At 35.5% G+C, this 141841-nt stretch overlaps 2 protein-coding genes across 7 annotated transcripts; one reads left to right on the top strand and one right to left on the bottom strand.

The window, feature by feature from the left end:
- Positions 1 to 58504: 58504 nt before the first annotated feature.
- On the bottom strand, positions 58505 to 105074 carry ACADSB (acyl-CoA dehydrogenase short/branched chain). Its single transcript, XM_074295800.1, has 11 exons — positions 104869 to 105074; positions 97127 to 97283; positions 94550 to 94650; positions 85950 to 86156; positions 81477 to 81647; positions 72048 to 72173; positions 70945 to 71037; positions 64831 to 64920; positions 62219 to 62356; positions 61407 to 61506; positions 58505 to 60262 (listed from the first exon to the last, which is right to left on the bottom strand). The coding sequence occupies exons 1-11, from the start codon at positions 104914 to 104916 to the stop codon at positions 60192 to 60194; spliced, it is 1302 nt and encodes a 433-aa protein (XP_074151901.1). The 5' UTR covers positions 104917 to 105074; the 3' UTR covers positions 58505 to 60191.
- Positions 105055 to 140330, top strand: IKZF5 (IKAROS family zinc finger 5). 6 transcript variants are annotated; one of them, XM_074295791.1, is made up of 5 exons: positions 105055 to 105402; positions 112972 to 113120; positions 135958 to 136121; positions 136946 to 137128; positions 138614 to 140330. In XM_074295791.1, exons 3-5 carry the CDS (start codon positions 135989 to 135991, stop codon positions 139555 to 139557), a joined length of 1260 nt encoding a protein of 419 aa, XP_074151892.1. In that variant the 5' UTR covers positions 105055 to 105402; positions 112972 to 113120; positions 135958 to 135988; the 3' UTR covers positions 139558 to 140330. The 6 variants fall into 6 exon arrangements, with proteins under 6 accessions (XP_074151892.1, XP_074151897.1, XP_074151896.1 ...); XM_074295794.1 differs by having other exon boundaries at positions 105261 to 105402; positions 135958 to 135982; XM_074295792.1 differs by lacking the exon at positions 105055 to 105402 and adding an exon at positions 105608 to 105746.
- The last annotated feature ends 1511 nt before the right edge of the window (positions 140331 to 141841 follow it).

Below are 141841 nucleotides of genomic sequence, written 5' to 3'. Positions count from 1 at the left end.
ATCCAGAGGCACTTTTCTGGCTTGGAGAAGTAGCCACTTCAGGGTAAGCCTTGGGCTAATCATCCCAATCTTTCTGCTGAGTTCTTAAAGCTGATTTGGGGAAGGAAATGAATGACAGCTGTACACTAAATAGCAACAACAATTTCCATCGTGAACAACAACAGTGTCTTTTGTCCAGAAGCATTCCCAAATGAAAGCTGCCATTCAGAAATGCAGCAGTTTCTGGAGGGGGTGGGGAGGGAAGAACATGATTGGAAGTAGAACAGTGCATCACTTGTCAGCTGCAGGTATCTGGGAAAAGAAGCACTGAGCCAAGACATTGGTTTGAAGCCTTGCTTTCCAAGTGGTCCATCAACCTTCTTATGCAAGACTGGCTTTCCACAGCTCCCATTCTAAGGGCAGGACTGATCTTGGCTAGACTCATAAAATCATAGACTTAGTCCAGGATATTAGAGATTTCTAATCCAACCCCCTCATTTTCTCCCTGGAATGTGATTCCATCTCTCTCCTAACGCAGATCAGCAATGTTTCACAATTTTAGTAGGAAGGAGAGGCTTGAGGCACTGAAAAGTTAAGGGACATGTCTGGGGTCACACAGCCAGGATTTGGGAGAGAAAGCACTTGAATTCAGGTCTTTCTGATTTTAAGTCAAACTTATTTCCCATTACCTCATCAACTCTCTCATTTTGCTGAGGTCCACAGAGATGACATGACTTATCTAACTTTTTGCTTTCTTTTCATCAGCTGCAACAACTTCTTTTACCTTAACTCAATTCTGATCTAATCTATCATCGTTCAATTGATGAAGCCTACCCTTCCTTTGGTAATACTTTAGGCCAGAGGGTATATGAACTTGGTTTAAAAAATAATTTGATAACTATATTTCACTATAATTAGCTTTTTTTTGTTGTCTGTGCATTTTGTTTTATTCATTTAAAAACATTATTCTAGGAAAAAATCCAATAGGTTCATGCCACAAAAGAGTTTAAGAACTGGGATATCTTTAACTCAGTGTTGGTGATATTGTTAGACATTTCTTTTTAGAATTTCAAAACAATTTTACCTTATTTTGAGGGGGAATAATAGCAGTTGAGTAATGTGCCTAGGGTCACATAGCTAGTACTTATTTTTTGTATGTTTATATGCATATAAGAAATGTGTCAAAACTCAGTGGGCATGTGAAGACAATAATATTTGTAATAAGAATAGTTTTCATTTGTTCAGTATTACAAGGTATTTTCACGTCCATTATGTGACAACATGGAAAGATTATTTAATTTGGAGTCAGAGGAGCTAGGTTTGAATCTTACTTTTGCCATTTACTACATTGTACAAGGTACTTCCTATTTCTAAATCTCCCTTTTCTCATCTGTACAATGAGTCATTTGACTAGATGACTTTCAAGATCCTTTCTCATTCTTTAAGAATCCTAGGAGGGACACATGGCAAATGATATCACTATTTTGTGGATTAAGAAACTGAAGGTTAAATGGTTTTCCTAGGTTGACTTACCAATTAAATGACAGGACCAATACTTGGACCCAGGTTCTCTGAGTCCTAGACTAGTTATCCTTCTCCTCCAATAAAGTACCCATAGAATCTCTTCTTAGCATCATTCTTTCTTTACAAAGATGTAAGAATTCTTCCCATCACTATGATTTTTTTCTTATTCATAAACTATAATGAATAAATTCAATTCAATAAATATTTATTAAGAATCTACTATGTGCTAGGCATTGTGTTAAATTGTAGAGAAACAAAAAGAAAAAAATAATATCTGTTCTCAAAGAGTTTATAATCTAAATAGGAGATGATCAGCATACAAAAGGAAGTTAAAAGGGGGGGAGAAGAGAAGGAATGATGTTCCATGGAGTCAAAATCAAACAGAGCTACTGAAAAAAAAAAAAAAAAACAGAGAGTTAGCCAGAAAGTTAATGTCCCAGTCCTTTATAAAGGAAGACTTTGGGAGGAGTTTAGTGCTCCACCTTCTCACCCTCTAGTCACAGGGGAAAAGTGACTGAAGGAGTCAAGAAGTTGTTGAATTTCAAAATCTCGAGTCACTCAGCACAATGATGATATTTTAGGTACATTAAAATTATGATAATAATTGGGTCTTTAATTTAGAAAAACCAAGGGCATTCACTGCATTCTGGGCCATTGCTCGTCATCTTGACTTATGTCTTGCCATTGGACTCCTATGATGCTGGAGGTGAGACTGAGGCTGATGACTTTGCACAATTCTGCTTCGCTAAAATTCAATTCACTCACAAGTCAAGACATCAACCTTGTGACGTCATTGGTCCTCTTTGAGAATGAAGGATGAACAACACCAGCAACCAACAAAGATTCTGCATGAAGTCTCTACACAGAGAGAAGAGTTTCCAGAGCAGGTTTTATGCTCATAATGTCATTGCAGAGACAATTAAGCTAAGAGTTTTGTTCACACAAGCAGAGAAATATGATGTATTTTGTAAAAGAGACTTTTCCCAGGGCCTTGACTTGGATGTTCACTTAGGCTGATATCTGGTGACAATATAATTACTTCCAACTGGATGAGAACCAAAACTAAAATGAAATTCTAATGGAGAAATGTGGTAAAAAATAGTCATTGACCATTCCACTTGGCTAGTGTGACATTGGGCAAGTCCTTTACCCTTTCTGAGTCTCAATTTTCTCATCTGTAAAATGAGATGATTGGTCTCATTGGTCTCCAAAGTAACTCCCAACTTTCTAAATCATTGTGATAATAGTTGTTTCAAATAACATTCATATTAATTTAACCTAATCAGTGACATTTATCTGCACCAATGATTTGGATTAGTATCAGAGACATAGAAGGGAATTTAATGATCATGCCATTTGTTCCTGATTATCATTATTTTCCAATGAACTATCAACCAACTTTTTTAAAGGTTGAATTAATTTAATCAATAACCAATTACTTGACTGAATTGGACTCCTCTTTTTTTCTTTTAAGATAAAAATGAAATGGTTTGTATGTGTAGCATTTGGGGTGGGGTTGGGAGTATGAAGTAAGGCAGTGGAAAGGGTTCACTAAAAATTATATTTTTTTAGCTAAGCAGTGAGGGTACAAATTCAAACAAATGAAAGAATGTTTTCTCCTGTCCTTTAGGAGTTTACATATTAAGATAACTAAAGATAATTCACAAAAAGGAACTGAAGGGAAGGAGGTAGTAAGGGAAAGCAGATGAAGGTACATAGTGCAGGATTATGGTTTTGAAATCTAGAAGCCAGAATTAGGACAAGGAGAATTTAGGCCATTAAGTGCTCCTTCACAAAAGGAATTAACCAGTGTGAGAAGGAGACAGGTCTTTACTGAGGAATGTCACAAAATAAGAAGGCTACAGGGATAGATAATTGTATATTCCAAGCTCAGAAGGGCCCAAGTCCTGAGAAGTTCTAGGATGAGACAGAGTCAGAAGCATATTTTTAAAGCCCAGAAGTCAGGAACAGGATAGGGAGAGGAATAAAGGCCAGCATGGACCCTTCCACAAATTGGAGCTCCAGAAAGGACTGACCAATGGGAGAAAGCAGTGAGCTTTAAAAAGATGGGGTAGTGACACATGGAACACCAATTTCTCTAGTCACAACACTGCAGACAAAAGACTGCACTGTTAGCTAGAGCAGCAGGAGATGCAGCTTCTAAGAGAGGGATAAAGAATCAAACTCAGAATGCTATATAGCTAGAAAAGATCTTGGACATAACTTACTCCTGCTCCTCTGCTTTATAGGAAGAGAAACTGAGGCTCAGAGAGGCCAAAAAGGTCACTCGAATTTTTTTTAACAGAGGTAGGATTTAAAAAGTAATTATGTTACATGTTATGACCTAATTTGAGTTCCAGTTTGGGGAAAAAACTGCAGACTTGGAGGGTTTAATCCCAATTTGTTCATTTTGTTGCTTTTGTGCAAGCTATGTGTCCTCTCAGTGTAGTTTGGATTATACTTAATTTAATTATTTGTAACAAAATGTTTTCAAACTTCCTAGTAAAAATGCATGTAATTGGGATATGTAATGGTGTAAAAATCACTGGAAAACTTAGTGGAAACCTCTTTGCTGAACATATGAAACTTCTTTCATATATATGCTGTTTCTTTTCCAAAACATACTCCATAATTAGTTCACATTAGGGATGCAATGCCCGTAAAATTGGATTATTTACAAATAATGGAACTTTAAAGTGTGACAAAAATTTAAACAATTAAAGATTTTTAAAGGGTGACCAGAGGAGAACTTCCCTTCAGCTAGAACTGATTAAAATGTCATTGAATGAATTAGTTGATCTAAAAGAATTTAAAGTCTATATTTCTAGGCTTACACCTTTCTTCTCAAGCAAGGTCTTGATGGATTTTTATCCTGTGAAATAAACTGTTGACAGGACTGTTGACAGGACCTTGAAAGCTTAGAAAATGATGACAATCCTTAGACATTTTAGAGGTATTAGTAGCAGTCAACTAATTCAATTTTATTTAAGTTCCATTCCTTTGCTGAGTGCCAAGTGTGTGCAAGACATTGTACGAAACTCTATAAAGTAAAGTATGGTGTGATTGAAACTGGAGCTAGGAGATCCAGACTCTATCAGAACTAGCGATACAGATTTAGCCATGTTATTTTCCTTCCTAGTGTCTCAATTTCCTCATCTGTAAATGTAGGCATTGGAGAAAATGATTATGCATTTACCTTTGAAAGGGTACTTGAGGATCATCTGGTTCAACTATTTCATTTTACATATGGGGAAACTGAGGCCAAGGAAGCTGAACACTCAACTAAAGTTTCACAGCTAGTGAGTGATTCACCTGGGATTTGAGTGTAGGCCTAAATTCAAAGCTCTTTCTGATCTCCTTCAGCTTTTTGATCTATAGTACTATGATTCCATTGACTCATTAAAATTTGCTTCTCAAATGTTTTGACTTTGATTCTCATGCTCTGTCTAGTGAATGGAATTCAATAAACATCTGAAGTGAGGACAACTGTCTGGGTAAAAGAAAACACTCCTGAAGTAAAATCAGAAGTAGTAGAATGTGTTGGGATGATTCTTTGGTTGTGATTGAATAGTAATTTAATAGTATATAAATAGAAGATTTATTCTCTTCTTACATATTTGCAGTATTCCCTAAGCTCCTGGTTGTTAAAGGAATTTAAGGGGATTTGGACCTGTGAGAAGAACCACGGCTCCTGCCAACGTTTAAGCTTTCTTTTACCTGCTTCTGATCTTGAGAGACATAATCCTGTTTTTCTGGACTACAGTGTGGTTCTAGAAATCTAGACTCAGTGATTTGTCTCAAACAAATTGATCAGAAAAAGTCAAGCAGACCTCACCATGCTGTCATAGAACACTGCCTGTTCACATTGTTTTCTGATAAAAAGTGGGAAATCCCTCTGTTCCATATTCCTTTTCCTTGACTCCTCTCATATTTAGACAACTTAGACTTGGATATCTTTTTGGAAGGAATTATGATGCGTTCTGCTGACTTAATTCCCTGAGAAATTATTTTTCCCCTAATGATGCTTGGTTCTTCCTAGAAAGATTTCTTAATCTGGAGTTCATGATCTTGTTTTTTCCCCCTACCCTCCAATTTCTTCTTTTCCCATTATTTATTTATTTATTTTTGCTGAGGCAATTGGGGTTAAGTGATTTGCCCAGGGTCACACAACTAGGAAGTGTTAAGTATCCGAGACCCAATTTTCATTCAGGTCCTTCGGGGCTGGTGCTCTATCCATTGCACTACCTAGCTGCCTCCATGATCTTGTTTTTTCACAAAAATGTTTTGCTAATTGTTTTTCAGTATAACAAGAGCTAGCATTTATGTACCATACTGGGATTTACAAAGCACTTTACAAATATAATTTTGGTCTTACCACAATCCTGGAAAATAGGTGTTATTATTATTTGCATTTTACAACTGAAAAAACAGAAGCAGAGATTGTGACTTACCCATGCTCCCACACTTACTAAATATCTAAAGGCAGGATTTGTACTAGGGTTTTACTTACTCCAGGTCCAGTGTTCTATCCACTATGACATCTAGCTGTTTCCTTTGCAATTATAAATATTTAACTTTATGTATCTAAAACCACCAATCATTCAATCAATTAATAAATACGTATTAAATGGCTGCTATGTGTCAGGCACTGTAATAAGCATTGGGAATGTGTAAAAGAGGCAAAACAGGGTCCCTTTCCTCAAGGAGTCCACAATCTAATGAGGGAGGCAACATATAAATGAATGTATACAAAATAAGCTACATATAGGATAAATAGGAAACAAGTAAAAGAGGGAAAGCAGCAGAATTAAGAGGAGTTGGGGAACACTTCTGAGAAAAGGTCCATAATCTTCACCAGATTGCCAAAGAAGTCCAGAACCCCCCCTCCCAAAAAAGGTTAAGCATCCCTATTCTACATGGAAATTTCCTAGTTTTTAAAAGGTAAAAAATACATTTTTTTCTGTCTTAGACATATGTTTTGCATATCAAAAAGGTTTTTTCTAGGCTAATGTTCATTTGGACCCATTTTTTCCTGTGGTTAAACATGGAATCCAGCAATGATTGGTCTGAGTATGGTTAATCTGCCACCATCAGGAGATCAGCTAAGGCTGAGGTTGAATAGAAAGTGTTTCTATTTCAGGCTTGTTCAAAGTCTAAACTAACAAAGGAGAGTTGGCCAACTAGGATATGCCTTCAGCGCCATCCAAAAGCTTTTCTATACTCAAAAATTTCTCCTAGCAGCCAGCCACAGAGCATGAAATTAGAGCCACTTCATTTAATGCACATTGTTTCCAGAAGTCTTTTGAACATGCAAACTTGTTACTTGAGAAGGGTAACACAATAATATGTTACCTACTGATGCCTTTTAGTATCAGAATCATAGAGATGCAAATTCTTAAATGGCAAGGGGAATTTTGAGAAAAATCTAACGGTTATAGGGCAGGCAGTCTTGAACTAATTATTAGCTTGGAAAATGTCAACCCTCTGGTTTTCTAGTTTTTCAATTGTAAAATGATGGTATTATTAGGAATTCTTTACCTGGGTCTATGAATTTAAAAACATTTTTATAACTATTTTAATGTAATTGTTTTCCCTTGCAATCTTACCATTTTAGATATTTAGATTTTTTTCAACATTATTCCCCAGAGAGTTCTATGGACTCTCCATAGCTTCACCAGTCTATCAAAGGGATTTGTGACAAAAATGCCTCAATAAGATGATCTTTTCTTATAGATGGGGAACTTGACTTGGTTGTGGGGACAAGCACCTTTGGTAGCTGAGAAGTAGAAAGAAGAGGCTTGTGTTAGTTGGACAGAGTTAAAAATGGATTTCGTCCCATTTCACAGCTTTGTTTTGAGTTAGCCTGGCTTCAGTTGAGTGCTAAGGGTTGGGTGACTTCCAAAGCCTTTCCAAGTCAGCTCTGGCTTTTCTACTCAGATCTGATGAAGAAGTCATAAGACAAGACAATGTTCTTCCAAAGATACCAGCCAAGTTAATAACCAGACTCTGGTGAGGTTGAATGTGGGAGGGAATGGGCATCACAAGCTTATTTGATGAAGAGAATGGGGTATACAAAATTCACTGGGAAATTGATAGCTTTACTTAAGGGCAAATGGAGAATTTAAAAGACTCATGCAGAGGGATATTTTTAAATGACAAAGACTTGGGCTTCTCAAGCATTGGCTGTTTTTCAAGCTTCTGAACAGCAATTCTACCCTAGACGTGTCTTGAGTGTTAGCAATGAGGCTGCTATGGTGAAAGGAGTCAGAACCAGGTTTTGTCATGGAAGCTATTTGTAATGATTTCTCATTTAGATAATCACACTGGAGGCTGAGCTATCTGGTGGTACATACCAGTTCTCATGGTCCTGTTTCATTTTTGCTTATGTCCTGTCTCACCTAGGTTCTTTCTTTTTTAAGATTGGAAGAGAGAATCTGGAACAGAGATAAGGATTGGATAAGGGGAAGTTGGTTCCTTGAACTCAAAACTGGATTCATTTTGGGAATATGGCCATCATTTATTTTGAAAGTATATAAAATTGTCTTTTTTTTCCCCTTCCTCCCTCCCCTCCCTCTCTCCCTTCCTTTTTTCCTTCCTTCCTTCCTCTCTCTCTCTGCCCCCTTTTTGTTCCCTGACTGATCATGCCTTGGGAAGTCAGAAACTGGAACCTGCTACAACAGGAATAACATTAGAGATTTTCTGTCTAAAACAGCCCTTGCTCTGGTCTCAAGCTCCTCAGACTCTGCTAAGAGGTAGCTAAGTGTGTAATGGATAGTATTTGACCCAAATCAGGAAGACCTGGATTCAAATCCTGCTTTGGACACATCAGCTGTGTGATTCTGAGCAAGTCACTTAACCTGCTTTAGTTACTTCACCTGTAAAATAGGACCAATAGTAACATCTACCTTACAAGATTATTATGTGGAGTATTCTTAAAGCATTGTATAAATGTAAACCTTAAAGTGCTGTTATAAAAGTTAGCTACAGTGATGATGATGATGATGATGATGATGATGATGATACTGGTTATGCTTCTTGCCTAACTCTAACCCTTCTTACTGACTGCTCCTGGCTATTTACCTGTTATCCGTCCCTGTTCTCTCTCCATTCCTAGCCTTCTGTACTGCTGAGATCTGTCTGTTTTCTGAATGTTCTGGGAAGCAGACTCTCCCCTGGCCCTCTGGGTCTTACTCTCTCTCTAATCTACTGCTACCCACAGTCATGCCTACCACTTATCCAGGGCTGAAACCAAGCCTCCCTGAATTCCACTAGAACTTAGGCCCATTACTCTTCTCATATTGTGGCCCCCAGGCAGTATTGACCTTTTTAGATGGTACTAGAAATAGGCTATGAGTATTCTATTGCTCCCAGAAGACAGGGGCCATGTCATATATGCCTGGGTCAGTCAGTCAGTCAATGGGCAATTCATAACCTTTCCCTATGAAGATGTCAATAGGGGCATATCCAGCAAACCAGGATAAAAGGATTCATTATAAGGGCATGCCCTGACTATCTCAAAATCGTCATTCAGCTGTCGGGGCATTTCTCTGCTAGTGTGATTTATCTTTGGCTTCCTGACCCCTGAGCTTATCTTGGAACTTTTGAATCCCCTCTTGCTTTTGGTTCCTATTCCTGGGAGCTCAGCCTACCTATTCTTTCCGTGTTTTGGCTTCTGCTATTCCCCAGGCTTTTCTTTTTCAACCTATTTGTTGATGTGTGGGAGGAAACAGTTAACTATGATTCTGACCTCTCACTTACTTGTTTCATATACATATCCAACCAATCTGTACAACACTGAATTTTCTAGTATCACAGCCCTCTTCTCTTCTGCCTCATGCAGATCTGAAAATAGGAGAGTCCTGTCCACTGCTCAGTTTATATTAGATACCCATGGCATGTTAAAACAATAACAAGATTCAAATTCCCTTTATGCCTTAAGCCCTAGTAATTGTGAGAAGAAAAATTAAACAGGAAATTTAAAATATAAAGAGCTCTAACTTAGATTAAAGAAGACTAGAGTTAAAATCAGGCCTCAGACTGTGTAACCTTTCTCTGCTTCAGCTTCTTAATATATAGAATGGGAATAAAAATAACATTAGGCCTCCATGGTTGTTGTGAGGATAAGATAATATTATTAAAGTACCTTGCAAATCTCAAAGTGCTACATAAATATCAGCTTCTGTCGTTTATATAATGAATTACCTATTCATTTATTTTCTGGAACAGTTTGGGAATGGAGGTATGGTTAACCAAATGTTCTGGTTAAGTAATAACTATTATATTGTTCTCTCTCTCTCTCTGTATATATGTGTGTATATATATATACATATATATATACACATATATTTGTGTGTGTATGTATGTATATATATACATATAATATGTACTATCTTCCCAAATCCAAGCAAGTAAAATAAGCTTACCAGTAAATTTATACTCAATTTAAAAATGATGTCATCCCCTTTCTTTTTGGGGATGCTGAAGAACTGCAGAAGGTACGTTGAAGTCCATTGGTCAACTTTTATAAACATCAATTATCATCAGATCTAGGAAAATGTTGACTAACAGAGATTTCTAGCTGATAGGCTGCCATATAAGCTAGCTTTTTTTTTTTTTACATTAGACCCTTCCCTACTTTTTAAAAAAAGTGTTTTCTTTTATTCAGACAATTGGGATTAAGTGACTTGTCCAGGGTCACACAGCTAAGAAGTGTTAAGTGTCTGAGGTCAGATTTGAACTCAAACCCTCCTGACTTCAGGGCTAGTGCTCTATCCACTGCACCACCTAGCTACCCCCTACTTTTAAAAAAGTTTTTCTGATGCCTCTTGTTTTTTATTAGTTGTTTTAAAATATACCTTTTCTTCTGTCTTTTCCCAACCCCTAGTGTACCTTCTGATGAGAAGGAAATGGCAAATCACACCAATATCTTTGCCAAGAAAATGCCAAATGGATTCATGAAGAGTCAGATACAACTGAAATGACTAAATATAAAGTGTGCCTTTCCTTATAACAAAGACAAAAGACTTAAGAAAAAGCAATTGACTTAATAATATTGTTCTACAGACATAGTCCTCTATTCTTCTACTGAAAGCTGGAGGAAACATTTCATCATATCTCTTGGACCAAGATTAATCATTATAGCTACACAACATTCTGATTTATTTTATTGTTCTTTTTGTTTATCTTATGCTTATTTTCTCTTACTTCCACTTACTTCTCTCTTTGCATCAGTTCATGAAAATTTTTCCATATTTCTCTGAGATTTTCATGTTTGACCTTTCTTACAGCACAATAAATAGTCCAGCTCAAGACTTATGATTCTATAAGATGACAGGAAAAGATAATGATGAATGTTGGAGGGGATGTGGGAAAACTGGGACACTGATACATTGTTGGTGGAGTTGTGAAAGAGTCCAACCATTCTGGAGAGCGATTTGGAATTATGCTTAAAAAGTTATCCAACTGCATACTCTTTGATCCAGCAGTGCTACTACTGGGATTATATCCCAAAGAGATCTTAAAGGAGGGAAAGGGACCCACATGTGCAAAAATGTTTGTGACAGCCCTTTTTGTAGTGGCGGAAAACTGGAAACTGAGTGGATGGGATGCCCATCAGTTGGAGAATGACTGAATAAATTATGGCATACAAATGCTATGGAATATTGTTGTTCTGTAAGAAATGACCAACAGGATGATTTCAGAGAGGCCTAGGCAGACTTACATGAACTGATGCTCAGTGAAATGAGCAGAAACAGGACATCATTGTACACAGCAACAAGACTATATACAATGATCAATTCTGATGGACATGGCTCTCTTCAACAATGAGATGATTCAAACCAGTTCCAGTTTTTCAGTAATGAAGAGAGTCATCTACACCCAGAGAGAGAACTGTGGGAATTGAGTGTGGACCACAACATAGCATTCTCACTCTTTTTGTTGTTTGCTTGCATTTTGTTTTTTTTTCCTCAGGTGTTCTTTTTCCCTTCTTGATCTGATTTTTCTTGTGCAGCAGGATAACTGTATATATATATATATATATATATATATATATATATATATATATATATATATATATATATATATATATATATATATATATATATATATATATATATATATATGATTCAACATATATTTTAACATATTTAAATTTAACATGTATTGGACTATCTGCCATCTAGGGAAGGGGTGGGTGGAGGAGGGAAAATTTTGAAACAGAAAGTTTTGCAAGGGTCAATGTTGAAAAATTACCCATGCATATGTTTTATAAATAAAAAGCTTAAATAAAATAAAAAAGACTCATGATTCTGTTCCTTTACACTGATATAATCATATTTTTTTTTAGTTCATTCTGCAACTGATCTACATTTGTTTCCATTTCTTTACTATCCCCAAAGTGCTAGAAATATTTGGGTATATATGAGACTTCCTCTTTCCCCATCTAGAATGACCTCAAGGCATATGCCAGCCATCAATCCCACATTCTTTTATTTACACTTTTTTCTCTACCTGTAAAAATTGCACAAGGCTGAGAGTCAGAAGATCTGGTTCTTATCAGGGCTCAACCCCTAATAGGCTTATCTAAATGATAAGAATGAATATATCTGCCTTTCCTAGTTCATGAAGTGATTATGAGGATCAAATAAAGTCATATGTATTTATATATATATATATACATATATATATTTAACTTTTAAATGTTATATAAAACTAAGACATTATTCTTATTCTTCTTCCTAAGTGGGATAATGAATATAAAGCACTTTGAAAATTTTAAAGTTCTATATAAGTGGGTATTATTATTATTATTCTCATTATTATTAGTAGCTTCCCTTGCATATATCAACCAGCACAAATGAGCTGACAAAATGAGAAGAATTGCTCTGAGAGCATAGTCTGCAGGATGCAGAATCAATTTGAAAGTTTTAATTCTAAGGGAAAAATTTGAGGAGAACTCTTCCCGAGATGGGAAATGATGCCTTTTATCAGCTTGCACTCCTGACTTCTAGATCTTGGTCTGGGAAGAACAGCTCAGTCCGCTGCTCACCTTGAACACTACTGAGGGGTAGTAGGCAGGAAAAGGTAGATGGGACAAATCCTTAGTCTCCAAGAGACCTGGAGGAAATATGCCAAGAATTACTTGCCACTGATCATGGAGTCAGACTCCCGGTTGTAAAGCCATCTGTATTTAAATCCCAGGACAGATGAGACATTTAAATTTTAGTAGCACTCAGTTATGGACTTGTCATAGAAAAATGGCCACATTTTATCAGATTGAAGGATAGGTACTAAAGACAAAATATTCATCAGATCATAGATTTGCCAAACTGGTAAGGTCTAAAGCAGCTTCCTTAAATCTAAATGTGAAGGTAGAGAATGTGCATATTGGGGTGGGGGTGGTGAGGACAAGGATATGAAAAGAATATTTTGCCATATTTCCTGGATGAGATTTTCCAGGGGTAGCCTGCCAGCCTCTTGTCCATTTTCATATTTATTGTTTTCTCAGTCACTTTATTCATCCATCTGTTCATCTGTGTAAACCTATTTTAAAAATTTTAATTCTTATTTATAGACTGACCTTAATAAACTCTCTTCAAGTACCCCATGTTTGTCATTGTCATGGATGAAAACATTATTAATGACAGGCTGGCTTAACTGGGAAGATGTCTGCCCTTTAAACTCCTTTTCAGCTGACGGGGCTGTAGAAACTCAGCTGGGAAGAGGTGACTCCGATCAATAAGGTCAGGGTTCAGTCACTGTTCCCATCATTTCTATCCTTCCCCATCACTGACGCCTAACGATGCCTGCAGGTGGAGCGTTACCCCTCTCTGCATTTATGAACCGTCCATTGCTCCCCAATGCAGTAGAGAAAGAAATCTATAGGCAGCCCCAAATTATTTATTTGGAAATAGAGACGAATGAAGACTGAGGAAGGGGAAGGGACATGTTAGCAAGAAAAAGATATCCTACAAAGAAAAGCATCAGGGATGCTGAATTGGGGAGCAGTAGAATTTAGAAGCTAGCATCCAAAGCAAAAAGGATCCTTATAAATTGTTCCCAACTCCATCGTTAGGTGGATTTTCACTGTCTTTAAAATTAGGATGTATCGGATAATGGTCACCTTATAACATCAGGATGTCAATCTAAAATGTGCTTAAGTATGCTCTGAATAAATTTATCAAAAGCTGAATTTCTATGCAGTTTGCTATTCCAGGGATAAAATGGGCCAATGATAGTTCAGGCATTTTAAAATTGTAGTGGGTTGCTTTTCACCTATGGATAATTTATAATTTAATTAGATCCTAAGTCTCAGCTTTGGTACCCTCTGTGATTATCATTTTAACCATGTTAGTTTGTTAGAGTGGAAAAAATATTGAGAGGAATAACATACCAAGAGCCACTTCCAGTTGCCTTAAAACCCCACATTTCTAGATTAAGTCTGGTGGAGGTTTATAATAGATAATCGCCACCAGATGGCTATAAAATGCTTTATGTGTTCTCTTTGTTGACAGAGGGCTAACCTTGCTTGGAAAAACACATTTTTATTCTGAGGCCTTAAAACCAGTTTGACAAATATTCAGTGAGTCCCTCAACCCCTTCTCCCCCCCACATTCTTTTTATTTGAAGGAAGGTTCCTATGATATTTGGATGGCGTAGTTTCATCATTAAAGATGTAACAGCAGGGATGGGGACACATCACATTCATGACTTCATCTTGTCCCTTGCATGGTTAGGACATCCTTTGCGCTAGGGCCAAAATAGATAGCCTGTATCACATCCAATCTGCATTAAAGGCTGTATCTGAGGGCGAGGTGGTAATTTTGATGGTAGAGCAAGCAGCTGAGAGTGCATATGCTATTGGATGGTATGTAATCTTCACTTCATTCAGGAGCATAGCTTTTGAACCATTGTTACCTGGAGGAGAGGGCAGTAAAAAAAGGATGTACCAGAATGTGTCAAATGTAGGGCCTCCCTAAATTACTCTGGGAAGCACAGATTAATACATATAACACATTCCAGTCATGAGTGAAGTACTGATAGCCGAGCAGTGCGCCTTCTGTGATATCACTCATTGGAATGAACTACCGCGAATGGTGACAAGCTGGAAAAATGCCCCCACTTTTCAAACTGTACAAATGGCATTTGGACACAGTAACTCAAAACTGGACACTTCATTTCAAGTTTAAAGCTAGTGGTCCAGTCAAAAACTATTACTCCATCTTCTTTATTTGTGGTCCATGCTTTTGTGCTCTTTAAGAATCAAATAAATACTGGTGTAATGGTTAGCAACTGCCAGTTCAACGAAAAATACGGCTAAATTCACCAATAAGTCTTTTTTCTACACACACAAATTTATGACCTAAGAACTGAACCCATTCCTGCTACGGTGTCTGGATAGTTTTTTAATGTAGAGGGAGACTCACTTTAGTGATAAGAGTTTAAACCTGAACTCCTTTTTCCTTTTTCCTCTCTCATAGATCTAGCTGGGAGAACAGGGGGAGATAAACGATCGATATATGTAAGTGGAAGCGTATTAAGCCCGGCTGCACTCAGCCTGCTGGAAGTCGACTGTGGTTCATTCCCTCCTTGACTCAAGCTGTAGTCAGTCTTCTGAATTGTTAATGAGCTGAGGAGACTCCCATTATCAGAGCTACTGTTGAATGCTTATTGAATGCCCATCATGTGTTAGGTGATGAATAATAGTAGTAGTAATATTAATAATGATTATATTGCTGACATTTATACTCTAAAATTCTATGAACTTAAGATCTTATTGATACAGACATTCTTCTTTAGGATGCTGATATCCACGCCTATCTAGCCTGTATATTTTTGCCCATGTTTTCCAAAAAGTTTTCCAAATTTGATACCTTTCCAAAGCACTTGGGGCTTTCCTTAGATTTTCTGGATATCACATGGATGCCAATGGAGTATACTGGCTGTCCAATGGTTACCCCTTATTCTCACAGGGTGTTCTACCAACCTTTTCTTCTGATCCTATATTTTTAATGACATCACAGGATCATAGAATTAGAGCTGGAAAGGATCTTAGTTGTCATCTAGCCCAACACCTTGTTTTATAGAGGAAGAAATGTTAAAGACCATGCTTGGATGAAGGGGAAGGTCAATTCTCTGAGAGCCTCTGCAGCTATGGATCATAGCTGAAGGAGTTGCAGGGAAGCCTTTGCTGACACAGATGTTCCTTGGACTGGGAATGAAATAAATTGGAGGCAGAGGGAAGAGGAGAGAATCAGACAATGGAACTGCTTCACAGTCTCCTTGTATCATCATCATCCTCTCACATGAAGGAATCCATTTTAAGATCGGAGTTAGACCTCTAGCAGCCACTGACAGGTGGCTCCTGTATCACAACAAAGAAATTAAGGGCCTTCATTGTTAAGTGAGTTGTCCAGGGTCCCATGACAATCCCTGGCAAAGAAATCAAATCTGGTTCACTCGAGGCCATATCCAAGACACTTTCTTTTGCATGGATTATGCCATGTAATTCCTTGTTTGAAGTATGTTTTTTTCTGTTCAAACTCACCACACACACTGTGCTATAGGAATAATGCCATTACTAATAAGATCATCTGTCACAGACTAGAGAACTGCAAGATGAAGTTATCTATTCCAGCCATCCCTATTTTACAGATGGGAAAACTTAGATCTTCTGTTTCCCTGGTCACTGCTTTTCCTTTAAGGAAGTGTTGCATCCTGTTGGCAATATCATAAAGCAGCTAGGGAAGGTATTGTTGAACTGAATCATCAGCCCCATTTAACAGATAAATAAAACTGAGGGCACGAGATATTAAGTGTCTTCCCCTAAGACCACATAGCTAGCTGATAGTATTGTGAGAATATGACTTCTAATTCAGAAAACTGGGTGAATTAGATTAATATGTGTAAGTGGGAGACTCTCTTCCCTCTATCACAATGACATAAATATAATTGACAAGATCCCTAACCCCCTAAGGAGCCTTCAATGGTTCTCAAACTTTTCAGGCCCAAGATCCATCTTCATGGGGCCCATGATCTATTCTTCCATAGAATAGCTATCCATCCAACTGTTCCCACTTGTCAAAATGATTTCGAGTAAGTTCCATGGATAAAGCATTGGACCTGGAGTCGGGAAGGCCCCATCAGTTTTGCTTATTTTAACATTTAACATCTTTTTTTACCCTAATAGTTTTTGGGAAATAGATGAGTCAAATACTAAAGTAGAAAACATTTGCATATAGAGAAACTATAAAAATCATATAATCACAGTAGAGCTGGGATGAAAGTTCAGATCTTCGAGCTCTTTCTTCAGGACTCAGTTGACAGAAATCCCATTATATAGCGATTCTTATGAGCCAGGTTAGAAAATTATTTTCTAATCTTATGATACCTTCATGAGGTACCTATAAGGAGGAAGGGAAGAATAGATTGGTCCTCCTTTCTGACATTTCAGAAGTATTTTCTCTATTAGATTACTAGCTTCTAGGAGGTAGAGAGTGCTTCTTTTTATATCTCCAACACTTAGAACAGTGCCTGACACATAGAAGGGACTTATTAAAGATTGGTTGACTGAGCAATGGGACAGAGGAGCATGTTTTGGCAAAGATCACATAGTGAGCAAAAGGAATTGATAAACATGGGATAGAGGACACCTGAGGTGGAAGAATGTCATATAGTAATCATGTTCCTTCTGTCTAAAGAGTTGGTTATAATTTATTTAGTCTACTAAAAGTCATATCATTAACACAGACTAATGTCCATTCTCTGATTTCACAGGCTAGCATGCCCTGGAATTCTCCATCTCCCCATTACTAAAAAAAAAAAAAAAAAAAAAAAAAAAGGAAAAAAAATTAGATATGGATACTAGTGGAGCATACTGGCTATCTGGTGATTATTCTTAATAATTATGTGATCAGTCGATGTGAAAGCTAATAATCCTGCTTTGCAAAAAAATAAAAACCTGAATTTGAGAGGAATGGGTCCTTTCTCCCTGGGCTTCTGATAAAGGCTGATTGATTGGCAGAAGGCCTGATGAGAATGTAGTAATATAAGCTAGCACTTATTTAGCACTTTATAAATATTTCACTTGATCTTTATATCAGCCCTGGTAGGTAAGTATTATTATTATTCTCCATTCTACAGATAAGAAAACTAAGGCGGAACAAGGTGAAGTTCTTCAGCTAGGGGGTGTCTGAGGTGTTATACTGACTCTAGGTCCAGGGCTCTATCCATTGAGCCAGCTAGTCTTCTACCACATTACACTGGGTTCCAACAGAAACACAGCAGAGCACCAGAGCTGCAAATCAATTGGCACTTCCACTTTGCTACCAAATATAAATCCAACCCCAGATAATTTATCTTCTGAAATTATTTATTTTTCTTTAGGTATTATTATATTATATTCCTAATATACTTACCTATTATAACTCTATAAACTATAGGATTTGTTATGATACAAGAGCCACCTGCCAGTGGCTGCTGAAGATCTAACTCAGACCTGTAGAATGATTCTCTTCATGTGAGAGGATGATACAAGGAGACTGAGAGGCAGTGACCTCTCCACTGAGAGGCTGTCGCATTGTCTGACATCTCTCCTCTTCTCTCTGCCTCCATTTTATCTCGTTTCCAGTTCACAAGACCTGTGTCAGCAACGGCTGTCCTGTGACTCCTTCAGATGTTATGATCCACAGATGTGGAGGCTCTCGGAGAATCGACCTGCCCCTTCACCTAAGCATGGTCCTTAACAAGGATTCTAAACATTGCAAAAGATTTCATTAAAGAGTTAACTCCAGCTTTTCAACAATAATTATCCTCATGTTCACCTTCTATGCTATTATAGGCAAAAAAAAAGAGCATGGCTTATTGAAATCCATGGATTATCAAAATTCCTGACTTTAGCCAATTATTCATTCTCCTCCAGCATCTGACTAGTTTTTACACTAGTAAGGAAAAAAGATTTTTAAAAATTCTGATTTGAGTTTTGTCCTCTTTCTCTGGCCTTCCTTAAATGGAGGGCCTGACGAGTGGTGAAAGCTACCAGGCAGGTACCAAGCCAGATAAAAAAAGAAATAGTGATTGACTGAATGGATAATCACAAGCTTCTAACTATATGAGAATGGGCTGGATTTACTTTTTCATTCAACAAATACATATGATTCATTATGTGCAATGTATTATGTTTGGGACTAGGAGAAGTAGAAAATTTTGATAAGACATGGTTCCTGCCTTTAGGTAGGAGGAGAATAAGGCACAGAGATAATCATAATCTTGCAACTTTTTTGAGGTTTCCAGAACAAGGAAAGAAAATTACTGTTTCAGGGACTAGCAGCCTATGAAATGTTGGAAGTTTCTTTGTTAAAACTGGCCTTAATTTTTATTATCAAAATACGCTAATGTTTGGATGCAGTGTGGAAAGATCTATGGTAGTGAGATTTATTTTTATAAACTGTTAGTGTTCTTGGAGCTAGATTTGACTCAGGGCTCATATTCAGAGATGAAAAAGTAATCACAGCAGTTTCTCCTTATGAGCATCAAAATGGATCAGTAATAGTGCAGAAAACTAACTGGTCATCTTTCAATTATGCATCTACCATTATCCATACCTTAATTTGAAAAAAAAAAAAAGCACTTCCATAAGTGTCAAGGAGTTGAGGGAGAATAAAAAAGGCATTCCTTGTAGGGATGAATGAGTCCCAGGGTATATTGACTCGCCTAGTAGTTGGGGTGAGGAGGAAGGTGGAAGAGTCCAAATAATCCACACCACTGGCTTCCTGTTTAGAAGCCGTTTGAGATGCATTGGAAATATTATATTAACAGCAGTATAAAGTACAGATGGGGATGTGGGACAGGACAGAAAATGACATGAAACCTGTTGTATCATTACAGCAGCCTAGATAAGTGGCAATCTATGCCAGGGTGGTAGCAATGGAAAGAGAGAAAAAGATGAAAGGTAATAAAATAAGAGAAGTTAAAAATAAACCTGATATTTTTAGCACAGGTGATGGAATAACTTTTAGTGGTGCTGATAGAAATAGTGAAGTCATAAGGAGGAACAGATGGGGGGGGGGAAAGGACAAGCTAGATTTGGAGTACATTCAGTTGGAAGTGCCAGTGGGATATTCAGGTGTATCCTGTAACCAGATGAAGTCAGAAACTCAGAAAAGAGATCAGGACTTTTACAAATTTTAAAGTCATCTGCATGGAATTGGAATTGGAAAGAATGGGAATGAATGATTTTTTTTTGTTTTGTTTTGCTGAGACAATTGGGGTTAAGTGACTTGCCTAGGGTCACACAGTCAGGAAGTATTAAGTGTCTGAGGTCACATTTGAACTCAAGTTCTCCCGACTTCAGGTCTGGGTGCTCTACCCATTACACCAATTAGCTGCCCCATGAATGATATTGTTAAGGAAAGGTGTGAAGAAAGGAGAAATGTAATAGTAAACACTTCAAGAACATACATTAAGAGATTTGGAAGAACAGGCAGAATCAACAAGGAGGAAGAGAAAGGAGGAAATAGTGGTCACAAGTTAGTCAACAAACATTTATTAAATGTCTACTATATCAAATCACTGGGCTAGGTGCTAGGATACAAAAAAAGGCAAAAGACTCTCCCTGATTTCAAAGAAGTCACTGTTTGATAGGGGAAGACAGTAGATTGAGGGGCATGGGAATAAGAGAGCCATCAGTGAGGGGACAGAGAATAATATTTGAATAATGATAGCTGGGTTCAAAATAATTGAATGGAGAAAGTAAGATCTGGTAGAAGTTTATTGATTATTGAGGAATTGGAGTATTGTCTTTGAAACCAAGTGAGAAGAATGTTCAGTAGGAAGAGATGGTCAATAGGGTGAAAAACTGCAAAAAGATCAAGGATGGTGAATGAAAAAGGCCAGTGGATTTGGTAAGTAATAACTGAACTTTGAGAGAACAAGCTGAGTAAACAGATAAAAGTACATATTAACTTGAGAAATAAGGAAGAAACCCCAGCATTAGCTTACACGCAGTTTTTTCCAAGAACTTTTGCAATGACAGGGTGAAGGAAGAGATATGATATAGCTGCATACAAGGAAAAAATAAAGGCTTTTTTATTGACTGTGGACACATAAAAAATTGTAGGTCAATGGTGGAAGGAGTCAGTGGAGAAAATTTTTGGAATCTGAGAATGTTTGAAAGATAAAATTCTGGAACAAAGGGCTGGAAAATGGATAAAGGAATGGTATCTAGGGGGAAGAAAGAGAGATTAGTCCTAAAGACATAGGTATACTCTTCTTCTGTTATCTGCAGAAATAATAAAATAATGGATGATGATGATGCTAAGAAGTTCTGAGGATCAGGAGACCCTCTCTTCTAATCTGAGAAAACCTTGTTTTTTGACCTGTCTTCCAATCTCTTCACCTTTCCATGCTGGAATATAGAGTTCAAGACTATATTTATTTATATTAGACAGTGACAGGATTCAGTGCAGTCTGGCAAAGAAATAAGGATAAACTGGAAAACATTCTACAACTTTTAACTTGTCTCCAAGAATATTGTACAGCTCACTTTTGAGGAGATAGGGGCAGAAGGCTTTTCTTTGCTTTGCTTTCTCTAACAGGGACCCTCCATTGACCAAGTCTGAGGTGGTTCCCAAATGCAAATGAAGAGGCAGCTGCATGAAGACTTTTGGCAGGGAGCTGTACCATACTCTACAAGGGAAAGGAATGGTTATGTGTATGGCCAGGCTATGCCCCTAGCCTGCAAAAACTGTTAACTCTAGCATTGCATAGTGAAGAGAACACAGAATTTGGAATAAGGATATGGGGGATGAATCCTTAACTGAACGACCTTCAACAAAAAGCCCTTTCCCTGTATGGGTCTCAGGTTCCCTATTGTTAAAATGATAAAGTTCAACCAGATGATTTCTAAAGTCTCTATTAACTTTAAATACAATGATTCTAATATAGCCAGTGCCCCAAATAGTGATGCACAGCTCAGTAAGATTATTTTAGGGTCCTCCTCCTCCAAGTTCCTTCATGACAGAGGCTCAGTCTGTGCTGCTGTCATTCTCCAGTGTGTCTGAAGCATTATCCTTCATGGACTCAAAGGTTAGCTGCTGATTCCACCTTGTAGCTTATAATAAAGAACATAAAAGACAGATCAGAGTCTGTCTCCTATTGAACAGTATGCTAATTCCATTAACCAGTGGACCAAGAAATGGCTGGTCATTTGCACTGCCGTCAAGACAAAGATGGTAGGCTTGAATCAGGTCTCCACTAAAAAAAATAATAAAAGTCCTCTCTCCTTATTCCTGTTCCTTGGAGTGATCACCTCAGCTAATTTCCAGAGTGGCAGGCAGAGCCATGAAAAATGGTAGGACTGATTGATGTTCTGCTATTCGGAATTGGGAATGGGGCCCACTTTCTTACAGAGTAGTCACAATCCTCTGCTTAGGGCATGACATTGCAATTCTCAGGCTCACTGTTAAGTATCCTCAGAGAATCCTAGAGGATCTCCAGGGACCTCATTTAGTCCAGTCTATAACTATATTGAAGTCTTCTTTTCATCATTTCCCATGAGTAGTGATGACCTATTTTAGGTCCTCCCAGTCAGTTAGTATAAATAAAGACTTATGAAGTATCTACTATGTGCCAGGCATTGTGCTGGGTGCTGGTGATAAAAAAAAGCAAAAAGACACTCCCTGTTCTCAAGGAGCTCACAGTCCAATGGAGAGGAAACCATGCAAGCCAAAAATACAAGCAAGATATAGACAAGAAAAGTGAAAGATAATCAACAGAGAGAAGTCACAGTGCAAGAGCAGAGCATGCCAGACTACTACCTGGCACCCATATTAGTCTATTGGAAACCCACCAACATTTCCCAGTATTCTTTTCATCCTCCATGATCTGACCAAACTGAACCTTTTAATACCAGCACTTCTTTATCCTTGGCACAAAAAATGTAGGACTGGCTCTTCCACTTTCTACTTCTCTCAACCTCTTTGAACCTCAGTTGCCCCATCTTGAAGTGGAGATAGTACCTGAGTCTAGGTCACAGAGTTGTTTTAGGGAAACTACTCTTATAAAGGGCAAAGCTTTGGAGAAAGATATGATTGTTGCCCAGGCAATTCCATTATAATTTCTTCTATATGTCCATTAATACATGTACAGACATGTATACCACGGAGAGCTGTACTAGAACTCTACCCAAACATATTTCTTTTCCCCAGTGAATTTCCTTCCTTCCTTCCTTCCTTCCTTCCTTCCTTCCTTCCTTCCTTCCTTCCTTCCTTCCTTCCTTCCTTCCTTCCTTCCTTCCTTCCTTCCTTCCTTCTTTCCTTCCTTCCTACTTTGGATATGTTCTAATGACATTTCCTAGGGAAAATATTTTTTAAAATTCGGCAACTATTTGTTAGTCTCTATATTGTGCCAAGTGCTATCCTAATGCTGAGGATTCATAGACGGAAAATTACAAAAGAGAGAAAAGAAGAAAGGGGGAAAGGAAGAAAGAAAAGAAGGAAGGAAAGGAAAAGAAAGGAAAAGATATAGAAAAAATTAGGTCTCAATAAAGATTGTGCTTATTTTGTAAGGCATGAGAGGTACCTATTGTGGTATTTGCTCTCAAGGAGCTTTACAATCTAGTAGGTGATTCCTGTACTTTGGGGCTTAAAACATTTCAATGGATCTGTAATCTAATCAATGTTGGCACTTTGTAACCTATCAATTTCTCCTTGTCCAATGTGATCTCTGTTCATGTTCTTCCATCAGTAATCATAATCATAATAATAATAGTATTTATATATGCTTTAAAGCTTTTAAGACATTTTACAAATATTATTTTATCTTCCTAACAACTCTTGAGGTAGGTATTATTATCTCTATTTTACAGATAAGGAAAATGAAGCAGATGACACTAAGGGACTTAGATTCCAACAGTAGTAAGTATCTGGGGCCAGATCCAGCACTCTATGTGCTGCACCTTAACATTCTCATACCAGAGCTTTCCAATATGCTGCAGTCCTTCCTTTAGGTCTTCCAGTACTTTTTGGCAATATCAGTGCATCACTGAGGCAATCCAATCTTTCACTACATTAACTAGTTCAACTCTTCTGATCATTCATGTCCTTGTTTCATTTCGTTATGCTAATTTTTGCATGTAGTTATCTTTGGAAATACAATACTGCCTAGGTACACCTCCAAAATTTATGTCCATATATAACCAACTCAGAATATGCTAATTCATACATAGAAAGGAAACATATGTATTAGAAACTCTGAAAGGGGTTGATTACTTCTAGTTAGAGGGATCAGTGGCAGCAGCATCAAGGAAGTGGTGATTTATTTGGGCCTTAAAAGGATTTCGTGTTTAAGGTTGGATGAGGATCTGTTTCAGCCTTGGGGATAGTGAAAATATGTAATGAAGTGAGAAAGGACAGAATGAAAATGAGGTTGTGGAAGAATCAAATAATCGTCTCTTAATATTTCAAAAGATCCAAGATTTTATTGGGATATTCCTTCTATTGGCAGAAAAGCATATCCCTGCACAATTTAGCTAATAATCTTCATGAATTGCAATCACCAAAAAAATTCATAAATCACTCACCAAACTTGATGAGCCTCTCTGAACTTAACTGGGTTTATCCAATGCACAACAGTCTGTTGCAAGGCGATAATTAAAACTTTTTTAGCTTGATGGGACCTGCTACAGCTTTACTTCTCCAGCATTACCACCTTTATGTCACAATGAGGCATTGGACTAGGACTTTTATCAATTCAAGAGCTAAAAAAGTCATTAATAGTCCTCTCCTCCAAGCTTTCTCAAGATAAAACTGAAGAAACTTTTTAACAAAACTCAAATAATCTCATAGATCCCAAGTGAAAAACAAATTACATTTTTAGTTATTTGACAGGCTGCTGCTTAAAAGGAAGTATCTCTCTGGCTGGAGCATGTGTGTAGGTACTGAGTGGGTGAAAGGGGTTGTAATAAATTCATGATGGAAATTTTGTCTATAAATCAAGAAACAGTCAGAGAATGAATGGTACACGGTCCAAAAGGGTGCCTGGATAACCATGGGAAGTATTTTCTTGGATATAACCTGTTTTTGGATAGAATGAGAAAATAATTGGGTTGGCTGTGCTCAGTGTAGACTTTTTCCCTTCTTTTCCAGCAGTGTGTTCCTTTCTGGCTCCTGATTTCTTATTGAGAAGTCACTTTTTTGGGGGCTTGTTATTCTTCAGTAGCTTGTGCTACTAATTTGCATATGAAAGATTAAGTTCATAAAAGCGCCTTCTTATTTCCCTACATAGGTTTAAATCTGTGGCCATTGTCATCATATAGACTGACATAAATGGCATACGGATCATTCTGGAGAGGAGGGTGAGTTTCTTTTAAGAGAATTGTTGTAGTTTTTGCAGGAAATTAATCAGGGGGATGGGCTTTGTGGAGCATGGAGCAAATCTAATCTGTCCTTTGTTCAAATTTGCCTTGCTCCAATTCCTAGCAATTGTAGACAACATGCTCTTTTGTTCAGGAGACACTTGTTACATGCATAATTAGAGACTGCAGTAGCTGTGTTTAAAGAAAAACTGTTTTCCAATGTAATGTGTGATCTTGATAATAGTATTTTCATCAAAGGTAGCAATTACATTCATTAAGCTGGGACCGGCATGGCAGCAAGGAAATTAAGTGGAAGTGAATAAAAAGCTCCCCATTCCTTTTTTTTTTTTTTTATCTCCTTTTCTTTATAAGTTGAAATGCACCATGTTGAGCTGTAACTAGGAAATACATACTGAATATAAAAAAAATAAAGTCCTCCTTAACCTTTCTGAATAATGATCCCACAGATATCCTAGGGATGGGGACTATAGATGCACTTTTCAAATTAAAGGGCTTTATTCTACATTAATTTCCTTTGCAAGTTTTAAACGAGCTCACCATATGATTCAGGTCTTTAAAGGCTCCAGGGCTCTCTAGGATTAATTCACTGTTCTTTTCACACATAAATTAATTGTTTTGTGTTCTCAAAAAAAAAAAAAATCCTGCAAACACCACATAAATCAACCAGTATAGGAAAGACACAAGGCCGATTACTTATTTTTAATTACCCCTTTAGTTATCCATTTATGCTTCGTTATAGTTAATTTTTAAGGGTATTGTAGATGAAGTCTGCAGATTGGAGGGTGGGAGGGAAACCAACGAATATAGATTTCTTTGGACCTCTCAGCAGTGCAGGGAGAAATTCACTCTGGCAAAGACAAAACATGCATATCCTTCAGGCAGCTGTTCTGTCTTTTTCTTTTCTTGGATTAAAAGTCCTATGTTAAAGATACCCCAGCAATAGCTCAAAGCAGTTGATAAATCCAATTTTATTCAACAGGACACAGAAGAACAGAAAATTCCTAAACAAAAAGTGGACGCAAATAGGTTGCATCTCTCTCCTGCCTTCGGTGTATGAGCAGTATTTGACCTGATAAGTCTCTGGCTATGAAGAAAATGAAACTAACCCATGAAAATAAATTAGGATTTGTGATTTCTTGTGTCTGGACAAGTTTAAGGCTGTAGCTAGAATCATTGTCAATAGATAGGCTGACCTAAATATCATACAGTTCATCTTGGAATAGATAGAACAAAAGTGTTTGAAAAGGCTCAACATTTTCTGCCTACAACATAGCTGGAAGCAGGAGTGACTTTGATGCCCAACCTTTTCTGTCGATGGTCAGTGTGTTTCACCCTTTTGCTAAGGAGGTTACTGTCATCTGAGAAAAAAAAAGGAGTTTTTAGACTTCTTTTCTGATCTTATAGAGGTATGGGAAAAAGTGGACACGACCTGTGCTCATTGTGTGATAAGGGTTGGTTGGTTGGTTGGTTTTCAAAGACCAGATTACTGCGTTTAAAAGACTAGGAGTTTTGTCCTAAAAAGTCACATATAGAGATGAAACTGCTATTAGGGCACTGGGCCACAGACACCAACTAGTAGAAATAGTACCTCAAAAATGCAATGAAGCCAAGATTTTTCTTGACCCAACATGGGTTTTCCTGATGCTATTTAAGCAAGCTGCACAAGGCTTTCAAATTGCAGTTTGCCCTCTTCTGGAGACTTAAATACTGTGCTGATTTAATGGATATTTGCCTCCCTAACAGATGGCGAAGTAATAGGGTAGACCGTCACATAGACAAGTAAACCTAGAAGGCTTCTTAAGAGATCTAATCCAATGCCCTCCTATTTAAAAATAGGGACTCTGAAGCATAAAGTTAATGGAATTTGCCAGAGAAAGATAGCTTGCAAATTACAAGGCCCAAAAATTGAATGAGGTCTTCTGACTTGAAATCTTGGGTTCCTTCTTAATGCAACAAGGCTCTCCACATTCCTAACATTTTGGAATTCTCTTTAACACATCAAAGATTTAGAAACAAAACATGAATTTTTGTATTAGTTGGGGCCTTGTTTTTGTTTTTTTTTATCACACTTGGGATTAAGGCAAGGATTGCATATAAAGAAGCCCATAAAGAAAAGGGTGAAAAGGAGAACAATGACCAATAATGCTATTTGTTAGTTTACAAGTCAGGGTGTGTCAAGAAGAATGGCATAGAGGAAAGGATCCTGGATCTGGAATCAGGAGATCTGTGTTTGAATGCTGATTTGAACACTTATTAGTTAGGTGACCATTGATAAATCCCTTTGCCTACCTAAGCTTCATTTAGGAAATAGGGGTACAACCATTTGTACTTTTATTATCTCTTCATGTAGGACTTTTGTCCAACTTTTCCTGACGCCATTTGGGATTTTCTTCACAGATAACTGGAGTGGTTTGCCATTTCCTTCTCCAGCTCATTTTACATAGGAGGAAACTGAGGCAAACAAGATTAAGTGATTAAGCTTAATGAGTAGCAATACAAATAAGCTATTAAAGCTTTCAATTGCACAAAGACTTTTTGGGCACCCTCTAGTATTTCTAAAAAATGGAGGGTCTAATATGTAACCTGCACTTGAAATAGGTAGAAATTGACAAAGAAGTGGACATTCTTTTTTTTTAATAGCTTTTTTATTTTCAAAATATATGCAAAGATAGTTTTTCAATATTCACCCTTGGAAAACTTTGTGTTTCAAATTTTTTCCCTCCTTTTCCCCACCTCCTCCCCTATATAGCAAGAAATCCAACATGTTCAATGTGAAATTATTCTATACATGGGGTAGCTAGTTGGTGCAGTGGATAGAGCACCAGCCCTGAAGTCAGAAACTAAGTTCAAATCTGGCCTCAGACACTTAACACTTCCTAGCTGTGGGACCCTGGGCAAGTCACTTAACTCCAATTGCTTCAGCAGAAAAAAATTCTTCTATACATATTTCCACATTTATTATGCTGCACAAGAAAAATCTGATTAAAAAGAAAAAAATGAGAAAAAAGCAAAAACAAACAAAAAAAAGGATGAAAATACTGTGTCATCTACAATCAGTTCTCACAGTCTTCTCTCTGGATGAAGATGGCTTTCTCCAATACAAATCTATTGGAATTGGCCTGAATCACTGTATTGGTGAAAAGAGCCACGACTATCACAGTTGATCATCACGTAATCTTGTAGTTGCTGTGTAAAATGTTCTCTTGGTTCTACTCACTTCACTTAGCATCTGTTCATGTAAGTCTCTCCAGGCCTTTCTGAAATCCTGCTAATTATTTTACAGAAATGTTATTCCATAACGTTCATATACCATAACTTATTCAGCTATTTTCCACGTGATGGGCATCTAGTCACTTTCCAGTTTTTGCCATCATAAAAAGGGCTGCCACAAACATTTTTGCACATGTGGGTCCTTTTCCTTTTTTTTTTTTTATGATCTCTTTGGGATACAGACCCAATAGAGATACTGCTGGATCAAAGGCTATGCACAGTTTGATAGTTCTTTGGGAATAGTTCCAAATTGCTCTCCAGAATGATTGGATTAGTTCACAACTCCAATAACAATGTATTGGTGTCCCAGTTACCTCACATCCCCTCCAACATTTATCATTATATTTTCCTGAGAGGTATGTAGTGACACATTAGAGTTTACATTTTTTTAATCAATATTTAGAGCATTTTTTCATATAATTAGAAATGGTTTTAATTTGCTCATCTGAAAATTGTTTATATCTTTTGGCCATTTATCAATTGGAGAATGGCTTGTATTCTTATAAATTAGAGCCAATTCTTTAAATATTTTGGAGATGAGGCCTTTATCAAAGCCCTTGGATGTAAAATTTTTCTCCCAGTTTTTTGCTTCCCTTCTAATCTTGTCTGCATTGGTTATTTGTACAAAACCTTTTAAATTTAACATAATCAGAATTATCCACTTTGTATTTCATAATGTTCTCTAGCTCTTCTTTGGCCATAAATGCCTTTCTTCTCTAGAGACCTGAAAGATAAGACTATCCCTTATTCTCCTAATTTGCTTATAGTATCACTTTATGTCTATTTTGACCTTATCTTGGTATAGGTGTGGGTCGGTGCATAATAGTTTCCAATTTCCCAGAAATTTTTGTCAAATAGTGAATTCTTCTCCCAGAAGCTGAGGTATTTGGGTTTATCAAGAACTAAATTACTATAGTCATTGACTTTGTGTCTTGTGAATCTAACCTATTCTACCGATCAATTACTTTATTACTAAACCAGTATCAAATGGTTTTGATTATCACTATTTTATAATGTAGTTTTAGATCTGGCACAACTAGGCAGAAGTGGCCATTCTTGCCAAAGCAAATTCTTCTACTTGTTCACATCTCCTATAGCCTTCTTTGGCAGATTGCAGCCTTACTGATACCACCACATCCTTTCCCTTGAATTTTTAACTTATCTACTAGATCCTTCCCTACCACCTTCAAAGATGCCCTCCTTAAACTGACATCTCCTTAAGTCACCCAATAACTTTTGGATTCTTATTCAAACTCCTTGAAAAAGTTTATATTCTACCTCCATTTTCCACTCACTTTATTGTTTGCAATCTGGCTTTCAACCTCAACATTAAATCGAAACTCCTCTTACCAAAGTAACTGCCAAATATAACAATCCTTTCTCTATCTGTTCTGTTTCATATCATTGACTAGCTTCTTCTGGATTTTTGTAAACACTATTTTTTTTAGTCTGTTTCTTTTCATTTTTTCCCCTGCCTCATCATCTTTATAATACTCCAGAACTGTATTTGCCCAAAAACAATTGTGGGTCACCTTTGCTCTTCTCCTTCTGCAAAGAAGGTAATCTCATCAGTTCTCAAGGATTTAATGATCTTTTTTTGCAGATGACAAATGCACCCTAGTCTTTTCCAGATACCTCTCCTTCCCTTGAAGGTTTGTAACTTTAGCATTATCCTTGACTCGTCACTTTTACCCACATAGCCTATCAGTTATCAAATCTATTTTTAAAACATATATAGATAAGTATATCATAAATAATAGAGCAGTTTCCCATTTCCTTCTCTGGCTCACTTTACAGATGAGGAAACTGAGGCAGAGTTAGGTGACTTGTGCAGGGTCACACAGTTGGTAAGTATCTAAGGCTGGATTTGAACTCAGGGAGAGGAGTCTTCCTGCTTATACATGCGTACCCTTTTACCAGCTACCCCTAAGTTTCACCGCAAGTTAACTGTAACCTGCTTTCCAATTCTCATTCAAACTTTCATTTTTCACCACAATATATTGTTTCATGGTGTTTTTCTCACATGGCTAAGTAGGGTGGTAAGGGAAAAAAGAGAAGAAAAAGTCTAGGGCATATTGTTTCTATCAGATAGGAATCAAAGTGGGACAGCAATACCTGGGCAATCAAAGACTGAAGTTCCTAGGTGTTGGTAAAATCAAAGACTGCTTATAGGTAGAAACTTCATCTTTGTGTTTGAAAAAGGTGAAATCTGCAAATTCCAAATTTTTTCTTTTTTGTTGTCAAAATGTTGAACATTTTCCTGTCTTAATTCCTATAGTAATATTTAAATAAATGATTTCTATCTTTTCTTAGTAGGAAAAAAAACACTAAACTTAACAGTGGTATCTGGGTTTGTAGTCAAAGATTTCAATTTGGAAGGAATCTTAGGATTTGTCCACCTATACATCTGGGTGAGGCTGGATTTTCTTCATATACTTCAACAAAACCATTATATTGTAGTGGATCAAATGCAGGAACATGAGAATTTAATTATTTTCTATGTAATGAGAGTTTTACAAAAATACACAAAACAGGACCTTTTTTGTTTTGGAAAATATAATTTTTCATAGATATTTTAACATCTAACAGGTTTAGTATTGTTATTTTAAAATGAATTAAATATTTCAAAATCTATCCATTCAAATTTTGAATATGTTAACTATTGCTAAATATAATATACACAAACAATAGCTCTTTGGGATCTTTAATAGTTTTTAAGAAAAAGACCCATCTTTTCAATGATTACAACATCCTACCAGTGTTGCTGTGTGACAATAAGACATGGAACACAAGAGAGTTTGGAAAATTAAAACTTAATATCAAACAGAAGGTACCTGAGAGGCATCTGGAGAGTGTGAGCAGGATACAACTTATAACCAATGAGGAACTTTGAAGAAGAGTAGAAAAAGATATCATCCAAAAATGTACAGTAGGAGGAGATGATGAGCTGGGTATATGGCAAGAGCCAAGGGTGACAGTGGAGATAGCCAGTGTTCCATAAAAAGTGAGGAAGAGCTTTAACATGTTGGGCAGACCTCTTGTAACGAAATTATAGGAAGATACTGATTAGAGTTGCACAGTATGGTTAAGTATGGACAGACTGTGATAGGCATTCTTGGAAGGAATGTTTCACTCTCACCCCTTTCAATCCATCTTCTACTCAACTACCAGGTTGACCTTCTTAAAGCATAGCTATGAGAATGTCATTCCCATACTCATGTTCCTCTTATTCCAGAGTGCTGACTTATGGTAATTAAGGGCTTGAGAAAATGAAGCTTCCTGGGGAAAGAAAGCTGTGATATATCTAGTAAAGGATGCCCTGATGGATCAAATGAGAGTTTATAGGTAAAGAGATCTGGGTTCTTCCTACTATACTATTACCACTAGAAGAAAATACAAAATGCAAAATCCTCAGCTGGATAATCCCCTACAAATGGCCTCCACTTACTGTCCACTATTATTTTGTTAACTCCATTTCATGTATTCTTATTCCAGTAAAAAACGGATTGCAAGCAGTTCCTAACATTTAACCTTCTGATGCTTTCCCACTACACAGCTGACTCATTCTGGAACACACATCTTCTCTCAAATTCAGGATCAGTTTCTAGCTACCTGGTGGTGGTGGCCTTTGCCGACCACCTCCTTCCCTGGCCTGGCTGGCTGGTGCTCACTCCATACAGGGATGGAACTTGTACTTGTGCATATATTTGTCTGTGCACGCAATATATTTCAAGTAGGATGTACGTTTCCTAAGGGCAAGGGACTCAGAGTAGTACCTTAGCCACAATTATTTCTGTCATGAGGGACCCATGTCTTTCTTTCAGAAATCCTTAAGTCTCCACAATTATATTTCAGTCTCTAATATAATAGATGGGGTTTTCCATTACTTAGCTGAATGACAATTTTGGCCTAGTCAGAAGAAAAATGCATTGGTGCTTGGAGAACCTGAATTTGAATCCTGGTTCTAATACTTATTATTTGTATAATTCTTGGGCAAGTTTTCTTGGATTTTGGTTTCTTCATAAGTAAAATAAAGGGATTGGACTTAAGTCTTTTGCAGCAGAAAAGGGACTTTCGTACTTTTACCCCATCAAAAGAACAACTTGTTCTTTTTTCCATTATTAAGTATTTAATATACTTAATGGATTCTGGTTGTGGCTCTTTGTAACAAGGCTAGAAAGCCTCTCACTCTCTCTAAAAACTAATAAAAAAGGATTTTTAAGATACTAAAACATAATCAGGGCAAAAGTTTAACTTGTTTCAGCAGAAGCTCCAAGAGAAACTTGAAAATTTTATCAATTTCCTTGGCACAGGGAAGCCAAGCCCTTTTCTTGTCCATATATATATATATATATATATATATATATATATATATATATATATATATATATATATATATATATGTATATATAAATGAGGGAAACAGATTTCAGTTCCACATAAGGCAGAATTTTCTAACAATTAAAGCCACCCTGGCAGACAATGATGTTGATGTTACAGGATTAAAGGGACCAGTTGCATATACCATGAGGGCAACAATTAAGATCACATTTATATTTTAAGAAAAATAAAAGCCCCCTTCCTCCCTAAAAAGTATCAAGAGATCTTGCCTGATTTTATCATGTTCACCCTTCCTTCCTCTTTCCCTACCCCAGAAGGCAGACTTATGGTAGTAATTACAGGCCTGAGAAAAAGAAGCTTCCTGGGGAAAGAAAGCCGTGATATGCCTCATAAGAAAGACGAGAATAAGCAGAATGACTTGATGGATCAAATGAGAGTTTGCAGATAACAAGATCTAAGAGTCTGGGCAGAAGGCAGGAGAGGAATTCCTGGCAGTAAGTCAAAACCATCAGGGAGTCAATAAGAATACATTCTCCAAGGGAGGCAACGGGTCCTTGTTTCATTCAACACCTCAACTTTTATTCCTTTCCTTTATGCTGCCTCCCCATTTTAAGTGTTGTCATGAAACAATATTTTCTCCAATAAACATAATAAAACCACAGATTTTTTTTAGTATTGTCTAGTCCATGAAGAATTAGAATTGATTGCAAAGGAAGGTAGCCTAGCTATACCTATATTAGCCATACCTTAAACCATATTATAAAACAGTGGTCATCAAAACTATTTGGTACTGGCTAAGAAAGAAAGTGGAAATTACTGGGATCATTGGAATAGGTTAGATACACAAGTCAACAATTATAGTAATCTATTGTTTGATAAATCCAAAGACTATGGCTTCTAGAATAAGAATTCACTATTTGACAAAAATTCTGGGAAAATTAGAAAATAGTATGGCAGAAACTAGGCACTGAATAACATCTAATACCCTATACCAAGATAAAGTCAAAATGGGTTCATGATTTCGACATTAAGGATGACAATACAAATAAATTAGTAGAGCTAGGGATACTATACCCATTAGATCTGTGAAAAGGGGAGGGGAATTTATGGCCAAAGAACTAGAGCATTATGAAATGCAAAATGGATAATTCTGATTAAATTTTTTTTTGTACAAACAGAACCAATGTAACCACTATTAGAAGGGAAACAGAAAACTGGGAAATAATTTTTACAGCCAGTGTTTCTGACAAAGTCCTCATTTCTAAAATTATTATATAGAGATCTGACTCAAATTTATAACAATTCCCCAACTGATAAATGGTGTTCCATTTCCCAATTGAAAATTGGCCAAACAGATAATTGTCAGATGAAGAAATTAAAGTTATTTTTGAGTCATGTAAAAAAAAATGCTCTAAATTACTATTGATTAAAGAAATGCAAATTAAGACAATTCTGAAGTACCACTAAATGGTGGAGGGTATGTGGGACACTAATGCACTGTTGTGAACTGATCCAACCATTCTGGAGAGCAATTTGGAACTATGCCCAAGGACTATAAACTGTGTATACTCTTTGATCCCAAAGTGTCACTACTGGGTCTAATCCCAGAGATCATAAAAGAGGGGAAAAGATGTGTATATGTGCACATGTCCACATGTGCAAAAATGTTTATAGAAGCACTTTTTGCAGTGATAAGGAACTGGAAAGTGATTGGATGCCTATTAATTGGGGAATGGCTAAAATGGGTATGGTATATTAATTTAATGGAATATTTTGTTCTATAAGAAATAATGAGCAGACTGATTTCAGAAAAGCCTAGAAAGACTTGAACAATGCTGAGTGAAGTGAACAGAACAAGAACATTGTATATAGTAACATCAAGATTGTGATCATCAACTCTGATAGACTTGGCTCTTTTTAGCAATGAGGTGATTCAAAATAATTCCAATAGACTTTGGATGGAAAATGCCATCCATAACCAGAGAAATAACTATGGAGACTAAATGTGGATTGAAGCGTACTATTTTCACCTTTTTTTGTTAGTTTGCTTTTTCTTTATATTTTTTCCCATCCTGGTGTGATTTTTTTTTTACATGACAAATATAGAAATATCTAACCTATATCAGATTGCTTTGCTGTCTTGGGGAGAGAGAACAATTTGGAACACAGAGTTTTACAAAAATGAATATTGAAAATTATCTTTACATGTATTTGGAAAAATAAAATATTGTTAAAAAAGAATCAGAATTGATTTTGATCACCTGGGTGATTTTAAAGACTTTTGGTTACTATGTGCCTCAGTTTCCTTAATTTTAAAAGGGAATAATTAAAATAAAAATAGGAAAATGGAATTGAGGTTTATACAATGCTTCAAAGTCTGTGAACTGTTTTATATACATTAACTTATTTGGGTCTCACAACTATTCTGTTATGTATCATAGATATTGCTGTTCCTATTTTACAAAAGAAACTGAAGTGAAGAGAGCTTAGGTGATTCACTCATAGTCACCCTGAGTAAAGCGAGGTACACATTTCTTTCTGATTCCACATTCCCTATCGCAGTGGAACATCAAGAGCCCTGGATTTGGAGTCTGAAGACTTGGACTTTAGCTGTCTAGCTTTGACACTTAGTATGTGACTTTAGCCAAATCACTTTACCTTGATAAACCTCAATTTCCTCATCTGTTAAAAAAAAGGGGGGGGGGAGTTTGGACTGATGAGCCTTTTGGCCCTAAAATCCCATGATCCTCAACACCAACACCCACTCATCCACCCACATACTTGTCCCTTTTCTCCATAAAGATACTTTGTGATCTTCAGGTTTGGCAATTCTCTATATTGAAAAATACAAACCCAATATTTTGACTTTGGAATGTAGCTTGAAGCAGGTGCAAGCAGATCTCATCTCAAGAAGGAAGAAAACGTAGGTCAAGATTCATGGTTTAATTGTATTTTCTTTTACCTACATTTGATTCCAGAGGGAAAGTGGAAAAGAGTAAGAGTGGAAGGAAGGTAAAAATCTCAGCACATTCACCTAGTGTTTAAAAGCATACAAAGCATCTTCCTCATAACATTCTGATGGTATTATCCCATAAATTGAATCTTGGGAGTTAAACAACTTATTAGATTCACAAAATTAAAGGGTCAGAGTCAGAACTCATATTATTTTCGAGTTGGAAAGAGATTCATCTAATCACACCCTCTGATTTTACAGATGAGGAAGCTATTGTTGAGACTAGGAAAGTCCAAAATCACACAAATGGCAAAACAAAGATCCACTTTTGTTCAGTGCAATGACTGTTCATGCGTTTTTAAGCACTGGGCCCTGAGCCAGAACACCTGAGTTCCAATCTGGTTTCAGATATGGACTATCTATGGGGCTCAGGGTGAGTTACTCAAACTGTTTGCCTCAGTTTCTCAATATGTAAAAGGGGTAATGATAGGACCATGGCTGTTATAATAAAATGAAAATGTTTATAAAGCACCTAACATAAGAGTTCGATTGGCCATTTTTCAGTCATGTCCAACTCTTTGTGACCTTATTTTGAGGTTTCTTTTTGGCAAAGATACTGGAGCTTGCCATTTCCTTCTCTAGCTCACTTTATAGATGAGGAAATGAGGCAAGAGTAAAATGATCTGCCTAGGGTCACAACTTGTGTCTGAGGCCAGATTTGAATTTAAATATTTCTGACTCCAGACCCAGTGTTCTATCCACTATGTCACCTGGCCATAACATAGTCACCTAATAAGTGTTTGTTTACTTCCTTCATGGACCTGTTTGGTGGTCTGATGGACTACTTCTTAGAACAATACTTTTAAATGAAAATCAACTAAATTGAAATGTAATTATCAAGTTATTTTAAAAATAATTCATGGATCCCAGGTTAAGAATTCCTAGTACAGAGGAAAGAGAAATGAAAGGAAAGGAGAATTTTGTGTCAAATATGAAGGCATATGAAAAGAGAAAGGCGAAAGTTAAGATGTTTATGTGAAGTGAGACTGTATTTGAAAAGAAACTAAAAGATAAGGCAGAATGCTAGATATGCCATAAGTTCCATCATAACTATTTAAGAGATGTCTTTCAGATGGTAGTAGAATGCTTAATTAAGTAACTCTGGAAGAGTCAGATTTAGGAATTTTAATGTGGAATGCACTTGACCTGGCAGAAGGGAGGTGAACCTTTGGAAGGAGGTGTCATGGCAGTAGGATCCTGGAGCTGGATGAGAAAATGGAATTATGCTGCTCAGTTAAGGTCAAAGAAGATCTAATGTCCATACCTTGAAGATCAAGGCTGTATTTATTTTCTCTATACTGATAAAGTTTTTTTTATTGAAGTTTTTTATTTTCAAAACATATTCAAGGATAATTTTTCAACATTAACCCTTGAAAAATCTTGTCTTCCAATTTTTGCCCCTTTCTTCCCATCCTCCCCTAGATGGCATGTAATCCAATGTATGTTAAACATGGCTAAATCCAATATAGGCATACATATTTATGAAATTATCTTGCTGCGGGGGCGGAGCCAAGATGGCGGAGAAGAAACACACGACTCTGTGAACGTCCTCACTCCCTCACAACCAATTAGATAAATTAAGCCTCAGAATAAGCCCAGGACTGATAGATACCACAAGGACTGGAAGCACGACTTGCCAGCTGAAGAGAATCTGGAGTTTCAACAGAAAAGGTCAGTTCCCAGGGGAGGAAGAAGAGAGGCCAGCACAGACGGCTGGGTGCTAGCATACTCTGCCGATCGTGCTGGGAAGGGCTCTGGGATCAGAGAAGCCACTGAGATAAAGGAATCTGGCACAGGCTGTTAGCTCTTCTCTGCTAATTATTTAGCAGTTCAGAAGAGAAAGCTGAAATACTTTAAAAACTCAGATTAGATTTTCCCCGAACCCTGGAGGTGACTCAGCAGATCTCGGCACCAGGGGGCGTGGCCTCAGCTACCACCTGAGAATAGTTAAGAGATTGACAAGTGGGTGGATACGGCCCAAGGCAACACACACTGCCTGGTTTAGCTGGAGGGAGTGGAACTCAGCTCCTGAAGTCCCAGAGAAGCGGAACCTTTGAACTAGGGACCGCGGTTTCTGGCAGACACTTCCAGTTTGAGCACAGGGGCTTTTCACGTCACCTGCTGCAGACATCCACGCCCCACTGGGACGCATAGGCTGGGCTTTGTGCTGCCTTTACTGTTCAGTCTCAACCTCAGGGAAGCAGCTAGAACACAACGCCCTCAAGGCACAGCAGTGCTAGTCACCTCTGAGGCACTTCCAGGGAGGGGGTGGGGAACTCTCTCCCAGAGCTCTCTCTTAGCTCAGGCGCAGGGGCCGCTGCATCCATCCAGTCTGGGAGGAAGCTGGTAAAGAAGTAAATAAATAATTTCCTACCCCAGGGACAGACCCCAAAAGATTTTTTAAATATGAGCAAAAAAGCCAAAAAAACCATAGATTCCTTCTACACAGAGAAAGAGCGAGTATCCAACCCCGAGGAAGTTAACAGCAGAGAGACAGCAGATAACAACCTAAAGGGGAACGATTCCTGCCCCCCATCACATAACTCTCTCCTAGAAGAGACTATTAAAAAATTAAGAGAGTTTGAAGAAAAATGGGGAAAGGAAAGGGAAGCTATGATAGAGAATAACAACGTCCTGAAATTGGAGTTGGAAAAAATAAAGAATTCACAGGAGATGCAGGGAAACAAAATTTATGAATTAGAAAAGGTTAAAAAAACACAGGAAAGTAGGATTTATGAATTGGAAAAGATAAAAAAGTCTCAAGAAATAGAATTTCTGAATTGGAAAAAGAAAATAATTCTCAAAAAAAAAATTAGGGAAATGGAAAAAAATTCAATAGAGCAAAATAATTCATTTAAAAACGAAATTGGGCATTTACAAAAAGAACTAAAAACTGTGAAAGAAGAAAATAACTCCTTAAAAGTCAGGATGGAACAAATAGAAATGAATGATTCACAGAGAACCCAAGAATCAGTCAAACAAAACAAAAAAAAAAATGAGAAGCTGGAGAACAACGTCAAATACTTACTGGGAAAATCTATAGACCTGGAAAATAGATCTAGGAGAGATAATCTGCGGATTATTGGACTTCCAGAAAACTATGACCAAAAAAAGAGCCTAGATTCTATTTTACAGGAAATTATCAAAGAGAACTGTCCAGAGATAATAGAAACAGAAGGGAAAGTAGATGTGGAAAGAATTCATCGAACTCCTTCTGAAATAGACCCTAAAAAAAAGAACACCACGGAATATAGTGGCTAAGCTGCAGAATTACCACACAAAGGAGAAAATCCTGCAAGCAGCTAGAAAAAAACAATTTAAATACCAAGGTGCCACAATAAGGGTCACCCAAGATCTGGCTGCCTCCACATTTAAAAGATAGAAGGGCCTGGAACCTGATATTCCGTAAGGCAAAAGATCAAGGACTGCAACCAAGAATGAACTACCCAGCTAAGTTTAGCATCTTTTTCCATGGAAGAAGATGGTCATTCAATGAAACAGAGGAATTCTATATGTTTCTAAGAAAAAAACCAGACTTAAACAAAAAATTTGATCTACATCCACAAGACTGAAGAGAAACAGAAAAAGGTACACAGAACCCTTGAGAACTGTAACTCTGTTGTGGGTATATAAAAAGTACTCAAGGATAATTTGATTTTACTGATATAAAAGAAAAAAAGGGGGGTGTAGTAAAGGGAAGGAGGTCGGTTCAGAAAAAGGGGAAGGAATGATAAAAAGAGGGAAACTACATCCCAGGAAGAGGCATAGAAAATACACCATATCTGAGGGAACTTAGTGAGGGGGAGAATCATTGTGTGAATCTTACTCTCATCAGGAGAGGCTCAAAGAGTAAATAATTAACATATTTGTTTTTCAGAGAATTTTCTCTCACCTCATTAAAAGGGGGGAGAGGAAAAGGGAAAAGGAAAAGGAGAATAAGTGAAGGGACTTGGAGGGAGGGGGGAGGGATACTAAAAAAAAAAAAGGGAGGGTTGCGCATCACAAGGGGGGTCAAGGGAAAAAGCATAATCTGGGGATAATATGATGGCAGGAAATACAGAATTAGTAATTTTAACTGTAAATGTAAATGGGATGAACGATCCCATCAAACGGAGACGGATAGCAGATTGGATCAAAAAGCAGAACCCTACAATATGTTGTCTACAGGAAACACACTTAAAGCAGGGAGATACATACAGAGTAAAGGTAAAAGGTTGGAACAGAGCCTATTATGCTTCAGGTAAAGCCAAAAAAGCAGGGGTAGCTATCCTTATCTCAGATCAAGCAAAAGCAGAAGTAGATCTCGTTAAAAAAGAAAAGGAAGGAAACTATATCCTGCTGAAAGGTAGCATAAATAATGAAGCCATATCAATACTAAACATATATGCACCAAGTGGTATAGCATCTAACTTTCTAAAGGAAAAGTTAAGAGAATTGCAAGAAGAAATAGACAGTAAAACTATAATAGTGGGAGATCTCAACCTTGCACTCTCAGATTTAGACAAATCAAACCACAAAACAAACAAGAAAGAAATTTAAAAAGTAAATAGAACATTAGAAAAACTAGGTATGATAGACCTTTGGAGAAAACTGAATGGCACTAGAAAGGAATATACTTTCTTCTCAGCAGTTCATGGATCCTATACAAAAATTGACCATATATTAGGACATAAAGATCTCAAAATTAAATGTAGGAAGGCAGAAATAATAAATGCCTTCTTCTCAGATCACAATGCAATAAAAGCTACATTCAGTAAAAAGTTAGGGGTAAATAGACCAAAAAGTAATTGGAAACTGAATAATCTCATCTTAAAGAATGACTGGGTGAAAGAGCAAATTATAGAAACAATTAACAATTTCACCCAAGATAATGACAATGATGAGACATCATACCAAAATCTTTGGGATGCAGCTAAAGCAGTAATAAGGGGAAATTTTATATCTTTAGAGGCTTATTTGAAGAAAATAGAGAAAGAGAAGATTAACGAATTGGGCTTACAACTTAAAAGGTTAGAAAAAGACCAAATTATAAACCCCCAACCAAAAATTAAACTTGAAATACAAAAATTAAAAGGAGAAATCAATAATATTGAAAGTAAAAAAACTATTGAATTAATAAATAAAACCAAGAGTTGGTTTTATGAAAAAGCCAATAAAATAGATAAACCTTTGGTAAATTTGATCAAAAAAAAGAAAGAGGAAAATCAAATTGATAGTCTTACAAATGAAAAGGGGGATCTTTCCACCAATGAAGAGGAAATTAGAGAAATAATAAGGAGTTACTTTGCCCAACTTTATGCCAATAAATTTGATAACTTAAGTGAAATGGATGACTTCCTCCAAAAATATAGGCTCCCTAGATTAACAGAGGAGGAGATAAATTGCTTAAATAGTCCCATTTCAGAAAAAAAAATAGAACAAGCTATTAATCAACTCCCCAGGAAAAAATCCCCAGGGCCAGATGGATTCACATGTGAATTCTACCAAACATTTAAAGAACAATTAGCCCCAATGTTATATAAATTATTTGAAAAAATAGGGGATGAAGGAGTCCTACCAAACTCCTTTTATGACACAGACATGGTACTGATACCTAAACCATGTAGATCGAAAACTGAGAAAGAAAATTATAGACCAATCTCCTTAATGAATATTGATGCTAAAATCTTAAATAAGATATTAGCAAAAAGACTTCAGAAAATCATCTCCAGGATAATACACTATGATCAAGTAGGATTTATTCCAGGAATGCAGGGCTGGTTTAATATTAGGAAAACTATTAATATAATTGACCATATTAATAATCAAATTAATAAGAACCATATCATCATCTCAATAGATGCAGAAAAAGCATTTGACAAAATCCAACATCCATTCCTACTAAAAACTCTTGAGAGTATAGGAATAAATGGACTATTCCTTAGAATAATCAGGAGCATATATTTAAGACCTTCAGTAAGCATAATATGCAATAGAAATAAACTGCAACCTTTCCCAGTAAGATCAGGAGTGAAACAAGGTTGCCCACTATCACCATTACTATTCAATATAGTACTAGAAACGCTAGCCTCGGCAATAAGAGCTGAGAAAGAGATTCAAGGAATTAGAGTAGGAAATGAGGAAATTAAACTATCACTTTTTGCAGATGACATGATGGTATACTTAAGAGAACCCCAAAGACTCTGCTAAAAAGCTACTAGAAATAATTCAAAATTTCAGCAAAGTGGCAGGATACAAAATAAATCCACATAAATCCTCGGCATTTTTATATATCACTAACAAAATGCAACAGCAAGAGATACAAAGAGAAATTCCATTCCAAACAAATTTTGAGAGTATTAAGTATTTGGGAATCCATCTACCAAAGAAAAGTCAGGAATTATATGAGAAAAATTACAAAACACTTGCCACAAAAATAAAATCAGATTTAAATAATTGGAAAGACATTCAGTGCTCTTGGATAGGCCGAGCGAATATAATAAAGATGACAATACTCCCCAAACTAATCTATTTATTTAGTGCTATACCAATCAGACTCCCAAGAAACTATTTCAATGACCTAGAAAAAATAACAAAATTCATATGGAAGAATAAAAGGTCGAGAATTGCAAGGGAACTAATGAAAAAAACCTCAGAGGAAGGTGGTCTAAGTGTACCTGATCTAAAGCTATATTATATAGCAGCAGTCACCAAAACCATTTGGTATTGGCTAAGAAATAGACCGGTAGATCAGTGGAACAGATTAGATACAAAGGACAAAAAAGGGTACATATATAGCAACCTAATCTTTGACAAACCCAAAGATACCAACATTAGGGATAAAAATTCATTATTCGGAAAAAAACTATTGGGAAAACTGGAAATTAGTATGGCAGAAATTAGATATGGATCCACACTTAACACCATATACCAAGATAAGATCAAAATGGGTCCATGATTTAGGCATAAAGAATGAGATAATAGATTAGAGGAACAGAGGATAATCTACCTCTCAGACTTGTGGAGGAGGAAGGAATTTATGACCAGAGGAGAACTAGAGATCATTATTGATCACAAAATAGAAGATTTTGATTACATCAAACTAAAAAGTTTCTGTACAAATAATACTAATGCAAACAAGATTAGAAGGGAAGTAACAAATTGGGAAAATATTTTTAAAAACAAAGGTTCTGACAAAGGTCTCATTTCCAAAATATATAGAGAACTGACCCTAATTTATAAGAAACCGAACCATTTTCCAATTGATAAATGGTCAAAGGATATGAACAGACAATTCTCAGAGGAAGAAATTTAAACTTTATCCACTCACATGAAAGACTGTTCCAAATCACTACTGATCAGAGAAATGCAAATTAAGACCACTCTGAGATACCACTACACACCTGTCAGATTGGCTAAGATGACAGGAACAAATAATGATGAATGTTGGAGGGGATGTGGGGAAACTAGGACACTGATGCATTGTTGGTGGAGTTGTGAAAGAATCCAGCCATTCTGGAGAGCAATCTGGAATTATGCCCAAAAAGTTATCAAACTGTGCATACCCTTTGACCCAGCAGCGCTACTACTGGGCTTATATCCCAAAGAAATACTAAAGAGCGGAAAGAGACATATATGTGCCAAAATGTTTGTGGCAGCTCTTTTTGTAGTAGCTAGAAACTGGAAGATGAATGGATGTCCATCAGTTGGAGAATGGTTGGGTAAATTATGGTATATGAAGGTTATGGAATATTATTGCTCTGTAAGAAATGACCAGCAGGAGGAATACAGAGAGGCCTGGAGAGACTTAAATCAACTGATGCTGAGTGAAATGAGCAGAAGCAGAAGATCACTGTACACTTCAACAAATATACTGTATGAGGATGTATTCTGATGGAAGTGGAAATCTTCAACCTAAAGAAAAACCAACTCACTTCCAGTTGATCAATGATGGACAGAGGTAGCTACACCCAGAGAAGAAACACTGGGAAGTGAATGTAAATTGTTAGCACTAATATCTGTCTGCCCAGGTTACATGTACCTTCGGAATCTAAAGTTTATTGTGCAACAAGAAAATGATATTCACACACATGTATTGTATCTAGACTATATTGTAACACATGTAAAATGTATGGGATTGCCTGTCATCAGGGGGAGGGAATAGAGGGAAGGGGGGATAATTTGGAAAAATGAATACAAGGGATAATATTATAAAAAAATATATATATAATAAAAAATTATTAATTAAAAAGAAATTATCTTGCTGCACAAGAAAAATCTTATCAAAAAGTAGAAAAATAAGTAAAATTCAAGCAAACCACAATAAAAAGAGTGAAATGCTATGTTGTAATTCACCCTCAGTTTCCATAGTCTTCTCTCTGGGTGTAGATGGCTCTCATCATCACAAGATCATTAGAACTGGCTTAAATCATCTCACTGCAGATCTCACTGTTGAAAAGGGCCATGTCCATCAGAATTGATCTTCATATAATCTTATTGCTGCCATGTACAATGATTTCCTGGTTCTGCTCACTTCACTCAGCATCAGTTCATGTCTCTCCAGACCTCTCACAAATCATCCTGATCATTTCTTATAGAAAAATAATTCCATAACATCCATATATCATAACTTATTCAACCATTTCCCACGTGATGGGCATCTAGTTGGCTTCCAGTTTCTTGCCACTACAAAAAGAGCTGCCATAAACATTTTTGCAGATGTGGGTCCCTTTCCTTCCTTTAAGATCTCTTTGGGATGCAAGCCCAGTAAAAATACTGCTGGGTCAAAGGGTATGAAGTTTGATATCTTTTGGAGCATAGTTCCAAATTCTCTCCAGAATGGTTGGATCTGTTCACAATTCCACCAGCAATCTATCAGTGTCCCAATTTTCCCACATTCCCACCCAACATTTGTCATTATCTTTTCCTGTCATCTTAGCCAATCTGAGAAGTATATAGTGGTCTCACAGAGTAGTCTTAATTTGCATTTCTCTGATCTATAGTGTTTTGGGAGCATCTTTTCATATGACAATAGTTTCAATTTCTTCATCTGAAAATTGTCTATTCATATTCTTTGATCATTTATCCATTGGAGAATGGCTTAAATTCTTATAAATTTGAGTCAATTCTCTATATATTTTAGAAACAAGACTTTTATCAGAACCCTTGAATGTAAAAATGCTATCCTAGTTTACGGCTTTCCTTCTAATCTTGTCTGTATTAGTTTTGTTTGCTCTTTAGCTTAATATAATCAAAATTATCTATTTTGTGTTCAATAATGTTCACCAGTTTTTCTTTGGTCACAAATTCCTTCCTTCACAGATCTGAGAGATAAACTATCCTATTTTCTTCTAATTTGCTCATATGTCTAAATAATGGACCCATTTTGACCTTATCTTGGTATAGGGTGTTGTGTGGGTCAATGCCTAGTTTCTGCCATGCAATTTTCTCAGTTTTTGTCAAATTGTGAATTCTTATTCCAAAAGCTGGGGTCTTTGGATTTGTCAAATACTAGATTACTATAATCATTGACTATTTTCTCCTGAACCTACCTATTCCACTGATCAACTTCTCTATTTCTTAGCCAATACCAAATGGTTTTGATGACTGCTGCTTTATAATATAGTTTTAGGTCTGGCATGGCAAGGCTACCTTCATTTGCCTTTTTTCATTAATTCCCTTGAAATTCTTGACCTTTTATTTTTCCAGATGAACATTTTTTCTAATTTGTAAAATAATTTCTTGGGAGTGTGATTGGTATATAACTAAATAAGATTAATTTAGGTAGTATTATCATTATTAGCTCGCCTACCCATGAGGACTTGCTATTTTTCCAATTAGATCTGACTTTGTGTGGAAAGTGTTTTATAATTGTGTTCATATAGTTCCTGCAAAGAGTGATAATTTGGCTTCCTCAGGACCTACTCTAATTCCTTTTTCTTCTCTTATTTGCAGAGGGAAGGAACTCTAAAAAGGTGTAGTTAAATCTAGAACAGCAGGATATTTATAGTTAAGTACCTATTCAATGTGAGATAATGGTTCTCTAAACACACACTTAATGTAATGTAACTATGTAAACAATCTACTTGGCATATACTTAGAGTAATATGGTGATATGTCCTACAGTTGCTCATGCTTAGTGTAGTTGCACATGCCTAGTGTGAGGTAGTGACATAATTGTACTGGAGTATTTAAAGGAAGTCTCAGAGACAGAACTCTCTCTGAGTCACAGACACAAGACACCAGATTCCAGATTCTATCTTCGACCAGCCATGTGGCCCTCCTGTCTCCTTCATTCCTCCAGTAAGATCAAAGACTGATCCCAAGGTCCTCCAGAGAGCTAGTCCAGACGTTACATTTTGGCACACAAGGTGGGGCTCTAGGTGAGGTCCTATGTAAATCAGCTCAACTTTTAATCAAAAATGCAGGGCCTTGAAAGTCAGAGCACAAATCAGTTTGATCAAAGCAATCAGCTAAGTTTAGTGGAGAAGTCCCCTTTGACCTAGAAATAGGGTGAGTATAAAAATAGACAAGGAGGAAACTTTGGTAAGGGCTAAACTAGTCACTTCCTTTTTTTTAGGTAAATGGGGAAAATACTAAGAGTTTCTTCCATCCCAAAGGAAGCATGTAGAATGCATCATTAGGTTAATAAAGAAGCAAGGTTTGTTGGTAACATGGAAGCAGATCAATGGATTCTTAAATATATTACAATGCATGTATTCTTGGTTCTCTAAGGAAGGAAAATTAGAGCCAGATATGTGGGAACTAGAAAGAGAACAAGACACTCTGTTTAATCTGGAAATTATCAAAGATTGGGAAAAGGCTTGCACTCTTTATGGATCTACATCATCTTATGTTAAAATATTAGAGAATTTGGCTTTTGAAATTTTAACCCCTAGTGATTTCCAATTCTACAGCAAAGATATGTTTAGAACCTGGACAAAACTCATTGTGGCTTTCTGAGTATAGTGAACTCTGTAGAATACAAGCCCAACAAAATAGGCAAACTGGAGTTAATGTAACATTCACTTTTGACCAACTAACAGGTATAAGTCTTTATGCAGACACTTTAGCACAGATTAATTACCCTTTGACAGGATATGAACAAATTGCTTCTGCTGCTATCAAAGCATGGGGCAACCTGCCAGTAAGGCAAGATAAAGGGGAAACCTTCACAAAAAAATAGCACAAGGTCCAAATGAACCCTTTGCTGATTTTGTGGGATGTCTGCAGACAGCTGTCACACAAACTACTGGTAAAAATGTAGCAAAACAGGAATAATGATCAAACAACTTGCTAGAGAAAATGCTAATGAGGTTTGTAGAAGAATTATACTAGGACTACACAAGGATGCTCCTTTAGATGAGATCATAAGATGCTGGCCACAATGAGCACAAATACCTTTTATACCCAGGCTATGAGGCAGACTTCTCAAGCTCTGAACATGGGAAGACAAGGTTCCTTTTGGCAAGGGACTTCCAGAGAGATTCATCAATGCTTTCAATGTGGTAAAGTAGGGCATCTGAAAGCTTAATGTTGGCTTAAAAGTCAGGGTGGGAGAACAAGGACCAAAACCCCATGTTTAAAATGCAAGAGGCTTCCATTGGGCAACAGAATGTAGAATGACTTAGCGAAAAGGGAAGCAGGGCCCAGCTCCAGGGCTCCAGGCAAAAAACACTTGGGGAATGATGTCAGCTGATGCTGTACCCAGAGAATTTTTAGAAGTTCAGTATTCACACATGACCAATCAGCCAAGAAGCAATCTGATGGGAGAAAAGGATAACTAGGTAGAATAGAGTTGTATGCAGCTGGGACTATTGAAATATTCCCTGGAGAGGTGAAATCTGTCACTGTCTAGTCTATGGATCCCTTGCCTCCAGGCACAGTAGGCTTGGCCATTTCACTCCTGAGTGCTTACAAAACTGTGTCCATTCATACACTGATTTGGGAAACTAGGGAATGTGTAGGTAATATCCCAATCACTAACACAGGTAGACAATGTGTGACTTATCACTCAGGAGAAATAGCATCAGGTTTACTGACACATACTCCTAATAGGCAATCTGGTGATAGTTGTCTAGATTCTGACTCCAAGCAACAGAATTCAGGAATATTCTGGACTGCAGCAGTTACAGCTGACCTTCCTATGTTCACTATCTATGTAAATGGCATACCATTAGAATGATTGGTAGACACAGGTGCAGATTGTACAGTCAGTAGAGGTGCGAGCTGGCCCAGTCACTGGCCAAAGATTAAGGCAGACACCTACATGTCTGGTGTAGGAGGATCAGTAGCAGCTGAAGTTAGTGCTACCCCTTTGAGATGGACATTTGAAGATGAAACAGGAGTTTTTACTTGTTTTGTAGTAAATAAAATCCCCATCAATCTATGGGGAAGAGACATCTTACAATAGTTAAGATTACAAATGAGTACTTCGGCTTTTTAGGCAGGGCTTCTGTTGAAGGCTTGCCTGCACTCTTACCTGTTTCCATTCATTGGAAACTGATACACCAGTGTGGGAAGAACAATGGCCCTTAACAACTGAAAAAATTCAGACTTTATTAGATAAAGTACAGGAGCAACTTGACCAAGGACACTTACAACCTTTTCCAAATCCTTGGAATTCCCCTGTATGTTGTGAAAAAGAAATCTGGAAAATGGAGGATGTTGACTGATTTAAGAAAAGTAAATGAACAGATGGAAACTATGGGAACTCTTCAGCCTGGACTTCCATCTCCTACTCAATTGCTTAGAGAATGGCCTCTTTGGGTTATAGACATTAAGGATTATTTCTATTCTATCCCCTCTAGATAAGGAGGATATGAAAAGATTTGCTTTTTCCAGTGCCCAGCATTAACTTAGCTGAGCCTTATAAAAGATATGAATGGACAGTTTTGCCACAGGGAATGAAAATAGCTCTACTATGTGTTAAATGTATGTTGCTGCTGCTCTTACTCCAGTAAGAAAAGCATTTCCAAAAGTTATGTTGTTATATTACATGGAAGATATCTTGGGTGTGCACCTGAGGAGCAAATGTTAGAAACATGCCTACAAAAGACCATAGAAAAACTAAGGAACTACAAATTTCATATAGCTCCAGAAAAAATTCAAAGGCACACTCCATTTCAATATTTAGGATATGAAGTATACCCTAAGGTGATTACAGTACAAAAACTTTAAGAACAGAGAAGCTAAACATCTTAAATGACTTTTGCAAATTAATAGGAGATATCCAATGGATGTGTCCTGTGTTAGGCTTAAGTACCAATCAATTGCAACCATTACATGGCATTTCAAGGGGACACACTGCTTTAGGCTCACCACACCAGCTTCCAAAAGAAGCTTGAGGCTATGAGAGAAGTTTAATGCAATCCAATGCGGTCGAGTTACTCAAAAACTCTTGGAAATATCAGTTTTTGCTACAAAAGAGGCACCACACAGTAGTCCTTCATTAAGCAGACAGTGTGATAGAGTGGGAAAACCTCCCAGAACAACCAGAAGAAAGCCTTACTCCTTATCCAGTGCTTGTGGCTAGAATTTTATTAAAAGCCATTAAGCAAACAGTACAATTATCTGGGATAAGACCTGACAAGATAAACACATTTTATACCAAAGCACAAATTAATGCATTCTGTTTAACAATCCCAGAGTGGCAAATTTGTTGGCCACAGCTCCAAATTTTACTCACAGGTCTCTATTAAAGATAACCCAGCTATTACATAATTGGCAATGGATTTTTAAAGAAAAAGTTTGTAAGGTTCTTCTTAAAGGACCAACTATCTTTACAGATGCATCCAAACATAACATTTGTGCTGTAATCTCTCATGACTTAACTATAAAAATAGCCAGAACTCCTTTTCAATCCAAAGAATTAATTGTATGCAATCATTCTAGCTCTTATTATCCAGGAGATATATCATCTAATTTGGCCTATTCAGTAGGTGTGGTACAAAGAATTGCCACAACCCAAATAAAATTTGTAGCCTCTAATATATATCCATTCTTTAAGGAACTTCAAGAGTAAGTAAGAAAGCATCCAGGTAATATTTACATTTTGCATGTCCATTCTCATAGTGGATTTCCAGGCCCTATATTTTGTGGAAATTCAATGGCAGATCACCTTCTAACGATATTAGCCAATACTCCTTTATTCCAGGCAGCCCAAGAATCTTATTCTAAGTATCATCAGGCTGCTCAAGCTTTACATTTGCAATTTGGGATAACAAAAGAAGAAGCTAGGAGCATAGTAAAAGGCTGAATAGCTTGCCTTCCTTTCCATGCTTCCACACTCCCTTCAGGGAAGAACCATCATGGTTTGAGACCCAATGAAATTTGGCAAATGGATGTGACCTATTATAAATCTTTTGGTCATGTCTTTATCCACCTTTTAAGAATTTACTTTTGCAATACCAGCAACAAAATAAAACAGATCAAATGGTCCCTTGATTCCTTATACAAGCTTTTGCAATCATGGGTGTGCCATAAGCAATAGAAACATATTTAAAAAAACAAAAAAACAAACAAAAAAAAACCACTTCTAAACATTTTGCACACTCTTGTGCACAGTATCAGATTTTATACACCACTGCCATACTGCCATAGGTAACCCTAGAGAACTTCTAAATTTAGCTCTTTACACCATTTTTTGATTTTTGATAAAAGATGGTACTGGCTCTGGCAGACAGATTTTATAACCCACTGGAAGGGCAGTATCCAGTGTGAGCAGCTCCACTATCTTTAGATAATCGCCAAGTGATGTGAAGAGAACCAGAAAGTGGTGAATGGAAGGGACCAGATAAGTTAACTGCTTGAGGGAGAGGGTTTGCTTGTCTCTCTACAGAGGGAGAAGGAATCAGATAGGTGTCAATGAGCCATATTCGACTTGTCCACTGGAGACAGAGAAGACCCCTGAAACCCAAGAAACATCAGGACTGTGACCACTACTAAAAGAGCATGGCAGTTATGGCAATTGACTCGTGAACATTAAAATTTGTTAAGACTGATGCAGGACTTTAAAACCAGTAGGAATCATTGGATTCCCTGAGACATGATGAGACTGTTGTAGGACTTCAAAACTTGCAGGAATCATTGGATTCTCTGACATGTGAAGAAATGGACAATAGATTGGTTTTGGATTATCTCTTGGCTGCTGAAGGAGGTGTATGTGTGGTTGTTATTTATATACCCTCTTTCAAGGATTTATGAACATGAATAATTCCTCATGTTGATTCATATTTATTGTATCACTACTAGCCTGTGTGTGTGTAATACCTCCCATGCTGATGGATTTATGTATACCTGTTTCAATTTCAGCCCAGAGGAAACCTGCTAACAATATCTGGTTTGACTGCTCATTTCCCTTTGGTGTTCCTCTCTCTTCATGAGAAGTCAGAGAAGGTGTGATCATCTCCTTTTTGGGGTTCTCACCTCTCTGAGAACCCTGAGAAGTCAGGGAGGGCATGACCACCTATGTTCTAAAACAAAAGAAAGCAGGCGATGTAGAGGTCAGAAACTCTGAAAGGTATACTTAAATCTAGGACAGCAGGGTATTTATAGTTAAGTACCTACTCAATGTGAGATAATGGCTCTCTGAGCACATACTTAATATAATGATGTAATGTATTTGGCATTATGGTGATGCAATCATACTGGAGTATTTAAAGGGAGTCTCAGAGACAGAACTCTGAGTCACAGCTCTTAAGCCACAGACACAAGAGAAGATGCCAGATTCTAGACTCCATCTTTAATCAGCCATGTGAACCTCCTGCCTCCTTCATTCCTCCACTAAGATCAGGCTGATCCCTGAGGTCTTCCAGAGAGCTAATCTGGACTTTGCATTTATTACCAAAGCTAACATTTCCAATACAATATTGAATAGTAATGGTGATAGTGGGCAACCTTGTTTCACTCTTGATCTTATTGGGAATAGTTCTAATTAGTTTCTGTTACATATAATGCTTGCTGATGGTTCTAAATAGATGCTACTAATCATTTTAAAGAAAATTCCATTTATTCCTATACTCTCTAGTGTTTTTAATAGCAATGGGGGTTGGATTTATCAAATGCTTTTTCGGCATCTATTGAGATAATGATTTTTGTTAGTTTGGTTATTGATGTCAATTATGCTAAGTTTTTCCTCATATTGAACCAGCCTTGGATTCCTGGTATAAATCCTACTTGGTCATTGTGTATTATCTTGGGTATGACTTTCTGTAATTTTTTGCTAATATTGCATTAAAGATTTTTACATCAATATTCACTAGGGAAATTTGCCTATAATTTTCTCTCTTTTTATATTTGGTTTAGATATATTTGTCATAAAAAGAAAAGTACTTCTTTCCCTATTTTTTTAAGTAACTTATATAGTACTGGAATTAATTGTTCTTTAAATGTTTGTAGAATTCACATGTGAATCCATTTTCTTAGAGAGTTGATTAATAGCTTCTTCTATTTTTCTAAAATGGGAGTATAAGTTATTTCTCTTCTGTTAATATGGGCGATCTATATTTTTGTAGGTATTCCTCCATTTTACTTAGATTATCAAATTTATTGACAAAGTTGGGCAAAATAACTCCTAATTATTGCTCTAATTTCCTTGTCATTGGTGAAAAGTTCTCCCTTTTTATTTTTGAGATTAACAATTTGATTTCCTTCTTTCCTTTTTTTTAAATCAAATTAACTAAAGGTTTATCTTTTTTTTTTTCATAAAACCAACTTAATTTTATTAATTCAATAGTTTTTTTTTACTTTCAATTTTGTTAATCTCCCCTTTTATTTTCAGAATTTCAAATTTGGTATTTAATTGGGGGGTTTTAATTTGTTCTTTTTCTAGCTTTTTTAGTTGTAAACCCAATTACTGATCTTCTCTTTGTCTATTTTATGCAAGTAAGCATCTAAAGATATAAAATTTCCCCTAATAACCACTTTGGCTGCATTCCATAAATATTGGTCTGTTGTCTCATTATTGTCAATTCTCTTGGATGAAATTATTGTGCCTATGATTTGTTATTTCACCCATTCATTCTTTAGGATTTAGTTTCCAATTAGTTTTTGGTCTATTTTCCCCTGGCCTTTTATTGCATATAATTTTTATTGCATCATGATCTGAAAAAAAAAATGCATTTACTATTTCTGCCTTTCTACATTTGATTTTGAGGTTTTTATGCCCTAAGACATCAATTTTTGTATAGATTCCATGAACTGCTGAGAAAAAAAAGCATACTCCTTTTTGTCTCCATTCAATTTTCTCCAACTTCTTTCTTATTTTGTGGTTCAATTTATCTAGTTCTGAGAGAGCAAGGCTGAGATTCCTTATTAGTCTAGTTTTGATGACTATTTCTTCTTGCAGCTCTCAACTTCTCCTCTAGGAATTTGAATGGTATACCCACTTGGTGCATATGTTTAGAATTGATAGTTTCATTATCTATGGTACTCTTTAGCAAGATATAATTTCCTTCTTTATCTTTTAATTAGATTTTTGCTTTTGTTTGAGCTAAGATCTACATCACTACACCTGTTTGTTTTTTTTTTTTTAACCTTAGCTGAAGCATAATAAATTCTGCTCTAGACTTTTACCTTTACTTGAAATGTACCACTCTGTTTTAAATGTGTTTCTTGTAAACAATATATTGTAGGATTCTGACTTTAATCCAGTCTGCTGATTCTATTTTATGGGAGAATTCATCCCATTTGCATTCACAGTTAAAATGACTAATTCTGTATTTCCTGCCATCTTATTTACCCCAAATTATGCCTCTTTCCTTTCTTCCTTTCCCTCCTCCCCAGTATTTTACTTCTAACCACTACCTCCCTCAAACAGCCCTTCCCATTTACAGCCCCTCCCCCTTTCTAATGTTTTCCCCTACTACTTCTGTTTTCCCTTCTATTAGCCTCCCCCTTCTTTCCCCTTTCCCTTCCCACTTCCCTATAAGGTGAGAGAAGTTTCTCTGTGAAACAAATTATACCTAGATATTCTCTCTTTGAGCCAAATCTGGTGAGAGTAAGATTCATACAATGCTCATTCCCTTCTTTCCCTCAATTATAGTCTTTTTTTTGCCTCTTCGTGAGATTTTTACCTCCATTTTTCATTTTTCTTTTTCCAGTGCAATACTCTTTCCATTCTAGTTTCTTTCTCATTTTATCACAATAAAATCAAATTATACTCTCTAAGTATACCCATAAGAGATATAGTTCTCAAGAGTTCTTTCATTTTTACCTTTTTTGTGCTTCTCTTGTTCTGTATTTGGAGATCAAATTCTTTGTTCAGCTCTGGTCTTTTTATTAAAAATAAATGAAATTCACCTATAATATCATTGAATGTCCATCTTCTCCCCTGAAAGCTTTATCAAAGCTGGATAGTTGATTCTTGGCTTCAATCCAAGTTCCTTTGCCTTTTGGAATATCAGATTCCAGGCCCTTCAATCCTTTAAGGTGGAAGCTGCTGGGTCCTGGATAATCCTGATTGTGGATCCTTGGTATTTAAATTGTTTCTGACTGCTTGCAATATTTTTTCCTTGATCTGATAATACTGATATTTAGCTATGATATTCCTTGAAGTTTTCATTTTGAGATATCTTTCAGGAGGAGATTGGTGAGTTCTTTCGATGGCTATTTTACCTTCTAGTTCTAGGACATCAGGGCAGTTTCCTTGATGATTTTTTGAAAGATGATTGTCTCTCTTAGATATATTTTCAGGTCAGTTGTTTTTCCAGTGAAAAACATTTTCTTTTTTCTTTTTTTTTTTTTTTTCATTTTTTGAGTTTTAACTGATTCTTGATGTCTCATTGAGTCATTCATTTCCATTTTTTCAACTCAAATTTTTAATGAATTATTTTTTCTCAGTTATCTTTTTTTTAAAGCTCCTTTTGTATTTGGCCAATAGAATTTTTAAATGAGTTGTTTTGTTCATTGCATTTTTTTTCTGTTTTTCAAAAAATTGGTTTCTTTTTTATACCTATTTTTAAGGAGTTACATGCTTTTTTCCATTTCCGTTTCATCATATTGATTTTTTAAGGAATTTTCTTCAATTTGCTTTTCCTTTTCCATACCCTCTTGCAAAAATCTCATTTCCTTTCCCCATTTTCTCCTCTCTTTTAAAATCTTTTTTGAAATCTTCCAAAAAATCCTTGTGAAATGGGGACCAATTCATATCACCCTTTGGGCCTTCATCTGGAGCTGATTTGCCTTTAGGAACCTCAGGGATTGAGGTCTGTTTTCTCTCTATATATAAAAGCAATCTATTTTCAGAGTTCTTTTTGCTTTTTTGCTCATTTTTTAAAGGTTAGGTCTGCTCTTAAGGCAAAGGGACAACAGCTGCTTTAGTTTGCCATGGGACCCATGTTTTTTGATTGACCTCCAGTGCTGTTTGACTTCCAAGTCCCATGTTCTGGATTTCAAGGGTTCACAATTTGCTTTGGATGTCTCACAGCAAATCTCTGAACCTCTGACTTGTAACCAGGGTAGAGTAGCCTAAAAACCTCACAGTAAATTCCCTGGTGCACAGAGGCTGCAAAACCCTGGCTTCCCACCTCAGCTCCTTGTCCCAAGCTCCTTACACCGCAGTCTGGGCTCAGAGCCTCTCTCCCTGCCTGACTTAAACAGACCTGTCCAGAAGTTCTTCCAATTTGTTGTTCTCCAAATATTTATGGGTTCTGTCGCTCCTAAACCAGTTCAGAGGCTTAATCTACTGTTGGTTTGAGAGAAGCTTGGAGAAGGTCAGATACAGCCGTGTCTGCTCTCTGCCATCTTGGCTCCTCCCCCTCTTCGAAATGTAGCATTAAGATGTACCAAAAAGTTCCTAGGACATTTCATTAATACAACAGTAATGTTTGACTTGAAAGAATATTCTTTGATCCTTTATTAATTTCTATTGTAGATTAGAAATGAAGTAAAACATTTAGAAATCTGTTCTTCAGGAAATTGTCCCTGGGTTGTTATAAGCAGCGATTTTTTTTTTTTTTAAATCTGTTGGAATTAGGAGCACATCTGTATTAGTTTAGGGTTATAAGTAGTCAGAATAGTGTTTAGGTTAGAGACAGAATGAATTATGATGCCATCTGAAAAGAACAATATTGCTTACACTTTCACACAATGGGGGAAAAAAACCTCTTTTCATATTCTAGGTCACATTTCCAACTATTTCACTAATGATACTGTTTTATTGTTTTCATATCTCTTTCAAATTAATCTTTGGGAATTTATTACTGAAAGGACATGGATAACTCTAAAATTTAAATTCTTAAGCAATTCTTTAGAGTATGGCTTTAATACAAGTTTGACACCAATAAGGAGGTATATTATTGGCTTCTGTCAACTTGGAATCTAGAAAGAGTAGAATATTAATGTCCAAAGGAATTGTATATGTTACACATAATACATCTATTAAAGGACCATTTTCAAAATGTAACAAGAATGAATAGGTGGGACCAACCACATATTCCTGAGTCTGATCAATCATTAATCTATCTAATGATCATTTACTGAGTTTTGGTTATATCAAAGAGAATTAGGTACTGTGAAGAATACAAAGAAGATATAATCCTTTGCTTACCTCACTCCTAGGTAGCTAGGAGGCATAATGTAGTCTGGATCTGAACTTAAGAAGACCTGAGTTGGAATCTTGCCTCTAGTTGTGTGGCCCTGGGCAACTAACTTAACTCCTAACTGGCTCAGTTCCCTCAACCATAAAAATAAGATTAATAATAACAGGGCAGGTTTCCCAGAATTTTTGTGAGATATATTTTTTGTGTAAAGTACTTTGTAAACCACCAAATATCATGCAAATGCTAGTCACTCTTATTCATTCTAGTCTGGTCGTTTTGTCAGATACTTCTTTGAAATTATTTCCATTTTAATTCTATACTCAAAAAATGAAAAATCTTACCTATAAGGAAAACCATTTGATTTTTTAAAAAATCAAGTCCATTGAAATGTAAACTCTTTACCCTTCTCTTACCAGAGATGTAATAACTCCTGCAAGTAAAGGTAAAATTTCATTACAGCCAACTCTTTGAATCTGGGTGAACAATCCATGAGATCTGCTGGAAAAGGATATTCTGGTATTTTGACAGAGAACAAATTGAGCACAGAAAAACTGTCCTGCAGTGAAAACTCTGTTCCTGAGTTGGTTCAGGTTACCTGTTTCCTGCTTTTGACATTTTTATCATTGCTCCACTTTCTGAATTCATATGGGGTCTTGTGCTAGAGATGGGATCGACATTCCAATTCACACTCAATGCTGTCATCTCTTGGCATGAAGATGAGATGTAGCGATCTCCTAGAACTGATCTCTGACTAGTGTTTGACTTCTGTTCCCTTTCCTGAAGGATGCCTGCTGATGAGGATGTGATACTTCTAATTATGTTGTGGTAGTAAGAAAAATTGTGAGCAACCACACTGCGTATCTGTAGAACTAGGAAGCAATTTATAAAGCTCAGCTTAGCAGTGAGTTGTAATTTTGAATTACATTAGTTCTCAACATACCAAAATACTGTGCAAAATGTTTTGCACATAGTGAACCTGCTGTGAATGCTTGTGGAATTTAATGAAATTAACTCTCTGACCTGAAATGCTATGAGAGGACAGGCAAGAGTACCCTAGAAAGAAAGGGCAAGCATGAATAGTATAATCTGCATTGCAAGAATAAGTACCCAAATGAAAACAGAACAAGGAGTTAAAAAATATTATGGCCAAAGACATTCATTCCTTTCCTATAGTTAAGACTGGGATTTAGGGCCTAGCAAAGACCCCTAACGCATGTGTAGGATGACTTCTGAGTGTGTCTTATCCTTTTTCAGCTGAAGATATAACTCCTGAGCTGATGTTATGTGTGACTTCAGTCCAGGTTCAGGATTCTAGTGTCTGTCTGTCTGTCACTCTCTCTCTACTTGTTTTTCTTCAAGGCTCACCCCAGCTACCATCAACAAAGATCAGAGACTCTTTCCCCATTTTCCTCTCAGTGTTCTCTCTCTTCTAAAACTTTCCTTTTTGAAAAGTGATTTGTGTGTATCCTGTCTCGTCCCCAGGGGAAAATTACTTAAGGACAAGGATCATTTTATTTTTGACTTGAAAGTTTGGAACAAAGTAAGTATTTAAATCTATCTTCTCATATCAAATCATGAAATTGTTTGACTAACAGTTCTATGGCCTGACTAACAGTTCTATGGCTAGACAAGCCTGAAAATAAAATGACATGGCAGATGAAGGAACAATTCACATAGTACACAAGAAAAAAAGAAGGTCCCAAAATAATTAGGAAAAAAATATTTTTTTAAAAAGGAGATCTACTTTCAGTTACAGAATGATAAACTATTAAACAGCAAGTATAAAACAATATGCCAAAGAGGCAACTAAGCTTTGTGGAAAAAAAAGATCTGACTCAATGCTGCCTGTGAGACGCCCAACAACTTAATTTACCTTTCAGTGTCCCAGGTAGTTCTCTTAAGACTACAAGTTGCAGCTCAATTGGTGGCTAATCTCCATGCATAGAGGAGAGAATTCCCTATTGTAACAAAAGCAGAAATCACCTATATGATCCAAAACAAAATCACTATGGCTTTCTGAAAATAACTCTGTAAAGGACATATAACTACTATCTGCATTGTAAAAAGGGGAGACCCTTTTTATTGGAGATCTCTTAGTTTGAAATTAATAAAAGGGACAGAAAATTTTCCCTAAAAGTTTTGCTTGGAAATTTAGAGTGTAAAATTATGATCATTACTGTGAGTCTTATCTGAAAACTGGAATAAATGGGTTTAAATAACAGATAAATATTAACTCTTAGTAAATAAAAGTATTCTTATAGGTATTTAAATTAATTATTAATCATTATTAAACAAACAAACAAAAAAAAACCACGCATGGATTACTGTTTTTTTCCCTAAAAGTCACAAATATGGACAATCATAAACAATACTACATCTATCAGAACATTGAAATCTTAGCCCTTGATTTTTCCACTTTCTATAAAGTAATGGCTTATAGCATAAAATGGCATGGATCTATGTCAGTCAGAAAGCAAAAATTCATTTATGAAATAATTCAATGGCAATATTTATTAAAATGTGCTGTAATCACATGTCCACATAATACAAAGTAATACCAATGGCTCTGGCAAATGTAAGGATATGTAAGTTAAAATAATGCTGCCTTAACATAATCTTAATACTTAGCATGCTGTCTGGCATATAGTAAGTGCTTAATACATATTTTATCTATCACTTCTGATAGAAACTAGATTAATTCCTTATCCATCTAAGTTCAATGTAATGCCAATAACATATCACAAGCTATCCAATGGTAAGTATAATAGTTCTGATACCAATCAGTTTCCTGTATTCTGAAAATAATCTCTGAAGTTGCCAATTCAATTAATTACTAAGGAGACTGAAAACATTACTTTGGGGCATCAATCCTTTCCACCCCAGCCCAGTAAGGACTGACATTATTGTGTATATAATTCTTTGACATGATTAACAGTACCTCCTTCAATTCCTCTAGCATTTTAACTGGTCAATTAAAGTGCAATGATTGTGCTGTCTTCTTTATCAAATTCTCTGACTTGTTGCTCTCTGAAGGGTTGAATGTTGGGACTTTCCTCACCAACTTATTTTATAGTACAGTGGATTGCTATCTTTTCTGAACTACATTTAAAATTTTTCTTTATTTCTCTCTCCATTAGTCATAGATGGTTCTTCTCTTTAGGTTGTATTTATACATTTCAAATGCTTAACTATTATTTGTATAAGGAGAGTTTTTTTTGAAAATGTACCTGATATCAAATTTCAAACTTCTCTTATTTGCAGCATGATTCTTTTAAAATAAAAGTAATAAAACAATTCACATTTCACCACAGACTTAAACGTACCTTCTTTCTTCGAAAAACACAATATTGTATTTTTTTCACAATGAAGCTAAAAAAATTAATTAGAAGTAACAATATACAATTTAGATTCAGAAAGATATTGTGTTACTAAAATACTGGGGGGGGGGGAATCTTTAAGTTACAAAATTGACTGATTTAAAAATATTTTACAAAGTTTTTTAGCCACACAACGTGATTGTATGGTTAACCATACAAGTGATGCTGAGACTTATTTTTTAACTTGAGATTTATTTTTAAAACAATCTGTTGAAATTATCTGACTATAATTTTATTTCAAAACATCACATTAAATTAAATATAAATTAAATAACAATTCCTTTATCTGATTTATACTATTATACTATATAAATTCTTTGACATTTAAAATGACTGAATTTCTTTTTCTTAAGGAAATTTCTGAATTTACTAACATTCAATATTTCAAGAAACATGTGCAAAATAGGTTCAACGCACTATACTAGGCACTGGTAAATCTGCAAAGATATAAAATATAAATAACCTACCTGATACCAATTTCTCTGATCTGTATTAGAAATGTTAGATTTTTAAATGAAGTTAAAATGACAGCTTGAAAAATAATTAACTCAAAAGGAATATCTTACTTTTGTCAAATGTTGGGAAAAGGAACCTTTGTATATCATGAAGCAAAGTTACCTGTTTTAAATTACTGGTGACAAGCAAGAGCAGAGAGATCTAATATACTTCAAAACAATATAAGCAGTGCAAAAGATTATTCCAGCTTGAAAGTATTCCACTGTTTCCCATATAAGGCACTCGATTTATGTTTTACATATGTGGCTTCAGTAACAGTCTTCTTATTTATGTGACTCTCAGTATTCTTGATCTAAAAATTTTGCTATGGTATTTAACTGGATATTTGATGTTCCTTCATATATCGTACCTAAAACACAGGACAGGATGGAAGGGAAAAATAGAAATAAGAGGAAGTAAATGTGTGGTATTGAGTGTTAGACAAATTTTCTGCCAAGTTTTACTTGCCAATTTTCTGCCCTATAACTAAAAATCAATGAAAGAAAGGGCAAACATGAACTCCTTTCTAGTTGTCTTTTAGTTATTACGTCTATTGAAAACAAACTTGTAGAAAAATTATTCTAGTGATGACAATATTCAAATCTTTATCAACAAAAGTCACTAGCTGTTTAAAGATCAGTATATGGTTTAACATATTTAATATGTGTGGGACTGCCTGCCATCTAGGGGAGGGGATGGAGGGAAGGAAAAGTTGGAACAGAAGTTTTTGCAAGGGTCAATGTTGAAAAATCATCCATGCATATGTTTTGTCAATAAAAAGCTATAAAAAAAGACTAGTATATAGTTAAGGATATATAGGACCAAAACTGATTTTTTGTCAAATAGAGAACTATCGTTGGCAAAGATTTTTAGAGTTCACATTAGGAACTGCAAATCTCCATCTTCTAAAGTTACACAAAATATGTAGAAACCTAGAGGCAGGTCTCTAAAACCCTGCATAAATATTCTGTGGCAGATTTGTAGGAAATTGAGGTCAACAATAGTACTAGATGACGAAGTATGAATGGGTTTCCACCTTTTTCAGTGGAAGGAACATATATGTATGAAACTGAAGATTCAATGAAGTATTTAAATATAAATAAGACTTGAACCTATTATTATGGAATAGGTTACTTAAGAAGTCAATGGAATTTTACCTGTTTAATTAGCAGGGAGAAGTTTAGAACTAGTCAGACTTTATTAGACAACTGGCTTCTAAAACTATAATTTAAATTAAATTAAGCCATACCAATCATTAAAGAAATCAAGATAATATTAAGAGTTCTAACTTGGCATCAAATTTGGTTTTTATATTTACGCTGTGGTGTGTGTGTGTGTGTGTGTGTGTGTGTGTGTGTGTTTGTGACCTTAAAAATCTAAGTGCATTGTTAAAAGATTGGTACTTTTAAAATCAATTTTTTGAAGCAATAGGAGGAAAAATAGTTTTCAGACATTATGAGTAGAAGATAAACTTCTTAGGAATAACTAAAAATATAAAAAATAGGTCTACTTACCAATCTTTGCATCTCTAAAGTATTTTTCCATTGGAAAATCTTTGGTATACCCTACTCCACCCATCCATTCTATGCATTTACTAGTTGTCAGTCCAGCAACCTAGCAAAAATTTAAATATTATACAATAATGAGCTACACCATTTTACATACTGGAATTAAACTTTTTTCTTTTTTACTGTGTAAAACATTTTTAGAAATAATCACTACAAATTTTAGTTGAAAAGGATGACATTTTTAAATAGAATTATATTTGGTTTCCATACCTTAAAATACCTTTTCTTCAGTTAACTAGGTAAATTAATTAGCTTTCTGCACTTGACTACTAGACAAAATACCAGGATTTATTGATAAAATAATAATTCTGTAATTTTCTAAGCCCCCTGAAAAAGCCTCATAAGTTAAATATCTAATATATGACATATATCAGGACAAAGTTTTCGCCCCCCCTCCTTGAACACCATTAGCACGTAATACCAGGGGACCATACATAAGAAATAGTTTCTTTGTTGCTTCTCTTGTGGTATGATTTATGGTACTTAACATACTATTATGATCTCACCATGGTGAGATTAGGTACAAGTACCTAAACTAATTGTAATTGAAGTGTTAATTCTATCAAACTATTCTGTTTCAATTTAAGAATCCTGCAAGAGACAATTTAATAGATACTTTGTGCTCTCAAAAATATCAAAATGTTTTAATTACATTTTCATTTATTCAATTCCCAAAAGTAGTCTAAGTCAGCAGATTTACTTAATAATTTGAGCAAAAATCTTTATAAACTTGTCTGAGCAGAGATTTCTATTCTTACCTCTGATGCAAAATATTTTGCCATGGATGCTTCTTTTACAAATGGTCTTCCAGTTTCTGAAAGCCTGGCAGCATTGTATGTCAGCAATCTTGCAGCCTCAAGCTGCGTGGCCACTTGAGCTATTTGATGTTGAATTCCCTACAATATTCAGACCCAGCATTAAAGTTATAATTGTAGTTTGCAAGAAAATCTCTCATCCTTAAAAGAATGCCTTGTTGGGGAAAACTGCCAGATTCAGGTGTAACCAAAGGAAATTCAGGTGTATTACTTTTTAAATACTGCTTAATCTACATTCTAAAATGAAATATGATACCATATGCAGAGTTAAAATCCTCTTTTCTTGGAGCATTTCAAAATTCATATAATTCTTCACAATAAATATTCAAGATAATAGAATATAAGATAGCACAAAGTTAGATAAAACTGTTTTTTTACTTAATTATAATTTCTAATTCTTAAAAGATAAATTCATGGTAAAATTTAGCAAAACCAAAATTTGGTCAAACTCATTAATTTTATTATTTGAAAAAAAAACCTTTGATTCTGAAATTTCCCCAAGCACCAAAGTCTTTCAAATGTAGGAGTGCTAAAAACATTTAAAAACATTCATTATTCTCCTTGCAAGCAGCAATAATAAAGTATCACTACCACAGGGACATAAATGAACAAAAGTTTCCTTCCCAGGATGGTAGAATCCAATAGAAGTTATTTTGTTTTTCATACTGCACTTAAAAAAATGCTCAACCTGTATGAAAAGTTTTGAAAACTTCAATATAAAAACCGAATAATAAAGAATTTATAAGAAAATATAAACCTTAGAATATGTTAGCCAGAAATATTTTTTGAAAACTGAAAAGATTTCTGATGCCTGAATTGAATAATATAATTATCCATTCAACTAGGAATTAGCCTTCTCTAATAAAACAGAGAATGGTGGAAGAATTAATTCTGAAAGTATTATGTCTGAGAAACATAGAAACACTAGATGTTTACAATATAGGAGCTTCATTCAATGATGAATTAAATTTTCATATAAAACTAAGAATAATTATAAATGAATAAAGAATTATAGCAAAAAGAAAATCAATCTTGGGCAGTTAGGTGGCACAGTGGATAGAGCACCAGCCCTGAAGTCAGGAGGATCCGAGTTCAAATCTAATCTCAAACACTTAACACTTCCTAGCTGTGTGACCCTGGGCAAGTCATTTAACCCCAATTGCCTCAGCAAAAAAAAAAAAAAAAAATCAATCTTGTTTTAACAACTTCATCTGAAAACCTAAAATCCTCCAAAACAATCTTAAATTTTTTTCAAAACTGTTCTTTAATTTAAAAAATATGTGTGTATACATATACATATATAATATACCATACAATTTTGCCTACATAAAATGCTTTAAAGAATAATAATTATTTCCATAAAGTATTTTATCACTTTAAGTATAACTAATTTTTATTTTTCCTACCATAAAGAAACACCTCTTTCCTACGGTGTAAAAGAGAAAAGAACCCTAACCACTCTTCCTTTATCTGATAATCTAGGATATTTCACCAAAGGCTCTGTGAAAAAAGCAGCAGACACAGAGTTTTTAAGTATGGTTTTATTACTAAATAGCTATGCAACCACAGAAAAGTCACCATTGGGACTACTAATCTCATGATGTTGGTGAGAGAAATGATATGATTATGAATGAAAGCTCCTTTACAAATAAAATCTACCTTCCAAGCACAGAGGTGAGACAACACTGTGGAGGACAGTTCTGGTTTGGGACCCTGCAGGGGTCTGTATCCCAATCCCAATTTTTACTAGATGTGTGTGAAACTGGTCAAATCACTGAACCATCTGAGCTTTAGTTTTCTAATTTATAAAATGGAGACAATAGGCAGGTATCCTAAACAATCTTTTGTAGTAGCAAAGAATCAGAAACTATGGGGATACCCATCAATTGGGCAATGGTTACACAAGTTATAATTTTGTACTAAAAGAAATAATAAAGGGGATGGTTTCAGAAAAATCTGGGAAGCCTTGTATGAACTGACACAGAATGAAGTGAGCAGAATCAGGATAATAATTTATATAACTACAATTATATTGTAAGAACAATCAACTCTGAAAGACTTAGGAACTCTTGATTAACTACAATTCTGAATAACTCATGATAAAATATGGTATCCACCTCCAGATAGAGAAGTGATGAATTTAGAGTATAGATCAGAGAATGTGATTTTCCTTTTCTTCTTTTTCTTTTTTTTGGGGGGAGGAGGGGAAGGAGCAATGGGGGAATTTGTTTTGAATGACTACATAATTATATTGGAAGTTTTGTTCTTCTTGCCTTCTTATGTGGGGGGGGGGAGAGTGGAAAGAAAAGTTTGGAATTGAAAAAAGAATAAAATTTTTTAAAACAGAAAAAGAACATCATGATAGACAATGACTAAAATTGAAAAATTCAGATAAGTCATATTTCACACCCTCATATAGCTTCCATTTTAGTAAGGCATTTCCAATTCTTAAGACTCTTACTACTGCTCCATTGAAACCCCTTACAAGTTTATGTTGGATTTCTTTGATAATATAAAATAAATGAGTAGGATTAAATTATCATTGTAATTTTTACCTGAAAAGACAATATCCTTTTACCAAATTGCATTCTTTCTTTAAGATATGGAATGGTGTGGTCAAAACATCCTTGTGCCAGTCCTAACATCTGTAAATTATATATAAAAAAAGAAAGATAGATTGGTTCACATCCTCATATTTTAATTTATCCACAGTAGTAAAGTCTTTATCTTGGTAGATGTAATAGTTATTCTTTGAAACAATAGTTATTGAGGACTGCAGAGGAATTATTTTTAAAAACAGCAATGGTATAAAATGAGTTAGAGGGGCCTGGCCACAATCCCAATGTCTAAAGGAAATATTAAGATGTATTGAACTATGTACAGCAAAGTACATTTCTCTGTTCAGCAGAACATAAAAATATTTTACAATCAATCTTCTTAATTTCCAATTTTTTAATCCCTCAAATATCTCGCTCAGATTGGCCTAAGGAAGTTCTTGGAGTCTCTTCTCAGTGTCCTTCAAATTCTCATTTGAGAAGTCACTTCTGAATATTCTTTCTGTATCCAATCTGTCATTAGCTTCTCTTTTGTATCAGATGTGATCATGATTAATAAGATTATTAAGGCTTTGGTGAAAAGGGATTATAGCATATAAGATATTCAGTAAAAAAAAGCACTATTCACTTCTAATTCACACACACTGAAGCTTTGGTGAGTAAAAATGTGCCAAAATAAATCTAGTTTTTTCCTTACTTTCTCCAAGTGCTGAGCCAATTAAATTGTGAAAAACTTTGCTTTGTTTGTCCAAAAGAGTAAGTATGGCAAAGAAGAAAGAATACTAGATTTGCCGAGTTTTGAGTTCAAGTTTCATCTCTTTCACCATTGCTGAGTGACTTCTCTGGGCCTCAGTTTCCTAATATATAAAGTCCCTTTCCACTCCAAATCTGTGAGCTCCATTAGATTATTATCCAATTATAAGAAATCAAGCCATTCTCCAATTGATAAATGGTCAAAGGATATAAACAGACAATTCTCAAAGAAATTGAAACTATTTCTAGCCATATAAAAAGATGCTCCAAGTTATTATTAATCAGAGAAATGCAAATTAAGACAACTCTGAAATACCACTACACACCTGTCAGATTGGTTAGAATGACAGGGAAAGATAATGCAGAATGTTGGAGGGGATGTGGGAAAACTGGGACACTGATACATTGTTGGTGGAATTGTGAATAGATCCAGCCATTCTGGAGAGCAATTTGGAACTATGCTCAAAAAGTTATTAAACTGTGCATACCCTTTGATCCAGCAGTGTTACTACTAGGTCTATATCCCAAAGAGATTTTAAATAAAGGAAAGGGACCTATATGTGCAAGAATGTTTGCGGCAGCCCTTTTTGTAGTGGCCAGAAACCAGAAACTGGGTGGATGCCCAGCAATTGGAGAATGGCTGAATAAATTGTGGTATATAAATGTTTTGGAATATTATTGTCTGTAAGAAATAACCAGCAGGATGATTTCAGAGAGGCCTAGAGAGACTTACATGAACTGATGCTGAGTGAAATGAGCAGGACCAGGAGATCATTATATATTTCAACAACAATACTATATGATGATCAATTCTGATGGAGTGGCCATTTTCAACAATGAGATGAACCAAATTGGTTCCAATAGTAATGAAGCAGTAATGAACTGGACCAGCTACACCCAGCGAAAGAACTCTGGGAAATGAGTGTAAACCACTACATAGAATTCCCAATCCCTCTATTTTTGTCCACCTGCATTTTTTATTTCCTTCACAGGTTAATTGTACACTATTTCAAAGTCCGATTCTTCTTGTGCAGCAAAATAACTATATGGACGTGTATAAACATATTGTATTTAATATATACTTTAACATATTTCACATGTATTGGTCTACCTGACTTCTGGGGGAGGGGATGGGGAGAAGGAGAGGAAAAATTGGAACAAAAGGTTTTGCAATTGTCAATGCTGAAAAATTACCCATGCATATATCTTGTAAATAAAAAGCCATAAAAAAAAAGATTATTATCCAAACAACTCCATCAATTTGGTGTTGTCTCTTTTTTAAAAGGAAAAAATAAGAGTTAAAGAGTGTTTTGGTAGAAATATTTCACATTCATCAATGCTTCATTATTATTTCCTTATGTTTTCCTTTATTCTCTTGCTTTCCAAGGTAAAATACAAATAATGTCAAAAGCAGGAGACAACATAGCACTTTGAAGCACTGTCAATGAGATAACAGAGTTATTTCAAACTCTTATTATTAAAGTTTGCATAGAAATAAATAGTATTTTTATTGACATTAAAACCTGACAAAACAAGTTGCAAATCAAGATGATTCGATGGAAATAAAAAGTCTTTTACTGTAAATGTTTCAAAGCTAAATTCTCTATGTTTAGTTTCAAGAATTGATGTTTCTGTTTATTTCTGTGACACATTTCTCTCTCTCTAAAAGGTACCCAAAGTATTAACCAAGATATAATAACTACCCAACCTTAACTTTTAATTAGGCTATAAGAGTAACTTAGAGTAATTAAGAGTAAAGCCAAGGCAGTGTATTTTACTGCCAGAACATCTATATTATTTATATCCCTGGGAACAATGAGATCCAGTGCTGCAATTTTTAATGCCTTATCTGACAAAAGTTTAATCACAGATAAACTTTAAAACAGACAGAAAAGCCAAAATCATACAGAAAGAAACATTATGTTGCCTTCTGGGAATCCTGGGCTAAAGCTTTATCTAAAATTAGCTACTTAGGTAGCAGAAGCTGAAAAAAGAGGGAAAAAAAAATCATCAGTTTTATAATGATTCACAAAAGATACATTTATTTTTGGACTTCAATGAATTGTGATCTTAATTGATGTGCCTATTTTTTAATGATCAGATATCAAGCAATTCTCATATGCCTTCCCATCCTGTGGGAATCTTGTCCATGTTCTTTTGTGATCTGCTGTAGGGGTCCCCATAATTGCTCCTGTTGTTCTGCTATTACATGGAAACCAAAGATGCATATCAATTATACAGGTTAACATCAGATACCCTTCATTCTTGCTATTTAATCAGCCTACTTTATTCTAGTCAGATGCTTATTTGAAGATAGCCTATACATTACTTCTGCAAAATAACATTTTTAATGTGTTTACAATCTCTTCAAACTCTCCACATATTCTAAGAGTACTAAAAAAGTATGGGTATTAAAAGGATGGACTTTATTTCATAGAGAAGCTTGTGGTGATTAAAACAATTGTTCAAAAATACAATTTTCAATTCTGGACCTAGTAGTACTGTTTATTTTTAGTCTCTGTATTGATGATGGTACACATTTCAATGGACAATCTCTATCATAGTATGAGAAACAGATATTCTTCATCTGTCTTTTTTTTTTTTCCCACTTTTGGATGATTAGGCCAAGCTTTTAAAAGTGATTATGGATCTCCTTTAGACGAGGCAATGTTCTAGGGTTTCATAAACCAGGAATGTATTATTTAGCAAATAGGGACATTTATAGGACTTCCCCTTCTAGAAGCAACTCTTCCATTTGGATTCTGTTCTGATGATCAACCAAACAATTAGTTGTGAAAATATCTACTATTTATTAGGTACTATGGATATAAATTCAAAGAATGAAACAATTCCTAAGGGAGAGACAAACATCTTCAAAATAAGCAAATGTAGCATAAATAGAAAGTTTATAAAGACAAATAGATAAAATAGATTATAAAGACAAATAGCTAAATACACTAATATTTGGGTGGGAAAACAAAGGATTTGTATAGAAGATAGAATAGACATCCTAAATGACAATGAAAACTACACTTAGGAAGCATACATCTCCCTGTTTTAAATTTCACTTGCTACAAAAATTCAAAGAACCTCAGATTTAAAGTCAAAAGGGACCTTGAAATTCATCTAGTTCAAACTCCTTTTTTTTTTTTTTTTTTTTTTTTTTTTTTTTTTTTTTTTTTACAGACGAGAGATCCTTCTTTGCCCCATACTGTCTCTCTGTTGTTACATCTTTCAAGGAATTTTAAGAGCTCTCTTATTTTCCTAGGATTAAATATAATCTATTTGGCACTTAACGAGTGTGTTTCACAATCTGGACCCTCCCCTTCTCTTCCCTCCCCTTCATATACGCTGCACGCCAGATTACAATCTATTATATATTCTTTGCTATGTTGTAGAGAAGACACTCTATCCCCTACTTTGTCCTTGCACAGTCCAGGCTCATGCCTGGAATATCCTAACCCTCTGCACTCAGACCTCCCAGAATCCCTAGTTTCTTTGGACACTCAACTCAAGTGCCACACATGATCTCATATGATCATATGATTACAGTCTCTTCAAACTTTCCACATATTCTGAGAGTATGGGTATTAAAAGAATGGACTTTATTTCAGAAATTTGTAGTAATTAAAATAATTGTTCAAAAAATACAATTTTCAATGATCTTATAGATCACTGATTTACATGATCTCAGATATACCTGAATTCTCCTTCTTAAAACTATCTTATATTCACTTTTGCATACATTTTACATATGCAGATCTATGGTATATACTGTCTTCCCTATGAGAAGATAAGCTATTTGAGGACAGAGATGGGTTCCTTTTAGCACTGACATTCCAGGTACCTCACAAAATGCTTGGAACAAAAGCAGGCACTTAAATGTCTGCAGATTTACTACTTTTGTCTGATTCTTAAAAATGCAGGATCACTTCTATGCAGGAGAGCTTTTAAAATGGCATTCTGTTATACTGGAACAAATATATACCTGTACTCAACAAATAAGCCTAATGGAATATTATATTTTTCAGTCTGCTTAGAACATTGTTTAGAACATTCTCATACTTTCAGGGATGTTCTTGATGAATATGTAGATTATTTTCATAAAATTTAGTGAAGATGAAAAAGGCAAAGTCATTGATTTTGATCCTGGTGATATGACTAATTTTTTTTTCCATCTTGGGAATATTCCCTTTTTTTCAAATGCTTTGAGAATCAATTGCTCTATACCTCAAAACAATGTTGCTAGCAGCATGATTCTCTTCTGTGTATATTTACTCTAGTTTGGCTTCTTTTCTCATTTTTGTTTTCTTCAATTTCATTTCCCCTTCTTCATGAAGCACATCAGCGCCTATGTTATAGTCTAAATGTGGTGTTTCCCTTGACCTCAATGATGAAAAGAATTTGTTTTAAAAAATTATTTTGGTCACCATATTCTCTGCCAAGATTTTATACAAGTAGAATAGGATGTTACAATAGGATTATCGATGGAAGATTCACTTACTTAACTGAAAAAAATAGCCATCATGAATCAAAAGCAGTCACAAGAATTCTTGAGAGGTATCATGGGAGTAGAATATAGAGAACCCACCTTGGAGTCAGACATGCTTATCTTTAAGTCTTACTTCTGGCATATTTTGACTATATGCCAGTGTAAAGTAAAATGTAAAAAAAAAAAATTTCAGTATAAAGAATTCCTTTCCCGTCCAGCTCCTCTGCTATTTACTTTACACTGAAGAACTACTGAAATAACTCTTTTTTACATTGAAGAGTTATACAGTTTGGACCAAAAAAAGAAAACCTAAATGACTTTTGAATAATATGGTATTTTACATGTTTATTTGATTCTGATAATTTTGTTTTATATGTCTATGTAAAATATGTTCGAATTGCTCTTGTTAAAACAAAGTAGCCAAGAATCCCAAAGGACTAGTGGTATCGCCATTTAGCATAGTTTATACTATACCTATCTGACTTTCCAACTCTTAAAAGACTTTTTAATAAGAATTCTATGCTTTGCAATGTTGTTTCCTTAAAGCACATTTAATTTTAAGATACATTTTGGAAATACTAACACAGATATTAGTTATTATTTTGGTGCTCTTAAAATGGAGAAAAATTGCTAGTACTGAGTCAAGTTTTTTCCCTCTGGATATTTCTGCTTTCTTGCCCTTGATTTTAAAAAGAGATTCTCTTTAAATAGCCATTTTCTTTTCATTATGTAAAGAAAGTGTGACATCTAGTGGCAATAAGCTTTTCTAGAAATTTGATTTGACAATCTGGTCTAGCCTTCCTAACTGTCATAGCTTCATTGATTCAAATACAAGTGATCTTAGTTGAACATGTGAAGGTACTACTCACTTGTGCAGCAATTCCTATTCTTCCTTCATTAAGCATTCCAATGGCATATTTGTACCCATGGCCAAGTTGTCCTAGGATATTAGTTACTGGTACCTGAAGAATAAAAATATTCCACTATTTTTTCATTTTATTTTCTCAAGACATATAACATATACTTTTTAATATTCTAACTTTAAAATATAAATGTATTTGCACAATGGAAGCAGCCCAAAAGACTATAATGGGCATTAGATTTTTGTCCCTTTTTAGTGTCTTAGTTTTCTGATCTGTAAAATGAAAGGGTTAAATTAGACTATTTGCAAAGTCTCTGACTTAGGATAATTATATAAAAAGTGGAAGCAAGGAGGAAGCATTATTTGGCTTTTGAACATAAAAATAGATACAATGACTCTTAATTCACATGTTATTACTATTATCTGCAAAATAAATGGTGAAATGCATGACGAAATTTAATTAAATACTGAATATTTTTCAGAATGAATATGTAACAATAATGAGAAAATTTGCTTCTTAGGGTCACTAATCAGCAATAACCAAAAAAAAAAAAAAAATCAATTTAAGACACATAAATAAAAAACATTTACTTTGGGGTTTAGATGACATGGAGAGATAAATCTAAAATATTTTATTCATTAGCTTTTAAAAATTGAGAATAGGGAATATAAATTTTATTTCATTTTCAATGAAGACCCTAACACCCTTTGAGTGCATTTTATAGAGAAGGGTAAAACTTTCATAGAATAACATCGCCACCTTGTGGTCCTTTATGACATTACAACGTATTTTAATGCTATTTTGTATTTGAGTTGTTTTTTTTTTTTTAAATCAACTTTATATAACTGCATTTTCATAACTACAAGCAAAATTAGGTTACCTGGTAGCAATTCAACAAGGAGTTGTTGTAAGATAAGACCAAAAGTACTGCCCATGGTTTAATTCTAAAGAAATATACGTTCAGGACCAGATTAAAATATTATTAAAGAACTTCAAAAATATAATTTGACATAATAAAATCTTACCATTGAAGTCACTCTTTTTCATTATTCTTTACATCAAGTACACCTTTCACATAATGGTTTTATTTAAAATAAGGTCACACCTACCTTAACATTATCAAATATCAATGTACTGGTGGGAGATGCTCTGAGTCCTAATTTGTTTTCTTTTTTCCCTATTTGAAGTCCCTCTGTATCACGATCTATTATGAAACATGTAATTCCTTTGTAACCCTAAGAAAAGAAATTTTAAAAGCATCATTAGCACCTTTGGTTTCTTACACTTTTGTCTCCAAAGAATTAAAGGCAAAAAAGAAACACAAAACTTCGAATTCAAACTTCAATTTAACTAATCATGATGAAAGATATTGCTATATTTTGCACCATTTCGCTAATTTTTAAAAATGACTTTAAAATACATGTATCTAATATTTCATTTTCTTTCTTGTTTAACCTTTTTATGCTACTCTTGAGCCTTGTATTTGAAAATCAAATTCTCTATTCGGCTTTGGTCTTTTCATCAAGAATGCTTAAAAACCTCCCATTTCATTAAATACCCATTTTCGGATATTATTCCAAGTTTTGCTGGGTAGGTGATTCTTGGCTGTGTTATCCTAGCTCCTTTGCCTTTCAGAATATTCCATTTCAAGGCCTTCAATCCTTCAATGTAAAAGTGGCTAAATCTTGTGTTATTCTTACTGTGGATTCATGATATTTGAATTGTTTCTTTCTGACAACTTCTAGTATTTTTTCCTTGACTTGAGAGCACTGGAATTTGGTTATAATATTCCTGGAAGTTTTCCCTTTTATCACCACTTTCAAGTGATGGTCATGAATTCTTTCAGAATTTCTATTTTTATCCTCTGATTCTAGAATATCAGCAGTTTTCCTTGATATTATCTTGAAAGATGGTACCTAGGCTCTTTCTTTTATGATGGCTTTCAGATAGTCCAATAATTCTTAAATTATCTCTCCTGGATCTATTTTCTAGATCAGTTATTTTTTTTCAATTATATTTTTCACATTTTCTTCTATTTCTCCCTTCTTTTGATTTTGTCTCTTGATATTTCAAAGTCATTAGCTTCTCACTTACCCAATTCTAACTTTTAAGAAATTACTTAGTGAGCTTTTGTACCTCCTTTTCCATTTGACTAAATTCTACTTTTTAAGGAATTATATTTTCTTCATTGAATTTTTGTACAGCTTTTTTTTCCCTCATGTGGCCAATTCTTATTTTTAAGGAGTTCTCCTCAGTGAATTTTTGTATATTTTTTCTATCTGGCCTATTACTTCCCACATTTTCTCAGGAAAAAAAAAAAGCACTAATATTATAAATATATAATGTTAGCAAAAGCATTTCACCACTACCCATCATAGAATTTCAGAGTTGGAAAGAGAAAATTATTACCCAATCTATATTTGAAAAATATTTTACCCTTAGGATTTACAAAGAAAAAAAATAAAATCCATTTTCCAGATAAGAGTTTTTCAAATCCTTGAAAGAGTTTTCTCTTGGATTAAACACAACTGGTTCCTGGTTTTTATTATCATCTGGATAATCTAAAATTTATGGATGTTCTTTCTAAAATGGGGCATTCCAAACTCCATACTACAATTGCAGTCTAATCAGGTCAGAGGACAGCAAACAGGATTATAATTTATTCTGAGGAGCTAAAGAACATATTGCCTTTTTTTTTTTTTTTTTTTGGTTACCATGCCATACTATTAACTTATATTAAGCTTTAAATGTGCTCTCAATCTTTTTGTTTTTCACAAGAATTGCATGATTTTGTACTTATGTTGATATTTTTTAAACTTAAATGTATTGACATTTACATTACATATTTATATCCAGAATTTTCTTATTTGATCTAGACCAATATTCTAGCCTGTTCAAGAGGTTTTTTTTTTGTTGTTGTTGTTCCTGTTTTCCAGTGGATTAACTGTCTCTTCTAGCTTTATATTATTTTCTATTTATTAAAGAAGCCATTTTATGTTTTTGTTATTTTATGTTAAAGAAATCTTTTATGACTTGTTTTTAATGTTCTTTGTGATCGTGCCTAATTTTCCCATTTCTTCCAAATGTTACAGAATTTTCCTAGGAATAGAAGCCAAAGTTATTATGCCATAGTTTGTACATCAATGTTATGTACTTGTGGCTCCTCTCTCTGTTGGACTATGAGCTCAAGGAAGGCAGAGACTATGTCTTACTAGACTATCTCTTCTGCCAAACACAGGGCTCAGTATATATAGTGAGCACTTGTTAAATGTTAATGAAATGAGTGCCAAAAGAACAGGCAGGTGGTACAGACCAGGAATCAAAGTCCAGAAGGAGTGAGGTGCAGAAGAGATCAAGTGATGCATCTAGGAGATCAACTTTTTTATAGATTGCTGAAACTCTTCATGGGACTAATACATTTAGTATTTAAGAACTGAGATGCACCTCATCCAAATACCATCCTTTTAGAGAAGAGGGAACTAAGACCTTGAGGAAATGGCAAAGCAGTTTCTTTAGATTCCAAATCTAGTTCTCTTGGGCTAGAGTCCCAAATATGAGATGTGACTTCTTACCCTTAGGGAGTGATTATCTGCCTTAGTTACCTACTTTATCTAGAACTGGATTTTACTTTTCTTAGGCTGCCTAGAGTAGAAACTAAGTTGGGGAGGATTTAACCTGGTCATTCCTAGGAACACCTACCCAGGGGAATGACTCCTGACTGTGAAATGCATCAGATGTACATGATATGATGAACCTTTTACCTTACTTTACCTCACTACATTTCTTTCTTTCTTTTTTTTTTTTCAAATTTTTATTTTCCCCAGTTACGTGTAAAAATACTTATTTTTTGGTATACGTGTACATAGATTTTTAAAAAAAACATCATGAAATCATGTGAACCATGTTGGTAGGGAAAAAAAATCAGAAAAAAAGAAAAAGAATATGACAGAAATAAAAAGTGACTATAGCATGTGTTCATTTACATTGTCTTCATAATTTTCTTTCTGAACACAGGGATGGCATTTTCCATCCAAAGTTTATTGGAATTGCCTCAGATCACGAAACTGCTAAAAAGAATGAACTCTCATATTTGAGCATTACACAATCTTGCTGTGTTGTGTATAATTTTTTCCTGTTTCCACTAGTTGGTTTATGTGAATCTTTCCAGATCTTTCTAAAATGCTTGTTTATCATTTTTATAGAACAATAGTACTTCATTACTTTCATATATCATAACTTATTCAGCCATTCCCCAATTGATGGGCATCCACTCATTTTCCAATTCTTTGCCATCACAAAAAGAGCTGCTACAAACATTTTTGCCCATAAGAGTCCTTTCCCCTCTTTTATGATTTTTTGGGATAGAGACCCAGTAGAGACATGCTGGAGCAAAGAATATGCAGTTTTATAACCTTTTGGGCATAGTTCCAAATTGCTCTGAAAAATCATTGGATTATTTAACAACTCTATCACCAATGTATTAGTATCCCAATTTTCCCACATCCCCTCTAACATTCATCATTATCTTTTCCTGCCATCTTAGCCAATCTGAGAGGTATGATATGGTACCTCAGAGTTGTTTTAATTTGCATTTCTCTAATCCAGTGGTCCTCAAACTTTTTAAATAGGGGGCCAGTTCACTGTCTCTCAGACTGTTGGAAGGCCGGACTATAGTAAAAACAAAAGCTCACACTCTGTCTCCACCCCTCAGCCCATTTGCCATAACCCGGAGGGCCGCAGTTTGAAAACCCCTGCTCTAATCAATAGTGATTTAGAGCATTTTTTCATGTGACTATAGATGGCTTTAATTCCTTCATCTGAAAATTGTTCATGTCCTTTGACTATGTACCAATTGGGGAATGACTCACATTCTTATACATTTGAGATAGTTCTTTATATGTTTTAGAAATGAGGCCTTTATCAGAAATACTGGCCATAAAATTTTTCCCACCTTTCTGCTTTCCTTCTAATTTTGATACACTGGTTTTGTTTGCGCAAAACCTTTTTAGTTTAATATAATCAAAGTTATCCATTTTGCATCTGATAATATCCTCTAGTTCTTCTTTGGCTATAAATTCTTCGCTTCTCCAAAGATCTGATAATTATCGCTTGCTCTCCTACTTTCCTTATAATATCTTTTGCACTTAAATCATATATTCATTTTGACCTTATTTTGGCATAAGGTATGAGATTGTAGATCTATGCTGAGCTTTTGATATATCAGTTTCTTTTGAATACATGGGAGAGCTATTGGAATACACAGGAGGCACCTGACAGTGGCTGCTTGGAGATGCAACCCAGAATGGATCTCCTCTTGTGAGAGGATTATACAAGAAGACTGAGAGGCAGTGGCTGTTCTCTGACCTCTGACTGAGAGGTCATTGCCTTGTCTGACCTCTTTCCTCTTCCCTCTATCTCCAACTTATCTCATTCTTAGTCTACAACACCTGTGTCAGGAAAGGCTGCCTTGCAACTCCTTCAGATGTTATGAAACACAGCTATGGAGACTCTTGGAGAATTGACCTGTCCCTTAACAATTCCCTGCTTTTTGCTGTTATTTTCCCCCCACAGAATGGTCCATACACTGAGGCATGCAAGCAGCACTATCACTTCTGGATGGTTGTAACAGATATTGATTTTGTGAAATATCGTGGAGGCAAATTTCAAACAAAGAAGAGAACTATAGTCAAAACATGCATTTAAGTCTCTCGTCAGTCTCCTGGCTCAGTCCTTTGATGTGTTGGCCCATTTAATTACCCTGACTAAAAAAATCTTACCCGGGCTCTTCTTACTTAACTCTAGAAGGATCCTTCTCATGACTAGTTCTGATTCTTCTTGTAATTTTTGCCCCACGTTCAGGCACCATATGTTGGAATACATGGGAGAGCTGTTGGAATACATGGGAGCTACCTGACAGTGGCTGCTTGAATTGATCTCCTCTTGTGAGAGGATGATACAAAGAGACTGAAAGGCAGTTGCTGTTCTATGATCTCTCTGACTGATCTGATCTCTCTCCTCTTCCCTCTGCCTCCTATTTACCTCATTCCCAGTGTACAATATGTGTCAGGAAAGGCTGCCTTGCAACTCCTTCAGATGTTATGATCCACAGCTGTGGAGGCTCTCGGAGAATTGACCTGTTCCTTAACAATTTTCCATTTTTCCCCACCAATTTTTGTTAAATAGTGAGTTCTTATCCCAGAAGCTAAAGTTAGGGGGTTTATCAAACACTAGATTTCTACAGTCATTGATTATTGTGTCATGTGCATCTAACCTATTCCACTGATCATCACTCCATTTCTTAGCCAGTACCATATGATACTGATGACTACTAATAAAACAGTATTTTTAAAACAGAGTTTTTGGTCTGGAACTGTTAGGTCACTATGCTTTGTACTTTTTTTTTTCCCCATTAATTCCCTTGATATTCTTGACCTTGTGTTCCTCCAGATGAATTTTGTTATTATTTTTTTCTAGATCTATAAAATAATTTTTTGGCAGTTTGATTAGTATGGCAATGAAAAAGTAGTTATTTAGGTAGAATTGTCATTTTTATTATTAGCTCAGCCTATCCATGAGCAATAGGTATTTTTATAATTGTTTAGAACTGACTTTATTTGTGTGAAAAGTGTTTTGTTATTGTGTTCATAGAGTTCCTGGATTTGTCTTGGCAGATAAGACACTCAAAATATTTTATTTTGTCTACAATTATTTTAAATGGAATTTCTCTTTTTATCTTTAGGCTGGGCTTTGTTAATAACATATAGAATGCTAATGATTTGTGTAAGTTTATTTTATATTCTCCAACTTTGTCAAAGCTTTTTAAGTGTTTCAAGTAGATTTTTAGATGATACTCTAGGATTCTCTTAGTATATCATTATATCATCTGTAAAGAGTGATAATTTTATCTCCTTATTGCCTACTCTAATTCCTTTAATTTCTTTTTCTTTTCTTATTGCTGAAGTCAATATTTCTAGTATAGTAATGAATAATAGTGATGATAATGGATATTGTTGTTTCACCCCTGATCTTACTTGGAATGCATCTGGCTTCTCCCCATTACAAATAATGGCTGCTGATGATTTTAGATAGATGCTGCTTATCATTTTAAGGAAAACTCCATTCCTATATTCTCTAGTGTTTTGAACAGGATTGGGTGCTGTATTTTACCAAAAGGTTTTTTTCTACATCTATTATCATATGGTTTCGGTTAATTTTGTTATTATGGTCAGTTATGCCGAAAGTTTTCCTACTATTGAATCAGCCCTGCATTGCTGATATAAATCTCATTTGATCATAGTTTATTATCTTGCTGACAAATTGTTGTAATCTCTTTGCTAATATTTAATTTAATATTTTAAAATTTGCATCATTATTCATTAGGCATATTAGTCTGTAATTTTCTGTTTTGCCTCTTTCTGGTTTAAGTATCAGCACCATATTTGGGTCATAAAAAAAATATGGCCTATTCTTGGCCTATTTTTCCAAATTTGTTCTTTTTCTAGCTTTTTTAGTTGCATGCTTAAGTTTTATTTTATTCATGTTCTCCTTTTTATTTTATACATATATTTAAAGATATAAAATTCTCCTTTGGCTGCTTAAGCTACATTCCATAGGTTTTGGTATGTGGTCTCATGTCATTCTCTCTGATGAAATTACAGCTTCTATGGTTTGTTATTTGACCCACTCATTCTTTAGAATTAGATTATTTAATTCCCAATGGTTTTTAGTCTATATTTTCCTGGCCCTTTATTGAATGTAATTTTTATTGCATTGTGATCTAAAAGGGAAGCATTTATTATTTCTATCTTTCTGTATTTGATTGTAAGGATTTTATGCCCTAATACAAGATCAATTTTTGTGTAGGTACCATATACTACTGAGAAAAAGACATATTCCTTTCTATCTCTATTCAATTTTCTCCAGAGATCTATCATATTTAAGTTTTCTAAGATTCTATTTTCTTTCTTGTTTATTTTATGGTTAGATTTGTCTAATTTCTTTATCTAATTTATTTTGTAGTTAGAGTTATCTACTTCTAAGAGGGTGAAGTTGAGATCCTCATTAGTATAGTTTGACTATTTCTTCCTCTAAATGGCTCAACTTCTCTTAAGAATTTGCATATTATACTTCTCGGTGCATATACATTCAGTATCAATACCACTTCATTTTCTACAGCTTTAAATGTTCCTTTCCTTATCTTTTTTTAACTAGATTTTTGTTTTTATCTGATAGCAGAATTGCTATCCGTTTTGTTTTGTTTTGTTTTGTTTCAGCTGAAGTATAATAAATTCTGCTCTAACCTTTTACCCTTTACTATTTTTGCATGATTTTCTTCAATTAGCTTTTGTATATCTTTTTCTATTTGATTAATTCTACTTTTCAAGTGTTGCTTTCTTCAGTGGATTTTTTTTTTTTTTTTTTTTTTTTGCATTTGAGCTATTGTATTTTTTTAAAAATAAGGAATTATTTTCTTCTGTCGATTTTTGTTCTTCCTTTGTCTAAGTTGTTTGCCTTTTAAAATCCTTAATGAAAACATCCAAGAAGCTTCTTTGGGTTTGAGACCAATTCATTTCACCCTTTGAAATTTCCCATGTAGGCATTTTGTTCTCTTCTGAATTGGTGTTTTGGTCTTCTCTGTCACCATAGTAGCTTTCTACAGTTAAGGTTCTTTTTTGTTTCTTGTTCGTTTTCTTTTCTTTTTTTCCCTATTTTGCGATTTTTAAGGTTGAACTCTGCTCCTAGGACACAGGGGTATAATCCCAAGCTTCCTATGCAGTTCTGAGCCTTGGCTTTGAACACAGAGGCCCCTTGTGTTTGGTGTCTTGCTCACAACAGAGGTAGTCCCACTTGCTCTCTCCAGGTAACAGGCAGGCTTCCCTCAATATCAATTTAAGCTGGTCTACTCTACCACTGAACCAGGACCAAAGGTCTCAATTGTTTATCTGTGATTAAGACCTCTCACTGGCTTTTCTAGATACGATCTGAGCAGGGTTAAACATATTTAACTTCAGAGATAATGACCTTTCTTGAAGTTCTTCCAATCTATCTTGAGCTGGAGATTAGTTTCTTTTTGTCAGATTCTGTTCAGAGGATTTGTTTCATGTACTTTTCAAGGGAAACTAGGAAAGCTCCAGCAGCTTTCTGGCTTCACTCCACCAACTTGGCTCTACCCCCAGAATTCTATTTCTAATTTTTCAAATCAGAATATTCTCTCCTAGAAAATATTCCCCTATATATGCTTTCTTAATTAGAACGTAAGCTCCTTTAGTCAGGAGACTTTTTTCACCTTTGCATAAGTAACCAGCAATTAGCTTAGTACTGGGCACATAGCAAGCATTTAATAAGTGCTTTTTCATTTGTTTATTTCACATGATTCTTGTAAATCTATATGGCAGATATTCCTAAAACCACTTTAGAAGCAAGAAAACTAAAGTTCCCTAGCCAAACATTGAACAGTTCACAAAGCCAGAACTTAAAACAGACTATTCAACCTATAATAGTGAGAAAACTCCAGAATTAATCATTGCTTCAAATTCTGGTTCTCCTACTGACTACCTATGTTACTTACAATAGAGATATCTTCAATTCAAATGTTTATATGAATTATTTGTGCCTGAGCTGTGATAGAGCTTTTTACACTTGTGCTAGCTGTCTCATTAGCCATAGTCAGATACTCCCCTACCTTGATCCCAGCATGATGATATTTTGTTGCTCTTCAAGCACAAAGGACAACAACCAACTTTGAAGTCATTCAACTTCAATGAGCTTCAGTTTCTTTATATTTATAAGATATTGGACTTGATGTCATCTAAAGTAATTTCCTGTTCTAGATGTTGCCTTTCTATTTAAGAAAGAACCATACCTATGAATATTATGGAATATTATTGTTCTGTAAGAAATGACCAACAGGATGATTTCAGAAAGGTCTGGAGAGACTTACATGAACTGATGCTGAGTGAAATGAACAGAACCAGGAGGTCATTATATACTTCAACAACAATATTATATGATGATCAATTCTAATGGATGTGGCCATCTTCAACAATGAGACAAACCAAATCAGTTCCAATAAAGCAATAATGAACTGAACCAGTTATGCCCAGTGAAAGAACTCTGAGAGATGACTATGAACCATTACATAGAATTCCCAACACCCCTTACTTTTGTCTGCCTGCATTTTTGATTTCCTTCAAAGGCTAATTATACACTATTTCAAAGTCTGATTCTTTTTGTACAGCAAAATAACTGTTTGAACATGTATACATATATTGTATTTAATTTATACTTTAACATATGTAACATGTATTGGTCAACCTGCCATCTGGGGGAGGGGAGTAGGGGGAAGAAGGGGAAAATTGGAACACAAGGCTTGGCAATTGTCAGTGCTATAAAATTACCCATACAATATATTTTGTAAATAAGAAGCTATAATAAAAAAAAAATAAGAATAAACCATACAAGTGCCATAGGATTTCAAATGGGGAAAAAGTAGGAAAAAAAATTTTAAAGGAAAAAAGATTTTTCATTTTTAAACTTACCACATTAGGATTAGCATTTGCCATGACCAGAAAAATTCCTGCATATTCTGCGTTGCTAATCCACTTTTTGGACCCATTGATGATATAATAGTCTCCCTTCTTCTCAGCTTTAGTCTTTAAAGCAAATGCATCACTGCCAGCCTGAGCCTCAGAAAGGCAAAAACTTCCTATCTGTATATTTAAGAAAACAAAGATTCAGATTTTAGATGTATTTATATTTTACATAAATTTATAAGAAATTTACATTTGTAAGGGACATTTATAAACTCACATTTTAGTTATTTTTAAGAGAATACAAAAGTTATTTTAAAAAACAATATTATTCTTTCTGATAATTATTTTTCACATTTTACTATAAATACCTATAAGAACTTTAATAGGAATAAGAAATAATTAAATTTTTAAAAATTAACTATAATCATTACAGAAAGTGGATCAAGAATTTATATTAAATGTTACTATGTAACATCACTGGAAATTGTTTTGACTAAAAATATAATGATTTTGATTTTTATATACATATTAAAACTAAATAAAAATATACTTTAATATTTAGAGACTCCTTTGCAGAAGTAGTAATAGTGAAAATATGTTGAAAAACATAATTCAGGATGTAAGAAATAATAGGTCACAGGCTTGAATATAAATAGAAGTCTCAAACATATATAACATGATTAACTTCCTCAAGAAGAAAGTTAGAGGTACTGGACTATGTGAACATGATTACAATGTGAATGTCACCAAAAATATAATTAATTATATTTTAACATACAGGAAACATCTGCCTTTTAAGATGGAAATCATTATTGAATCATGTTTCTTATAATAAGATGATTTGCAAGAAGGCAAAGCAGAAAAATATAAAAACACATATAATACCAAATATATCAACATAATAGCAGAAAATACAAAGCAGAAAAATACAAAATTCCCAAGTCCATTATATATCATGGACAAAAATAAGTAAGATAAGTAGGGCTCTCTAGATAGATCATCTGTAAAGAGGGATAACAGATTCAACTCCAGTCTCTTCAACTTTTTGCATATTTCCCCATTTCAATTGTATTTCTTGTAAATAGCATATTATTGTATTCTGATTTCTAATCTATTCTGTTATCCACTTTTATTTTATGGGTGATTTCATCCCATTTACATTCACAATTACTGTGAATTTCCTTTTATCCCATTTTTTCTGCTTATCCTTTTAATCCTGTCCCTCTTCTAAAGTCTACTTTGCTTCTGATCAGTGTCTACCCTCTTTTGTCACCACTCTTCCATTCTTTTCCCCTTCCCCTCCTACTTCCCTGCTTGATAAGATAGATTTCAAAAACCCAATTTTGTGTGTGTGAATAATATGTATGCATATATATGTATCCTCTATATAGAATCCTTCTAACTACACTAATAATGATAAACCACCTCTCCCCAAGATCATATTACCTATACAGAAAGGTAAAACACTTTTAACGCTATATTTTGAATCCTTTTAAATTTCTCTTTCATACTTATCTTTTAATGCTTTTCTTGAGTCTTTTATTTGAAAGCCAAATTTCCTATTCAGCACTGGTATTTTCATCAGGAATACCTGACAGTTCTCTATTTCATTAAAAATCAATTTTTTTTTTCTTTGAAGGATAGTTAATCTTGGCCTTGGTCTTTGCTCTTTTGCCTTCTAGATTATCATATTCTAAATCCTTTATTCCTTTAATATGGCAGCTGATAAATGTGATATGAGCCTGACTGTGGCTCCAGGCATTTGAATAGTTTCTTTATGACTGCTTTAAATATTTCCTTTTGGCCTGAAGGTTCTGGAATTTGGCAATACTATTCCTGGCAGTTTTCATTTTGGGGATATCTTTCAGGTAGTGATTGGGGAATTCTTTAAATTTCTATTTTATCATATAATTTTATAATAACAAAGTAGTTTTTTTTGTTTTTTGATAATTTTTTGAAGTATATTGTCTATACTCTCTCTTTGTTCATGGCTTTCAGGGTAGTGCAATAATTCTTAAATTATCTCCTCTTAATCTATTTTCCAGGTCAGTTGTTCTTTCCAATGAGGTTACTACACACTTGCTTTTATTTTTTTCATTGTCTTGACTTTATTTTTATTGTTTTGGGATATCTCATGGAATTGTTAGCTTTCATTTACCCAAATCAAATTTTCCTATTTTGTCAATTTTGTTTTTTAAGGTGTTATTTTCTTCAGTATTTTTTGTTCCTTTTTTGCTAAGCTGCTGTCTTTTCATAATTTTCTTTCTTCACTCTCAATCTATTTTACATCTACCACTCTTATTTGATTTTGAAAATAAAATTTTCAACACTTCTGGGAATTCTTGAGACTTGTTTATAATTCACATTTATCCTTGAGATCTACTTATAAATAGTTTTTGTTTATCTTCTGAGTTTGTGTCTTGATCTTCACTGTCACCATAGTTTTTGTGGTCAGGTTCTTTTTTGTTATTGTTGGCTCATTTTCTTTACCCTATTTCTTTATTATTATTATTATAGCTTTTTATTTACAAGATATACGCATGGGTAATTTTTCAGCATTGACAATTGCAAAACCTTTTGTTCCAATTTTTCCTCTCTTTCCCCCTTCCCCTTCCCCCAGATTGCAGGTAGACTAATACATGTTAACTATGTTAAAGTATATGTTAAATACAATATATGTACACATGTCCATACAGTTATTTTGCTGCACAAAAGAATCAGACTTTGAAATAGTGTACAATTAACCTGTGAAAGAAATCAAAAATGCAGGTGGACAAAAATAGATGGATTGGGAATTCTGATGGGGGTTGAGGTCCCTTTAAGATTCCTTTCTAATTGCCCAACCCATGGCTGACCTTGATTCACAAATCCTGGTCAAAGGCACCCTTTGAATATCCGGGCCCAGCCCTCACCTGATCTGAGCTAAACTGAAAAGCCTGCCAAGAACTTGGGGGGTACTGCCCATCATCTTCTAGGTATAAAAGAAAGGAGCTAGGAGCGCTCTCTTTGCAGTAGCCCTCCCAGCCAGCACATGGTATTCTTCCAGCTACGTAAGGGTTTCTGCCCACCCAACAGCCACCTCTGGCCCTGGGGTCTTTCTAACTGAGCTTTACTTCCAAATTTCTACAATAAAGCTTTTATTTATCAATCTAGGTTTTCGGGCCTGTAAATTCATTTACAGGGGACACTGTGCCTCATGGGATTATCTTACTATCTATGCGCCGAGAAATGGGATTCCTCCTTTCCTTTCCCTCGTTAATTCTATGTAGTGGTTCATATTCATTTCCCCAAGTTCTTTCGCTGGGTATAGCTGTTTACCCTATTTCTTGATTTGGAATTTTATATTACTATTCGGTTCTGTTCCTGGTATGGAGAAGTAAGGGAAGGGCATTATCTGAAATTTCAGGATTTTTCCATATTGCTTTTTTTCAGAGCTAATTCTGGGGGTTTGGAAATTTTCAGGGCTTCCAGGGTAATGTGATCTGAGGAAAGGTGTAGCCACTCCTCCTCTGGTTGGCACTCTGGTCCTAACCCAAGTTAATCCTTTGGATTGCAATAAACACTGCTCTTTAGGGGTCTTGCTCACTCTCTTAACCAAAAGTGCTTTTTTTCCCCCTGCCCTTAAAAGTGACCTAAAAGTGGGTACAGGCAAAGGATTTTCCAAGCAGTACCCAATTCTTTGTCAACTGCTAAAGTTCCTGTAATCTTTATGATCAGTTGCCAGATTTTCTTACCATCTCTGGTTAATCTAAAGCTATTGTTGCTTCTATTGCCACCATCAAGTCTTACTATAGGTGTTTTGTCTACATGAACTCTGAATCAATCTCTCTGTTCATCTCCTTCCAACCTCTTAAATTGTGTTTTACCAGAAGAATGTTTCACCCTGAACTTTTGCTGACTTTACTGCGTCAGGGGCAGCTAGTTGGTGCAGTGGATAGAGCACCAGCCTTGAATTCAGGAGGACCCAAGTTCAAATCTGGTCTCAGACACTTCCTAGCTGTGTGACCCTGGGCAAGTCACTTAACCCCAGCCTCAGAAAAAAAAAAAAAAAAAGAAAAGAAAAAAAATCATACAAGACTTTACTGCTTCAGAATTAAATTTAAAGAGTTATATAATTGTTTGTATGAGAATGTTAGAAGAGCTCAGCTGAATGCTTCCTACATTCCTTTGTTCTTCCCCAAAAGATTTAAAGTAATTTAATAAATAATAATATAGCTGAAAAGTAGCTGAATTCAGAAAGGTCCTTTGGTTAATTCTTTAACTAAAAATAATATTTATATAGAAAACATAATTAAAACTATTTAATCACAAGAAAATATCTCAGATTTTTAAAATTGGCATGTTGCTTAGTTTTCTAAAATGTCTTTCATGGTTAAAAAGTCTTTCACATATAATGCACATACAATTTATTGATTTTGAAAAACAGAAATTCTCAACTTTTGAAAAAGTTATTAGTTTGAAAAATTGTTTTTCACTCACTGTGTCTTTAGCCAGCTTGGTCAAATAGGTTGCCTTTTGTTCTTCTGTCCCACATTTTCTAATCAGTGTATTGATTAATGTATTCTGGATGTCACACAAAACAGATACAGATGCATCAACCTTTGCTAATTCCTCTATTGCTAAGACAGAGGAAAAAAATGAAGCTCCTGTTCCTCCATACTTTGTTTCAATTTCAATACCCATCAACTAGAAAAGAAACAAGAAAAATAAATTAGTAGATTATGCTGTGAAAGTATACCTTACAAAAGAATAAGCTTTAGAAGTAAATTTTAAATATTCACATATGTATAATTTTAGACGTTACCAAATACTTCCTTACTTACACAGGGAGGCATTTTCAATCCATGATATTTTGCATAGCAAAAAGCACAAAAGCTTCTATACATCAGTTCTATACATCAGTTAAGAAATATTTCTCTTTTAAGAGGATACAATGACATAATCAACTTGATTATACCTTCCTAGCTCAGTTCAGAAAACTACAAAAGAAGTGAAAATGTATTCATAAGAAAATAAGAGAACATAATATCTTTAAGTTATATATTATAATTGGATTACCTCGCTGTTGAAACTTTCTCAATTCCACTAAAAATGCTTAATATTTTTAATCAAAACATTCCCTTACTGTATAAAATTAAAATTATATGGAGAAAATCTTTCAAAGGAGAATTATCTGCATCTTTGTACTCGGCTTACATTAACAATCTTTGCAAACTCCATTCACGTTTTAACAGTTTGATTCTCCTAATCTTTAAAATGGCAAATGGAAAATCAAAATGAGGATGACTTTGCAGAGTCTAGGTTCTTTGCTACCTGATGCAAAGTTATGTACAAAAATGCTGTCAATCAAGTCATCAGGTAATCTAACAATTTTGAGCAACTTAAAAGGCTGTCTGTCTGGGATACTCTACTCCTTAGCACTGAGTGAAATTTTCATTGCACTTACACAATTCTTCTTTTTTCACTGTCTTTAGATTCACAAAAGTGATTTATTTCAGAACCTACTCTGACAAAGAATAATGACCTTTGTTCTTCCTAGTAGGCCAGCAATTTTAATGCATAGAATTAGACTATTCTTCCTTTTCCCCCTACCAGATTTCAGAGCTAGATGTTAAACAAATATCAAAAATGTTTTAAAAGAATTAAAATATGACATGTAGAAAAAAGTATTGTAATTAGCATAATAAAAGTCATTTCTCATTAAGCTCCAGTTGTCACTTTGAAATACTGACAGCTACAAATGAATCACATATAAATCAGGATCTTTTGCTTCTACAGGAAAATAATCAGCATCAAAATTTCAGAGCATTACAATAAATAAAAATCCTTTCTTGAATAATTTGGAAGCAAAAGTTTCACATTTGCCTCATTATTTCAGTAATCCTTAAAGAGACCATCACGATCATAAACTGAAGGTATCAAGTTTCATTTCCAATTTACTTATTTCTCCATCACTTACATGATGCTGCAGTGGTACAGTGGATAATGTTGGGCTTAGAGTCAGGAAGAAATCTTGAGCAAGTCATTCTATATGCCTGAAAGAACTCCTAGGTCTTATTTACTAATCTACAGAAGGGAAAGGATCTTTCTTGATGGAAGGATCTTCCACAAGAGAAGTTCCCTATAATGATTTTTATTCATTTTGAATTTCAACACAAAAAGACAAAAACAAAATCCATTTCCATGTATATAGCATAACATAAAAAGGGGAAAGAATATAAATCATGGATTTCCATTTCACATTATTTAGTATTTTTGGGAAAAACCAATGTAATAAATAAGCTGTATTTTTTTTTCAAAACTACTATGCTTTCTGTGCTTTTTTCTAAGTTTTGCTTTTTTCTCTGCTGTGTACTTTTATTTTTTCTTCCTTCTTTCCTACCCTGCCCTAGAATTATATCTGTGTGCACCATCCAATACAGACCTCTATTTTTCAGTTCTTTTTCTGGTCCTCCATAATTGATTTGAGTATTTATGATACTCAAAATGACTTAAGTCACTCAAAAGTGTTCTTAGAACAATATTGCTGTTCTTGAATACGTTCTCCTGTTTCTGTTTATTTCATTTTTCATTATTTCATGCAAATCTTTTCATATTTTTTCTAAAATCAACTATTTCATCAGATCTTATAGCACAATAATATTCCACAGTAATATTCCATAACTTGCTCAGTAATTACTCATTTTACAGACATCCTTACAATATCCAGTCTTTGTCACCACAACGGCAGCTACTACAAATCTTTTAGAACATAAATATTCCTTGTCTTTTTCCCTAATCACTTTGGGAAACATTTAATAGTGATTTTGATAGGTCAAAGGGTATGGGAAGTTTAATGACTCTCTGCTCTGCAATATGGCTGGATTAGTTCACAGTTCCACTCTTTAGTGTATCAATTTTTTCATTCCCTTAACATTTGTCATTTTCCCCTTTTTATCATTTAACCAATATGACTGGTGTGAGATAACATCTCAAAGTTGTTTTAATTTGAATTTCTCTAATCAATAGTGATTTAGAGCATTTTTTTCATATGACTAAAAATTGTTTTGATTTCTTCATTAAAAAACTGTTTATTCGCATCCATTGACCATTTATCAAATGGGGAAAAATGTGTATTCTTATAAATTTGACATTGTTCTTTGTATATTTGAAATACTGAGACCTTTATCTGAGAAACTGTATAAAATTTTTCTCCCAATGTTCTGTTTTTCTCCTAATCTTGGCTACACTGGTTTTATTTGCACAAAACCCTTTTAATTTAATTAACTGAGGAGCAGCTGGATGGCACAGTGGATGGGCACCAGCTCTGAAGTCAGGAGGACCTGAGTTCAAATCTGACCTCAGATACTCAACACTTCCTAGCTGTGTGACCCTGGGCAAGTCACTTAACCCCAATTGCCTCAGGGGAAAAAAATTAACTGAAATTATCCGTTTTATATTTCACTATGCTATTTCTTGTTCATTCATAAATTATTCTCCTATCTATAAGACTATTAATACATTCAGTGTTATTTTAATTTTTATATGTATCTTTGTAAATAAGTCATGTATTCATTTTTACCTTATCGTACTGAATGATGTAAAATTTTAATTTATGCCCAATTTATGCCACATTGTTTTCAAACTTGTCCAACAATTTCTTTTTTACCAAATAATAGATTCTTGTCAAATACAATGTTACTGTAATCATTTGTGTATTAAGTCTACTCTGTTCCACAGAGCTACCTTTCTATTTCTTAGCCAGTATTAGATATTTTGATAATTACTGCTTTGTAGTAAAAGATCTGATATTGCAAAATCTCCTTCCTTTATATTTTTATTAATTTCATTGCTATTCTTTTTTCCTTTTGTTCTTCCAAATGAATTTCATTATTTTTCCTTATTCAGTAAAATGATTTTTTGATAATTTAATTGGGATGGCACTGAATAAAGAAGATCAGTTAAAGTTGTTATTTTTATTATACTGGTTCTGCTTCTTCGTGAATTACTAACTCCACTTAGTTAAAACCTAACTTTATTTGCATAAAAAGTGTTTTATAATTACATTCATGTAGTTCCTAGGTTTGTTTTGGTAGGTATACTCCCAAGTATTTTATATAGTGTATAGTTATTTTAAATGGGGTTTATCTTTTCTTGCAGGGTGTTTTTGTTTGTTTTTTTTTTTGTTATATATATATATATATATATATATATATATATATATATATATATATATATATATATATATATATATATATATATATATATATATATATATATATATATATATATATATATATATATATATATATATACATATATATATATATATATATATATATATATATACATATACATATATATATATATATATATATATATATATATATATATATATACACACTTTTTTTTTTGAGAGGACAGACAGGCTGATGATTCATGTGGGTTTATTTCATATCCTGCTATACTGCTAAAATTATTATTCACACTAACTTTTTAAATGAAGCTTTAGAACATTCCAAACATGTAACTTTATTATCTGCAAAAAAGAGTTTTACTGTCCACTCTTATTCTTTCACTTTCTTTTTCTTCTTTCATTGCTATTGCTAGTATTTCTAATACAATAATGAATAATGACATCCTTTTTTCACTCCTGATTTTCCTAGGAAGTCTCCCAGTTTATCCCCACTACAAATAATGCTTTCTGTTAAAGATAGATATTCTATGTCACTTTTAATGAAAAATCCTTTTATAAGATGTGTTTTAATAGGACTAAGGGTTAGTATTTTATCAAAAGCATTTATTGCATCTATTGATATATATTATTTGTTATTCTGATGTTGATATAATCAATTATGTTAATACTTTATCTTAAATTAAACCACTCCTGCATTCCTGGCATAAATCCCACTTGGTTACAATATATAATCTTTATAATATATTGTTGTTGTTTCTCAATTAGCATTTTATTTAGGTTTTTGCATACATATTCATTAATTAAATTAATCTATAGATTTCTGTTTTTGCTGTTCCTAGTTTAGGTATCACTATGTTTCATAAAAGGAATTTGATAGGCTTCCTTCTTTGACTATTATTCCAAATAATTTAATATTGAAATTAGTTGACCTTTAAATGCTCAGCAGACTTTATTTGTAAACCCATTTGGTCCTGATTCTGTTTTCTTAAAGCAGCTCATTTATGGCCTGATCAACTATTTTTTCTAAAACAGGCTTATTTAGATATTTTATTTCCTTTTCTATTAACCTAGGCAATTTATATTTTTATAAATATTTTCCCATCTAACTTAAACTGTTAAATTTATTGGCATAAAATTGAGCAAAAGAATTCTTTATAATAGATTTGGTTTCATCTTCATTAGTGGTATTATTCACTTTTTTCATTTTTAATACTAATTACTGTTTTCTTCTCCTCTTTAATCATATTAACTAATGGTTTATCCATTTTATTGCTTTTTTTCATAAAACCAACTTTTAGTTTTACTTATTGTTTTCTTGAATTCTATTTCATTTTTAATTTTTAAGATTTCTAATGGTGTTAAATTGAAGATTTTTATTTGTCTTTTTTCTAGATTTTTAAAATTGTACACTCAATTCATTGATCTTCTCTTTCTCTATTTTACTCTATTTACTGGTATAAGTATTTAGAGATATAAATATTCCTCTGATTAGTACTTTTGCTGCATCCCATAGGTTTTGATATGTTATTTCACTGTCATTCTTTTTTAATAAAATTGTTTCTATGATTTGCTCTTTAACATAATAATACTTTAAGATTAGATTATTTCATTTCCAATTAGTTGTTAATCTGTGTTTCTATGATCCTTTATTGAATTTTTATTGCACTATCATCTGAAAAGGATGCATTTAATATTTCTGCTTTTGTTTTTCATGCCCTACCATATTGTCAACTTTTGTAAAGATACCATATATTGCTCAAAAGAAGGTTTATCCTTTCTATTTCCATTCAGTTCTCTATAGATGTCTATTATATCTAGTTTGTCTAAGATTTTAGTTACTTCCTTAACTTTTTGTTAATTTTTTGGTTAGATTCATCTAATTCTGAGAGGAAAAGGTTGAAGATCCTCTCTATTATAGAATTAGTGTCTATTTCTACTTATTATTTATTTAACTTTTTCTTTAAAAATGTAGATGCTATAACATTTGATGCAGATATATATACCACTGATATTGCTTTATTTTCTATGATAACTTTTATAATAGTGTAGTTTCCCTGTTTTTCTCTTTTTGATTATACGTCTATTTTAGCTTTAATTATGTCCCAAATCATGACTGCTACCCTTGCTTTTTTTTTTTTTTTTTTTTAAACTCAGCTGATGCATAATAAATTCTGCTGCAGCCCTTTATTTTAATTCTGTGATGTGCCTCTTGGGAGAAACATATTGTTGGATTTTTAATCCATTCTATCTGTTTCTGTTTTATAGGTGACTATATTCCATTAACATTTAAAATTATAATTACTAGATGTATATTTCCCTCTATCCTATTTTTCCTCACTACTGTCCTTCTCACCTTCCCACTTCTTGATCTATACATCTCTCTAAAAATCTCTCCCATACCCTGTCTCCTCAACCTCCTATTCTTTTTATAAATTTAGAATACTTTTATACGCTTCTAGATATATATTATTCTCTCTCTAATCCAGTTCAGCTGAGAACAAGGTTCTAGCACTACTAATCTTCCACTGCCACCTGTTATCACTATAACAGTTTTTCCAGTTATGTCTTACTATGTGAGATGATTGCTCTATTTACCTCTCCCTACCAAGTTTATCTTTTTAAAATATCCCATTATACTCAACTCAAATCTAACTATTCTATCTACATATATTCAAAACACCCAAGTATGATAGCATTCTTAAAAGTAAAGATAATAGTGTCTTTATATAAGAAGAAAACCTTATATAAGGTAGATTGAAACTTAAGCCAACATCAAAGCTGATTGTGTTACCTTAACTCATATACGATATATGTTTGAGGTAGGTGAAGATATCACCAAGAAACATTTATTGAATTCTTACTGGCTAAAAGGAACCACATAAAGAAATAATGTACTGGGGATAAAAAGGAAAAGAAGCATATTCTCTCTTTTCTTTTTCTTTTCTTTTTTTTTTTTTTTAAAGAAAAGAAGCATACTTCTCAAAGGACAAACTAATTTGGGATAGTGGATATAAAAAATGAATGTAAAATTACATCAAATGTCAATAGATCCAGAAAAATTCACAGTAAATTCCTGAAGACTGAAATATCTAAGGAAAGCTTGCAGGACACATGAAAATATTGATAAAAGTAATTAACCCAGCATTTCCAAATACTTAAAACTAAAAATGAAGTTATTATAATGATTTAGATGAAAAATATGAGTATTTGAGCTATTAGGTTTTGGAATAAGGTTGTTCAATATTCTCAGCACAAATCAAAGTAGAAACAAACTGTTTTCTAAATTATCATTTGTTGATTAGGTTTGATAGGACTACAATGTTAAAACAAAATCTACTAATAATCTTAATTAATTATAATTAAATTAATATATAGAAGATATGATGCATACTTTTTTATATTTAATCCTGGAATTATTTATCAAAGGAGAAAAAAGGGATAAAGGAAAATTCCCCTTGGGAATTTACTGACAGTAATTTATTATATTTAATTTATGATCAATTATAATGGAAATGGTTATACTAATAATATATTATAATCTTATATACTATAGAAAAAAATTAAGGTGGCAGGTCAGTATGAAGGAACATTCCATTTAGATGTTGATTTTATGGCAAAACCATCGTTCTACACAATGAATTCTTCACTTTAATAGAGCTTTTGATGCTTTACAATTTTCCTATTGAATATTTGAGGACCAAGGCAGATATGAAAAGTCTGACCCCTATTTTCTCAAAATAATTGATGTAACAAATCGAAATGGCACAACTTTTATATGTTACTTATAAAAGCATTGCTAGTTCTTCCGACATAAGGTCTGCAAAACTTGCCAAAACAACTAGGATGATAGTTCTGCTCTAGATGTGAACTCCACTGATCTATACTGAGAAATTTCTATAGCATTACTTGCTTTGACTATTCTCATGTGCTAGCAAAAAATGGATTCATGAGACTGATCAATGACTCATGTAAGAGACAAAAAAATAAACAGAGTTCTAGTTTTACATGATAGATGTAGGGAAGGGAGGGAGGAAAAAAGAAAGGAGGAGGCCTGCACACCATTCAAGGGCACATGGAGTTCAGTGAGAGAGATGTAAGAATAGGAGGAGGAACAAGCAGGAACAGACCACTTACATGGGGGCCTAACCACAACTAAACACAAGAAGATAGCAGACACCTTGGGGGCAGACATGGACAGGAGATGATAAGGAAAACATAGGATCATAGGTAGTCACCAAGTACTGACAGATGGAAGACAGACACGTGGGACAGGTGGGCAGAGAGAGTCAAGTCCCCAGAGACAGTCTCTGTCTCTCATGTACAATCTACTTTCATTTGAAGGAGTTTTTATTTTAGGGTTTTTACTGGGGGAATGGAAGAGGCTGTGGAAGCAGGAGTAGAAATAAAGAGAAAGAAAGCCCAGTATGATGAAATTAACAGATTTTTTTTTTTTTTGGAATGCAGATTTCTTTCAGAATTCTTTTACACAGAATTGAATTTATGTAATATGAATTTACATAAAGAGAGAACTGTCTGTATACTACTTTATTAGGGTAATAAAAGAATCTCCAATATCTAAAAATCTCCTCAGAAAATACTTAAAGAAATTATAACCGTTCTCTTTCAGTTGCATATTTATAGTGCAGAAGTATTTCTACTCACAAGATGATTTTGATTTTTAAAGTTTTTGTTGATAATAAAATATAAAGCAGGATCTTGGGCTGAAGGAGAATGAAAACAATTTTAGCTAAGAAATGCAATGTTAAGTAGACAATTGTTAAGTTTCCCAATTTTAAAAATATGCATGTATTTTCACAATGGAATAAATTTAGCTTTGAAGCAGAAATATGAAATATATACATATTCACATGTAGTGTGTATGTGTATATGTGTATATACATACCCCTTGTTGAAATAATCCTTCTATTACTGATTTTTCCATTTGTGAATTTTCATCCATTACTGCCACGAAAGGAGCAATTTGTTTCTCTGCAAATTTTTTAACTGTAAGGAGGGAAAAAAAAAATCTACTCATCTCTTGAGAGACTTAATTATCAATATAAGAGTATAATGCATTATCTGGATGAATTAAATACTAGTGGGAGAGGTGTTGTGATACAGGAACTACCTGCTAGTGGCTGCTGGAGATCTAACTCAAACCTGTAGAATGGATCTCTTCATGTGAGAGGATGACGATGATACAAGGCAGTTGTTCTCTGCTTTCTCTACTGAGAGGCTGTTTAGTTGTCTGACCTCTCTCCTCTTCCCTCTGCCTCCAATTTATCTCATTCCCAGTCCACAAGCAACACCTGTGTCAGTAAAGGCTGCTTTGCAACTCTATCAGATGTTATCATCGATAGCTGTGGAGGCTCTTGGAGAACTGCCCTGCCCCTTCACCTAGGCATGGTCCTTAACAATCTCTGATTTTTGTTTTATGGATATTTTCCTCCCACAGCATGGTCAGTAAATTTGTGCATTTGCTGTTACCTGAGTCCGCACACTGAGGAATGCAATTTTATCACCTCTGGATGGTTATAGCAGGTGTTGATCTTATCATGGAGGCAAACTTTCAAATGGAGAAGAGGACTATAATCAGAACAGACATTTAACTCTGTCATCAGTCTCCTGGCTCAGTCCTTTGATGTGTTGGCCCATTTAATTACCCTGACTAAAAAAAGTCTTACCTGGGCTCTTCTCCCTTTCCTTCCCTGCAAGTTACTGAAGGAACTCTGGGATGATTCTATTCACGGACAGCTCTTGGGCACTGCTGCTTCTTTGTTATGTCCCATGTTCAAGCATCAGAAAGGGTTTCCCCAAAACATTTAAAGGGAAAGTATTTTGTACTTTTTTACTGCTGGCTACTTTCTCCTGTATATGCTATTCTTTTGTTGTTCACATGTCACTACTCTGCAGCCCATCAGATCAAACTCTCTTAGTTTCTTCTGTAGGATCATCATCCATGTCCCATCACCTATATTTGGGTGTATCCTAGGACTCTGTCCTGGCCCCTTTCCATGTCTCTCCCTCAGTGGTCACTTTCATCATTTCCCATAGGGGTTCAGCTATCACTTCTATGTAGATGATTCCCAAATCTACATATCTGGTTTTCTCTCTTAAGCTACAGTCTTGCATCATCAATTATTTATTGGACATTTCCACCTGCATGTCCCACAGGCATTTCAAACTAAACACACCTAAGAAGAACTTACTATTTTCTCCAAACTCATCCTTTTTCCTAATATCTTTCTGTTGAAGATTATTTCAGTCACCTCCCCAGCTTGTAACTAGGAATCACCTGCAGGTCTTAACTTTTACTTTCCCTTCATATCTTAGTTGCTAAGTTTCATCAATTCATTCACTTCAAGAGCTCCATACTCTTCTATTTTTTCATACCATAACCACTCTAGTTCAGACATTTGTCACCTTTAATTTGGACTACTAAAACAGCCCCCCAAGTTGGTCACCTGTTTCCAATCCACCCTCTATATAGCTGAAAAACTGATATTATGAAAACAAAGATCTGGCTATATTGCCTTCCTTCACAAGAAGATTCAATAGTTTTCCATTGCCTTTTGGATAAAATACAGACTTCTATTTGACATATACTATCATTGACTATACAATTCAAGCCTAGAGAGTGGAGAGTTGAAAATGATTTATATACCGTTCCCTGAATCCAACATTCCGTTTCTGTCTTCTGTGGTTTTCCATAGGCTGTTTCTCATTCTTGCAAAGTTCTTCTTCCTTATCCTTACCTTGTGGCACAACCAGCCTCTATCAAGACTCAGCTCAAATATTGCCTCCTTTATGAGGCACTTCGAGTTCCCTTTTACGTTTCCTTTCCCTTTCCCTTCTAATTCTATATATTTATTTATATTATCCTGTATTAATTTATCTGTGAATATGCTATATTCTCTCATAACTCAAGAGCAGGGTCTATTACTTTTGTATCTGCATTCCAGAGTCAACTCCAGTGCCGGGTACATTGCAGATGCTTAATAATGGCTGCTGATTGCTTGATACAGTTTCATTTTGACTAAAAGAAATCATGATACAAAGTGGTGGAAATGGAAGAAAATTCCAATTATAACATGAAATTTCACAATATAAAAAGGGCAAATAATTTCTAATTTTATTGCTCTCAAAATTCACCTCTTTCAAAAAACACATTGCCATGTTAAAGAGAATCAAAGAAGGAAAAAAATGCACCTATTGGCAAACTTTCCCCATGGAGATTTTGAGATTGAGAACTCCAATAAACTAATTGGAAACATAACCTCTGATTTCAGAATATATCCCAATAAACCTTTGCTATGTAACCTGATAATAGCATATTATTGACTATAAGCCTGGGACCATCAGATTAATTTCAATTCTGAGGGGAAAATTAATTTTTGTTCATATAACTGTTAGTAATACTGTACAAAGTTTAATTATAAAATTAACTTATGTAACAAAAAGTTTAAAAGTAAATATTTACCCATGTTTTTAATCATCATTTCCTCTTCTGTAAATGTTTGAAGTGGAGCAAATATTGCCCCATTATTTGGTATGTTATATAAAGCTTCTGATTGGGAAGATTTTAAGAAACGAGGAGTTCTCCAAGAGGATGGGCATGTCAGGAAGTTTCTTCTTAGCTGAAGGCACCCCCATGGGGGAAAAAAAAAACACACACAAATAAGAATTCTTAAAGAGTATATCAAAGCAATTTAACTATGCTTTTCCTTAGGGAATACGTTTTCCTCTCCTTGACTAGACTATTTCTCAACACAGCAATGAGGAGGTAAAATATAGAATTTTTGTTATTATCTTTTAAAGAGAAATACAAACTAGAATCACTTTTTAATTTTTACTCAAATTACTATTTTAACTCATAGCTGAAAAATATTAAACTTTTTCTGTCCATCTTTTGCTTTCTACTAGAGTCTAAATATGATGATGCGATATTTAATCATTGGTAAATAAAATTTTCTAAAATAAGTTAGTTTTTCAGGAAATAAGTTTTAAAATTTTGCCCTTTTGTAATAACATTTTATTTAAAAATATTTCTCTGCTTATATCCCAAAGAGATATTAAAGAAGGGAAAGGGACCTGTATGTGCCAAAATGTTTGTAGCAGTCCTTTTTGTAGTGGCTAGAAATTGGAAATTGAATGGATGCCCATCAATTAGAGAATGGTTGGGTAAATTGTGGTATATGAATGTTATGAAATATTATTGTTGTGTAAGAAATGACCAGCAGGATGAATACAGAGAGGCTTCGAGAGACTTACATCAACTGATGCTGAGTAAAATGAGCAGAACCAGGAGATCATTATACACTTCAACAACAACATTGTATGAGGATGTATTCTGAAGGAAGTGGTTATCTTCGACAAAGAGAAGATCCAATTCAGTTCCAATTGATCAATGATAGACAGAATCAGCTACACTTAGAGAAGGAACACTGGGAAATGAATATGAACTACTTGCATTTTTGTTTTTTCCCCAGGTTATTTTTACCTTCTAAATCCGATTGTTCCTGTGCAATAAGAGAATTGTACAGTTCTGCACACATATATTGTATCTAAGATATACTTTAACATGTTTAACATGTGTGAGACTGCCTGCCATCTAGAGGAAGGAATGGAGGGAGGGAGGGAAGGGAAAAGTTGGAACAGAAGTGAGTGCAAGGGACAATGTTGAAAAATTACCCATGCATATATTCTGTCAATAAAAAGCTGTAATTTAGAAAAAAATTTAAAAATAAAAATATTTCCCTGCTTTCTTGCATATTTTGATGACAATGACGATTTTATTCTTCTGAAATAAAAAAAAAATACAATGAGTTTGATGTAAAACAATCTGAGTTCAAACTTCAATTTTGAACTTAAATACCAGCATGACCTTGGATAAGACAATAAAGTGATGCCTTCAGGAGCTATTCAAGTGTGTAGTGGAAAAACAATTGCAGGTTGATATCTCTCTATCTATATATACAGACATACATATATGCATGCGTGTATATATAAAATTTAAGTAATAAATAACAAAATAAGAAAATATGTAAAGAACATAGGAAAATAAGAAAAACAAAATAGAAAAACACTTTTCTATATGCACCAGCAGAATGAGGATTCAAAATATGCAACAATAAATTTTCATTTCAAGAATACAATAACAGAAGACATTGTACTCACAATTCTCCATCTTTTCTTTGCTTCCAAATAAGTTTTCTTTTATTTTCTGTTGTGCACTTTTTTATTCCCTCCCCTCTCCTCCTCCCCCCTCTTCCAAGCAGGATACAGTTAAGCACAGTTATTTTTATGTGAATTCACATGTACATATATACACCCACATTTATAAATACACATACACACATACATCTAAAATAATACTAATATGACTGACATATAATGTAGATCTGTCTTGATTGAATCTTTTTTTTTAATGTTAAGATCAGTGATAACCTTTGCTTTTTTTCCTAATTAATTCTATTCCTGAGCATTGTTATTGTATTTGTGTATATTTGGTTTCCTATTCCTGCTAACTCTTCCAATTCTACCCATTAACATGACTTACTAGTACTTAACTTCTCCCTCCATACCTTATCTTCTTCCCTCACCCTTTCCCTCCTTCTTTATACTATTTCTTTCAATGTACACACTTTATCCCACTCTCCTTAATCTATACATTCTTCTATACCCTGCCTTATCCTATTCACTCCCCCTTTTATTTCTTTGTAATGTGGGTTGCTATATTTAATTAAAATATTCAGGATGACAGATTGGGGTAGACTAAATATTGTAGTGGATAGAGTAATGGGCCTGGAGTATAGAGGAAGAGAGTTCAAATCTGGTCTCGGACATTTCCTAGCTGTGTGACCCTAGGAAAGTGACTTAACCCTTATTTGCCCCAACTCCTCGTTTCTAAAATGGGAACAAAATGGAACTCCCACCATCTTTGCCAGTAAACTCAGACATCATTGAACAACTAAACAATGACAACAAAATGTTATATGATTTGGATTTTTTTCTCCCAGATAATTTTGTCCCAATTAACAAATATCTGCTACATACTAAGAATATATTAAGAAAAAAGAAATACAAAATGTGTTGCCCTCTATCTAGGACTACATTATCAAACTGGGAAGACAAGATACATATAAATGAAAACACTTAAGTAACAATACAAAGCAGCATATAATAAGTACCAAATTGAGGAATACTTCCTCAAAATGTGATTTTGCTGATCACACCATATAGAAGAAATATGATCTAAATCTCTGGGTGAGGAGGATGGAGTTCTAGCGACAGTCAGAGAGTTGTGAAAATCCCCTTTTGGTCGGTGCAGGTCCTTCATGAAAGAATTCACGAACCCGAAAAGTTTTAGGTGGCAAAAATCAAAGTTTATTGTTGTATGAGAAGTCAGCTTTTCTAAGAGACTAATTTCATAGTGGCAAAGTCCTATTAGGGAAATGGAGGCTGGCATTGAGAAGAGAATGTCTTCTCAGTGGGCAGAGTCCTGACAGGCAGCTATATCAAGGGGCAAGGCATAGTCCTGCTTTGGACATTTTGCAAAGAGGCAAGTTTAGAAAAATCCTTTAATAGGGAATCTTGAAGCTCCTGTTTCAGATCGAAAAAAAAGCCAAAGTTCCCAGGCCTAAGGTCTCCAAATGAATGATAATCACTTTTTGAAAGCTTCTGGAATTTGGAATTTTCTGAAAAGGGTCTGAGTCCCCAAAAGATCAATGGGGTGATTTGCCTTAGAAAAGGCCAGACTGAGAAACACAAACTCCACGTAGCCTGGGAGACCCTGATCTCTGAGATCAAAAGGGGATACAATTTCAGAGTGATAATTTTACAGATTAAAAGGAACATAGTTTCATACCCCCATCAAGGTGACAGCAGTGGTTTGCTAGCCCCAGTTTACTATTATTCCACCTGGACATTATATGGCGAAAGAACATAAATGCCACCTCTGCTGCTGTCTGTTATGTGTATTTCTGCCTAACTGTTGGTGAAGGAATATTAGAGATGGAATAGACAAAGTAACAATACTGTGGATTTCTAAAAGATAGAAGATACCTGAGGGGTCTAGAAATTGGTATCCACAATAGAGACTGCTAGTAATTGTAGCAGCTGAGTTAAGGGAACAGCCAGCTGTGAGAACAGATCTGCCTGAGTTTGTCTTGGAGTAACTTGATCCACCAACCAAAACACCATGCCTTGTAACCAAAGGGACAACTTGTCCTTAGGCTATGTACCACCGAGAAGCCAGTTTGGTAACAGGGAATGTTTGGTAGTCACTACTTTCTCCAAGGACAAAGAGGAAGGACTACTGTTTTAGAGATTTTTGTATTTCAGTTATTTATCTTCTCAAGTATATATCCCTTTGTAAAAGCTGATGTTAGCTGATCAATGGAGAGTGGGGAAATGATATGTAATTGATATTGGGGACTAAATAAAAGCTTATAAGCAATAGTTAAAAGGAATTTCCCTTCCCAAGCCTATTACAGTCATCCTTAAAACCCTGAAGAGAGTTAATAGTTGAATTCTGGGAACTCAACTTGTTAATTTAATTATGGGTTGGGAGAATGGGTAGAGAACCTAAGCATATACCAATATATATACAAGTTGTCTTCCCAGTTACTGTGGTTATTGATCCTTCGTTTTCAAAGAGAACCAATGACATCACAGGGTGATGTCTTGACTTTTGAGTAAATTGGACTTAAGTGAGAAACAGTTTGACAAAGTTATCACCTTCACTCTCTTTTCTAATCAATGAAGTATATGCAAGAAGAGCTGTCAATACAGCTGAATTTCTCCAGCAATGACAAATAATGCCTTTTCTATATAAACAATAAGAGTTCAGATATTTATAGAGTTTTAAGTTTTACAGTTTTCTTTACACAAAAAGCTGTAATGTGGGTAGTCTAAGTATTATTATCCCCATTTTATAAATGAATAACTTGAGGCTCGGGGATATGACATAATTTGCCCATAGTCACATGAGACATGATGTGGACCTAAATCTCTAATGCTCTAACAACTGTCAAACCTTAAATCCCTAATATTTAGAAAACTGAACATGTGAGGGGCTAACCTCAGGACCAATCTTGAAGGGCAGGAGTTTTAAGATTTCCAAGAAGGTTCCCTTTATTCTAAAGTATTATAATATTGTATCATGTTCATTATGTTAGTTATGAAAAACAAGCCCTGTGGCTAACATAATTGGAAAATAGGAGCATAGATAAGAATAATAAGAAAGAAAAAGCAGGGAAGAAAAGGCCACAAGGATGAAGAGAAAGAATATAGAAACAGCATCAAAATTATGGTTCCTGGGTTATCTTTTAAAGGAAAATAATGGAGAAGTGAGGTACTTTTCAATAACTTGTTGGTATACAAGTGCTGATAAAGGGTAGCTATGTGGGGTAGTACATAAAGTGATGGGACTGAAGTCAGAAAGACTTGTATTCAAAACTGGCCTCAGACACTTACTAACTGGCTGTTGTTAAATTGGTTCAGTTATACCTGACTCTTCATGACTCCATTTAGGATTTTTCTTGGCAAATACACTAGAGTGGTTTGCCATTTCCTTCTCCAGCCCATTTTATAGATAAGGAAACAACACAGTTGTACTAGCTATACTATAATGATGTATGACTTAAAAATTTCTTATATGTGAAAGAAAAAGGAGAAATGGATGCTTAAGAGAATACTAACCATAGAATTAGAACACAGAAAATAAATACCTGTATATTGTTTGAAAATAGTGAGAAGTGGAAAACTATCAAAGAACAGTATTACACTGGCTCACTCATATTGTAATACCAAGCTTTAAAGAAAAGACAGCTGTTCAAATCTTTTGCTTACCCTCAACCAAATAAAGCAGTAACAATTGCATTATAATTAAGGAATCAATTAACATTACAATGAAGGAAAGTTCACATCTCTTCGAAGTGCCCCTATCTAAGTTCCAACATATGCTGAAAAGCCAAAAGACTTTCTTAAGCAGATTAATTACTTAAATTTGGATACTTTCTGAAAAATGGCTTTGCTCCCTAGCTTAAATACTAGATGGCATCAAAAGACATGACTACATAGGAACGACAGTTTGAATTCCTTAGCTGAGGAAATTAGTTTATTTTGGAAAGGCTGGTCAAATTCTATTCTACCAGGTACAAAGGAAGCAAGGTCTTTAATTTTCAGCAAATAAAAAGACAGATTGCCAGTGTGATTTTTATCAGCACGGCGAGCTCTAAGGTGAGGAAACTTCTTTGAACAATGCCAGTAGGCAATTAATTCTTCTGCTACTAAATATTAACAGGTTTGTTGAATTAAGTAATTCAAGGTGAAACAACTGCTTTAACAGAAGAATTTAACCTTAGGTCTCCTTGACAGAGGCATAGTAAAAGCATTGAATTTGAAGTTACAGAATCTGAGTTCCAATCTCAAGCTATCACTTACTAACAATGGGCAAATCACTTTTAATAGTTTTACCAGACAGAAGGCTACTGAAGACCACGGGTAATGAAGGTCTAAACTACGGTGTTAGAGACAGATGGTGGGACCTTGGTGATGAAGTGCCAGACTCATTTTCATGAATTCAAACCTGGCCTCAGATCCTTAGTAGTTATGTAACCCTGGTGTTAATCAAGCCTGAAAAATGAGCTGGAGAAGGAAATAGCAAATCACCCCAGGGTCTTTGCCAAGAAAATCTCAAAAGGTATTAAGAGTCGATACAACTGAATTACAATAGACTTTTGGAAGAGATCTCAGAAATAATGCCACAAGGCTACACGGATGAGGTGTGGTAGAAAGGAAGTATCTAAAAATAACACGGAGAGTTAGGAACCTGGGAATAAAGTGGTGCCTTCTACAATATGCAAGTTAGGGAGAGGGCAGGTCTCCAGAGGTTAAGCGAGGAATTTAACACTCTGGAGTGATTCATATTTACTGTACCTCTTTTTAAAGTCTCACACAACAATTCCTTGAAAGTGCTTGGAAGGCAAGTGCAAGTAATGCAAATATTCTCCAAATAAGGAAATGTATTACAAATAAGGAAGTTAAGACCCAGAGCTGAAAGGAGTTTTAGAGTTCAAGTCCAAAGATGAAGAATTGGAGGGGGGAGAGACTACACTGTTAGAAAGGCCAGAAAATGCCAAACGAGATTCCAACACAGTCCTCCCAGACTCTAGGACGAGTTGCCAGCGTGAGTGGAAAATATGTTGCTGGAAAGACGTGGGAAATCAAATACTCTGGCCCGTGAAAGAAGACGGAACCTCATTTGAGAGGGACTGAAGAAGCCATCTGAGAAAAAAGGGGGCGGCGAAGTGCCAGTAATCAGAGGGCTTCCTTTAGGAAGTGCAGGCATCAATTTCACCGTCTTAAAAGTAAAACGGATTTTTTACCTTGTGAAAAGAAGGAGGAAGCTCTTTCTCTTCCCTGTAAATAACAGGATGGCTGGAAGAAGGAGAAGTGTTCCCAAAAGCACCCATCCTAACTGGGTTTATTGCTAAACAACCATTTTTAAACCACTGTGAAAACTCCAGGCTCTGGTTGTGGTGAGTGCGCTTGAGTGCAAAAACTGAAGTGACTCAGAAATAACTCTCAGTCCTCCCTTATTCCGCAGATCACTCACAAACACTGCGCCTGCAATTGCGTACAAACATGCAAGAGCGCATCCAAAGATCCAGCCTGGCCCGGGTTCGCAGAGGCAAAGGCGCCGAGCCTCGCGGCTGGGACTGCGGGGAGGGACGGTGCAGGCCCCGGTACAGAAGGTGCTAGAGGGCTCGGGCATTTGCCGGGGGAGTATTTGGGGAGGAAGAGGAGTTGGTGGCCAGAGGGGAAGGGAGGAGGTGTGATGAGGTGTTTTGAGGGAGAAAGTATTTTTCTATTTTGGTGGGGAGACAGTTTGTGGTTTTGGGAGTATCCCCCGAATTTGGGGCGGCTCGGTGTTCTCTGGGGGTGTTGTGAGGGGAAAAGGTGGATTGTGGGAGTGGGGAGGTCGTGGGGTTGCGGCGGCTGAGCGGTCGTGACGCGGGATGAAGGGCCGCTTCTAGGCATGGGGGTGGGGGTCTGGGGTCGGGGGGGAGGAGGCAGCTCCAGCCGAGGGGAGAGAGCAGGACTAAGGACATAGGGCCCCGGGCGGCGCGCTCTGCATCGGGAGTCCGTTACTCCGGGGCGGTGGAGCTAAAGTAACGGTGACCCACGTCCCCTCCTCGCACGGCAGGGGGCACTTACCAAGCCACATCCTCCGAAGCGCAGGAGCTGCGCCGCGGTCGGCTCCATCTCGGTCCCCTCCGGTGAGACTGAACCCCGGCTCCGGGTCAGCACCCGCGGCCTCGAGCGAGCTGGAAGACAGAGGGGAGGGAAGGAGGAAAGGCAGGGGGCGGGGCTAGGGGCGGGGCAGGCGGCACCGCCCCGCACACACCCACTACGGCCGCTCCCCCGCCCACCCGCGGCTCCTACGGGAGGCCGGGGTGGACATTTAGGGGAGGAGAGAAGAAGAGAAAAAAAGCAAGCCGGGGATGTTTTTTTCCCGGAGTAGTTCTCCCCACTCCCTCTCCTGAGGCGCCTAGGGGCGCGAGCGGCCGCCGTTCACGCGAGACTGGAAAAGAGAAGGGGGGCGGGGGAGGGGGAGGAAGCGGAGACACAACAAACATGGCGGCTGCGGCGGCGGCGACGACGGTGACGAAGACATCGACGGCAGTGGAGGTGGAGGCGGCGGCGGCGACGGAGACGACGACGGTGCTTGTTCGAGGCGGTTGTCAAGAGGTGGGCGAACAAGAGGGGGCTTAGAGGGGTGGGCCACGAGTGCGTGTGCGCGTGTGATGGGGTGGGGGTCAGGGAGGCTCGGGGCCTCCCTGGGGACCGAGATGGGAGGTCGGGGAAGCTGGCCTTTCACCTTGCTTTCCGAGGGAGGGGGCCGATGTGAAAGGTCACGACCCGGCGCTGGGGACTGCGCTCCGCCTCGGTGCAGCTGGAGAGCGCCGAGATTGGTGGAGGAGCTGGAGCATCCCCGGCGCCGGCCGCGAACTGAAGAGAGGAGGGGATGCCGGGCGGTCCAACAGGTGGCTGCTGCCGAATCCGCTCGGCCTCGACTCCTCGCGCTGCGTGAGGTAAATGTCCCACGCTCCAGGGGCCCCGGGGTTGGAGTGTGTGACACTCTCATTATAAAGAATAAAAAAAGAAAGCTGTTTAGCCGGCGGCGTCTATGGAATATTCCATTCTACTTCTGCCAGGAGGAAACTCTCACTCCTCCCAAGCGAGGACTTTTAATTGATTGTTAAGCCGGTGAGCACCTAGTAGGCGCCTCCTGTGTACCAGGTTCTATGCTAAGCCCCGGGGATACAAAGAAAGTTTAAAAAACCGTCTAGTAGCGCCCTGTCGGAGTTCCTGGCCAGTGGGGGACACCACGTGCAAATCACCACGTATAAGTAAGCCCCACACGGGACTAATTGGGTGTGGAAGCAATGCTATTTCCTGTTGTGAAGAGAACAAAATGAGATGTGTGTAAAAGTGCTTGTGAATCTTTAAGCGGCATATGAATGCCGGTTCTTTTTATTTGCCCAGCGAAAACATTTGAGTTTGTGGCAGATTAAAAGATAGATGGCTTCTCCATACGTGGCTTCAGATGCATAAATGCTTGCTGGACTTATCGATAGGCTCGAAGAAGTTGTCTGACATTTAGTTACTTGGAATATGAGGGAGAAAGGAGGTCTTCCCCTGGGATCCGTGCAACTTCTGTAAAGCGTCCTTGAAACGGTTCCTTTTATTTTTAGTTATTTCTATATTCTATTCCTATAGCCTTTTTTTTTTCTTCTAATTAAATTTGAATTGTAAATTGTTACTGGAGCAGTGAAAGAGAACCTATAATTTCCAGCTGTGAATTGAACATGCTATCTAGAATGTTTTTCAGCCATGGGGTAATTGAGATGGAGAGGCCAATGAAGTTGTGATATCAAATGGGTTTTGTTCCCTCGATTTTGTTACTGGGTGATGTTTTCAATTTTACTCTTTATATCCAAGTATTTCTGAGTGTGGAACTGTCCTGATGTCCTAGTCCCAGTCTTTATTGTGGCTCAACTTTTGAAGAATATGCTAGAAGAATGCAAACTCTGAAAGACCTTACTAAACTGGAAAGGCTGTATAGTTACAGGTCTTTTTTCTGAGTTTCACCTTAGCTAAATTCAGAACTCTTAATAGATCAACCAAAAAGTGATAAATTTTTCTTTCATAGTAAGTCCATATTAACATGTAAAAGAATTGCTGTCTACATTGTGGAAGGGATACTTATATTGAGGAAATCAGATTCATTTCAATTCAACAATCATTAATTAAACATTGTGCTAGATAGTATGTCTAGTATGGGAGGGACAAAGACAAAAGAATCCTTGTCCCCAAGATGCTTGCATTCTCTTTGTTGGGGGGAAACTATAGAAATTTAGAAATTTAAATACAGAATTTATACAAAACAATTTCCAGAGAAAAGGGATATGGATGACAAAGAATGGGGATTGGAAATGGAGGGGAGGAGTTGGTAAGGAAGTTTCTGTGTAGGGAGTCTATGACTCAGAATCACTGGGAATTAGATCGGAGGTATAAGACAATAGTTTGTTATAATCTTTCACAGTCTCTGTGCCCTGAGATATCATGCTTTGCCTTTTGATAGTTTATGAGGAGCCAATGTGACCCTTTAAAAAGTGTTCTGTGGGCAACTTATTTATAATCTAAAACTCAGAAGGCAGTTTTAACTTTTGGGGGGGGGTCATTGAGTCATCAATTGAATTGATAGTTGAAGAATTTAATTTTTTTAACAAAAGTTTTCATCAGTTTTACATTGTAGTTGAGTATTTTACATATTCAGTAAGTGTGATAAACTAAAATTCATTTTCAAAAATATTAATAAAAGCATCTCCATTAACTAGATAAGTGAATCAGAAATACATGGTGCATTTTACATAAGCAGTCATACATTCTCATAGCAATCAACATTTATTGAGTATATACCATTTTATGGCACTTCATAAAATGCAGAAGATAAAAAGAAAAGCAAAAATGAGCTCTGTTTTCAAGAACTCACATTATAATTAGGGAGACAACGTGTTAACAATTAGGTGCCAACAGAGCAGATGGAAGCTAACCTTAAAGGGAAAGGCTCTGGCATCTAGAGGTCCAGGAAAGGCCTTCAGCAAAAGGTAGTTTTTGAACAGAGCCTTCAAGCAGGCTGTATCATCTGAAATTATGTTCTCTTCCATGTTCAGGTTCCATCCTCCCTGAAAACGTTCTTGTTCTTTCTTCTAGTTAGATGTTTCTTCCTAGTTCTTTTCAGTCTGACCCTCCTTATGTACTTTATCAGATTCTAACTTACCTTAATAATCATTTATATACATTTCTTATTCCCCCATAAGATTTTGAAGTTTTTGAATACAAGGATTTTAATTTTTCATCATCTAATACTACTAGGAGAAGCAATGTAGTGTAATGATTGGGGTACAAATCTAAGAGTAGGGAAACCTGGGGTTATACTTTGCCTTTAACATTTCTTTGCTAGCTGTGTGACTATGGTTATGGTTAAGAATTAACTTCTCTGTGTCATTCTCTTCATCTGTATAGAGACCTGTATAGTATCTGCGTTATAAAATTTGAGACCTCCTTGACAGGCTAAGTAGCTTGTAGAATATGTGCTTGAGAACCTTTGTTAAAAGATTAGACTTAAAGGTCTTGAGTACATCATGATAAAGTCTTGCTTTAAGAAAGGCTGTGTGCTCATAGAATATATTTGTGGGAAAATACTGACAATATTTACCTACTATTAGTACAGTTCAGTGTCTCAAAGTAGTATTTTGTCAGCTATCAGTTTGTTTGTTTTTTTCTCTGATAGGCAGCTCCCAGTCTCTCAAATCTTGGGGGTTCCCAGACTTCAGATAGACAATTAGGCAGTTGTAGAGGAGCAGTCACAATCAGAATAAGAACCACTTTCTTGTAAGGATATATTGGAGCATGTTCTTCTTGCAGAACAGACAAGTATCTCTTGGTTCCCAAAATATGGCCACCCATACATGAGTTTTCTTCTAGGATATGGTGGATGCCAGAGTGGTGTATTATTTCTGAATTTTCTTTCCTCTCTTCCCTATTGCTTATAATGAATATTTGCTTTGAATTGATTTCCATTGTTTTACATGTTATTCTTTGAATCCGTACCTATTAAGGAGTTGCTTCCCCCCAACATCTCCATCTGGCCCACAGCCTTGTCCTTACATGTAGGACAAGGACTTGACTTGGTGATAACTGCATGTGAGCCAGGGGATTTTGATTTTGACAGCCCAATTGTAGAAAGCAAGGGACAACAGGGGAACCCTATTTTCTCCCAGAAGAGACTTCCTTATGCTAGAAAATGGTCACCAAAAAAATCTTACAATTGGAGTGAGGTGCAAAACGTGTAAAGAGTCTTAAAGATTTAAAGATTCATTTAAATTGTAGTTGTCATTGCCAGGTAAGTATTTGTTGTTTGGCAATAATAGGAAGAAATCATATTTGATAAATGAAATAAGAGACCATGGAGATAGATATTACTTTTATTTATAAAATATTTATTAAACATCTACTATACAGAGACCTCTAGACCTGGAGTTAGGAAGACTTGTTCAAATTTTATTTCAAGCAGGAACTGGATGTGTGACAGAAAAAAAAAAGTCATCTGTTACCTGACTAGAGAGCAAGGCCATGATCCTATAGGGCCTCCATTAACAAAAGAGGTTCAATATAACCTTCCCATTTCCTACCTTAATACTTTTAGATTTTTTTTGGACCTCTTTAACCTGCCTGTTTTCTATAGGAAATTCATCATTGGAATTAAATCTGCCTCAGTCTTATATCTCATTAATCCTTTTTGCTTGTTTTCATTTGATCCTCTGACTGAAGGACAGAGCTATGAACTCCAGTACTTCCATTTAAGGAGGGGACTTAGCATAGTTATTTTTCCCAACTATTCTGATTTTGGATTTTTTCATCATCCCCTTACATAGAGTTTCCCCTTGTTTGGGTGTAAACTCTTTGAAGGCAGGAACTGTCTTTATTATTGTTTTTCAATAGTATTTTATTTTTCTAAATACAAGTAAATAATTTTTTTTCTTTTTTTTTTTAAGCTAATAATTTATTGTTAAGGCAATCAAATGAATTTACATTTACAATTCCTGTTGGTTTTAAAAACATTTTCAATATACAAATATCTATAGTACTTTAGTTATTACTATTCTTTTCAGGTTCACTTCTTAAGTATTTAAGCAAAAAAATTATTTTTATTGAAGTTTTTTATTTTCAAAATATATGCAAGGATAATTTTTTCAGCATTGATGCTTGAAAAACTTTGTTCCAGTTTTTCCTCCATTTCCCCCATCCTCTCCCCTAGATGGCATATAATCCAATATATGTTAAATATGGTAAAAAAAAAATATATGTTAAGTCCAAAGTAGGCATACATATTTGTACAATTATCTTGCTGCACAAGAAGAATCAAATCAAAAAGTTTTTTAAAAAAGAAAGAGAAAATAAAATTAGAGCAAACCATAACAAAAAAGAGTGAAAATGCTATGTTATAATCCTCCATCAGTTCTCACAGCATCTGGGTGTACATGGCTCACATCATCAAAAGATTATTGAAGTTAATTTTCAGCATTCATTTTGATAGGGCTTTGTGTTCCAAATTTTTCTCCCTCCATTCCTTACCTCCTCCATTTTCCAAGACAGCAAACAATCAGATATAGGTTAAATATGTGCAATTCTTTTAAACATATTTTCATATTTGTCATGTTGTGCAAGAAAAAGCAGACCAAAAGGGAAGAAATCATGAGGGGAAAAAAAAAAAGTTAAAATGCTATGTTTACTATGTTTCAATCCACATTCAATCTCCATAGTTCTGTCTGGATGAGGATGGCATTTTCTATCCCAAGTCTATTGGAATTACTTTGAATCATTGATTTGTTGAGAAGAGCCAAGTCATCATAGTTGATTATCCCATTACTGATTCTGTGTACTATGTTTTCCTGGTTCTGATGAGATTAGGGTTCCTGGTGGTCTGAGAGTTTGATGATGAGATTAGTGGCAGGTTCCGGTTCAGGGAACCAAATGAAGAGGTTTAGCTCTCCTAAATCCCTTTAGGATTAGGCACTAGGTAAGGAGTTGTGGGAACCCCCTTCTGGCGGTGCAGAGGTCCTTCGGAAAGGAATTTATGAACCCGAAAAGCTGGACTGGTAAAAAGAAGCTTTTTTTTTGGCATTAGGAAATCAGTCTTTACTATGCATGAATAGAAAGATTGAATTCCTTAGTGGCAAGGTGCCTGCAGAGAGGTAAAGATTCTAGTAGAGAAATCCTGACAGAGAGGTATAAAGTCTTGTTAAAGAAATAGGTGAGACAGGTAAAGAGAGGATAATGCTGAAAGTGGACAGAGGTTTGCTGCTATGCCAGGAAGAGTGAGTTTCCTTGGCATAGCATATTAGGTCCTTTGCAAGGACAGCTTAAAATTGACTCTTTTTATAATAGAAGCCTGGGCTACAAGCTGGGGTTTGCTCTTGATGGGGGGCTGGGTGAGATTGAGCTAGAACTGAATGAGTCTACTAATCTTTAATTCAGTAGGATTGGAATTCTCCAGCTCCAAATTCAATTAGCCCCACTTAGATAAACCACTTTTATCTTGATTTCCTGTGACAGGTCTCCTGGAGGCAGGGTTCAAGGAGAATTTCTCCTTCAAGGAGCTTCTCAAGTGCTCTTACCCCATATCTCATTCCCAAAGTCAGAGAGAGAGAGAAAGCGTTTCGGGGCTCTCCTCATCAGTTCTATTCACTTCACTCAGCATCAGTTCCTATAAGTCTTTCCAGTCTTTTTTGAAATCAGCCTGCTTGTCATATCTTATAGAACAACAATATTCCATTATATCCATGTGCTATAACTTATTCAATCATTCCCCAACTAATGGGAATCTACTCAAATTTCAGTTCCTTGCAACTACAAAAAGAGCTACTACATACAATTTTCCCCTTTTATGATCTCTTTGGAATACAGATGCAATAGTGGATCAAAAAGTATGTAGTTTTATAGCTCTTTGGGCATATAGGTGCTGTTGTATTTGTGTCACTAGCAGTTAGCACAGTACCTGGCACATATTGAGTACTTAATAAATATGTATTGACTAACTTTAGTTTTCTTTGGTTTCCTCTTTTGTAAAACAGATAATAAGAACTACTACCTTTCAAGAGTTGTGAGGATACAGTGGATAGAGTCTCAGGCTCTGGTTGAGAAACACATTTTCATGAGTACAATTTTAGGCTCAGATACTTAAAAGCTGTGTAGTCACCCATGGCAAGTCACTTAACCTTGTTTGCCATGATTTCTCTTCTCTAAAGTGAGCTGGAGAAAGAAATGGCATTAGTTCTTTAGTATTGTTCCCAAGAATACCTCATATGGGTTGGTGAGATAGAACTCAACACCAACAAATTATAAACTTCATGGAACTATATAAGTGCTATCTATTATTACTGTTATTTTTATCATCATTATTATTATACACAGGGAGCGTCCTTATATAGAGATGAAATATATCTTCTAGGGAAGAGAGCAATGTTTTTGAGATCTCCTACTTTAAGGGGCTTCTGTTCTAATAATAAATCAGTAATTCTAAATTTTCTGGCTTTGGAATCTGCCTCAGGGAATCCCACACCCAGTCTAAAAATATTAATATGTCTGATTCAGAAGAGACCACTGTTCAATTCATTGCTGACTATCAGATAGCTAGCTTTTGGTCTCAGGATAGTCCCAGGAACCAAACTCCTGAAACAGTATTGATAATCTGTTGGTCAGTGAGAACCAAATTGCCAAGACCATTCCTTGATCCTAACTCTGAGCCATAAAATTAGCATATCTATAACCCGAAGAACTACATAAATGTTTCTCCTTGCTCCTGTTTCTTCGCCAAATTCTCTTGTAATTTAGTCTGCTTGTAATGCTGTTACAATTAAATAAACTTTGCCCCAGTAAATGGGTTCAAGCCTTCAAATTCTTTTGAGATACCTCTCAACACCAGTCTGTGACCTCAAACTTTTGGGATCCTTTTCCCAACCTCAACATAGAGAAATGACATGCCCCCTTTCTTGTAAGCATACTGAACAAATATACCTGTTCTTTTTTTCATCTGTTATCTCATTTTTTGGTCAGTAGATGGTAGTGTTAATATTTCTATAAAACATTGTAATAATGATAGACCTAAAAATGCTAATTACAGTTTTAGTAGGCATATTGACATTGTATTTTGCTTGATGTATCCTAATTTTTGATTATTTTCTTTTGCAGACCTCTGTAGGGCTTTTCAATTTTAGTTGAAAGTCTCTCGATGGCCTTTTGGAGTCAGTTAGCCTATTTCCAGAGTGGATTTCGGTTACTCTATATTTCATCAATGTTGGAGTGGAAAGAAAAAGGTGGAATTGATTTGGGTTGAAAAGGTAAATTTATATCTATCTTTACTGTTATTAAAAAAATCTTTAAAATATGTTATACACTTAAAAATCAGATGTTAATGCAAGGTGAAAAACAAAACTTTCTTAAAATAATAGCATTTTACAAAGTAGAACCAAATGAATTAACAGCTAACAAGCAAAATGTGCTTTGCTCCAAATCCTTTTTTCAGATTTATCTGGAGTTCTTTTGAGTTTTTTGTTTTCCCCAAGATAGTGGAAATTATTAAATATGTAGTTCCAATTTTATTGATCTCACTTTTCATTTTTCATATAGGTCTTTCCATGTCTTTTAAAAATACTATCATAATACCACACTAATACACAGTGTTTCCTTGGTACTCCTTATTAATTGATTCCAGAAGGCAGGACAGATGGTAAAAATGACAAGTACCACATAGATTTTTCCCATAAGAAATACATTTCTAGTCCACAGCCTAATAATTATCCCTCCCCATCCAATTCCCCAAAGGAACTTCCAGTTATGGAGAAACAACCAATCTAGGCTCCTCCTTTCTTGACCCAGCTCACTTTCTGAGAGGAACTACAAATTTTGTAGTACTACAACCAAATGCCCTCCAACCTAGGTAGATAGCCTAGATGTGGAAGCAGAAGCTAGGATCCTACACTTCCACCACCTAGGCCTCTGGCTGCTACCCAGATTTGGGACTGCCAGGAGTCCTGGGTCCTCACCCTTGCTTTCACCTGGGCTCCCCCAAACTGCTGCTCTTCTCCACATGGCTACTGCTCTAGCTGCTTTTCTTGCTGAGTTTGTAGGAAGCTCCATGCCCTTTCTAGTACTACTGCAACCACTTGTCCTGCAGTAACTGCCCCACAATCTGCCTGCCAAGATGCTCAACCTCAGCATCGTGTGGGTCCCAACCTGACAGTCCTGCTTACCTAGGGCTGCCTTTACTGGGGAAGAGCTACCCACAGTAGAGGGCAATAGCAGGTGCTGGGCAGTACTCCTGGCCAACCTTGCATTCTTATTCCCCAACCAAGACAAAAACGTAGCAACAAGTGCTGAACAGATGTCAAGTACTGAAGCATTTGTTTTCATAGAAATGCTTCAGATTCTGAACAACAAGTTTCTAAGCAAATGAGTGCTATCTGCGAAAGACCATTGTACTGTTGGGGATGTGCAGGCTTTTGATGAGACAAGGCGCCGGTGAAATAAAAATTTACTAAATTATAAGTAAAAGTAGAAGTAAAAGTTTATTATAAATCATCAAGAGTTCTCAAATGGAGCAGAACTCTTTGATGGAATTAGAGTTCTGTCCATTCTGCCCACCCGCCCATTCTTCCCACCCTCATATATCAGGTCTTCTATAGGTTCACAGGAATAAACTGGGTTATCTGAAACAGAAGCAACATGTTTAATCCTAGAAATATAAGTCCAGCTGGGGAACCCTTCCAGTTTAACTGCATTTGGAGCAGTTAAGATGACCTTGTATGGGCCTTTCCACTTCACGCCTAGGGGGTCAGATCCCTGGGCTTTCCAGCTCTTTAAATAAACCATATCCCCCGATTGACAGGGGAATTGGCCTGAAGGGAATTGGCATCTGTGGGTTTGGGGAGATGCTTGTTTGCATATTCAGAAAGGGCCTTCTGAATTGCACCAAGTTGTGAAGCAAATCGAGTGACCAGATGCTGTTCTGGGTCAACATTGTCGTTTGTTAGAAAAGGCCTTCCATACAAGAGCTCAAATGGACTGAGCTTGATAGATTTTCTGGGGGCAATTCTGATTCTAAGAAGCCCCACAGGGAGATTTTTAATCCAATCTTCTCAAGTCTCAAGACTTAATTTATGGGGCAGCTAGGTGGCTCAGTGGATAGAGCACCAGCCTTGAATTCAGGAGGACGGGAGTTCAAATCTGGTCTCAGACACTTAACACTGCCTAGTTGTGTGACCCTGGGCAAGTCACTTAACCCCAGCCTCAGGAAAAAAAAAAAAAAAAAAAAAAAGACTTAATTTAGTGAGGACTCTCTTAAGGGTGTGGTTCATTTTCTCCACCTTCCCCGAGGCTTGGGGTCTCCAGGCAGAGTGAAGGTGGTAAATAATTTTAAGAGCTTTCACTACAATTAGTGTCACCTGAGAAATAAAGGCAGGCCCGTTATCACTCTGTAAAGAGGCAGGTAAACCAAAGCGAGGTATGATTTTGTTTAACAGGCATTTGGATACCTTGTGGGCTTTCTCAGTCCTGCAAGGAAATGCTTCTACCCAGTTAGTAAATGTGTCCACTAACACTAGAAGCCACTTGAAACCTCTGCAGGGGGGCATATGCGTGAAATCTAGTTGCCAGTCCTCACCAGGGTAAGTGCCTCTCCTCTGAATTGGCTTCAGGAGAGGTGGGGGGTTAAGGGCTCCCTCAGGATTCACCTGGGCACAAATTGGACAGGCCTGGCAGACTTGCCTGATTGTTTCCCCCAGCTTATGGCCAGTGAAAACCCGTTCAACCAAGGAGTGGAGGGCATTCCTCCCCAGATGCCTAGCCTGGTGCAGACCAGAGATCAGTTTCCACTGATTTGCCTCTGGAACTAAGAGGTGGTCTGAGGTAGTCTGGTACCAACCAGAGGGAGAAAGGGTGTACCCCCTTTGTTCTGCCAGAGCTTTCTCCTGTGTGCTATAGGAGGGAGTAAAAGACTCAGCTGGGGAATTAAAGGTGTCAATAGAGGCGTAAGGGCAGCCGTCTTAGCAGTTGCATCTGCCACCCTATTTCCCTTAGCCTGAAGTGACTCTCCCTTCTGGTGCCCTCTGCAAAATATAACCGAGACTTCCTTGGGTTCATGGACAGCTTGTAATAGACGTAAAATTTCTCCCGAGTGTTTAATGGGAGAATTCCTTGTTGTTAACAAGCCCCTTTCTTTCCAAATAGCTCCATAAGCATGCAAAACATGAAAAGCATATTTGGAATCAGTATAAATATTGACTCTCATCCCCTTCCCAGTTCTAAAGCCCTGGTTAATGCTATAAGTTCGGATTTCTGTGCCAAGGTGCCAGGAGGCAATGGCTTAGCTTCCAGGGTGCTATAAAGAGATACCACTGCATAACCCGCCTTTCTCTCCCCATTCTTGAGGAAGCTAGACTCGTCCGTGAACCATTCCTCATCTGGGTTCTCAAGAAGAATTTCCTTTAAGTCAGCTCTGCTAGAGTATACGGAGTCTATAATGTCCTTGCAATTATGGACAATCTCGCCAGATTGAGAGAGGTCAGGGAGGAGGGTGGCAGGATTTAGCGTGTGGCAAATTCTAAGAGTTAAGTCAGGGGTATCTAGTAAGAGATTGGGGGTTAAAACCTGTAATGGCGACCTCAAGGTCAGTCTGGAGGCTTCCTTTATTAAGAGGACGGTTGCAGCTACCACTCTAAGGCAGGAAGGCCATCCTTGAGAAACTGAGTCCAGCTTCTTTGAAAAATAGGCCACCGGCCTGGGATCTGGTCCCAGAGACTGAGTAAGGACACCCAAAGCCTGCCCGTGCCTTTCATCTACATACAGAGTGAAAGGTTTCTGTAAGTCAGGCAGGGCGAGAGCAGGGGCAGAGGTTAACTTAGCTTTCAAGGTTTTAAAAGCATTGGCCTGCTCAGGTCCCCATTCAAGAGGAAGGTTATCGGGACCTTGAATAGAATCATAGAGGGGCTTAGCAATAATCCCAAAGTTTGGAATCCAGATTCTGCAGAAGCCATACCTAAGAAGGTTCTCAGCTGTTTTTTAGAAATAGGCGGTGGCTCTACCCCTCTCTGGACAGTCCCTTTTCCAGTGTCCTTCCTTGTGGCATGTAGAACAAGGATCTGGAGGCTTTTTCTGGGGGCATGTTCTCGCCCAGTGACCCTGCCGCTTGCATATAAAGCACAAATGGGTCTGATCTCTAGAAATGGCAGCCGCTAAAAGCTGAGCCTGTTCTTTATTTCTGGCTCTGGCCCTGCCATCCTTCTCCATTGCTGCTGCTTGGTCCCTATTATTGAACACCCCAAAAGCAACTTCTAATAATTGAGTCATGGGGGTCTGAGGCCCTAGGGCCAATTTTTGTAGCTTCCTTCTGATATCTGGGGCAGACTGGTTAATAAAATGCATGCTAAGAACCATGACACCCTCCTGAGAAGTGGGGTGTATTTTCTCAGAGCCTCTTCCAATCGACCTCAGAAGAGGGCAGGATTCTCCTCAGCTGTTTGAGTAATCCCCCTGAGCTTGTCATAATTGACTTGCTTTTTGATTCCTTTCCTCATGCCCTCAATGAGGCAGGTTAGTAGGTGGTCTCTCCTCTCTCTATCCCTGCTTTCCCTCCTGATAGTTCCATGAGAGGTCTGATAGAGGTACAGCAACAGCCCCTGCCTGGTACCTAGCAGGGGAGGAGGAAGCCATATCGTCCCCAAATTTTTGAGCTAAATCCCAGATTCACCTTTTCTCCTCTATGGTACAGGAGGAGGAGATTATAATATTAATATCTCCCCAGGAAAATCATATTGGAGGGTGATGGCTTTGAATCCATCAATATATTTAGTAGGATCCTCAGAATATCTGCCCAATTTTTCCTTGATTTGGGAGAGATCCGACATGGAAAGGGGCACTTGTACTCTGAGTACTCCCCCCTGAGGGTCTGTGACTTCCCTCAAGGGGAAGAGATTAGAAGGAGGCTCCTGATCCACAGCTGTAGCGGAATCAGGCTCCCGAGGAGGCCAAGGCCTTGAGACTGGCTGGCCTCAGAGGGAGGCGGAAGGGATTGGGTTGAGGAGAAAGGCAGCCCACTTGGTGTATGAGAAGGACTAAGAAGTGGGGATTGGGCATTTCCAGAACTCCAGTGGAGAGGGGAGTCCTTAAATCTTTGGACCCTGGGTCCTATTTCTGATAAGGAGGTGGTTCTGGAGTGCAAGCGTTCTGCTGAGAGCCAGAGGGCAGAGCAGACGCTTCTTGTGCCCTTGAAGGAGTGGAGAAGAGAGGATCCTCTAAAAGGTCAATTTCTTCCTCTCCATTAGATTTGGCAATTTGGCCTTGGTTCAGCGTCCTGCGCTAGAGCCATGAAGGCCTGAACCACTTCCCTTGTCTCCTGCAATATAAGTCCAACTCCTTAATAATTCTATAATCTGTTGAGCCGAATGTGGGCCATCTTTGCTGGCCGCCTAGAAGGTACTTTGGCCAGGTATTTTTGGAAAAATGAATTAGTTTTTTTGTTTTGAGATCTCTTATGCCAAATTTATCTTTGTTTTTTAAGAGACACCCTAGAGGTAAGTCTTTAGGAATGGATGAGATAAATTGACCCATTCTTGCCTTAAGCCTCAAAAATTACACAAAAGCCATAAAGCACCCCAAATTTTTCCCAGTAGCTCCTTCGTTCTCCAAGGTGTCCCTTGAGAGAGAGAAAAAGAAATCGCAGAAATTCTTATCACAAGCGTCACCACGAGTAAGGATTTTGCTTGGGCGGAAAAATGCCATCTTTGGATTTTTATTCATGTTTGTAAAAAGAATTATAATTTTATGTAATCATTTTTATAATTTTATCTTTGACCTATATTTTTCATTGTTTCCTCATGGACTATATTCATTGTATTATTATTTGCTACTGGTTTATTGTAAATTGTAAATATTGTAAGCTTTAAAGTTAGAGACCAAATTTTTTCTGTATTTGCCTTTTTTTTGTAACTTAGTATGTGAATAGATTTTATATTGGTTCAGTGAATGTTGGGAGGTGGGGAGGAAAGGCAATTTTTAAAAAATTCCCACTAAGCTCTCGGTGTATATCTGTTAGATCTAGTGTGTTTAATATTTTGTTTAGTTTTGTCATTTCTTACCTTCTTTGGAATTTATCCTTTATATTAGTTTCAAAACTTTATACAATAGAGCTCTTTTTTATGTTTGGTTTGCTTATACTAGCTTTATTTGAAAGATACCAAAAAATTGAAATCCTCTTTGTTGAAACTTGAAGATTTTTGAATTGATATGCCTAAGCGATCATAGCTACTTTTTAATAGAACTTCTTGCCTAATTAGCACTGAGACCTGGAAATTTTATGACTGACAGAAGCATTGTGCTCTCTACAGATTAGGACTTACTATTAGAGTATATGCCTTTTTGATGGGCATTTGTGACCAACATTGAATTTCTGGGCAGTGAATCACAAATAAAGGTTGCTTGCTTAGCTGTGTAGGTAGTAGTTAACACAAAGACAATTTACTCTTTCTTGACATCAGGCACTGGGAATATTCCCAGTACTACTCCAGTATAAAGCCAAAGTGATATAAGAAGATCTGGATAAACTGTATATAATACAGAGCTTGGATCTGCTTCCATAATGATCATTTTTATGGAGGTGTTAAAATTTCCTCCTGTGGTTGACATTTTTTCTCTGTTGAAAAACTGTAAAGTTTCAGTTTACCTATTTTCTAATAGAAGGATTAATTCTATATGCATTTAAGATTAATATATTATCATTTTGTTTTGAGCCCTTTAACATAAATGTCCTTTTAAATCTTTAATGATTTGAATTTAATAACCTTTTTTTGATTTGTCAGTAGCATATAATAACTTAAAGCATCCTTTTTATTTTAAATCTTTTTTAGGTCTTTCTGGATTAAAAGTATTTTCTCTAAGCAACAGATTGTTGAATTCTGCTTTTTAATTATTTTTCACTTTGTATTGGATGGTTAGAATACCATCAGACCTAAGTTCAAATCCTGCCCCAAATGCTTACTGGATCCAAGGCAAGTCATTTAACTTCAACTTGGTTTTCTTTTTTGAAAAGTGTCCAGTAAAAGCATTCATTAAGTATCTATCACATTTCTGGTACTCTGTTTCATGCTAGTCAGTCAGAAGGTATTTAAGTTCCTAATTTGTGCTCTGTCAAGGGAGATTATATATATATTCCAGAGCAAAGTATTGATGATTGACAAAAGTGAAGTCCAAGTCAGAGAAACTTACATGGGTACCAAAAGCACATAAAGTGACTTTGCCTAGAGAGGATATATGGCATTATTAAACAAAATAAGAAGGTATATATTTCCTACCAAAAGAATAATTTAAAGACAAGCCAAAATAATTGTAACACAAAATGCAAATGGACTAAATATTGATAATATTTAACATTTATATAATATTTTATAGGTAATAGGGATTATTTTATTTGATCTTCATAGGATTCTAACTTGATTTACATCTATGACAGTTGTTTGTTTTTTTATTCTTTTCAAGAACTCTTATTCAGTCTTATGTTTTTTCATACCCGTCCAGACCTTTAACTAATTTATTTCTCTTTAATTTTGTTAGAACTCTGCTTTTTAAAAATTTTGGCTGGTTTTTATTTTAATATGTGTTGTTGTTATTATTATTTTATTTTATTTTTGTTCTTTAGTTATTTCTATAGTTGATTTCTAAGGTGTTAGAATATTGGCTCCCTTTGATCTCATTCACATAGATTAGATTGGTCCCATAAGCATAGTCATGTCATGGACTATTTTATGCTTTCTGAACTTTCAGAGGTTCATATAATTAAAGTTTTTTCTCTATTTTTTGCATTCTGAAGAGTAGACTTTTAAAAAATTAACCCATTAGAAGTTAAAGTTTTATTTATCCATATCATTACTTAGCCATATCTACTTATAGTATGAGAACCAGACTATGGAAAGTAGTATACTACATTTCTCGTCTTATCCTGTTATACTCTAACCTTATCCATACTTGGAAGTAAGAAAGATATAGAATACATGTCTAATCATCTTTGTTATAGTATGTAACCTCCTTAAGAGAAGAGATCATATTATCAGTTATATTTGTTTGTATCTTGCCTAATAGCCAACACAGTGAATTAAAGATACTATGTTTTAAAACTGTTGAATATTACCATTAAGTTGTTCTCACTATTTTTGAATTTTGCCATAAATAGTTATGATTATCCTTCTCCAGAGCCTGACCAGAATGAAATAAATGAGTCTTCGTCCTAAGATACAGACAATGAGAGGAGTGTGGTTGCGTTGCTATGTGGCATCACTGCCTCCAGGCCATCAACCTTTGGGTTTCATTACCATGTCATCCTTCTTCTGGTGCCTGCCTTTTCCCTACACTCCTTCTGCAGTCAGAGGCTTTATTTCCTGGGCAACAGGCTGCCCCCTTTCTTTATATGACTATATTTACAATCTGATTACTCTTTTGACCCACCACAAAAACCTGCACAAACCCCAAACAATTTTTTCTTCAGGTGAAAAACTCCTTAGTTTAAGGCTCTATATATTAGTAAGGATTGATTTTACTAGTTTTAGCATCTAGACTGTCAGGTACTTTCCATTTTAATTTAACACTAAATAAATATAACACTATATAAATCATATTTATATTTCCTTATTGTAATTCATAATTGCATTTTTAAAGTAGAAAAATGAAAGTGACTTTTTTTATTCACGCGTTTGATTAGCTAAACTAACTTAAAATGGGCAGGATAGTAATGAAGCTGTATATTTCTTTCTGTTCTTAAATGTTAACCTACATTGAGTTATAAAAAACCAAATTTTCATTGTAGTAATTACCTTTGACTACACTTGGATTATTTGGAATGAAGAATTTCTAGTTTATTACTATTATTTTCAGATTTGGTACACATTCCTACCATATGTTGAAATTTTTTTAATAACTTGTATGCAAAATAGGCGTGACTCATCTTTAAGAAAGAGGACCCTTCAGTAATACTACATTTTTGCTATATTTCAAATTTCTGTTTGGAATTTCCAAATGACTTGGTTTTTTTTTTTTTTTTTTTTTTTTTTTTTTTTTTTTTTTAATTTGATTTTAAATACTGTGCTCAAATTCATTTTGTACACTTAACTTTTTGGGTTGTGTGGAATGAATTTTGACCAAAATTTATATTGTAACCTGGTTTATGTGGTTACTACAAGACAACATGAGTTTATTAAGGACAAATTATACTAGACTAATCTTATTTCCTTTTTTGACAGGGTTGCTAGACTGGTAGATCAGGGGAGTACCATAGACCTGGATTTCAGCAAGGCATTTTGGCAAGGTCTTTCATGCTATCCTTGTGGACAAGATGGAGAAATGTGGACTGGATGGTAGTATGGTCAGGTGGATTTGGAACTGTTTGAGAGAACAAGCCCAAAGAGAGTGGTGATTAATGGATTGATGTCATCCTGGAGAATGGTACCTAGTAGAAGGTCCCATGGCTATCTTTGGCCCTGTTTTTGTTTCATTTTTATCAGTGATTTGGATGATGATATGTTTATCAAATTATAGGTAATATGAAGCTAGAAGGGATCACTAATAACGTTGGATAACAAAATTTGAATCCAAAATGATTTCTACAGGACTGGAATTATGGGCCAAATCTAATAAATAGGAATAAATATAAAGTCTTATAGTCACAAAATCAATTCCACAGGTATAGGATGAGGAAAACATGATTAGATGACAGTTTATACAGAAAGGATGCAAGAGTTTTAGTGGACTTTGATTCACTAACATTTATCAGTAGTAGGATAGTGTAGCCAAAAAATTGGCTGACCTCATCTTAAGCACTAATAAAGAAGCTTAGTGTCCAAGACAAGACTCAATAGAACAATAATCCTAATGTAATCTAGCTAGACTACATGTGGCGTAATGTGCTCAGTTCTGAGACTTTTATTTTGAGAATTAAACTTACACTATATGCCAGATTCTATGATTGGTGCCAAGTATATAAAGTATATAAAGACACAAATGAAACATTCCCTGCCTCCAAGGAATTTACATTCTGTATAGAAGATAATGTGTGTACATAGAGGTTTATCCAAAAGGTGGAGAGGTGATTATCTGAAGTTCAGGAGTTGAAGATGGTCTCACATTAAGCACTTGAACTGTGCTTCAAAGAAATTAGAGATTCTAGCAAGTGGAAAGGAAGGGAAGGAAGAACATTCCAAGGTGTATAAGAAATATAAAATAGGCAATGTTAAATCAATTGTAGAGTGAATGGAGCAATGTACAGTAAATATTGGAACAAGTTATGAAAGATATTGACAAACTGATGACCAGAAATGATGAGACTTGAAATAATGTCATGATTTCAGTTGATCAACTGAAAGGGCTGGGAATGTTTAGCTTAGTGACTCAAGAGGGACATTATAGTGGTCTAGATCTATATAAGCTGTCAAATCTGATAGCATTTTTAATTCTTCATGCATCTTGACCTTTCTTCAACAGTTAATAATGCTGGTTATCCTACTCTTCCTGTAATTTTTCCCTTCTTTTGTTTTTTCTCGGGTTTTTTTTTTCCTTCCCAGTTTCTTTTGCTACATCATCACTTCTATTATACCCCTAATACCAAAATATGGGTGTACATTGGGTACCCTATCATTTTCCATGGGCTTAATTTTCATCATCATGTAGATCATTCTCAAGACTATATTTAAAGATCTATTTTTTTTTTTCATTTCAGACTCATCATCTTTTCTCAAAGAATTACTCATCTTATGAACTTTCCTATTTCTTTTAATCATCTAGGTTTGCCACTGTGATTCCTCATTCTTACAATCACTCAGCTGTCAAATTTTATTGTTTCCACTTTTGCAAAAGTATCTCTCATCCTTCCCTTCTCTTTAACCTAGACCAGGATTTTATCTTCCATATAGTATTATAATAGCTTCCTAATTAATTTCCTTGCTTCAGCTTTCTCCTAACCACATTCTCCACACAGTGCCCAGAGTAATTTAAGTTTTACTATGGTATTCCCCTAACTCAGTAAATTAAAAGGGTTCCCTTTTATCTTTGGACTCAGATACAGATGACTCTGCATTTAAAGCTCATCACTACCAGACCCCATAGCCTACCTTTCTAGCCTTCTGACATATAGTACTCCCTTTCATGCATGCTACCACCCAGCCAGTGACCATCTTATTGGTCTCAATATATGCCATTCCCCCATTTCCCTCCTTATATGTCTAAGAATTTTAAGTTTCTTTTTAAGGCACAAGTTCCATCTTCCACATGAAGGTTTTCTTGGTCTCCCTGGCTGCTGATACCATCCTCAAAGTCATCCATTCTCTAGTACATATTTTGTATATACTTATATGTGGAGGTATGTATATATATGTACATGTGTGTACATATATATGTATATACACACATGTTGTTTCCCTCTATAGAATGTAAGCTTCTTGAGAGCAGGAGCTATTTTCCTTTTATCTTTGTATTTTCTGTGCCTAAAACAGTACTTGTCAGTAGATGTTTAATAAATGCTTGTTGATTTACTTTTATTCCCTTTGATGCAAACTCTTCCATAAAATCCTCTTCCTAGTTGTTCTCACTCTTGAAATTATTTCATTTTGTATATACTCTGTATTTACTTAACTATGTATGTATTGTATCCATCCAATAGAAATGTAAACTTTTGAAGACAAATTATTTCATTTTTTGGTTTTGTATCCACAGTTTATTGCACATAGTGGATAACTAATAAATATTTTATTGAATTAAATAAGGCTGTATTATGTATGTTCAGTTTTGACTGGTGGGAAATATAGAAAGAAAATGGAGGAAAATAGCATTCTGGTCTCCTTAGAAGGGGGTGAACAGTTAGGAAAAAGGGACAAAAATATGTTGACCCCATGGACTTCAAACTGTCTTTTCTCTCTCCTTTCTGCTTTCACTGCCACCACCTTAGTTCAAATCCTTGTCTTCTTTATCCTGGATTATTTCAATAACTTTGCAGTTGTCCCTCTTACTTCATTCTAAACATCCTCCAATTAATCTTCCATATATCACTTCATCTGTATATGGATATTCTTAATATACTTATGCATCATTCCTTCAGAATAATGCCCCCCCCAAAGCTTCAGAAGGTCCCCAGTAAAGTTTAAATTCCTAACTGTGGTGTTTGAGGTCCTTGATAATTTGGGATTTAACCTGTCTTTCCAGCTATTTGATTTAAAAAATGTACTAAGTATCTATAGCAAAGTATTAAGTATCATAGCAAAATACTCTGCTGGACATTAGAGGAGATAAATTTAATTAGTAATGATTTCCATTCTACTGGAACTTGGCTATTTTGTTTGGATGATGGGATATTAACAATTATATGTGATAATTTTATGAGAGATGCAAAACAGGTGTGAAAACAAAGTGATTGTATCATTCATGGTGGAAAATCTCATTGAGGAGATCAAGAAGGCTTCATGGAAAAGGTAGTTTTTGGCTTGGATTTTAAAGGTACTTCAACCACCACAATGGAGAGAGTAGTGAGCATCCTTTTAGTAGTAATGAGGAAAGCATTTGTCCCATTTATCTGTACTTTCCTGAAAGATACAGGAAGCTTTTTCCAGATCCTCATTTAGAAAATATACATAAAAGCAGCAGATTAGAAATAACTAATATTTGAAGGCAACACAATTGCAAATGCAGAACCATCTGGGGTCATTTATTATAAGGAAAAACAGTTTTCAAAACTAAATTAATCCACATGGCTAATATAGTGCCTTGTAGCATCACATTAAATTGGTCATAATGATGATACCAAGTTATCAAAAAAAACCTTATGTTCATTATGATTCATTTAAGAAGTATATAACACATTTTAGATTTTAAAAATGGTTATAACATAAATGGATGTTTCTTTTATTAAAATTTTGTGTGGTGAGAATACTTTATTCACTAATAACACTTTGTCAGTGAATTACTGTATTATGATGAGCTTTCCATTCCCATATTAAGAATTATTGACAAAACTAACTTTCATTCTATTTTGATCTGTGGACCAAAAGTTTTCCTAATACTCCAGGGGATCTGTGATCTCCTTGAAGTCAATATAACTTGCAATGAAGCAGAACAAAAATGTTTCATAAGCTGCCCATGAGCTTTTTCATTTGTCCCTTAGATTTACTCCAACGGAGTGAGGTAGGGAAGGGAGTATACCTAATTTGCTATTTAGGACATGCCTCAATTTTATGATTCTTTATAGTACAAGCACCATGAGTTATAAACAACTTGACTTCTTTTTTGATTGTACATTTATTTTTATCACTTCTCCATATCTGAAATATGTATCATAAAAATTACATAAATGAATAAGGAAATCTTTTGTGGTTTTTTTGATGTTATAGATCATTCACCATTGAATCTTGGGAATAATAAGGAAGGGGAAGAAGGAGGACAAAATGCTAATGAATGCAATTGCTTTCAGAGGGAATTTAAAAAAAAAAAAAGTACCTAGATTGGGGCAGCTAGGTGGCGCAGTGGATAGAGCACCAGCCCTGAAGTCAGGAAGACCTGAGTTCAAATTTGATCTCAGGCATTTAACACTTCCTAGTTATGTGACCCTGGGCAAGTCATTTACCCAATTACCTCAGCAAAAAAAAAAAAAAAAAAAAAGTACCAAGAGATAAAGTATTAGCTAAGTATAAGATTTTGGTCTTTTTGAGAATTTTCTGAGAATGTTAATTTCTTTTATAGAAACTCACATTGGACTGATGAAATTTTTAGACTAATCTGATAGTATAAAAAGAGATGATAATAAGTAAGCATTTTTGAATGTTATGTGCCCAGCTAGGCAGTGAGGGAAAGGAGGTGGAATATACAAGTATGAAATGTAGTCTCTACTTTCAAACAGTTTTTGATCAGAGAGATAAAACTTAAGCACATGACATAGATTTTTTTTCTTAATGGTTTTTTTTTTTTGGCTGAGGCAATTGGGTTTAAGTGACTTGCCCAGGGTCATGCAGCTAGGAAGTGTTAAGGGTCTGAGACCAAATTTGAACTCAGGTGCTCTTGACTTCAGGGCTGGTGCCCTATGCACTGTGCCACCTAGTTGCCCCAGCATAGATTTTTAAAGTATTATTAGACTTAATGCTTCTTGTTACATGGAATTATTTTAATAAACTTTTAGACTATTATTTAGATATAAGGTGATGTGATGAAAATAATCTGAGATTCATTATATAGAAGTTTGTGTATAGGCTGGAGGTGGGGAAGAAAAACGGCTAAAACACTGAGACTCTTGGTTTATTTGGACTAACTCTGGGGAAGTCCATGATAAAATGTTTTAAGCTATAAGAAATAAGATTTAATGTAGTATAATAGATGACTGTTTTTGAAATCAGAGGTTCAGGTAACTCTGGCTATTGCCTATGGGACATTGGGCAAATTACCCAGCCTTCCTGGGCCTCAGTTTTTTCTTTTGTAAAATGAGTTTTTGGACTAGGGGACTTTTAAGGGCCTTTCTTCTAAATCTATGATCCTAAGATACAGCTGAGAAGAACCTTTGAAGACTTGAAGATTGCCCTGATTATGATTTAATTGCTCAGTTTTCTTTATGGAAAAAAAAGGTCCACTCTTCTGAGAAAAACTAAAATGTAGACACGAAATGTTAGGAGACAGAAGAGCACAGCTGTTTTTTTTAGCAGCAAAAATGGTGGAAAGTAGCTTTCCCTAGGATAGTGGTAAGGAAGTGATCTAAAGGAGAGGCAGTAGAATTTTTAGCCCTCTGGCAGGGAAAGCCTCTGATACCCCAGAAACCTCTGAAGGAAATGTGGGAGATAATTAGATCAGAGGCCCAACCACTACTTGGAGTCATGGGACACTTTTGCTCTCAATGCATATGTCTATAGAGTGGCAAATTGCAACAGTGGCAGCGTGTGAAGGCATGGGACTCTGGGTAGTAAGAAAAGGAAATTAAATGGCCCTTTGTAACTCATTTTGTTGGCCCTTGGATACAGAACATTGTTGAGTCACAGCAGGAAACTTTTGTGCTCCTCTCCTTGTGCTGTACAGTATTACATCACAGGAGAAAAAGCTGTGACAGCAAGCTTTCCAAACCTAAAGATTTCCATTCTTTTGGAAGGCAAAGGGAAGATTCACAAACAAGTTTGTATTAAAATTTATTGTAACTTGAAAAGGACAAGAATTGCTTTACTGTTTGCTGATGCATCACAATCAAGAACTGTGACAGCAAGGCTTCCTAACAGATTTCTAATCTTTTAGAAACAAAGGGAAAATGCATAAAAAGTTTCTACTAAATATAAGAGATTAGTATAATGTCCAGGCTACCTTTCTGGAGGTCCTCCAGACAGGCCTTGGTCTCAGCAGGAAAGTCACCATGAGGATGGTCAGGAATAGAGTCTAAAGTCTTTATTGTCTCCTTCATAGTCTATATCTGTCATGTTCCAACCCAGTCTGCCGCAGTCTGTCTCCTTCACAGTCTGTTCACTCTGACTCAACTTTGTTAGCAGGTTTCCTCTGGACTGAAGGGTCTTACTTGAAATAGATCTACATAAATCCATCAGCATGGAGGTATTACACAAGCACATAGTAATATAACACAGGTTAGTAGTGATGTAGCAAATAACATGAATCAACATGAGGGATTATACATGTCCATAAGTCCTAGAAGGAGGGTATATAAATAACAATCACACATACACCTCCTTCACTAGGCAAGAGATAGTCCAAAACCAATCTATTGTCCATTTCTTCACGTGTCAAGGAATCCAATGATTCCCACAGATTTTGAAGTTCTGTAGTAGTCTTATTGACAGTTTTTGATGTTCATGAGTCAGTTACCATACTCATAGGGTTAACAGCCATGCTTTTTCAGTGGCATGTGTAGTCAGAGATGGAACCATCTGAGTCTCTTGGGTCTTCTCCTTTATTTCAAGGGTCTATTCCATCTCTCTCTGGACAAGGCGAATACGGCTCGTTGGCACCCATCTGATTCCTTCTCCATCTGTAGAGATACAAGCAAACATTCTCCCCCAAGCAGTTAATCTATTTGGTCCCTTCCATTCACCACTTTTTGGATCTTTCCACATCATCTGGTGACTATCTAAAGATAGTGGAGCTGGTCCCACTGGACACTGCCCTTCCGGTGGGTTATAAAACCTGTCTGTTGGAACCAGTACATCTTTATCAAAAATCAGGAAGTTAGTTGTATAAAGAGCTAAATTTAGAAGTTCTGTAGAGTTACCTGTGGCTCCCCCTTTCTTTTGATGTCTTGGTGTCTCTGTTTCTCCTCTCTACTATTGCTTGTCCTTGAGGATTAAAAGGTATGCCAGTGATGTGTAAAATCTTATACTATGCACAAAAGTGTGTAAAATGTTTAAAAGTATATGCAGGTCCACTGTCTGTTTTTATTGCTTGTGGCACACCCATAATTGCAAATACTTGAACAAGGAATTCAGTGACTACTCGGGCTGTCTCTTTTGCTGCTGATATTACAAAAGTGAATCCTGAAAAAGTGTCTTCCACAAGTTGGAGCATCTTGATGATATTTAGTATGAGATTCTTGGACTGCCTGAAATAAAGGAGTATTAGTTAACATAGTTAGAAGGTGCCTTTGAATTTCCACAAAAATTAGGACCTGGAAGTCCATGCAAGATATAAATCTTACATGGATGCTTACTCACTTGCTCTTGAAGTTCCTTAGAGCTGATACATTTTAGAGGCCACAAATTTTATTTGGGCTGTGGCAATTCTTTATACCACACATACTGAATAGGCTGAATGAGATATAATATTTACATCTTCTGGATAGCATGATTGCATACAGTTCATTCTGAGTGGATTGAAAAGGAGTTCTGACTACCCTATAGTTGTCATGAGAGTATACAGCACAAATGTTATGTTTGGATTCATCTATAAAGATAGTTGGTTCTTTAAGAGAAATTTTAGAAATCTTTTCTTCAGAAATCCATTGACAATTATGTAATAGCTGGTTTATCTTTAATGGAGACCTTTGTGTAAAATATGGAGCTGTGGCCAATAAAATTTGCCATTCTGAGATGGTTTCACAGCATATATTAATTTGTGCATTGGTATAAAAGGTGTATATCTTGTCAGGTCTTATCCCAGATAATTTTACTGCTCGCTTAATGGACTTTAATAAAATTTTAGCCACAAGCACTGGGTAAGGAGTAAGTCTTTGTTCTGGTTTTGCTCTATCACACTCTCTCCTTGATGAAGGACTGCTGTGGGTGCCTCTTGTGTAGCAAAAACTGATATTTCCAAGGGATTTTGAGTAACTCTTTCAACCACATTGGATAAAGCCAGTTAAACCTCTCTCAAAGCCTCTTGGGCTTCTTTTGTAAGCTGGGCTTGGTGAGTTTAAAGCACTGTCTCCCCTTAAAATGTCATATAATGGTTGCAATTGATAAGTAATTAAGCCTAACACTGGACGCATCCATTGGGTGTCTCCTATCAATTTCTGAAAGTCATTTAAGGTGTTCAGCTTCACTGTTATTAAAGAAAGTTTTTGTATTATAAATACCTTAGGGTATACTTCATATTCTAAATATTGAAAAGGAGCATGTCTTTGAATTTTTTCTGGAGCTATATGCAATTTGTAGTTCCTTAGTTTTTCTATGGTTTTTTGTAGACATGCTTCTAACATTTGTTGCTCAGGTACACATCCCAATATATCATCTATGTAATGTAATAGCATAACTTTTGGAAATGCTTTTCTTACAGGAGTAAGAGCAGCAGCAACATACATTTGACACATAGTAGAGCTATTTTTCATTCCCTGTGGCAAAACTATCCATTCATATCTTTTATAAAGCTCAGCTAAGTTAACACTGGGCACTGAAAAAAAGCAAATCTTTTCATATCCTCCTTATCCATAAGGATAGAATAGAAATAATCCTTAATGTCTATAATCTAAGGAGGTCATTTTCTGAGCAATTTGAGTAGGAAATGGAAGTCCAGGCTGAAGAGTTCCCATAGTTTCCATCTGTTCATTTACTTTTTTAAAAATCAGTCAACATCCTCCATTTTCCAGATTTCTTTTTTACAACAAATACAAGGGAATTCCAAGGACTTAGAAAAGGTTGTATTATGTTGTATATATAGAATATTTCCTCAGAATTGACTCAGGACCATTATCTTCATAATATTCAAATAGTTGCTCTCCCACTAGTTTCTACTTATCTGACTCTAATTTTTCTTCCATAGAGAACCCAAGGAGACATATACTTTAATGTTTCTAAGAGTCCAGTGATCTGCTCCCAAGTTACTAACAAACCTTGCTTCTTTCTTAACCTAAGTATGCATGCGACACACTTCCCTTGGAGTGGGGAACGCGCTTTTCTTAGTATTTGCCCCATTTCAGCTGAAAAAAGAAAGTGACTAGTTTCTAGTCACCTATTTCCTGGTCACAAGGACTTCTCCACTGAAATGTCTGTCGAACTGCTGAGTGTAGGTCCTTACATCCATAGCTTCAAAATGTAGTGTGCTTCTTTCAGTGCCCCACGTTGGGCTTCAAAACGTAATGTCCGGGATAGCTATTGGAAGTCCTCTGGACAGGCTTTGGTCTCAGCAGGATAACCACCATGAGTATGATCAGGAATAGAGTCTAAAATCTTTATTGTCTCCTTCCTAGTATGTTCCGACTCACTCTGTCCCCATTCTCTTAGCCCTTAAATACCCTATTACAATTACATTATTATAGCATACTGAATATATGCCAACTAGAGTGATTATATCATTATATCAAACAGGAGTTATATCACTATATTATACTAGATATATGTGAACTAGAGAACCATTATCTCATAAAGTAAACTGAGTAAACACCTTATTGTAAGTATCCTTGTTTCAAATGTACCTTTCCAGAGTAATGCCCCTCTACAGATTAGTAACTTGAAAAGAACAAGCAGGGAAAAGGTGATTCATCAATCAATATGATATTTGTTCTTATGTCATATATGACTTCGGGGCTCAGAAAGGGAACCACTTGAAATTTATCGCAGATTCTAAGTCATGATAGGAGCAATACCATACCATATTATCAATCAGCAAGAATTTATTAATTACCTACTATGTGCCAGGCACAGAGCTAGGCATTAGGGATACAAAAGAGTGAGGCAGTCCCTAATAATCTGCACATATGTAAGTATGGACATAATAAATATAAAATCAATTACAAGGGAGGGAAGGAGAACCCTAGGAGGTCTGAAAGGAGGTCAGGAAAGGATGAATATAGAAGGTCGTATGCAGAATCTGCCATGTAGCCTCCCTTTCTTCCCTTTACTTGTGGTCACTTCTCCCTACACCAATTCCTAGCACTAAGATATAGGTGGAAAACTTTAATTATTATTTTTTTTTTTTTTCTGAGCCTATTGTGATTAAGTTACTTGCCCAGGGTCACACAGCTAGGAAGTGTTAAGTGTCTGAGACTAGATTTGAACTCCGGTCTTCCTGACTTCAGGAATAGTACTCTATCCACTATCCACAGCACCAACTGTCCCTGTAATTGTTGTTATTATGAGCACCAATAACTCATTTAAAATATCAGTTATGGAATTATAGACCATTACCAGATACCTCTCATAAATTAAAAGTAGAAAAAAAGCTTCCTTATACCTTACTTAGTTACTTACCATGAAAAGATTTGTGGGTCATTCTACCTCTGTCTCAGTGATCTTTGAAAAAACAAAAGAATTTTTATGTTAAGATATTAATTTTCAGAAGAGTGGTTAGAGATAGTTGATAAAGTGAATGAATCATGATGCTGTGAAAGATTTATATATTACTTGCCAAAGAACTCATTTCAGAGAACAGTCTGATTAAATCCTTCAATTTCTTAGGTGCTTGTTTTGCCCATAGTTCTAATGTTTGTCCAGGTGTTGAATTGAGTTTCCGCCAGGGCAAGAATAAATGAATAAAGTCATAAGTATCCCAGTGGTAAGGCTTTTGTTCATTTAGATTTAAATGAGTTTTACAATTCTTGGATTTCATTTTTTGGAGGAACTTCTTATACCAAAGCCAGCTGACATTTCTGTATAGCTTCTTATAGCTTGGGGCACTTATAGACACCCAGCATATGTCATAGGCAAGACTTGAACTCAGGTTTTCTTGACCTGGAGGCCTAGCTTTCTATCCACTATATTAAGATGCTTCTTACAAATTAATAATATACTCCCTTATTTAATTATTTTACTCCATCTATATATGTTTTGTTCTCCTATACCACCACCACCACCACCCCCCCAAAAAAAAAAAAAAAAAAAAGATGAGTTTTTCAAGGTGAGAACTGTAATCTTCTGGAGAGGGCTGGAACTCTGGAAAAGTATGCTTGAAACAAGGATACTTACAACAGGATGTTTACTCATTAATTGATGAGATAATGGTTCTTTAGTTCACACATACTTAGTGTGCTATAATGTAATCACACTGAGGTATTTAAGGGCTGAGAGAGATTTCGTCTTTGACCATCCTCCAGATGGCTCTCCTGCCTCTTGCACTCCTCCGCTAAAACATGGCTGGTCCTGAGATCTTCCAGAGAGCTGGTCAGGACATTACAATCTTCATCTTTCATATCCTTCCAGTGCCTACCCCATTCTGGGCCCTAAGGAAGATAAAGCAGACAGGAAGGAGTAAACTGCAGATGTTAATTCTGCAGAGGTAGGAGTTGGGTCGGAGAGAGAAAACTTGAAGCTTTCGTGACTAGAAACAAGATCAGGTTTATGGACTAGCAAGTGGGCTAGTTTAGTTGGAATATAATATGTGAGATGGAATAATGTGAAGCAAGGCTGGAAAATTTGGAGCTAGATTATGAAGGGATTTTAGATGTTATACTAAATTTGTGCTTTACCCTAATTAGTACAGAAGGTGAGTGACATGGCAATTGTGTAGTGGTTAGATAAGATAGGAGAGACATTTGAAGAATATTAATTATATAATAAAAATTATGATTTTATTATAAGTTCTAGCAAGAGGCAGTCAAAGCCTGAACTAGGATGCATATTAGGGGTCTAATATGAGAGAATGAGAAGTTTAAAACTGAAAAGCTTTAAAAATAACTTCAGAAGTAGGGAACTTTGCCAGAGCCAGGTGAGTTTGGTCTTCATCTTTGTATCCCTCGCACATACATATAACAGGTATTTAACAAATATTTGTGAAATTGAATTTGTTTAATTTAGTTACTTGGCTAAGAATAATCTTCACAGTTCATGGAAGAAGATGCAGGTGTATTCTAAGGGTAGTCTCAAAAAGAGACATTCTATACCATAACATAATCAAGTTTTTCAAAAACTAAAGTTTTACTCAATTTTAATCAACCCTAATAATGTCTTAACAGGAGATTAGAAGTCTCCATAAAGTTTAGAAGAAGGAGAGACAAAAGAGAAGAATTTTTACATGTTTATTGAGAACCCTCAGGGGGTGAAGACACTCTTGTTTTTAAAACACCAAAGTTACTGATATATTTCTTGACATAATAGACACGTTTTCATGAAACATTCTCAAACTCCTCTACAGAGTACTTTTCCCACCCACTACCAGTTTATTTTTTATAAGGAATGATATGTTAACTTTGATGGTATAAAAATATGTATTTGACTATTCTATTTGACCAAAGTTTTGTGGTTTACCAATGTTATAGCTTTATTATCATACATATATAAGTATATTGAGGTTTTTTTGGCCTAGCTTTCCTTTTTTTGTTTGTTTTTGCTGAGACAATTGGGGTTAAGTGACTTGCCCAGGGTCACACAGCTAGGATTTGTTAAGTGTCTGAGACCAGATTTGAACTCAGGTCCTCCTGACTTCAGGGCTGGTGTTCTATCCACTGTGCCACCTAGCTGCCCCTGGCCTAGCTTTCTTATCTGCTCACCATCTTATATGTCTTCCTATATTTCTAAGAGTTCTTCATAATTGTTATTCCTCATGTCTTAGTAATATTCCATTATATATGTATGTGGTTCATGTATATTTAGTCATTCCTCTGTCAAAGGGTACATTTTTGCATTTAATGTTTTGTTATCACAAGATTATTATGACAGATTATTTTTATTTTTATTTCACTGTAAATAATCTCTTTAGGAGTATAGTTCCAATAATGGAATCACTACATTAAAAATTATGAACTTGGTACCTTTTTTGCATAATTCAAAATTCTTTTTACATTTGAACTAATTTGCAGTTCCACTGGCCATGCATTAACATGCCTGTTTTCACATAGTCTTCCCAATAATTAACTTTCACATCTTTTGCTAATTTTACTAACTTGATGGGTATAAAGTATTACTCCATAATACTGGCTTCATGGTGATCTCTTTTAAGAACATCTAATTTTCTTTACATGGTGCAGTAGAAAACAATTTGGATCTAGTATCAGAGGACTTGGGTTTTTATTCTAATTCTGCTACTTATGACTTGCGTGGCTTTGAACAAGCCACTTAACTTTGGCTGTACTTGCTCCATCTGTAAAATTGGGAGAGACGGAATTGGAGATGGTCTCTAAGTTTTCCTAGCTTCAAATAAGACATTCTTAACCTTTCTTAGATCCCTTTGACAATCTAATGAAGCCTGCAAATATCTTCTCAGAATGACATTTAGAAATAAATAAAATAAAACATATGTAATTATTCTGAAGAAAAAAATATATCAAAATATGCTTATCAGAATATTTTTAACAACAAGTTTATGGATCCTGGTTAAGAATCCATGCTGTAGATTTAATCCTTCTTCTATGGTCCTTTGACCAAATTCTCACCAAGCAAATAAGTATTACTATTTGAACTGATGAATGAGCATACCCAATCAAAGGGGAATCTGTCTTGTGTAGATATAAGCTTTCTAGGGATATCCCTTTAACTCAACATACTGTTTTAATTTGATTAATATAAATTGGCTTCCTAGAGCTTAGCGTATTCTTTCTGGGCTCGTGAAAGTGACTTTTTGAGTATACAAGGCTCAAAACCATGTTCTGGGTGTGGTCACTAAGAGAGACCCATATGGTGAAGCCAAACAATCTCTATTCTACTGTTGTTTTAATGTTTAGTTGCAACACTGTTTACATCATAGATACCCAATAAATATGTGTTGGGTTAGCCTGAATAGTAGAAAGTTGTAATTTTATTTTATTTTTTCCAGGTATAAGAAATCATAAACTCAGAAGGTAAATATGGGTGAAAAGAAACCAGAGCCTCTGGACTTTGTGAAGGATTTTCAGGAATATCTCACACAGCAGACCCACCACGTGAACATGATCTCAGGATCAGTTAGTGGGGACAAAGAAGCAGAGGCTCTTCAGGGAGGTAGATTAATTTTTAAATATTATTAAATATTTCACTTGTGCAAGCTGCATTATATTTACTACGAAGAACAAACATTATATGAATTGTTTGCATTTTTGGAAAATGTGGAATTTTTTTTCATTGCCATTAAATAAAAATAGAGAATGGGTTTTGTGGGGAGAAATAGACAGAGTTCTAAAGATTTAATTTACTAAATTATAGGGAAATAGCAGTTTTCCCAGAAATATGTAGTCCTGAGTTGTCTATGACATTTGGTAAATTGTTTGACCACCTTGAGCCAACCATTTGGATTCTCTGGGCCTCTGTTTCTTCATTTGTAAAATAAAGGAGTCAGGTTAGATGCTTGCCAGTGATTCTTTCAGGCCAAGAGTTCTATGATTCTTCGCATTGACAGCAAACATTTATATTTTATCTTAGGAGTGCAACAAAGAATTTGAATGTCCTGATAGAAAAATACTACTTAGAATGTGGGTGAATGGAAAAGTGAAAAATCCATTCTTTCAGACTAACATAGCAAAAGTCTGTTCTACGAGTCATAATGTGACAACCATGTGTATTTGGGGGGATTGATTACATGTTTAAATTCACAGACATCTGTATTCAATCATGTCAGTAACTTTAAAGTAAATTTTTAGAATTTAAACCCTTATACATGTTTTCCCTCCTGTGAAATAAGGATATTGAGGAATATTAGACTAGTAAGTTAACTGAATGAATCTTAGCAGTCTTAACTAAATTATCATTTATAAATGATTTTGTACTTACCTCAGAACAAAATTTAAAATGGCAGAGACTTGACTTATATTACCATATTTTGTTTATAGCTGGGGCAGATGGTGATCAAAATGGACTTGATCATCCATCTGTTGAAGTATCCTTGGATGAAAACTCAGGAATGCTGGTAGATGGATTTGAAAGAACATTTGATGGAAAACTAAAATGTCGATACTGCAACTATGCCAGCAAAGGAACAGCACGGCTCATTGAACATATTAGAATTCATACAGGTAAGGAGGTAATTTCTTGGTGCATGTGTGTTGATATTTGCAATAGATTAAAAATTAAGTATAATACAAGGTTTGTATTCATGAATAAATTCTCCTTTCTAACAGAAATGTCATATAAATTTTAGGTACAAATGAAAAACCATCAGTCCCAGACCACAGCCTCTTTGGTAGGGAACATATTTTTCTATAGACCTTTCCACCCCAGAGGGTAAATACTGCTCCTCCAATGCATACTAGCTCTCAGTGCCCCGCTCCCTATTGGCTCCTTAGCATTTGCCTAGGGCTGCTTTATGCCATGCTAATCATATGTGGAGGTTTGTACTTTGATTTGGTAATAATGTTTTTCTTGGCAGTAGTATATGGCAGGTGGTAGTAGTAGGGAAATAGTCCTAGTTTTAGGAAACACATATTCTTTAATAATCAGATATTTCTAAATTACAACCTCATAGAGTTTGACAATAAAAGATATTATGACATTTACTGTGTATGATGTATTAATTATCTGGAAATGGAAAAGTGGTTAAAGTGGATCTTGCCACTTAAGTTAATTATGAAATAGAATTGTGTAATTATAAACACAGGATAAGAATATGACTTATGATTAAGATTTTAATGCAATTTTAAGATGTGCAAGCCTTCTTTAAGCTATTATAGTTTAAAACTGCATTTTTCTTTGGGGCGCAGGGCAAGACAGTTGAGTTTAAGTTACTTGCCCTAGGTCACACAGCTAATAACTGTTAAGTGTCTGACGTTGCATTTGAACTCAGATCCTTCTGACTTCAGGTTCCATGCTGTATCCATTGCACCCTATAGCTGCCCCAACTGCACTGACTTTTGAAGTGCCATATACACACACATATATATATCTAATTCATTATGGTATAGATTATTTTACATATATTATGATGTAAAATATAACAGTAGCATCTCTGAAATTTAAGCCTTAAGTGTCAAGAACAGAGATTACAGAATTTATAACAGTATGGTCTTTGATAGATCTGGATATCACAAATTTTGTGCTGATAAAAAGAATAATTTACTTTGAATTATGTATATATAGTGATGGGGGGAGGGATGATCTCTTTCTTCTTTGAATTTCTTATAAATTAAAATGAACCTTACTTTTATACTTATGACCTAGTTCATATTATGATTATTTGTGTTAAATGCCTTACTTCCTTTTCTCTCTGAAGGCATCTTATTTTTGAATCCTGTAATTAGCTTTCTTAGAATGAAGTAAATTTTTTGTTAATTTAAGTAACCCATGGTAATGTTTAGAGTTGAATTCCAAATATATCATTTAGAGTTGTATTCCAAATGTATCATTTTTCTGTGCTTATCAAGATAAAGTTTTTTCTACATTTTTAAATTCAGTGAATATAAATAATCAAAATTTTCTATTAAATAAATGTTCTTCTATTACCGTATCTTTTTATTTTTTTTATGGTGAAAAAAAATCTCATACTGTTTCTTTTATTTTTATAGGTGAAAAACCTCATAGATGTCATTTATGTCCATTTGCATCAGCTTATGAGCGTCATCTGGAAGCCCATATGCGATCCCATACTGGTGAAAAACCATACAAATGTGAATTATGTTCTTTCCGCTGCAGCGATAGAAGTAATCTTTCCCATCATCGTAGGCGTAAACATAAAATGGTACCTATTAAAGGTACTAGGTCTTCCTTAAGCAGCAAGAAAATGTGGGGGGTTTTACAAAAGAAGACTAGCAATCTAGGGTATAGCAGAAGAGCACTTATCAATTTGAGTCCACCTTCCATGGTGGTTCAGAAACCAGACTACTTGAATGATTTTACCCATGAAATCCCAAATATCCAGACTGATACATTTGAAAGCATGGGAAAAACAACGCAGACTGGTGGCCTGCCAAGGGACCCACAAGAACTCATGGTTGACAACCCCTTAAATCAGTTATCTACTTTAGCAGGACAGTTATCTAGCTTGCCACCTGAGAATCAAAACCCAGCATCCCCTGATGTTGTTTCATGCCCTGATGAAAAGCCTTTTATGATTCAGCAGCCCACCACCCCGGCAGTCGTTTCTGCTGTATCAACAAGTATTCCTCAGAACTCATCTCCTACAAGTCCCGAACCTCGGCCATCACATAGTCAGAGGAACTATAGCCCTGTGGCAGGCCCGAGCAGTGAACGCAGCGCTCACACTAGTACTCCCAGCATAAGTAACAGCCAGCCCAGCACGCCAGCCCCAGCCCTGCCAGTTCAGGACCCTCAGCTTCTGCATCACTGCCAGCACTGTGACATGTACTTTGCAGACAATATTCTTTATACTATTCACATGGGATGTCATGGGTTTGAAAACCCTTTTCAGTGTAATATATGTGGATGCAAATGTAAAAATAAGTATGATTTTGCCTGTCATTTTGCAAGAGGGCAACATAACCAGCACTGATACAAAACAATCACATCATGCTATTTTTTTTTGGTCTTGCTTTTCTAAAATTTCATGTTTCTATCATCCTTAATGAGGTATCTACTAATTTAAAAGATTATATCTTACGTTTCTAAATTGTAAATTTGACAATGAAGACAAATTTTTCTTGTCTGGTCAGGGTCATTTATGTGTTAGTGATAAGGTTAGATAGGATTTCATTTAGTTTGAAGTCTTTTTTTTCTCTTTGTTCATTAGATAAGAATTGGCATACAATTATAACTTATGAGCATTCATTTAATTTTCCTACATTTAACACTCATAAACAATTTATAATGCTCATTCAGTTGTCTTAGTACTTCCATCCATGTTATTTCAGCTTGTAGAGGTGATTTTGTACCTTGTAACTTCTAACTTATACCATGTTCTAAAATGGTGAATTAAAAAAAAAAAAAAAAAAAACCACATATATTAAACCAAACCACTTAATGTTTAGTGTGAGGGTTATTTTAAAATGACTTTTAATTGATAACTATATTCCCATGTTTTGAATTCAAGCAGTTGTATCAGTTATAAACTAACAATGGCTTTAACTCACTTCAGTTTAGGAAATTGCCTTTTTGCCAAGGGGGGAAAAAATGATACGCAGTTTCTGATGTTAAAATAAAAAATTGTTATGAAAAAAATTCAAATACCTTTTTCTTGAAAAGAAAAAAAAGCCTAGTATCTAAAATTAGTTTAAAAATATATTGTTCACTTCCATGACATAAAATAAATAAAATTTCATATTTGTATCTTTTTTTACTCTGTTTTGGCATGGGTGAAAAGGTGGTGTCCAATTTCCATTGCAATGACACTATTGCACTTTTAGTCTATTTTAAAAAAAAAAAGTTAAGCAAAGTAAATAACTTTTGGAATAATGGTACCTACTATTTCACAGAAGTGTCCATGAAAATGTCTTTTTATTTAACTTTGTACTTTTTCATTTTAATTTTTTTCTGGTGCCATAGGCATCAGACAAACTAGATAACTAATAGGTATTCCAATTTCCTTCTAATAATTTGATTACCAAAGACGAACATCAGAATGTCATCCTATACAATTACGGTTTTTTAGTCTTGAAAAATATTCTTCAAAAGGTTTGGGATTTTCTGCCCTTCCTTCTATCCCTTCCTTACCTGACAATCTTTTCTGAGAAAGCTACAGAAACTTGGATATATATAAATAAAATGTAATTTGAAAAAGTAATGTAACATACGTCAAGAATAAGCTTATTCAAAACAAGCCTTAAACTCTTGTGTAAACTAGTTTAGTGCCAATATTTTCTTTGGATTCAAACTGTCATGCTCATTTGCAGACATGCCAAACAGTAAATAATAATGATGATAATGATGATTGTATATAGCTATACATCTATGAAGGGCATTTATATCAGTTCAATGATAAAGAATGGAAGTATAACTATAGGGAGAAATTTTCCTAAATGTGACATTAGATACTTTATAGATTATAAGTACCACTTATATGTAGAATGAATTCACTATGAAGAGAAGGCAACTTTTTTTCCCCAAGACTATAAATTAAAAAACAATTAGGTTGGTTAAGTAATTACTGATAATTTTTAAATGTAGCTTGGATCAGAAAATAGTACTGCATAGTCTTACATAGAAAATCTTAATTTTTAAAGTATATTTATTAACCAAAAAGGACCTCTAGACCAAAATGGAAAATCTTGATGCCATTAGCTAACAAATAATAAAGCTCCCCCAATTGTGTAAAGCTAATTTGGACTCTCCAGTCCCCACTGAGGTGAGAATGCTGGAAAGCCATTAAAATATGCTTTTGTGTTTAGCATAAATTATAAATTCATCTTGATCAAAGAATTTCAGTATATTAAATTTAAAACTATCTCCCCAAAACAATTATAAGTTTCTCTTCCTCATAAAATTTAAAGGTATAAGCCTCAGAAACAAATACTCTATTTTGCAGTATTACTTATTTTATTTGAAAATCATTCTTACAGTAGGAATCTAACTATAAGATTTGGTACTTTATTTTAGTGTGGGAGGAAAGAAATATAATTATTTGAAACATTTTGAATTAAAAAAAAATAACACTCCTGTGTAGCCCAAAATATAAAATGGAATTTTTAACTTTTAAAAAATTGCTTATAAAATGCAGAATATATACTGTCGTCTGTGCCAAACAATGACTTGAATGTTTTTCTGACAACTAAAAGTAGATTTTTTTTTATATACATTTAAAAATTAGAGGGTAGTTTTCCAGTTTTAAATGCAAAAATATA

Source organism: Sminthopsis crassicaudata, chromosome 2 (assembly GCF_048593235.1).
Source record: "Sminthopsis crassicaudata isolate SCR6 chromosome 2, ASM4859323v1, whole genome shotgun sequence".
NCBI lineage: Eukaryota > Metazoa > Chordata > Mammalia > Dasyuromorphia > Dasyuridae > Sminthopsis > Sminthopsis crassicaudata.
This window is presented reverse-complemented; position numbering and strand designations above follow the sequence as displayed.

What these genes read in the sequence shown, in the direction of transcription:
- IKZF5 (XM_074295791.1), top strand. Translation starts at nt 135,989, where the DNA reads ATGGGTGAAAAGAAACCAGAGCCTCTGGACTTTGTGAAGGATTTTCAG. An exon ending in AGCAGAGGCTCTTCAGGGAG is followed by an intron (nt 136,122 to 136,945) that starts GTAGATTAATTT and finishes TTTTGTTTATAG; the next exon opens with CTGGGGCAGATGGTGATCAA. An exon ending in ACATATTAGAATTCATACAG is followed by an intron (nt 137,129 to 138,613) that starts GTAAGGAGGTAA and finishes TTATTTTTATAG; the next exon opens with GTGAAAAACCTCATAGATGT.
- ACADSB (XM_074295800.1), bottom strand. Translation starts at nt 104,916, where the DNA reads ATGGAGCCGACCGCGGCGCAGCTCCTGCGCTTCGGAGGATGTGGCTTG. An exon ending in AATGATGATTAAAAACATGG is followed by an intron (nt 94,651 to 97,126) that starts GTAAATATTTAC and finishes CCCTCCTTACAG; the next exon opens with TTAAAAAATTTGCAGAGAAA. An exon ending in CAAAATATTTTGCATCAGAG is followed by an intron (nt 61,507 to 62,218) that starts GTAAGAATAGAA and finishes AATTTTTGCTAG; the next exon opens with GTTGCTGGACTGACAACTAG.